The 144,179-nt window shown below is 37.1% G+C and overlaps 1 protein-coding gene and 2 long non-coding RNA genes across 25 annotated transcripts in view; 1 reads left to right on the plus strand and 2 right to left on the minus strand.

Moving 5' to 3' along the window:
- Positions 1 to 13,278: 13,278 nt before the first annotated feature.
- LOC145538668 (uncharacterized) lies at positions 13,279 to 103,183 on the minus strand. Its single transcript, XR_014077159.1, has 3 exons — positions 103,076 to 103,183; positions 82,152 to 82,551; positions 13,279 to 15,770 (listed from the first exon to the last, which is right to left on the minus strand). It is a non-coding gene; the product is annotated as an uncharacterized LOC145538668 (long non-coding RNA).
- Positions 103,184 to 104,818: 1,635 nt separating this feature from the next.
- On the minus strand, positions 104,819 to 111,029 carry LOC145538667 (uncharacterized). The gene is made up of 2 exons (XR_014077158.1): positions 110,976 to 111,029; positions 104,819 to 108,229 (listed from the first exon to the last, which is right to left on the minus strand). It is a non-coding gene; the product is annotated as an uncharacterized LOC145538667 (long non-coding RNA).
- A 10,860-nt stretch (positions 111,030 to 121,889) lies between these two features.
- Positions 121,890 to 144,179, plus strand: part of FXR1 (FMR1 autosomal homolog 1) — a 68,452-nt gene continuing 46,162 nt past the window's right edge. For 9 of the 23 annotated variants that reach the window (XM_081571074.1, XM_081571079.1, XM_081571087.1 and 6 more), the window contains exons 1-2: positions 122,392 to 122,610; positions 142,827 to 142,879. In XM_081571074.1, the coding sequence (XP_081427200.1) occupies positions 122,560 to 122,610; positions 142,827 to 142,879 (104 nt within the window). In that variant the 5' untranslated portion in view covers positions 122,392 to 122,559. Of the gene's footprint in view, positions 122,028 to 122,355; positions 122,611 to 142,826; positions 142,926 to 144,179 lie in introns of those variants that run through there. The other 14 variants (XM_081571072.1, XM_081571076.1, XM_081571078.1 and 11 more) reach the window with 5 other exon arrangements.

Consider the following 144,179-nt stretch of genomic DNA (forward strand, 5'->3'; position numbering starts at 1 on the left):
TCTGTCTATAAGATCTAATCCCTTGAATCTATTTATCACTTCCACTGTATAATTTTAAGGGATTTGATTTAGGTCATACCTGAATGGTCTAGTGGTTTTCCCTACTTTCTTCAATTTAAGTCTGAGTTTGGCAATAAGAAGTTCATGATCTGAACCACAGTCAGCTCCTGGTCTTGTTTTTGCTGTCACTCTGTGACTCTTCGCAATTGGTCAGAGCTAAGCATTATTCAGGGAAGGATGGATGACCACGGTGAGGATGACCACAGACATTCAGTTCTTGTTTTCTGATTGCTGTAAGAGGTTCTTAGAACTTATGCCTTAAGATTATTTTTATTATGGGAATTCTCAAACAAGATATAAAAGCAGAGAAACAAATATAAAACTCCTATCTATGTACCGCCTAGTTTCAACTATTATTAACTCAAAGACAATCTTAGTTAGTCTACATCCTTGCTACTCAGATTCTGCCCTGAAGTTTCAGAGGCAAATTCTGCACACCGTACAATTTCATTCATGAATATTCAATATATATCTCTAAGATAAAGACTTTTGTGATTCCCTTTTTCCATACTAGTTGGTTTGTTATACAAGATACATTACGTGGAAAAGACTCATTTTTTTAAAGAAAATATAACCACAATAAATATCATTATCACATTTAAATATTAAACAATAATTCTTTAACATCATTAAATATCTTGTCAGTCACATTACTCTGATGGCTCTTAAATAAAACACATGATTTCTTACTTGCAAAGCATTTCAAAAATTCAATCTCTGATGTATTCAGAGCATAAAGTTTATCTATTTAAAAAACACTGGAAGGAGACCGGTTGAGGAGACATAACATCTACTCCAAAGGCTAAACGTAGATTGTCCAGACTAGGGGATGGTAAAGCATAGTGAGGGGATAGATGAAAAAGCAATTGTGCTAGATGTTTAAATGGATTGGAGTGTGGATCCTGAACCCAACCCTTTGAGCTAAGACCCAGAAATTCTTGGTGAGTGAGTGCCATGTAAACCTTCTAGGATTTAGATTCAAAACTGAATTAAATGGAAATTGAATCTCTGCCTCTCAGAGAAATAAAAGCTAGAGATAGACATTCTTTTTACCTGTAGAAGAATAAAGTGCTTTTTGACACACCTGATTGTGTGACCTGTAACTGTATTCTCAAGCCACTTGATTTGTTTCTCTAACTTGAGAACTGAGAGTGTGAGTTTGACCTGCTCTACATGGCTGGCCACCCTCTTGGAGGACACAGAAATAATACTCAATCATACAGCTCTCCTGGAAAAGTTGTGTTCTTACCTCGCTCCCCAAATGAAAGCACTATCACCCCCAAAATAGTTTCTTTGTGCCCTATAAAAAATAGTTTCTAATTTCTCATTCCTGGAGTTACTTGGTTTCCCAGTTGTAGATTTCATACAATGCCAAAATAACAGGCAAACATAGACAAAAATAATAGTAATTTTTTTTCTTTTAAACATCAAAGTACGTTTCAGAACATTTCAATGACAAAATTACTAAAGAATCTGCTTTTGGGTGCCCTCTCCACCAAAAGAAAAATAATCCAGATTTCCTTGGTGGTACAGCGGATAAGAATTCACCTACCAATGCAGAAGACACAGGTTTGATTCCTTGTCTGGGAAGATTCCACATGCTGCAGAGCAGCTAAGCCCATGCACCACAACTACTGAAGCCTGAATGCTTTAAAGCTCATGAGCCGCAACTACAGAGCCCACATTCTGCAACTACTGTAGCCTGTGCTGCTCAACAAGAGAAGCCACTACAATGAGAAGCCCACACACTGCAACTAGAGAAAAGCCCACAGAGCTACAAAGACCCAGAGCAGACAAAAAAAATAAAATTAAATAAATTAAAAATGATTTTTTTAATCCTTTTGATAACTAAACACTTTAGAACACAAAATTAACATTAGATTACATATTTTACAACCAACACCACCTCCATCTGTTAAAATAATAGCTACCTTAATATGTGTAAGAAACTAAGCACTTATTATATGAGTTGTCTCATTTAATTATCATAAAAGCCCTTTGAAGTAGCTGTGTTATCCCCAATTTATAGATGAAGACACAAAGTTGCATAGCTAACCAGTGGAAGAGCCAACAGACTAACACAGTCTGGTGTGTCATTCACTGGAGCCTTCAGATCTTAACATTACACTACCCAGAATCCCTCTCTTGGTAATTGAAAAAAAAAATCTTCTCAAGAATATGGTCTCCAGAAGTGACATTTCCCTGAACTCTTAACTATTCATATTTTTATCTTGAATTTTCAGTTTAAACTTCGAAGTATAGAGTGAGAACAAAAGATGCTTAAGAAATAAGTTCTTCAGATATAACCCCGTATGCAAGACAGCGAAAGAGACACAGACGGATAGGGTAGTATTGTCGACTCCATGGGAGAGGGCCAGGGCGGGGTGATATGGGAGAATGGCACTGAAGCATGTAAATCATCATGTGTGAAACGAATCTCCAGTCCAGGTTCTATGCATGATACAGGGTGCTCGGGGCTGGTGCACCGGGATGACCCGGAGGGATGGGATGGGGAGGGAGGTGGGAGGGGGGTTCTGGAAGGGGAACACATGTACACACATGGTGGATTCATGTCAATGTATGGCAAAACAAATACAATATTGTAAATTAAAAAATAGATAAATAAGCTAATTTAAAATAAAAAAAAAAAGAAAGAAGTTCTTCAGAATCGTAACCCATACTGATGTTTTACTCTTGTTTTTTTTAAGCTACAATAAGCTTTGTATTTATTATCAAGCTGGTTTTTCAAGCTACAAGTATAGAATTTGACCTGGTATTCATGACCAGGGTTTCTGTAATTCCAAGTCAGAGTTATGAAAGAAAATTATGAGACAATGGTTGATAATATTGAAAAAAATCCATATTTACAGGAGATTTTTTCAAGTGACTTACTATGATGTCTATTCACGGGAAGAAAGCATTTGAAAAGACAAGTATATAAAGAAGTTATCCTACAGTGAAGAGAACAAAGCCCATTAATGACAATGATGTGAACATTCAAGAAATTATTAAAAGGACCTTTCAGTTTGAGGGAAAATTAATTTACCTAGAATTTAGAGCAATTGTTGAAATAAGAAAATCAGAGAGGCAAGGCAGCAGACCTTGTGGCCAAAGTTTTGCCTAAAGTAATAGCAGTTATGAAAGAGACAGCATTCTGCTTTTCTCTTCTACATTTTGTCAAAAAAGCACTGGAGGCATATACATCAGTAGCTCTTAACACTGTTATTTCTTTTTTCCCTGTCAGAATTTAAAATCATTAATAAGTCTATAGACTCTTATCTCTACATATTTTAAAACTCTTTATTCCTGAATTTTAGAGGAAAACAGTTTTATTTCATAAAATTCCAGGTTTTGTTTTTCAAAATATTTAAATACATAGAGCCTTACAGAAAAGAAGCAGATGTTTATCAGAGACATTTGCCTTGGGGCAGAGATGGCTTCTCTGGCTCCCTCCACAATGAGTAAACATCTTTGTTCAGGAAAGTATATCTTCAAAATTCTAATTCCATTGACTCTTCAACAGACCAACAAAGAAGAATATTAGAGGGAATTCCCTGATAGTCCAGTGGCTAGGGCTCCATGCATCCACTGCAGGGAGCAAGAGTTTGATCCCTGGATCCTGCAAGCCACGCGGTGCTGCCAAATAATGATAATAATAAATTAACAATAATAATAATGGAAACCAGGTATGATAAAAAGAGATATGAGACATGTTCCTTGATATCAAATTTCATATAATCTCCCCTGCTTAGGGAGAAAATTTCTATTTTCTCTGCTTGTCAATATGTAAATTGAAACCTTGGACCCCACTACTGCAGGGAAGAAAGGACACAGCCAAAGAAAAAAGCGAAGAAAAAAATAGCTAATTCTTGAATTTCAGAGTGTACAGATCAGACCCTACCAATTTAAATGATGATTTAAGAAATTTTCAGGGATCATTTCCATGTAAGAGGAAAACTCTAGTGAATGAGTTGAGTTGGTGTGTGTCTAATGTTCACTTTAGACCATTTAAACACTAAATAAATTCAGAAAAAGATGGTGCTATGGACTACAGTAGTCAGAGAAAGTTTCACGTTGGGCAGTTTCACAAAAACTTTCACATTTCTCCATGAAGGGCAGTTAATTTCAGATGAAAATAGACTGGCTATCTGATTCAAGAATTAGTGTAAGCAAAGAGCATAGATGACACTCAAAATTCAGCAGTGACTTAACACAACGTTGTAAGTCAAGTATACTTCCTATACTTCAATTTAAAAAAAAATTAGCAGTGATCATGTGCGTTCCCAAGAAAGTCCATCTGAGAAGCAATCTATGAGGATGACCACAAAGCTCATTAGATTCCCCTATTCATAGTGTCCTAAGTGCCAACTTCTTTCATAAACATCGCTATGTCATGGATGGAAAATAATTAATTATAGGGTAGATTTAGCACCATTGTTTTACAAATTTACCTCTAGTCCCTTACACCATAAAATAGACATGGGCTCAATCAAATATGTATGTTCCCTGCTTCCAGCTGAAAAAAATCTGTCCTCTAGAACTGTTATCCTTCATACTTCTAAGCCTTTGTATTTCATGGAACCCTTACCTCTCAACTATAATTTTATACCTGAAATATTTCTGATACCTCCAATCCTGAGATACTACCTCTCATTCACTGTAAATAGAATGTTTAACCTAATTAAACATTATCACACAAGTATGATCATATATTTCCTTATATTTCTATCTTACCAGATGATTATTCTTCAAGGATATAAACAATACGTTGTTCACCTTTTGATTCTTAGCTCCAAGTCCAATGCTTGACATATGTGAAATATCTAATTAAGGTTTCTGTTTTTTGGAAGAGAGGAGGAGGAATTAACTTCCACTGAGTACCTGTGCTGTGATGTGCTAATTTACTTCAGTTGTATCTGACTCTTTTTGACCCCATGAACCATAGCTGCCAGGCTTCTCTGTCCATGGGATTCTCCAGGCAAGAACGCTGGAGCAGGTGGCCATTTCCTACTCCAGGGGAGCTTCCCGACCCAGAGATCGAACCCAAGTCTCTTATGTCTCCTGCATTGGCAGGTAGGTTCTTTACCACTAGAGCAACCTGGGAAGCCCACTGAGTACCTAGGTGATCTCAGTTAGGCAAATCAGAAGCTATGAAGGTAAAAATAAAAACAGAGATAGAAAGTATAAAATTTGTTCCTCTAGCTGAGCAGTATTGGACTAAATTATGACTAAGCCATTTTGACTTTGAAGGTTTCTTCTTAGGGCCTACCCCCTAGGGCCCCTGGTTCCCCCAGGATGTCCTCAGTCACCGTGAGCTTCTCACTTGGACTTGCCCTCCCTAGGCTCCGTCCCACATCCCTATTTCCTCTTCCCCAAATCGTTTCTCTCTTAGCTTATCGCTCTCTGTTAGCAAACCTAAAAATTCAACGTGTGCAAACTTGTCATATATTCCAAATGTGTTCCCCTGAGTTGGTTCATTCAGACTGCTTTTCCTATTACATTTAGGAAATGTTTATGTACAACCTCACTCTTGAAGACAAAAGGTACATTAACATATTAATGGATCAGGAAGTCTTACACTGAAAAACCTTATTGATTTTGTTTAATCCTGCATTTTCCAAAATTATTTGTTAATGAAACCTTTCTTATACCACCTCTTAATGTTCCACAGGACTCCTGTTCCACAGAACACACCCCAGGAAGCACCAGGTAAGGATTAGTAGTTGCAAGTGACTTACTTGAATCACAACAAGTATTTTCTAAAGACTATGTTTTAACTGAAAGGCCTGATTGTTTGGTAGGAATTTCAGGTGCTTACTTGTGGTAGAACTTTTGGGTAAAAAGTCTCTGTGGAGCACTTAAGGTTATGTCATGATGGAGAAACTTGCTATGTGTACATTATGTGCCAAACAATATACTATATATTTTCAAGTATCTTTTTCCAGTTACTTCAAAAAATAATCCTATGAGGTAATTACATGTTTACCTATTTTAAAAATGAGGAAACTGAACTCATAGGTTAAGTATCTTGCCCAAGATCACATAGTTCATAAGTGGTGAAGATGAGTCCAATCCAGTTCTTATAGTATTAAATCTCATATTCTATCAATGTCTCCACATGAACTTGAGTTTCTAGGTCAGTATTTCTCAAAAATTGGTCCTAAGGTGTTTATCAAAAATTCAGGTTCCTGGGACCTATCCAGATGTACTAAATCAGTTTTGTGGAAGGCCCAGGGCCAGGTGACTTTAACAAGCTCCTCAGTTGATTGTTATACACCCTAAAGTGTGAGAACCACAATTCTAGGTATATATTATTTTTACCACATTGCACTGCCACCATCCAACTAATTAATCAATCAACACATTATAATGTTGGTCTTGACTCACACTGCTGTCCTCTCAAGGCCAGCCCAATCAAGTCTTCATCCTACACTGTCTTTGACTATTACCATACAGCTTCTCTTGAGTAAGGCAACTCATATCCTGAAGATAAAAGAGACAAATGAGTCTTCTCACTTTGAACGCATTGCTTTTGTTGATGTTAGAGGTAAAACTCACCACTCCTACTGGCTGTCTCAGTGAAATAACCTGTCTCAATTGGCAAAAATTTCTAAGAAAAACATACCCAGTGAAAGGCAGTGCTTGAAATAACCAAAGAAACTCAAGGTTTTTGGCTTTCTTCTGCTAACAGTGATTTGTAAAAGGTTTGCTTTTCTTTTACTGTTGATGCTTTCTTATATACTAGTATTTTCCTCTTTTACTAATTACCTAGACAAACCAGCTGCCCTTTCTGTTAATGTATCTGCTATTAAATGCAAAAAGGTTAAGTGACTGTCATTTTTCTCTTCACTGGATCATGTGAAGCATTTTCACCTCTACAGTGAGGTGCTCTGGCCAGGAAATAAGAAAAAATATTTGTGTGGAAAGAGGAGGAGGGAGAGAGAAAAAGAATAGGTCCTTGTTCCCTCTTGTCTTTTTGCTCCTAAGTTAGAAGCCATCTCTACATTACCTCTTGTCTTCCCAGTTCATTACTGTTGTTATAGAAGTCACATGATGTAACGTAAAACAAAGTAATGTTTCATTGCTCTTTACTTTCATCCAGGAGATAGTTGGTGAAGAGAAAATGAAGAAAAAAGTAGTAACCCAGATGAAGACTTGGTATTAGAATAGGCATCTAGTTGACATGCAGACACAGACTGATGGTTGTCTGCTCTGATATTCATTCTCACCTTCTTCCTTATTAATAAAACTCAGCACTTTACTGCCAGAATAAAGAATATAGTCCTAGCCTTCCTTGCAGCCAAGTGTGGCCATACGTTTAAGCAATGACTTTTGAAATATAACCGGATGAGTTGTGTGGGAGTTTCTAGGAATCTCCTCTGCCCTCAATCTTCTGTATCCCCTGAAATGCAGATGTGATGATTATAGCTAGAACTGCTATTTTGGACATGAAGTAAACTCAGAATGGCATACCAGCAAAAACAAAGGAGTTAGGGTCTCTGAGGGCTACGGGGCTCCCACATCAGCCCTAGACTCATGAGCTCCACAATCATTTCACTTGAAAGAGAAACTTTTAATCTTGTTTAAGGCCTGGTAACTTTGGGCTTGCCATCACACGCAGCCTAACCTCTGCTAATTTACACAGCCTCTGTTCCCCCAGGGACTGCATACAGTATGACTCTGGTCCTGAACTTGTTTTGATGTAAGTAAATAAAATAAAAGAGATGCTATCTATAAAAATATTTTTATATAAAAAATTTTAAATCCTATTAATAGTTATCTTTCATAATTTTCCACAGTTTATTGTTATCCACACAGTCAAAGGCTTTGGCACAGTCAATAAAGCAGAAATAGATGTTTTTCTGGAACCCTCTTGGTTTTTTGATGATCCAGCGAATGTTGGCAATTTGATCTCTGGTTCCTCTGCCTTTTCTAAAACCAGCTTGAACATCTGGAAGTTCACGGTTCACGTATTGCTGAAGCCTGGCTTGGAGAATTTTGAGCATTACTTTACTAGCACGTGAGATGAGTGCAATTGTGCGGTAGTTTGAGCCTTCTTTGGCATTGCCTTTCTTTGGGATTGGAATGAAAACTAACCTTTTCCAGTCCTGTGGCCACTGCTGAGTTTTTCCAATTTGCTGACATATTGAGTGCAGCACTTTCACAGCATCATCATTTAGGATTTGAAATAGCTCAACTGGAATTGCATCACCTCCACTAGCTTTGTTCATAACCTAGACAGCATATTAAAAAGCAGAGACATTACTTTGCCAACAAAGGTCTGTCTAGTCAAGGCTATGGTTTTTCCAGTAGTCATGTATGGATGTGAGAGTTGGACTATAAAAAAGCTGAGCGCAGAAGAATTGATGCTTTTGAACTGTGGTGTTGGAGAAGACTCTTGAGAGTCCCTTGGACTGCAAGGAGATTCAACCAGTCCATCCTAAAGGAGATCAATCCTGGGTGTTCATTGGAAGGACTGATGTTGAAGCTGAAACTCCAATACTTTGGCCACCTGATGTGAAGAGCTGACTCATTTGAAAAGATCCTGATGCTGGGAAAGAGTGAAGGCAGGGGGAGAAGGGGACGACAGAGGATGAGATGGTTGGATGGCATCACCAACTCGATGGACATGAGTTTGGGTAAACTCTGGGAGTTGGTGATGGACAGGGAGGCCTGGCGTGCTGGGGTTCATAGGGTTGCAAACAGACACGACTCAGCAACTGAACTGAACTGAATAGTTATCTTAACATAATATTCAACTTGCAGCTACAGAGCTATGTGATCCCGAAATTTTTTGACAGAATTAACCTTGAGAGCCCCAAGGTGGTATGCATGCATGCTCAGTCGTTTCAGTCGTGTCCAACTGTTTGCGACCCTGTGGACCAAGCCCACCAGGCTCCTCTGTCCGTGGGAATTCTCCAGGCAAGAATACTGGAGTGGGTTGCCGTGCCCTACTCCAAGGGATCTTCCTGACCCAGGAATCAAACCCACTTCTCTTTGCGTCTCCTGCATTGACAGGCAGGTTCTTTACCACTAGTGCCACCTGGGAAGCCCCCAAGATGGTATGTGAGATTGCAAAAGAGGCTGGGTACACTCCTATGCGAGTTAGACAATGTTTTCTTGTGTAAGGTACAATGTCTAGGTTGACTCAGTTTTAAGTTAAAACTAGATCATTGCTATTCCTAAAGTTTCTGTATCTTGACTCTTTTTCTTCCATTTTAAATATTATTTTCGTAACCATGACACCTGATCACCACCAAAATCTGGAAAACACCAATGTTGTTCCTTTGTTTCCCCTTGCCCTTTGTTTCTCCAGAAGTACCCAGCAAGGCAAGGGAAATGGCAAAATCTAGAGGAAGTTCTGGGGAAACCAAGGGAAAAGAAGGGGTGAGGTCTCCAGAATCTTTTATGCATCTGAACTGTCATAAACTGGGTGGTGGTTTGAAGAGGAGCATTTTACATGTCTGCCTTTTCAGAGCAAGTCTCACAGTGGCACCTTCCTCTGTGGTTGTTTTTCCTAAACTTTTCCAGCTTTTTCTTCTTATGTAAATATGTAAGTCCTGCACCCCATTTCATGCTTTATTATTCCCAAATAGCAAATGCATTAGGCCTTTTGATTCATCTGTGGAGAATGCATTTTGAAGCAAAGCTTAATACCCTAAAATGGTTAGTTCATGGGGTTTTAATTTTAGGAATATCAGAAAAGCATTAATTCATAGTCTTCAATTGGCACAAAAACTCAACGGATCTCCTCATAGAAAATCCCCCCCTCCTGTCCTTTGCTCAGAAGTATGCAAGAGACTTAATGCAAATCAAAGCCCTCATAAAACTTGTCTGCTACACCCTGTCTTCCTGGAGAGGCCGCCTGGACTGCAGTCTTAAAGAAATCTCTCTCCATAGGGGACCTAAGTCCTTGACATCTCATGTGGTCAACCAAAAGAAAACTCATACCACCTCTAGGTCTATCAAAGTGTTTTTATGAGAGACCCAGTTTCCATCCCATGACCCAAAGACCCCGATCTTATTTTAATTTTCTGCACTGATCAGATCTCCCTGATCAGTGGTCCATCTGTGAAAATAGTTTTGTTAGGTTCATATACAAGAATCTTAACATAGAGGAGCCTGGAGTGCTGCAGTCCATAGGGTCGCAAAGAGTTGGACATAACTGAGCGACTGAACAACAACAACATAAAAACTGCACCATGCTAATGGCAATTTTGCGACTATTATTAACCAATAGGTCATTTTTTCTCTATCTGCATACATATAACTTTTAAGCAAATCATTCTCCATGAAAATAAGTAGTTTCATAGTAAAAGAATAGTTGGAATATAATTTCTGCAAAACGAAACAAAGCCAAATAAACAAACAAAAACCCAGAAAGAATGCTACTGTTGTTTCCGAATTTTCTTAACACAAAACTAAATTTTACCTGCAAAAATCCTCCTAATACTGAGTTCCTTGGTGATCTAATGATTAGGATTCAGCACTTTCACTGCCATGGTCCAAGTTCAATCCCTTGCCAGGGAATCAAGATCCTGCACACTAAGTTGTGGGGCTGAAAAAAAAATCCTCCAGAAAAACAAATATGGGTGGAGGGTGGGGATGAGCAAAGCATTTTTATGTGAGATATTGTGCATTTTTCAAGTTTTTTTAAAAAACAGCCTCTATTAGTTTATCACTCAATATAATGTCCCACCTGGCTATCAACTCTAGAACAGGATTCCTTACACGCTTCTTGGTCAGAGTTAAGATTGGGCTCAGCCTGAGGTTGGTCTATGTAGGAGCAATTTTATTTCCTTGTCTTTGGTGTTTTGTGCTCTGAACTTGGGTCCCATTTCTAGTAGCTAGCTTTCTATCTTGACCAGACTTTAACCTTGTAGCCTTGAACTGGGTCCTAGCTTCCTCCCCTTAACTGTTTTCTGACTTTGACACCTGCCTGGCTCTCCCCAGTTGTCTGTGGCTCTGGAGGCTTGTCCCTGAATGCCAGTTTGGAAACAGGGCCCAGCCACCTTTGCCCCAGGCTTCTTTTTCTGAACCTCTACATCATTCTAAGTCTGGGATTCTCTGTTGATCTTTGAGAACACGAAGCTCTTGCCACATCACCTAATGTTGTTCTCTAACCAGACTACCACATATTTATATCTCCATTCTCACTGGATATTGTCATCCATCCACCTAGCCTTCCTCTAAGGAACGTGCACACCCAAGAGGTGTGTAGCTTTCCCAGGGCCTCTCCGCCCTACTTTGCCTGACTCTATGCTACCCACCAACCTCAAGTCCTAACACTGATTCTCTAAGATTATGCTTTTCCCGTGTCTGTCACGGAGAAGGTAATGGCAATCCACTCCAGTACTCTTGCCTGGAAAATCCCGTGGATGGAGGAGCCTGGTAGGCTGCAGTCCACTGGGTCGCGAAGAATCGGACATGACTGAGCGACTTCACTTTCCGTTTTCCCTTTCATGCATTGGAGAAGGAAATGGCAACCCACTCCAGTGTTCTTGCCTGGAGAATCCCAGGGACAGGGGAGCCTGGTGGGCTGCCATCTATGGGGTCACACAGAGTCGGACACAACTGAAGCGACTTAGCAGCAGCAGCAGCATGTCTATCAGCTTGTTAATTTTAGGTTTTTAGTTCTAGGAAGGAAAAAATTAAAATCCACTATCTTTAGCTAATTCAGGATTCAAGCATCTGGTACAAAAACCAATCAACAGACAACAAAAACAGATATTCAACATTTGTTTTAAAATCTCAGAATCCCAGAGTCAAGGAGAGATCGTATATGTGATCTTGTAGATTCCTGCTCACTGCAGACATCCTTGATAGCTGATTCTGAAATCTTTCCAGACAACCTGTCCATGGTTAGCTATTTCCTCTTTATATTGAATCTGTAGCACTAAACATTCTATTAATTAATGGAAGATGGAAACAAAGAGCATATGAAAGTTCCTAATTTTCCATTCATTCCATGAACATGGTAGTAGGCACTGCCTTCCAGTTGCCCAGGAGTCAGAGTGACAGAGGAGCAAGCTGGAGGAATTTGTCAACTTCAGGAAAAAGCTTAGATTTGAGAATGGGGCAGGTTAAATGGAATGAGATGGGAGATTGGGAGAAGAAATCTTTTGAATCAGAATGGAGTAGGAATCTGTCTCTCATGTCCCTAGGGTCCCAGAAATGACACATATTTCTACATCAGAGGCCAGGAAATTCATAGGAAATTATGTAGAGCTACTGGCATTTTGCTGCTGTTTTTCCTTCAGTACCAATCTTCATTTCAAATTAGCTTTTTTTTTTCCGTTTTCACAGGTGAAAGTAGTCATTTCTAAAATATGGATAAAAGTTGGCAACTTTTGAAGTAAAAATTATCCAACCTTCAATTTCTTCAACTTCTAAGAAAAAGAAACATAAATCAGAATAATTCTAATTAAATCCAGGCACTAGCCCCATATTCTGTCTGATCTTGAAAAAGCTGTTTAACCTCTCTGAGCCTGAATTTCTCCACCTGTGAAAAATTAGAGTTAAAATAGTTCTTCCCACATCATGGAGCTGCTGTGAAGCTACAAAAGTAAAAGCTACCATTCATCAAACTCTGAATTTGGGCCAGATTTCGAGCTCTGCAATTTAGCTACATTACCTCTTTAATCCACACAGCAGCCCTGTAAGATAAGAACCCATTATTGCCATTTTCCAGATGATGAAACTGAGGCTTCCAAAGTTTCAGCAATTTTCCACTGAAACTGTAATCCACATGTATCTGACTCTTAACTAGGTGCTTAACTATGGGAAAGGGTCAGAGTTCTTATGTAAGCACATGAAAGGAAATGGTAATAAGAAATTTTGTCTCCCCTATAATATGTCTTGTTTCTATGAATTTGATAGTGAGTTTCTTGTTTTTATTTCACTGCAAAAGCAAAAAAAGCAATATTATTATTAAAAAATTGCCAAACAATACAGAGCAAAAACTTCACACACACACACACACACACACACAGACATTGCCCAGTTGGCTAATCTCAGTCTTGCTCTACCTCCCATTATTTAAAAATTGGAGGTCCAGAATTTTTTTATTATGCACTATACATATACATGTATAGGGTGATTTTACATTAATAGGACTACAGTACACATATTATTCTGCGATTTGTCTTTTTTCACCAAACAATGGATCTCTTTCAATCTGTATAATAGTCCACATGTGGATGATATTTACTTTTTAACTTTTATTTTATATTGGAGTATAGTTGATAACAATGTTGTGTTAGTTTCAGGTATACAGCAAAGTGATTCACTTATACATATACATGTATGTATTCTTTTTCAAATATTTTCTCATTTAGATTATACAGCATATTGAGCAGAGGTCCTTGGGATGTACAGTAGGTCCTTGTTGGTTATCTATTTTAAATATAGCAGTGTGTACACGTCAGTCCCAAACTCTCAATCTATCCCTGCCAGCTGGTGACATAAGTCCTTTCTCTGAGTCTGTCTCTGTTCTGTAAATAAGTTCATTTGGATAATTTTTGTTTGAGTCCACATATAAGTGGTATCATATGATGCTTGTCTTTCTTTGTCTGACTTCACTTAGTATGATAATCTCCAGGTCCATCCACATTGCCACAAATGGCATTATTTCATTTTTAATGTCTGAGTAATATTCCACTGTATATATGTACCATATTTCTTGTCCTAATGTTAATGAACTCTTAGTATGTTTCTAATCTTCAGTTACTACAAGAAATATGATGATGAACATGTTTATACCTGTATCTTTGAGCACATGTACAAAATATTTCTACAGAATTGCTTATAGAAGTGGATTGCTGGGTCAGGGAACCTGTGTACTTTTAATTTTGATGGATATTACATCAATTCACATTCTACCACAATATGTGTATGCTCTCTACATCCTAACTGAAACTAGACATAAGTAGGCTTTTATATGTTGTTTAATGGAGGAAAAATGATAACTTGTTCTCATTTGCATTTCCCTGAATGCTAGTGAGATTACGCATTTGTTTTGACTACCTGTGTTTCATCTGCCAAGAATTATTTGCCTCTCCATACCCTTTGTTTAATTTTACATTGGAATATTTCTCTTTTTATTGTTGGATTTGAAGGAGAACTTTATATATTGTGGATATTATGCTTTTGAATATTATATGCATTGCAGGTATTTTCTTCCAGTTTATTGCTTGTTTTTTCACATTTTTAAATGGGTAGAAAATGTTTTCATTTTTATATAGTTGAACTTGTCACTTTTTCTTATTTATGCTTCGGTAGTTTTCTGTATTGCTTAGAAATATCTTCCCTGGTTAAAGATCATAAAGAAGATTCTACTTTATTTTCTTATAGGATTTTTACAGTGTTGTTATTTTGTTGGCATTGTTGTGCATTTATTTTTTTACATTAAATTATTACTTCCCCTGATTTTTTTGTGAACAGTGAGGATATAATTGCATTTTTTTTCAAATGGTAATCAACTATCTCCACACATGAGTTGAATAGTTCTTCCATTCCATTGATTTGAAATGTGCCTTTATCATAACTACATCTCCATGTTTACACTAATCTTATTCTAGACTTTGTATTCTGTCCCATTGACTGCTTGTTCCATCTCTGTATCAATACCCCTTGCATATCAGTGTTATCTGTAGTAGATATTCTTCATTTCCTCTTCCTAAATTTTCTCAGCCATTATAAGTAATGGTGCCAAGGGATCCAGATATACCCTACCTACACATCTACTCTTAGAACTGCTAAATTCATGGGGAAAATAGTTCTGCTTTTGATGAAAACATCATTAATACGTAACATACTCCAAAAAACCCATTGAAGCTACCTAAAATAGCAAATTCAATCACTACATCTTCATATCAAAGTCATTATGTCCTTTACTGAGTGATTTTGAGAACTCCAGCCCTCTGCATCTTTCCCTCTTTTCCCAGTTAATATGGTCAAGAAACAAATATTTCTCAAATCTTATTCCCTTGATCTGCACAGGTGCTGAGCCTGGTGCTCTGTGACAACCTAGAGAGGTGGGATGAGGGGTGGTGGGAAGGAAGTTCAAGAGGGAAGGGATATACGTATACTTATGGCTGATTCACATTGTTGTACAGCAGAAACCAACACAACATTGTAAAGCAATTATCCTCTAATTAAAAATAAATTTTAAAAAATACCATAAAAAAAACTTGGCAAAGCAGGCAATTTATCAAAAATCCTGGTTTCCATGAGTGATAACACACTGACCATGCAATTCAGAGCATTCATTTTAATACATATTTTTAAATAATGATGACTGTACAATAGAGTTATTTAAACAATTAGAACCAGAATAGTTCAGAGATTTAAATTATGGACTTTAGAATCAGACATTTTAATTCAAATTATAGATCGTGGTAAGTTACTTAACTTCTGGGGTAACTCAATTTCCTCATCTATAACATAGATGAAAATGATGAACATGCCTACCTTGTCTGGGTGTAAGGATTAGAAATAATGTATGTAAAGTATTTAAACATCACAGCACTTAGTAGGTACCCAATACCTCCTACTGTGGTTGTTATCACTGTTATTCTGTTGTCGCTCTCGCACGCGTATAGCAGTTTTCTCTTTTCAAAGTGCTTTTTGTGTCTTTTCCCTTCATATTCTTTTTATGGATGAAATGTGGGCACAGGGACGTTGAGAGGGCCACTGGCAATCATTCACTGCTGTGGAGGGAAGAAAGGGCAAGCTTGAGAAAGCACTGTACACTGTGGAATCTCAAGGACTCAGATTCCTCCTACACCCCCAATCAAGACCTGAGAGGCATAGCTCCTTTGAGAGCATCTGAGTGTTAGAAATTGGTGAGGTTTTAATAAGATGATCCATTTAAAATAGATCATATTTAATCCCACTTATGATCTGGTTTAGATGAGCTTTGCTTTTCTATATAATCATTGTGAATGAAAAATAATGTCAAAAGTCTAACTTCCTTACATTTGCACAGAAGTCAATGGGGAAATAAAGTTGTATTTACATTCTGCATTATTTATTCGATCCTCATGTTAGCCAATAAGTTACATATTAAAAGTCCTCAGTATCTAACTGCTTACCTGCTAAATTAACCAGTTAATTATGCTATAACCTTTATTAGAGATACTATTTAGAGGTAAGCTTAAATGGCTAGGCTGTGGTTTCAGTTCAAGCAATGAGCAATTATATTTTTTCAACATTGTAAAAAAATTCATTTGCTAAGAATGACTTGCCTTAATATTTTCTTCCCACCTCTAGAGCACTGATCAATATAATTTGGTGTATGTGCCATTTAGCACAGAATAAAAAGGGCAATAAAGAAATAAACCTCAATTCACTCATAAAGAGCTTATTCAGAGACCAAGTCATAGAAAACATGCCTTGTGGGGGTGTGCAAAAAAACATGTTATGGACATTGATTATTGTTTACTTCAAAGTAGAGAGTTACTTTCTGGAACTCAATGACCAATATGGATCCTTTTGAGGCATATGATTATATGAAAGTTAACATCTGATATAAAAGGTAAAATGAATAATATATATTTTATATTTGCAATATAGCATCTGAAATGCATTTGAATCTAATCATCATTTTCCTTGTGAAAGATAAATAATGTGATAAAAACACAATTTTTTTGTCCATTTAAGCCAATACTAAAATGGACAAAACAATAACCACAAATAAATGAAAAACAAATCAATACTTTTAAACCTGGCAAAAAGGCCACTCAGTACAAAAATGACCAGATATTTTTACATTTTGCGTTTGCAAATAATGAAGGTTCACATGGATCATAATAATTGTTACTGGTTTTTAATATTGGGCAAAGCACAAATACAAAATGTACTTGAAGCTCAGCTTTAAGTAGATTATGAACATTTAATATAGAATGTTATCATAATATTCAGAGCACCAAATTGCAGACTTCTGTCACCCACTTTCAAGCATGCTTCTGAAGATCATAGTTAATTCTGCTGATTTATGGTAATGCTGCAGCATTATCGTCCACAGCATCAGAAACCACTAACAAGCTTAGTATAAGCTTGGGCTGAAATGGTTTGAGGTTTAAATTTCTGTAACGATTATAAAGTAGAAGGAATAAAATCCCACTTCAGCAAAAAAAAAAAAGTACTGCATTTCCACTTACTATCACAACCATCCCCCAACTCCCAGTAGCCTTTCCCCGACTACATCAAGAAAAGTAACTTTTAATGGAATGGCATTTAAAATTTTCCACATAGTCTTTTCTGAATGGTAATATTCCTAATTCAAATATACAATGCTCACAGCTTTTCCTTGCTAAGGAAGACTCTAAAAGAAGTTACTCTACCCTATCTTTCTAAAACGGTTGCTCTTTTTAAAACAAATTTCATCCTGGAGGCTCCTTTTTTTGAACGTTAATTTACATTACATTCAATCTTCTAGAAAATGGTTGGAAATCAGAACATTTTAATGGCCATTATCCTCTCCTGGCCAAATGATTGTGTCGTGTTAATGTGTGGCCCTTAAGCAGATGAGACCCATTTGTTGTCTTCTTTCAGGTTTTTGAGAGTCAAAGGAAGCACAGGTTTGAATCAGCACAGTAAAATAGGGGTCTGTCTATCCAGCCTGCTCCCCCAAAAGGTAAGTGCATCCTTGTCATTGAACACAATAAGCAGATGCTAACAGTGGCCAGAGATTCGTGGTGTCTTCAAGATGAAAAATACGGTAACAACCACACCATCCCTGCTTCAAGACAAAAGAGCAGCTTCCGTGATTGCAAACCTATCTCTGAGAAAGTGAGCTAAAGGAAGAACCCTGTGTCACACACTTGTGGCTGTATCCTCTTGCTTGGAATAAGACAGAAACAGATTCAACAGGAATTAGCCTCGTATTTTCTATAAGAAAGTAAATTTATGCCACCATTCACAGATTCAGCAAGTGTCTCAGTGAAAAAGCCAATCTTTGCCTTTTGTTCTTGGGAAATAGCCACAATTGAAAAACCGGAGGGGGCGGGAAACATACCTTCTGTGAAGGTGCTAAAGGTGTGGGGTGGGGCGGAATTGGGCGTGGGTTAACCATGAATCCTTCCTGAAAGAGTAAGATTTTGGACCAGCAGCATGTTCCTCCCTAGACTCTAACTTCCAAATCAACTGAAAAACAGGCTGACACTTAGGACACAGGGATAGAAAAAAGAATAACAATGTGTGTTAATTTACACTGCAAAAACCGAATAAGGACTATCTCATGACACCTATTTTCACTTGAGAGAAATTTTTGTATCCCTGACCAAAGTTTAGGATCCCTGAAAGCAAAATCTTGTTCAGGAAAACAAAACAAAACAAAACTTGAGATTCCTAAAATTCTTCTCTCCTCAGAAAGATGATTTTTTTTTTTTAATGCGGGTGGAGGAGGTACCTCCTCAGAGACTACAAAGCATTGAACTCTGGCTCTGAGGAATAGCAGCTGATGGGAGCGAATGAAAGAGTAAGGGGTGAAGTACAATTCGGTTGGTGGGAAACGGAGGCAGTAAAACAGGAGACGGAAGCATCTGTGGGATTTGGTATGACGGCGGCAGGGTACCCGGGGAACGAGACTGTCATTCCTAACGGGCTTCCCAAGGCGGAGTAGCGAGGTCAGCAGCGAAGGTTCAGTGTAAAGTGGGTAACGGGTCAAAACAAACAAACAAACAAAAAGCAAACCCAAGAAGGAAAGTAACTCGTAATTTCACGCCTTTTAGAGCCCAGAGCGAAACCGGGAAACCACAGGTCTCCCTAAGATTCCGGATGGCGCATCCTCTGAAGTTCAAACACCGACTCTTCACTACGGCTTTCTTTTCAAGATGTCATTCTCCCGCCTCCACACTCACTACCAAACAAACATAGAAATCTACTACTGTTCTCCCCATGCACTCCATTTTCTTCCAATCTGAGAGCCATTTGTGTGTATAATTGAAAATTAGCAGTGCAGCTGTTTGAAGAGAGTAATTTATCACAGCGCATTGTTCGTGCCTGACACTTTAGACCTGGCTCTAACAAGCCAGTGGTTGCTGGGGGTTGAGCTACAGAAAGTGATTCGGCTCTAATGCTGCGTTTCCCCTGCTTTGTTGCTAATTGTAGCCTCTTTTTCTCCATTGAATTGGGAGTTGAGTAAAAGAGCTTGTTTGCTCTGTGCGGTGAGGCTGCCAGGGCCGCTTGGGCTATTATCACAAGATACTCTTGATCTTTTGAAAAGCAGGAAATAGAATTTTTCTCCAACAGGGAAAGTAATTTGCGATGCGTCCATTAGTTCTTCATTAAAGCAAGATTAAATTGCACGGCAAATCACATCTGTGTTTGGATGATTAAAGGGTGGCATTTTAGAGGCCAAAACTAATTACTAGTCAAAATGAATGGGAGTGAAAAAACAGTCATGTTTTTACATTAGATAGTGTGGCTTGTAATTAGATTCAAGCTAATTCCACTATTTCTTCTCTTTTAATGAGATGAGCCTGTCCTCATCTTTTTCTAGGCCATGCTAACAACCCCAAATGTATAATTTTGATAATACTAAGAGTTTACTTTATTGAAATTTCTTTGCTACCTGCCACAAGTGACTGTTCTCTCCAGTGGTACTTCATTATATAGAAACATAGCTACTCAGAAATATAGTCTACAACAAAAGTCATTCCTACAGGAAAAAGAATAATTTTAAATGAATATGCATAAGTGTATTTGTGTAAAATGTATGTTTTTAAATGTTATTGAAATTAACCATCTCTGGAAATTTGTGCAAAACAAATCCTTCTCAGTTGGGCAACTAAAGCAAGTACCTTTAGCAACGACGGGTATGGAGTAAGGTTTACATGCAATGAAGTATTGAAGGACTCCAAATTTGCTGTGCATTTGGATGTTGTTATTTCTTTCCTGCCTTGCAATATGATTTTTCTCATGTCTCCTGTACGTTTTCACCTTTTCCTATGATTAAGGCATATTATGATGGATTCCCCCTCTGAGTTCAGATTTTATTTTTATTTAAAACAAACACGGGAAATTAAAAGCATTGCCCTGAGGAAAAGAAACATGTAAAGTCAAGATTCCTAATGCAATTATGAAATTTCTCAAATCTCTCATGATTAAGGTATTATTTTAATAAACCTCTTGGGAGCAAAGTCTGTACTGCATCTTCAGGCCAAGGACTGCACTTTCTTTCCCAGCGTATTTCCAAAGTCTAGCCACCTTTTATGGCCACGGGATAAATGAATAATTAACCACAAGAGGAGAGAACAAATAAATAAGTGAGTTGGGGGAAAACAATCTTTGCAAATCAAATTTTCCTCAGTACTTTTTTAGTGAAATCTATGAAATGCGGGTTGGTCTTCTATGGAGAGACAGACAAACAGCAAACAGCATTTAAAAACATATGAACATGTACTTTACATGTGCTGCCAACACAGAGATAAGAATAGGAATAAGATTCCTGAGATCTAGTAATTGTAGCAGTTACATGGATTTTATAGTAACCATTTATTTGTCCATTTACTCAACCATTCATTCCATTTTTAAAATAATTTTATTTATTTATTTATTTTTGTCTGGGCTGGATCTTCATTGCTTCATGGGCTTTTCTCTAGTAATGGCAAGCGGGAGCTACTTTCTAGATGTGGTACGTGGACTTCTCATTGTGGATGCTTCTCTTGTGTGGAGCATGGACTTTCGGGTGCGTGGGCTTCAGTAGTTTCAGATCCCAGACTTTAGAGCACAGACTCAATAGTTGTGGCCCAGGGGTTTAGTTGCTCCACAGCAGGTAAGATCGTCCATGATCAGGGATCAATCCTGTGTCTCCTGCACTGACATATGGGTTCTTTACCACTCAGCCATGAAGCCCCTCATTCCATTTTTTAGCTGAATTTTACTAGGTTAATTACAGTTTTTAGCTTTTTGTACTATAGTTTTCTTTTCTGTGCATGCATACTGCATGCTCAGTCATGTCTGACTTCTTTGCAACCCCATGGACAGTAGCCCGCCAGGACAGTAGTCCTCCGTTCATGGAATGGAATTTTCCAGGCGAGAATACTAGAGTGGGTTGCCATTTCCTTCTCCAGGGGATCTTTCCAACCCAGGGATCAAACCCATGTCTCTTGCATTGGTAGGCAGATTCTTTACCACTGAGCCACCTGGGAAGCTAGTTTTCTTTTAAACAACACTCAGTATGTGACATTTCCGAAGACAATAGCTCCTATTCTGTTCTTACTTTGTGCTAATCTTTTGCATCTTGTCACAAAGATATCACAATGGCATAGACAGGCAGTTAAAAGACTTTTCTGGTACAAAGTGGAAGATGTACAATGCAACACATAGAGGCAGTCACAATGAATATTGGTTGTTCATGTGTGTGGTGCCTTGGCTGCAATACAAGAGAATAAAAATGATTTCTTTTGATACCAACTCAAGAAAATGAGTAAAAGCAATGTTTGTTATCTATGGTTCCACATAAACAAGTGGTACTAATTCATGCTCTTGTTGGCCAGCTCAGAAGAGGATTCAGGTTTGAAATGGTTCCTCAACCAAGTGTCCCTAGAGAGAAGTCTGTACTTAGCAACGTTCACTGAGGACTTATAGAGAGTTCTATTCCCGATGCCTTGGGGACATATTTCTTACCTTCAGGGAATTTGAACTAAGGATCCTTTTTAGCAATTTTACAAAACCTAACAGTTACTACATATAACATTAAAAAACTAAAAACAGAGCTCCCATATGACCCAGCAATCCCAATCCTGGGCATATATCTGGAGAAAAACATGGTTTAAGAGGATACATACACTCCAATATTCATTGTAACACTGTTTACAATAGCCAAGACATGGAATGAATCTAAATGTCCACCAACAGAGAAAAAGATAAAGAAGATGTGGCACACATATACAACGGACTATTACTCAGCCATAAAAAAGAATGAAGTAATGTAATGCCATTTCAGTATTGTAAAGTTAAAAAATAGAAAATAAACTAATTTTTAAAAAAAGTGATACAAATGAACTTTTTTACAAAACAGAAATAGACTCATAAACTTAGAGAAGGAACTTACAGTTACTTGGGGGGATTGTTGGGGGAGGGATAGACTGGGAATTTGGGATGACATGTATGCGCTGCTACACTTAAAACAGAAAACCAGCAAGGACCGACTTATAGCACAAGGAACTCTGTTCAGTATTCTGAAATAACCTAAATGTGAAAAGAATTTGAAAAAGAATAGATATGTGTATATGTATAAGTGAATCACTTTGCTGTACACCTGAAACTAACACTGTTAATCAACTATATTCCAATATAAAATAAAAAAACTTAAAACAAACCTGATACCACTAAATGGTTATGAAGATGTAGAGCAGCTGGAATTCTGTTTCACTGCTGGTGGGAATGCAAAGTGATCAATCACTTTGGAAAACTGGTAGGCAGTTTCTTATAAAGATTATATGAAACAGAAGTTATATATAAAGTATAAGTTTTTAAAAAAGAGTTAAGAGGCCTTTAAAACACAACTTACTGAGGGAATATTATGGTGCTTATTAAGTGTGACATAATCCAGTTTATTGTGACTTCTTTAGGACATCTAATTCAGGTGCGAAAATAATTATCAAGCTGTGGCTTTATTTTCAGCACTGCTGCTCACCTCAGCTAATTTGGGCCACAAGGACCGTGGCTGAATGAATTATGAAGAGAGAAAGAGCAACTATCCTCTTCATGGGCAGCAACTAGTTGAGAGGAGGAATCATTGTTTGTCCGAAACACCCTACTCCTCTCTGCCAGTAACCCATTCCTCCGGGATTGAAGGCTATTTGGGAAAGACAGATCTCTGTAAAGAGTGAAACTGGAAAAAGACAGTAAATTAGAACAATGTATTTTTTTAAGGCCTGACGATTTGCCGCAAAGCCAAAAAACATGGCACAGGGCCTGAATCCCTATTTGCTCTCTTCTGTAGAACCAAAGGGGCTTCTCAGGTGGCGCTAGTGGTAAAGGACCCGCCTGCCAATGCAGGAGACACAAGAGACGCAAGAGACGCGGGTTCAATCACAAGAGACGCAGTTTCAATCCCTGGGTCGGGAAGATCCCCTGGAGAAGGAACCAAAGTGCTCCCTGCCAGTCCTCTTCTGCAACTAACCCTGGAAGATACAATATGGCTGCTGGGCAAACCCATCCTAAAACTTCGTGTTGTGTTTTTCCCAACTATGTGCTTCCTAGAGGAGAAATATTTGTTAGCTCCCAAGGACCATTCAAGATCCTAAAGCCCATTTGGATGTGATTATTTTCCAATTATAGGCTTAGTCAAAACTGTGAACACAAATAACTGCTCTGTGTATCTCAGGGTACAAGAGGGCATAAGCCTTAAATTGTGGCATAAGTAACTTGTTTTTGAGATAGTCCTAATGCTGTTACTATGATGCCTGGCTGTGGGGGCCAGAATTCAATGAATGCTGTGACAAAGACTATGTCTTCAGCTTCAATCCTGGGTTATATGACTAGACACAAAACCAACAGACTAGGATAAAGACTTTCAATGCAAACACTTAAATTATTTTTTTCTTAAAAAAAAACCTACCCTTTCATCTATTAGTCTTCAAATGAGTGGACAAAGGAAAAAAAAAAAGAGAGATAACAGAGATACAACAGTCCCTCCTTATGTGAGGAGAATTTGTTCCAAGACCTCCAGTGGATACCTGAAATCTCAGATACTACCAAACCCTAAATACACACACACACACACACACACACACACACACATATGCATATCCTATGCATACACACACACATATATATACTATGTTTTTTCCTATACATATATACCTATGATGGTATGCTGCACTCCATGGGGTTGCAAAGAGTTGGGCACAGCGTGGTGCCTGAACAACAATAATATATGTACGATAAAGTTTAGTTTATAAATTAGGCACAGTAAGAGATGAACAACAATAGCTATTAATAAAATAGAATAATTAAAACTATATACTGAAATAAAAGTTATGTGAGTGTGATCTCTGTCTCTATCTTATTATCCTATACCCACCCTTCTCCTTGTGATGGTGTGAGATGATAAAATGCCGACATGAGGAGATAAAGTGAGGTGAATGACAGGCACTGTGACTTAGCGTTAGGCCTCATTTGACCTTCTGACTATATGTCAAAACAAGGATTATCTGCTTTGGGTGATCCTGGACCACTGAGCTTGATGATGGTTGAATTTTAGGAGCAGATAATGTCGGTGACTGGGGACTCCTGTCACGAGCAAATAGGATGGTGTAAGATTTCATCATGCTACTCAGAACAACTTGCGATTTAAAAACTCATGAATTGTTTATTTCTGGAATTATCCACTTAATATTTCAAAACACAAGGACCTTGAGGAACTGGAACTGCAGAAAGCAAAACCACAGAAAAAGGAAGACTACTGTAATAACTAGGCAAGTATGAGAATTTTCCCACACAAACTCTATTCAAAGCGAAACTTGGTCATGAATGAACATATTGGCAAATCTGAGAGGAAAAATCTTAGTGAGGCTTTCCAAGGAAGTACAAAATGAGAGAAAGAGGTTTAAAATACATGAAATTAGTATTTTAAAGTAGTGGAAGCCAGATGTGTTTGTAATTTTTCAATCTGCCACACTAGCATCAGTTACACTATCTTCTCTGTTGTTATTCAGTCACGAAGTCATGTCTGACTCTTTGTGACCCCAAAGACTGTAGCACACTAGACTTCCCTGTCCTTCACTATCCCCAGAGTTTACTCAAACTCATATCCTTTGAGTTGGTGATGCTCTCCAATCATCTCATCCTCTGTCACCCCTTCTCCTCCTGCCCTCAATATTTCCCAGCATCAAAGTCTTTTCCAATGAGTCATATGCATATATAATATAACACTTTTAGCCAAAAAAAAAAAAAAAAATAGACACAACTGGATAGGATTAAGGTGGTGTGTGTGTGTGCTTACAAACATACAGTATTTGTACTTGTGTGTATAACCCTATATATAGGATTAAGGATCTATATTTATATTTTTATAAATATAAAAATGTTGCCATTTCCTTCTCCAATATAAAACCAATGTAATGTGGTATTGGAGAAGACTCTTGAGAGTCCCTTGGACTGCAAGGAAATCAACCCGGTCAATCCTAAAGGAAATCAGTCCTCAATATTCATTGGAAGGACTGATGCTGAAGCTGAAACTCCAATACTTTGGCCACCTGATGCAAAGAACTGACTCATTGGAAAAGACCCTGATGCTGGGAAAGATTGAAGGAAAGGAGAAGGGGATGACAGAGGATGAGATGGTTGGATGGCATCACCGACTCAATGGACATGAGTTTGAGCAGGCTTTGGGAGTTGGTGATGGTGTGCTGCAGTCCACGGGGTCGCAAAGAGTCTGACACAACTGAGGGACTGAACTGAACTGAACCAATGTAACAAGCTGTGTACATTGGTTATTTTAATAGTGGAGAAGGGAACAAATAAGAAAGACTTTATACTTTGGGGTGTTTTCTTTCTTACATTTTTGGCTTTGTGTTAACACCTTGAAATGTCTATGCTGTACTTTTTTCTTTAAGGGCAGAAAGGGAGGAGTTCATCTCCAACACCAAAGTGAAGAACTGGAGAATATCCTTTGGCAGCAGTGCAATTGTGAACAGTCTGCGGCCAGGTCATTTTCTAGTGGTCTGTGGGAAACCCTCAGAAAACCAACTCCCTCCTTCTGTAAAGGCTTCCCTATAGAACCAGGCCTTCTGCAGGCCCTAACCTGAGGGAGAGCAAGGGAGCACACCCAGCTGGAGCATGGGACAGAGACATAATTGCTCCTAGTGTGCAGAACTGTCCCCAGGCAGTGCAGAGACCTCAGAGTCTTTCCAATGGAACAAAGTAATCTGACCCACAACATCTGTCCTGACCTTTTCTTGAAAAACAGCTTGGAGTTAGTCATATTCCTCCACTCAAAATAACTCTTAGAATGCTTGCATAGCAGAACAAGACAAGTGTGCACAGAATAAAAACAATTTAGAGGAGAAATGACATAGGCCTGGCTTAACTGTGTGTAAACTGATTATAGAGAGAACCCCGATTTTATTTCTTCTGCATTTCAGGCACATTTAAAGGAGAGCCAGAAGGACATCACACAGATTGTAGATTCCACTCATCATCGGCATGTAAGGTGAGAAATAAATAGTGAGTCTATCTGGTCACACATGAATACAACAAGTGGGCTCTTCATTCCTTTGATCTCTAATTTTCACAAGTCTCTCTTTAGCAGCCGAGGAAACTGAGTCGAGAGAAGCCAAGTTAAACTTTTCACATCACACTGTTCGGCTAGGTTTAAAACCCAAGTCTATCAAATGCAAAATCCCATGTACATTCTCCTTGACACACAATGTCTCCAAAAGAACCTACTGCTTTATGTAAATAAAATGATAAATGATGATGTTGCAAGTAAATGTTATTTTGGTCATTTTTTAAAAAGTGAAACCAAATAACTTACTGTACATGGAAACTGAAAAAAAAATGATCAGCAGCTTTACCAAATGTGAAGCAGAACATATAGCAAATTATTTTTTAAAGTAACAAAATAATCTTATTTCTACCTTGTAGAAGAAATTCTTATTTCTACCTTGTAGAAATAAGCACTTTTCCCCTTTCATTTGTTTTCTTCTAACCTTTTAAAAATGCATGTGCTCAGTTGCTCAGTCACGTCCAACTCTTTGCAGCCACATGGACTGTAGTCTGCCAGACTCCTCTGTCCATGGAATTTTCCAGGCAAGAATACTGGAGTGGCTTGCCATTTCTCCTACTGCAGGGGATCTTCCCAACCCTGGGATGAAAACCACAACTCAAGCATCTCCTGCATTGGCAGGCAGATTCTTTATGACTAGTGCCACCCGGGAAGCCCTAAAAAATGTGTTGTTATTCAGTCACTAAGTCATGTCCAGCTCTTTGCAACTCCAAGGACTGTAGCACACCAGGCTTCCCTGTCCTTCACTATCTCCAAGTTTGTTCAAATTCATGTCCATTGAATTAGTAATGCTATCTAAACATCTCATCCTCTGCCAAAAAAAAAAAGCATATGTTTCATTTGTTCAAAATTAGACTTATAGTAACTAATTTTTAACCTTGATTTAAAATGTTTAAAAGGTAGCATAGGCGAAAATAATGAGAATATCCAAAGCATCCTTCAACGAATGATGATACCAACAATGAATCTAAGTAGCTCTTTAAAATAATAAAATAGACCCATATGAATTGAGTTGGAAAGCTGTCTGGGATGTATCATAAACCGAAAAGACAAAATGCAGAACAATATGGAATGTCTGATCCCATCAATACCAAAAAATAAACTGTACATATGTGGCTACATGTATTCATGCCTAAGGGAATATGTACCCTCCCTTCATATATGCTGGTGTGAGTGTAAGAAAAAGGCTAGAGCAGTGGTTTTCTCTGGGAAGTAGAAAGGGAAAGTAGACTACTTTCACCAGTTATTTCATACACTCACCTACTTAAATTTCTATACCAAGTATGTATATTGTGGACTGAATGTATGTGTTCCCCCAACATACATATGCTGAAGCCCCAATCCCTAGTTTGGCTATTTATAGAGTAAGGAAGTAATTAAGATTAAATGAGATCATTGAGGGGGACCTTGATTCAATAGGATCAGTGTCCTTATATTGAAACACCAAAGAGCTCGTCTCTCTCTCCTTCCTTCCCACTTCTCCCTTTCTTAGGAAAGATTGTATGCTGGTTCAGGTTGGGAGTGGGCCCAAGTTCAAGGTCCTGGAGGGTAGAGAGAAGTTTGGAAAGTAAGCCAAAACCAAATCAAACTTTGGTTAGCAATTGTTTTGTTCCAACTGATCAATGGGAATAAGCAGTTTGCCTGATCATTTCTGAGGCAAGGGAAAGGAATTTTAAGGGTCTGTGTCTGGCTTTGTTACATTTAAGCAAGGGAGGTATCTGTGGGTCTTACCAAGTCATTTTTCAAAACACAAGGGGTGGGGGAAGCATATTAATCACCACTGTTTTCCAGGAGCAAGGGGGGTAGGTAAAATTCAGTACTGCGGCAAGTAATGTTAAAAATAGCTACCACTCCATTTCTTAAGAAGTTACTGGTATCCTTGGTATTATGCTGGACATACCCATAAATATTTTCAAAACCTCATAGCATTAATTTAATTCATAACAACCCCCTGAAGTAAGTGCTACTGTCCCAAGTTTTACAAACAGGATCCAGGCTCATGAAAGTTTAACGTTTTCAAGGTCACAAGACTAGTAAATGGATACAGCCAGTACTCAAACCAGATCTTTGTAATCCTACATCCCATTGCCTTCATGAAATTACATGGAAAGTGTAACTGGGAAGTCAATGGATTCCTTGGTGATCTGTCAGGTGAGTGCGGATTTAAACAACCAAGTTCTATTGGAGTTTATACTGTCTGAATGGAAGGTGACTTGGAGAAGTGAAGTTTCACGTGGTAGAAAGAATATAGGTTTTCACATCAAATTCCCTGATTCTGAGTCCTAGCTGTATCATTTCCTCAATAAGACACTATCGACGAGTCACTTAATTTAGTTGAGTCTCAGTTTCTCCACCTCTGCAAAACGGAGATAAAAACAGAACTATTTCAAGTTTTCTCTAATTTGATCTATGTTTTAAATGTTTTGAAATTTTAAAGCCCCAGTACAAAGTTAGTTAACCTTCATTGTCCTTCCTATTCTTATTAGTCAACCAAATTTAAGATGCTGTTATTAAGAAGATAGGACTCATCCAAATTGGCTAGAATGTTTTATAGAATTGTTGACATGTTAAGTTGAAGCTGTTATTTACTTCTACAGATAAATATGTAGAACATATCTAACCGGCGAATGATCCAGGCTAATAATTTAAGCCTGACAGGGTCATCTGGAATTGCGGTGCTTCGTATGCAGAAGTTGTGTTAAACAATCAGATAAAAAGAAACAGGGAAGCTCACAGAGTACTTGACCAATAGCACTGTGTACAAAAGCCAGGAGTGCTTTACTGAGATAGTGAAAAGATATACTTGCAGTCATAATATAGCAATGCACTCAATCCTCATTATACAGTGCTGCCTACAAATGCTGTTAGAGTTTATTCTAACTCTGTATCTATTATAATAAAACCCCACTTTTAAGGAGTTATAATTCAGCCAAAATAATTTGCTATGGGAGTGTTTCAAAGGACCTTTTTTATAACCCTTTGAATAAAACCCCAACATCAGAAATTCTAAACAATAAAGATTCTGCCACTTCTAATGCAATTGTTGTTGGATGAGTGTTAAATTTTTGGTCACGTGGGCCTTATTTCTATTATATGAAGTTCTTCTAGATCGCCTCTTGCTTAGTTAATAGGCACTAATAGGAAATGGAGAGCCTCAGAAAAGGTTTCTTTGGTATATTTTTTTATTAAGAGAATGAACAGAAAAGGCATTTGAATATAAAGAAAAATTTAATACATTTTTTGTTAGTAATTCATCTAGTTCAGCCCTGATAATTTAGCTTTACAAAATAAAAAGATTTTATTTTGCCTAAACTTTTAGAAAAAGCTATGTGCCTGCGGAAGTTTATTAAATTTTTCAAGATACTAAGGGCATAATGGGAAATGCTGTAACAGAAAAATCATTTAATCCAGGATTATCAAACTTTGTTCCTAGGAACATCAGATGTTAATAGTTGGCCTACTCAAAACAAACTAAATAAACAATGAAATGAATTCAGTGAATCATACAAATTTGGAATATTCTACAAAGAAGCCATCCTTGGAAATCTACAAAACATCTTCAGCATATTAAAAATTCTGAAAAATATATTTAAACCCATTTAATATGTTTATCCCTGCATTGTCCACATTTATTTTTACCCACTGGCTGGCTAGCTTTTCACAGTCAACCACTATTCATCACAAAACAAACATTAGGAATCAGTGACTTAATCCACAGAGTAGAGTTTCTCTTTGTACAGTGAGAGGCCATGGCCAGAATCCCTTGTTAAAAATACAGATTCCAGGGCCCTTTGCCCAAGTCTACTGATTCAGACTCTCTAGAGTTCAGGCCCACAATCTGCATACTGACACATACTCCTGCCACCAACCCCAGACTTGGGATTATTATGTACTCTAAAGCTTGACCGCCACTGAGAGAGTGTCCAATAAGATATCCCAAGGATGTAAAATTGGCAGGTGTTGTTCCTCTGGGGTAAAATAGATACATTTTTTTAGAGATTGAAATAGCTTTTATTTGGAATCAGTCTCATCAGGGAGGATATGATTGGACAGGCAATGCAGTTAAAGTAATGTAGCTAAAAAGGCACCTGTGTAAAATGTCTTTACAATAACATAGAAAGCCTCATAATAAGAATTGAGAATCTGTTATCAGTCATGGTATTCAAAATTCCAGTATTTGAAATTCAATTGCTCTTAATGTTTTTCAAAAGTAATTTTACATTAGATAGCAAGACCTTAATAATATCAATAACCTTTGACTCAGTGATTCTGCTTCAGGGGAAAAAAATTAAATTCAAAAAACAAAGTCTGTACAAAGATGTTAACTACAAAATTTGGGGAATATTAGAAACAATCAAACCCTCTGAGAGTGTGTAAATAAATTTATGTATATTCATGCCAATATATGCATGCATGCTCAGTCATGTCTGACTCTTTGTGATCCCGTGGACTGTAGCCCCCAGGTTCCTCTGTCCATGGAATTTTCCAGGCAAGAATACTGGAGTGGGTTCCCATTTCCTCCTCTAGGGGATCTTCCCAACACAGGGATCAAACCCGTGTCTCCTGCACACATCAAACCTATGTCTCCTGTATTACAGGCAGATTCTTTATCACTGAGCCACCAGGGATATAATGCTATATTAGGTATTTATACCAAAGTTCATAATAAAATGAAAAATATACTGTAAAGATATTTAGAAAGCAAAATAGTTTCTAGAAATTGTAATTAGAAAAAGAATGGAGGGACTTCCCTGGTGATCCAGTGGCTAAGACTCCTTGCTCTCAGTGCAGGGGGCCTGGGATTTCATCCCTGGTTCAGTTCAGTTCCGTCGCTCAGTCGTGTCCGACTCTTTGCAACCCCATGAATCACAGCACGCCAGGCCTCTCTGTCCATCACCAACTCCCAGAGTCTACCCAAACCCATGTCCATCGAGTCAGTGATGCCATCCAACCATCTCATCCTCTGTCATCCCTTTCTCCTCTTGCCCCCAATCCTACCCAGCATTAGGGTCTTTTCCAATGAGTCAACTCTTCGCATGAGGTGGCCAAAGTATTGGAATTTCAGCTTCAACATCAGTCCTTCCAACGATATTAAGAAGAGGTGGCAAGAATACACAGAAGAACTGTACAAAAAAGATCTTCATGACCCAGATAATCACGATGGTGTGATCACTCACCTAGAGCCAGACACTCTGGAATGTCAAGTCAAGTGGGCCTTAGAAAGCATCACTACGAACAAAGCTAGTGGAGGTGATGGAATTCCAGTTGAGCTATTTCAAATCCTAAATGATGATGCTGTGAAAGTGCTTCACTCGATATGCCAGCAAATTTGGAAAACTCAGCAGTGGCCATAGAACTGGAAAAGGTCAGTTTTCGTTCCAATCCCAATGAAAGGCAATGCCAAAGAATGCTCAAACTACCACACAATTGCACTCATCTCACATGCTAGTAAAGTAATGCTCAAACTTCTCCAAGCCAGGCTTCAGCAATACGTGAACCGTGAACTTCCAGATGTTCAAGCTGGTTTTAGAAAAGGCAGAGGAACCAGAGATCAAATTGCCAATATCCGCTGGATCATTGAAAAAGCAAGAGAGTTCCAGAAAAACATCTATTTCTGCTTTATTGACTATGCCAAAGGATCCCTGGTTAGGGAACTAGATCCCATATGCTACAACTAAGAGTTCAGATGCCACAACTAAAGATCCCGCATGCCACAACTAAGGCCTGGCACAGCCAAATAAATAAATATTTAAAAAAACAGAAGGGAAAGAGGTAAAACACCTTTTGCTTTTAATTTCTAAATTGTTAGAATTTGTTATACAAATATTAATAACATGTATCTTTTTAAAAACATTTTTTAAAAATCAAAGTATAGCTAATCTACAATGTTGTGTTAGTTTCAGGTGAACAGCAAAGTGATTCAGATATATATATACATATGGTATATACATATTTACAAAATGTATTTTTTTTTACATAAATGTATTCTTTTTCAGATTGTTTTCCATCATAGGTTATTATAAAATATTGACTATAGTTCCCTGTGCTATACAGTCTGTCCTTGTTGCTTACATATATTTTATACATGTATTCGTGCTAAGTCACTTCAGTCATGTCTGACTCTGTGTGACCCTTTGGACTATATCCCGCCAGGCTCCTCTGTCCATGGGGTTCTCCAGGCAAGAATACTGGGGTGAGTTGCCATGCCCTCCTCCAGGGGATCTTCCCAACCCAGGAATCGAACCCCACATCTCTTGTGTCTCCTGAACTGGCAGGCAGATTCTTTAAAACTAGCACCACCTGGAAAGTCCCTATTTTATATAGAGTAGTGTGTATACGTTAATCCCAAACACCTAATTTATCTCTCCCCACCTCTGCTATCCCCTTTGGTAACCATAAGTTTGTTTCCTACGTCTGTGAGTCTATTTCTATTGGTAAATAAGTTCCTTTGTATCATTTTTTTTAGATTCCACATAAGTGATATCGTATGATAATGGTCTTTCTCTTCACTCAGTATGATAATCTCTAGGTCCATCCATGTTGCTGCATATGGCATATTTCATTCTTTTCTATGGCTGAGTAATATTCCACTGTATATGTGTAAAATGGAATATTCAATATATATATATGTACAATGAAATATTACTCAGCTATAGAAAAGAAATGTGTGTACACACAAACACACACACACACGGAGTATTAGAAAAGAATTGTACATACATATATATAAGACCCTGATGCTAGGAAAGATTGAAGGCAGGAGGAGAAGGGAATGACAAAGGATGAAATGGTTGAATGGCATCACTGACTTGATGGACACGAGTTTGAGCAAGCTCTGGGAGATGGTGATGGACAGGAAAGCCTGGCATGCTGCAGTCCATGGGGTCGCAAAGAGTCAGACACGACTGAGTGACTGAACTGACTAATATATGGAGCGTTACTCAGCCATAGAATAAAAGAATTGTGTGTATATATATATAATATGTGTATATTATATTATATATATTTATGTATATATAATTGTATGTTTATAATATATGTAGATATATAATTGTATATGTGTATATATAAATATATGTTATATATTTTTATATATTTTATATATTATATATATATATGTGGCTTCCCTGGTGGCTCAGACAGTAAAAAATCTGCATGCAGTGGAGGAGACCTGGGTTCAATCCCTGGGTCTGGAGAAGGAAATGGCAATCCACCCTGGTATCCTTACCTGGAGAATTCCATGGACAGAGGAGCCTGGCAGGCTACAGTCCATGACATCGCATAGAGTCAGACATTACTGAGCAACAAACACTCTATATTATATATCTAACATCTTCTTCATCCATTCATCTGTTGATGGACATTTAGGTTGTTCCCGCATCTTGGCTGTTGTAAATAGTGCTTCAGTGAACATCAGGGTGCATGTATCTTTTCAAATTAGAGTTTTCTTCAGATACATACCCAGGAGAGAATTGCTGGATCATATGCTAACTATTTTTGTTTCTTGACGAACCTCCATACTGTTCTCCATAGTGGCTCTACCAATTGACATTCCCACCAACACTGTAGGAGTCTTCCCTTTTCTCCAAACCTTCGCCAGCATTTGTTATTTGTAAACTTTTTGAATGATGGCTATTTTGACCAGTGTTAAGTGGTACCTCTTTGTAGTTTTGATTTGCATTTCTGAAATAATTAGTGATGTTGAGCATCTTTTCATGTGCCTGCTGGCCATCCATCTGTATGTTTTCTGTGGAGGAATGTTTATTTAGGTCTTCTGTCCACTGTTTGATGGGCTTGTTTCATTTTTCATTTTAAGCTGTGTGAGCTGTTTCTATATTTTGGAAATTAGTCCCTTGTTGGTAGTATTGTTTGCAAATATTTTTTCCCAGTCCATAGGTTACTTTTCATTTTGTTTTTGGTCTCCTTTGCTGTGCAAAAGCTTTTAAGTTTAATTAGGCCCCATTTTTTTATTTTGTTTTTATTTCAAATAATATGTATCATTTTGACAATTTTTCCTGAGGTTAAAATAGCCTTAAGAACATGAAAAAATACACTAAAGTTTAATACTGCTGTTATATAAGGAATACGATTTGAGGTAATTTTAACCTACTTCTTCAGTTTTATGTATTTTCTAAATTTTCTCTCACAAATGTGTATTTCTTTTATTTATTTATTTATTTTTTAAATTGTTTTATTTTATTTATTGGACACACAGCATGTGGGATCTTAGTTCCCCAACCAGGGATCGAACCCATGCTCCCTCCATTGGGAGCTCAGAGTCTTAACCATGGGACCACCAGGGACTCCCCATGTATTTCTTTTATAATCATAATCTGAACATTAAATAAGATAGGCACTCATACATTGCAAATGAAGGTATAAATTGGTGCAAGACTTCTTGAAAGTACAGTGATATAAACATAAATTCTTTCCTGAGCCATAGTACAAATTTAATTTTTAAAAATTTGACTAGGAAGTGTTCAGCAGAGAAGTAACCTTGTCCACTGTATTAAGCAATTTGCCCTCTAAAAGAGGTAATACTTTTGGTCTTAATCCAGATAAATGTAAATAGAAAACTGAATCCAATTACTTAAAACTGGAAAGTTTGGAGGAACAGATCGATAGCATTGGGACTCAAACTTGGGAGGAGAGGTCCCTGGGTGGCAGATGCTGGTACCTCTGAGAAGCTGCGATAGGGCTGATGCTAAAAAAAAACCTACAAATATGGACCAAGATTCCTTAAGAAACCAATGGCTGCTCCAACCAAACGACAGGAACAGAAAGTAAAAGCAGGAAAAGAAGCAAACCAAAAAGCATCTAGTCCAGTTTTCCTCCTTTAGCTTGTTTGTCTTCCTCTAGCGCCTCCTATTGGCAGAGCATAACACCAGAGCAGAAATGTGACAAAGCAGAAACAGGACTGCAAAGTACTAGCCATAGCATCTCACAGAGGATGGAAGGATAGGTTTGAAGCTGAAAGACAACAGCTTGACAATCAGCCCACACAACATGTTATTATGTGGAGCAAGCAACTTGCAAATGATTAAAACTCTAAATCATGTTCATTTGTTTGTATGAGGACTCTAAGAATCAATGTTTGTCTCCCTTTCCCTAGATGTCTTCATCCTTTCTTGTTTTTTACGCACAATGAAACAGATTCTTAGTTTTTGATATCTTTGATATCTTTGATTCTTTGATACTTTTTCTTAGCCAATGTTTTTAAAGTAAAAAAGGTGAAATTAAAAATATACATCATCTAACACAATATACCCAAAATATTAAAAGTATTAAAATCTCAATATATAATCCATATACAATTATCAATATTTTATTGTACACTTTTGGTACTAAGTTTTTGAAATCCAGTCTGTAGATTACACTTAATACCACATCTCAGTTCAGTCAAATCATATTTCTTTTTTAAATTTTTAAGAATTTTTATTAGAGTATAGTTGATTTAAAATGTTGTGTTAGTTATTCTGTACAGCAAAGAGTATCAGCTATACATATACATATATCCACTCTCTTTAAGATTCTTTTCCCATATAAATCATTACAAAGGACTGAGAAGAGTTCCCTGTGCTATACCTAGTTCCTTATTAGTTATCTATTTTATATGTGGTAGTGTACAAATGTCAATCCCAGTATCTCAAGTTATCCCTTCCCTCAACCCCTGCTTCCTCCCCACCCCAGTAACCATAGTTTGTTTTCTACATCTGTGACTCCATTTCTGTTTTTTAAATAAGTTCATTTGTACCATTTTTTTTAGTTTCCACATATAAGCAGTATTGTATGATATTTGTTTTTCTCTGAATTATTTCACTCAGCATGACAATCTCTAGGTCCATCCATGTTGCTGCAAATGACATTATTTTATTCTTCTTTATGGCTGAGTAATATTCCATTATATATGTGTGTGTGTGTGTGTGTGTGTGTGTGTGTGTGTGTGTGTGTGTGTTGGTTATCTGTATGTCTTCTTTGGAGAATTTAGATCTTTCATCCATTTTTTTTATTGGGTTGGTTGTTTGTTTTTTTTTTTCATATTGTGCTACAGGAGCTGTTGTATATTTTGGAGAGTAATCCCATGTCAGTCACTTCATTTGCAAATAGTTACTCCTTTTCTATGGGTTGTCTTTTTGTTTTGTTTATTGTTTCCTTTGCTGTGGAAAAGCTTTTAGGTTTAATTAGGTCCCATTTGTTTATTTCTGTTTTTATTTTCATACTGTAGGAGGTGGATCAAAAAAGATGCTATGATTTGCCAGAGAGTGTTCTTTCTATGTTTTCCTCTGTGTGTTTAGTCGCTCAGTTGTATACAACTCTTTGTGACCCTGTGGAGGAGGGGCAAGGCTTCTTTGTCCATGGGATTTTTCAGGCAAGAATAGTGGAGTGGATTGTCATTTCCTCCTCCAGGGGATCTTCCCAACCCAGGGATCAAATCTCCATCTCCTGTGTCTCCTGCATTAGTGGGTAGATTCTTTATCTTCTGAGCCATCAGGGAAGCCCATGTTTTCCTCTAAGAGTCTTCAAACATTTGGAGAAGAGTCAACACCTATCCTGCTGAAACTGTTTTAAAAAGTTGCAGAAGAAGGACCATTCCCAAACTCATTCTAGAGGGCACCATCACCCTGACACCAAAATTAGACAAAAGATGTTACAAAAAGAGAAAATCACTGATGAACATAGATGCAAAAATCTTCAACAGAACAGTAGCAAACCAAATTTAACAGCACATTAAGAGGATCATCCACCACAATCAAGTGACATTTATCCCAGGGATGCAAGCTTTCTTCAGTATATGCAAATCAATTAATGTGATATGCCACATCAACAAACTGAAGAATTAAAACCATATGATTAGCTGAATAGATGCAGAGAAAGCTTTTGACAAAATCCAACACCCATATATGATAAAAAAAAAAAACAACAACTCTTCTTCATAAAATGGGCATGGAGAAAACCTAACTCAACATAATAAAGGCCATATATGACAAATTCACAGCAAACATCATTCTCAATGGTGAAAAACTGAAAGTATTTCCTTTAAGATCAGGAATAAGACAAGGATATCCACCCTTGCCACTGTTATTCAATATAGTTTTGGAATTCCTAGATACGGCAATCAGAGAAGAAGAAGAAATAAAAAGAATCCAAACTGGAAAAGAAGTAAAACTGTCACTGCTTGCACATAGAAAAGTTTCTACACATAGAAAATCCTAAAGATGCTACCAGAAAACTACTAGAGCTCATCAAATTGTATTTCAGGTGCTCAATATCCACATGCAGCTAGTGACTCAATTTTAGATAGCATAGTTCTAGAGAATGAATTTCATCCAACCAAACAATAACTGAGAAAACATCAGTCAAAATAAGTGTATGTGTGTATACATATATATGTATATTAGGGTGTGTGTGTGTGTGTGTGTGTGTGTGTGTGTATATGTATGTATATATATATATATGTATGTATATATATATATATACATACATATATATATAGGGCTTCCCTGGTAACTCAGCTAGTAAAGAATCTGCCTGCAATGCAAGAGACCCAGTTTGATTCCTGGGTCGGGAAGATCTGCTGGAGAAAGAGTAGGCTACCCAGTCCAGTATTCTAGCCTGGGAAATCCCATGGACAGAGGAGCCTGGTGGGCTACAGTCCATGGGGTCACAAAGAGTCAGACACAACTGAGTGACTTTCATACTCACATTCTCAAACACATGCGCGCACGCACACACACACACACACACACACACACACACATATAAATATATAAACCATGACATGCTCATCTGGTAAATATATATATATGTAAAACATGACTGTAGATTATTACAAATAAATCATGAGGACAAAGAAGGAATAATGTATAAATATTAGATGTTGTGACAAAGTAGAACTACTACAGACTAAATAATGAGATGGAAAGGGATTAGTTAGCAGTTTGGGATACACACTACTGTATACAAAATAGATAAACAACAAGGACCTACTATTTAGCACAGAGAACTATATTCTACACCTTGTAATAACCTATAATGGGAAAGGGTCTGAAAAAGAATATATATAACTGAATTACTTTGCTGTATACCTGAAACTAATGCAACATTTTAAGTCTACTTCAGAAAAAAAAACTTAAAAAGCTTTTATCAACTACATAAAACAAATTGTGTTACATCATGGGAAGAAAGAAGCTGCTTTGAAAAATAAAATGACTGGGAAGAAGTAGCAGGATTAAGAATTTCTTGGGAGCAGATCAGGGCAAGGAATGGAACAGCAAAGAAGAGGTACCTGGTGACTAGAAGCTGAGAAGAGATTTCCTCAGAGAAGAAACAGTTTATCAGGATTTTTCTGGAGGAATGCTGAACTTTTGTGTGAGACCCCTTTTTGTACCCACAAATCTTCAGTAGAAAAGCAAACATTTTGCTAGCTTGGCTCAATTGCATTACTTGTGAATGCATAGAGTTAGTCCCTTCCAAAGACAGTCAATCTTTACAGGTGAACAGGGTGAGTCAACATCTGGCTTTTGTTTCCAAATTTCAGATGAAAAGATCTTGCTATGTATAGCTATTGAATTTAGCCTGGAATTTTACCAAACATACTGTAAAGAGGATGACAATTTTGAAATTTATTTATCCTCTTTTATATCAGCTTTATTTTATGAGAGAAATACAAGTAGAGAAGCTTTTCTCAGTGTAGGGAATCTCTTATAGTTTTCTACTGTTTATTGTGATAATAAAAATGAAGAATTAGATGTAGGAGAAATTGCAAAGACAAGTTCCAAGACTACAGCATCTGAGACAAGTAAGACCAAGTTCACGTGCGTGCGTGCATGAGTACTCCGTCACTTCAGTAGCGTCCAACTCTGCGACCCGATAGGCTGCAGCCCACCAGAAGACCACGTTCACATTTGACATATTTTAAGTTTTGGTTGAGTTATTTTTCTTTTTTTCCCCATTCTCTTCCATTTTGGAAAACAAGTCATTTCCATATCTGCTTGACACCAAGTCCTGAATACATAATTACTTTCTTCCGTTTTACCAAAATAATGATAGTCTCTTTAATTCTCAGGTTTTTCCTTGCTTCATTTGTAACAATAAATAAATAAATAAATAAAAACTTGTGATGTGTACCTTTAATTAGTAAACCTGTAATTACTGTTCAAAGAAATGATACTTTTAATATTCCAAACTAAACATTTTACTAAATTGAGTTTTGTACAAAACAGCATTATGTCTATGTGTATTCTCTTTGAAGGCATGTATTGCATAATTTCACTTCTATCTGTCCTTCACCCTCTTCTTGCGGTGGAGAATTCTTTTTTCTAAGGATTCAGAGTCCCCCAAATTCTTTAGTGCTTTATATTCCCATCCCATTCAACCTCACTCTACCCTAAATTTCTCCCTCAGTACTCAGACAGTCTTCTTGGATTATGCACACAGTCAGGACACAGCATCAGGCTGACAGCGAAGGAAAAAAAATGGAAAGCCCCAAGCACATAGCACCCTGGGAGTAATAGTTTACCACCACTGCTTCTCAAAGTCCGGATTCTTTTTTAAAGTAAATTTCTATAGCAGCTAAAACCTGTCATAAGTGATTATATCAAAAATCCATCTGAACTTAAAATATAGTTTTAGATTAAAAAATTGAGGCCTTCATTTAAAATAATTATAAATATAAATATTTTCATTTATAAGACCTTCTTATAGTGGTAGTGGTAAATATCTCTGTTTATAGAGGAAAAAAATAAAAATGCAGAGTGGATAATAGATTTAACCAAAATTTTTCAACCCTTGTAAATTTTGGAATTTTTACTTTTTATAAACATTTATTAGTTCCCTCTGGTAACAGCATGTATAAGAAAAAAGAGTGTGACACAGCCCTCTCTTATAAATGATGCTTTTCTTTTGAAAATTGAAATTAAGACTGTTTAGGTAAATATGGAACAGGCTTCACTTTTTCTTCTCTGGTCCCACTGCATAAGTGTTGTTTTTTTTTTTTTCATTTTTTCTATCACTCATGATTCTGAATATTGAATAATCAACTTGGAAATGGTGCAGTGGTGCCATGAATACAACCCTCTACATCTTCTGCATTTAACTTTCATTTCTTTTTTAGCCTTTCACCTTCTCATTTCATTCATGAGCAGAAGAAAAGTCAGGAGGGCACAGATGTTGCTCATTTTTATCCCTGCTGTCTTTAACACAACAGGACACCTGACTGACCTCAGGCTGCCTTCATTTGAGTCAGCAGTGTCTCTGGGCAATGCACCCCTGCCCACACCCTATGGTCCAAGGTAGATCTTGTCTAACAGCAACTAAAGCCAGAAAGAAAATGCCTTCGATTTACCACACCTAAGAAATGTCGAGCAGGCTCAGGGAAATATTATAAAGAATCCTCCTTTATCTGTATTCCTCGAAGTTTTTGGTTTAAAATATAAAGATCCCAGTAAATGGTCAGAAAGCCAATGAAATGTAAGAAAAAAAATTCTGTGCTATTGTAATTCTGTTGAAAACAGTAATTTTATCCACCTGCTCCAATCAGAGACAAAAAATAAAATAGTGGCCTGGAATCTGAGGTAGAGGAAAAAAAATTAAACTCCTGAGTGATGACCACTCATGAGATAAGCTTCTTCTGAAATGGTAGTGGTATCCTTTTTTCTCTCTGGCACAACTAGTAGTATTCCGTAAATAACTTGCCTGGTAGTGAGATTCACATACCTTTTGCATGCCAAGTGGGCCTGCCAAACTGCTTCAGTCTAATTCAGCTGCTGAACTTACCTACTTGATTTCCCTTAAGGTTAAAATAGAGTGGGAAAATATTGGGAACATAAATTAGTACTATGTTTGTTTCAGCTTTATATTTGCTTAAAATCTTCCATGGACTTTCTTATACTCAGAGTATCAAGGTAGAGTTTCCCAGTGGGTTTCTACAGACATTAGTCCCATAAAATGTTCCATGAAGTAAAGATAGTAAAAATTCTAGAGTCGTATACACTTAGGGAATAGTACAATTATATTGATAGCTCCTGCTTGGAGATTCGCAATGCACAGTAGTAACTGGAAGGTTCAGAGTAGTCACATAGGAAAGAAAATGATTTAATTTTGTTAACTTAATACTGTTCAGATTTATCTGACCACAGAACATTTTTTTTTTTCATATAACACTCTTAGCATTAGGCTAGTGTTCAAAGAGCATGTTTTAGCATATTTACTTAGAGGTACATAGGCCAGCAGATTTTATCATTTTCTATTTTGATACAGTGAGTTATTTTTCTTTAAATGTGTGTGTGTGAATTTGTAAATTCATAGAAATATATCTAGATCAGTAGTTCTCAACCATAGATGATCTTTCCCCCTGAGGACATTTGGCAATGTCGGAGGACACTTTTGGTTGTCACAACTTGGAATTATTATAAGCATTCTTGGTAAAGACCACAGATGATGCTAAACATCCCACTATGGACAAGACAGCTCACAAAAAAGTATTATCTGGCTCATGTGCCATAGTACCAAAACTGTGAAATTCTGATGCAGATCATGGTTAACTCTGAGGAGTAGGACTGGAGGTGGGGAAGAGGAGACAGTTTCACTTTTGATTTTGTACAAATTGACTTCAATTATTTTTGTCATTAAAAATATATAATCCAAGTAATGTGTAGATGTTATAGAGAAGTTTAAAAATACACCAACTATAAATTTCAAATTACCCAGTCATAACCACTGTTAAAATGCTGGTAGATGAGAATAGATACAGTGTAGTATGAATGCATATTCTAGACTTACTTTCCTCCCCAGATTTCCAGAAATAGAAAAATAACGTTAATAAATCCATGACAGCCTAGGACAACAATAAAGAATGGTTATGTTGATTTAGAAAGCATATGAAATCTCTGAAATATAGAAAGCAGAGGAAGTTATTGAAGGAGAGGTAGTCACAGCCCAAAATGAACAAACAAGATGTGCAGAAGCAGCTTAAGGGATACTTCAAGACAGAGGTAGCAAATTTGGGGAACTGGAGGAAATTTGGAGGAGAACTAGGTGATTATTTGGGAATCCACAGAAACAGCAGCCAAATAGGTCTAGCATTTACTATCCTGCTCCTATTTATCTAATGTGGAGCAAGAAAGGGCTCTCATCCCAGGCAAGAGCAACAAGTGTGGAGCCCTTAGGCCAAAGAGGCAGAGGAGCCAGTGCTGACCGTAACTCTCTGAAGGCATGAAGAGTTCCCATGTCTAGAATGCTCCGCTCCATCTACAACCCTTGCCACCTCTCTCGCAAATCACTACAGTTCAGGTTAGAGTTAAAAAAAAATGCAAAGCATTTACAGATGGAGCGTGATGGAATCTAAAATAAGATTATAAAAAAGTGTACATCAAATGTTCAAGAAAAACCAATTGTAGGCTCCGCAAGGACAGAAGCAAAAGCAAATGTGCTCTGGAGGGATATACCTTTATCCAAGGCAATGAATGGAGTTGCCACTTTCTAAGGTAGAGTTTTAGATTTAGTATAATACAGTCATGATAGCTGCTGTGGAAATGTTTTGGTAGTACCTTAATCAAATTATCTTGCTTACAATTTTTGCTAAGTATGTACAAGAGTGACATATACAATATATGTGTAAATAAGCCAAAATGGTATTTTAATAAATATATTTTAAGATCTAAGTGAAAAAAGCATTGTATCATAGTTTAATTGGCAGTGCGTTTGTTCTTTTATACTGATACATAAAATAATGGCATCTTAAGATTCTATAACATATGACAGATGCAAAATGCCTATACCAAATACCAGCGAACAAAATCTATCAGTATATAAAAGGATAATTTATCATGTCTAACTGGATTTATTCCAAAAATACAAGATTGTTGCAATTTAAGACTTTTGATAAAATTTGATATCCAGGTACGACAAAACTTATTGCAAATTAAAAATAGAAGAGAATCTCTTTGGCTAATGAAGGGTACTTATAAACAAACAAGCTACGAAAAACATTATGCATAATACAAACTCTTTAAAGAGTTTTCTTTAAGATCAGGAACAAAACAAATATGCCTACTATCATCAGTTCCATTCAACAATGTATGAAGGATTTATATTCAGAAAATACAATCAACTCCTATAAAGAAGAGAAAAATAAAATACAATTTTTTAATGAGAAAAAGTCTTGAATTTCACAAAATGGCAAATTCAGATGACCACAAAACATGACAAAAATATGAAATTCTACACACTGTTGATGGGCATGTGAATTGTCTGTAAAATTTCAAAAAGCAGTAGGATCATCAGAGAGGTTGAAGATACCAACTCTATCTCCTAGCTATTTTTCTCTTGATAACATCTTTTAAAGAAATTCTTGCACATGTGTGCCAAGATAGTTGTGCAGGATATTCATAGCAACACTGTTCACAATAGCAAAAATCTGAAAACAACTGAAATATCATCAAAAATTGGTGAACAAATAAATTGTGGTATATTAATACAACAGAATTCAATAAAACAATGAAAATTAATAAAACTACAACCCCACACCACTATATGAATGGATTACACAACCAATATCGATGAAACGCAAGTCCAAAAGACTATATATCTTATAATTGCATTTATCTACAGTTCAAAACAAGGCAAAACTAGACTTCACTGTTTGTGATAGTGTTGAACTGTGTCCCTCCAAAAAATGTATGAAAATCCTTACCTTCGCTACCTATGAATGTGATCATGTCTGGAAATAAGATCTTTGCAGATGTAATTAACTTAAGATGAGGTCATCAGCATGGACTCTAATCCAATATAACTGGTGTCCTTATAAGAAGAGGAAGAGACAGACATAGGGAAGATAGCTATGTGAAGATGGAAGCAGATATTGGAGCTACACTGCCTCAAGATAAGGAACACTTGGGGCTAACAGAAGCTTAGAGACAAGGCAAGGCCCTCCCCTAGAGACTAGAGATTTCAAAGAGAGTGTGCACCTCCTGATAGCTTGATTTCAGGCTTTTAATCTCCAGAAATGTAAGAGAATAAATTTCTTGTGTTTTAAGCCACCTAGTTTAGTAGTACTTTGTCACAACTCAAGTAAACTAATGTACATGGTAAAACTGTGGAAAACAAACAACAAACAAAAATGCAAGGAATGTATTATCTCAGAAGCAAGAATGGAAGTTTACCTCTAGAGTCTAGAGGTCAGGGATGAGATTGTAATGAGAGTGGTGCTGACAGTATCTCTGCTATCTGGCTATCATTAAGATCTGCTCTTTTTGTTTGAGGTTTGTAATAGACTATCATGGATCTTGCTGTGGATATATTTTCATATTATTTTGCTTAAGATTCTTAAACATCCTATATCTGACAAAGGTCTGAACTATTCTCAGCCAGTATCGCTTCTTATATTTCCTTTTCATCCTTTTCTCTATTCTCTCCTTCAGGAATTCTGACTGGAGGCATAATACATCACTTGCTTGCCTCAATATAGTTTATATTTTCCACATCCAAGGGGGAAAGTTTGATGAGGAGCTGGATATTTGCATGATTTCAAACAGTCTTCCCACAAAGTGTTGATTAGTAGCAAGGAGGGAAGCAGTAACTGTATACAATCTGATTTCATTTATTACATGCAATAAAATTGGAATTATCATAGTAAGAGCCAAATGTATATATGTCTAGTTGAAAATTATAAAATTTTATTTAAAACTTGACCTAAAGAAGAAATCAAAGAAGCAATCAGAAACTGTTCTGATATGAACAATAACAGTGCCATAAATCAAACAATGTCCCTAAAAGATGTCCCTGCCTTTACATAACTACATCAAACTTTTGAGTAATTTTTCCATTAAACTGATGGTCACCAAGTGGCTAAAAATCAAAATAAGTAGAAAATATATCTTATAGTCAACATCATTCATTGCTTTTAAACAGTGTATTGCTGCCCTCTATATTTTTTTCTCTAATTTTATTTTATTTTTTCAACAGTTGGTAATGGTATAAGGATGTTCATTGCATTGTGCATTAAAATATTCTCTATATTTTAAATTTTGGAAAATAAAAAAGGCAATATTAAATAAAGTTATTTAATAAAATGTGAAAGTATATGACCCTGTGCATATACAACCCTGAACTAAAATTTCACAGAAGTGTAGACTAAACTGTAATTCTCTCAGAATTTTAAGGAAAATTATATGTAGTATATAAACATATACATATATAGGCATGGAGTAAGGCAGACCTTCTTAATTAAATAATACATGAATTGCAAAGGAATTCATGGGACTGTAAATGTTGAAAATAGGATGACATCAATATGGAAATCTGTGGATGAAAAGCAACCTAAAGCTGATTAAGACTGATCACAGATTCTGAAGAAGATGGTCTGGAGAGAGGAGGGTGTTGTTGAGACCACCTGCCCTGGGAAAGTGGCTGAACCTTCTTAGGACCTCTGTAAACTTGTGAGATTCTGGCGGGCAGCCCAGAGACTGACTCTGCTTGTGGTGCCTGAGACCAACATGGAAGGTACAATGTATTACAAATAAAATAAGAGAATTAAACCTAGAGAGGACAAAAGAAAAAGGAGTGGACTCACGTGCAGAGTGAGAAACTGCCTTTTTCTGGAATTCTGAATCTTGTAGACTGTAACTACGGATGGGGCTTGGATCACCACCTTCTTTAGATGTGAATCTTCATGGGAACAAGCACTGAAGTTAGCAGGGTGAGAGAAGCAATGATGCTCCTTCAGTAATTCTGCAAGATCAAGCCCTGAACCTTTGGAAAGGGAGCACTGACTTCAAGACCCTAGACTACCAGAGAGCTAACTCTAGGGAGTATCAAATAGTGAGAACTCACACAAAGGAAACCACTTGAATAAAAGACCCAGCATCACCTGGCCAACAGTAGCACCCTGTGCCTCATCTAAACAGCAAACAAAACAAAAATACAAACCCAATCATCAGCAGACAGGATTACCACCTTGCTCAGCCCTGCCCATCAGTGGAAAAAACAAACAAACAAAAACTCAGCACAAATCTCACCCTATACAAAGCTTACACAAACCACTGGACAACCTCAGGAGGGCAGAAACCAAAAGGAAGAAAGAATTCAACCTTGAAGCCTGGGAAAAGGAGACCTCAAACACAATAAGGTAAAAAAGTAATGAAAAGGCAGAGAAATACTACACAAATGAAGGAACAGACTAGAAACACAGAAGTCCAAATAACTGAAGAAGAAATAGGCAAACTACCTGGGACAATATTAAACAGAGCAACATTCGAATTATAGGAGTCCCAGAAGAAGAAGAGAAAAAGAAAGGGTATGAGAAATTTTTGAAGAGATTATAGTTGAAAATTTCCCCAACATGGAAAAGGAAATAGCTAAGCAAGCCCAAGAGGCACAAAGAGTCCCGTACAGGATAAACCCAAGGAGAAACACACCAAGAAACTCATACTAATCAAACTAACAAAGACTAAACACAAAGAAAGAATAATAAAAGCAGCAAAGGAGAAGCAACAAGTAACATACAAGGGAAACTCCATACACTTAACAGCTGATCTTTCAGCAGAAACTCTGCAGGCCAGAAGGGAATGGCAGGGTATATTTAAAGTACTTAAAGGGAAAAATCTACAACCAAGATTACTGTACCTGGCAAGGATCTTATCCAAAATTGATGGAGAAATAAAAAGCTTTTCAGACAAGCAAAAGTTAAGAGAATTCAGTACCACCAAACCAGCTTTACAACAAATGTTAAACAGACTTATATAGTCAAGAAGTACAAGAGAAGAAAAAAGATCTACAAAATCAACCCCAAACAATTAAAAAAATGGCAGTAGGAACATATATATCAATAATTACTTTAAATGTAAATGGATTAAATGTTCCAACCAAAAGACACAGACTGGCTGAATGGATACAAAAACAAGACCCATATATATGCTGTCTACAAAATATGCACTTCAGACCTAAAGACACATATAGACTGAAAGTGAGAGGATGGAAAAATATATTCTATGCAAATGGGAAACAAAAGAAAGCTGGAGTGGGAATCCTTATATCAGACAAAATAGACCTTAAAATAAAGAAGATTACAAGAGATAAGGAGGGACACTACATAATGATCAATGGAGCAATCCAAGAGGAAGACATAACAATTGTAAATGTCTATGAACCCAACATAGGAGCACCTAAATACATAAGACAAACACTAACAGACATAAAAGGAGAAATTGACAGTAACACAATAATAGTAGGAGACTTTAACACCCCACTCACACCAATGGACAGATAATCAAAACAGAAAATGAATAAGGAAACACAAGTCTTAAATGATACATTTGATGAGGTGGATCACACTGATATCAGGATATCAGGACATTCCATCCAAATGCAAAAGAATACACTTTCTTCTCAAGTGCACATGGAACATTCTCCAGGATAGGCCATATCTTGGGTCAAAAATCAAACCTCAGTAAATTTAAGAAAATTGAAATCATATCAAGTATCTTCTCTGACCACAACACTGTGAGACTAGATATCAATTACAAGAAAAAAACTGTAAGAAACACAAACACATGGAGATTAAACAACATGTTTCTAAATAACCAACAATTACTCAAGAAATCAAAAGGGAAATCAAAAAATTTCTGGAAACAAATGACAATGAAAACACAACTCAAAATTTATGGGATGCAGCAAAAGCACTTCTAAGAGGGAAGTTTATAGTAGTACAATCCTACCTCAAGAAACAAGAAAAACGTCAAATAGACAACCTAACTTTAAACCTAAAATGACGGGAAAAGAAGAACAAAAAAAAAGAAAATAGTAGAAGGAAAGAAATCATAAAGATCCAAGCAGAAATAAATGAAAGAAACAATAGTAAAGATTTAAAAAACTAAAAGCTGGTTCTTTGAGAAGATAAACAAAATTGACAAACTTTAGCCAGAATCATCAAGAAAAAAAGAGAGAAGAACCAAATCGACAAAATTAGAAATGAAAAAGGAGAGGTTACAACAGACAATACAGAAATACAAAGGATTGTAAGAGACTATTATGAACAGCTATACGGCAATAAAATGGATAACCTGGAAGAAATATACAGATTCTTAGATAAGTTCAATCTTCCAAGACTGAACCAGGAAGAAATAGCAATTATGAACAACTCAATTACAAGCACTGAAATTGAAGCTGTGATAAAAAATCTCCCAAAAAACAAAAGCCCAGGACCAGATGGCTTCACAGGAGAATTCTGTCAAACATTTAGAGAAGAGTCTATCCTTCTAAACTTTTTCAAAAAATTGCAGAGGAAGGAACACTTCCAAACTCATTCTACAAGGCCACCATCACCCTGATACCAAAACCAAAGACAAAAACAAAAAAAGAAAACTACAGGTCAACATCACTGATGAACATAGATGCAAAAATCTTCAACAAAATCTTAGCAAACAGAATTCAGAAACATATCAAAAAGCTCATACACCATGATCAAATTTGGTTTATTCCAGGGATGCAAGGATTCTTCAATACACACAAGTCAAACAATGTGATACACCATATTAACAAATTGAACAATAAAAACCATATGATAATCTCAAGAGATGCAGAAAAAGCCTTGACAAAATTCAATTTTGTCAAGCATCCATTTATGATTAAAACTCTTCAAAAAAAATGGGCATAGAAGGAACCTACATCAACATAGTAAAGGCCATATATGATAAGCCTACAGCAAACATTATTCTCAATGGTGAAAAACTGAAAGCATTCTCCCTAAAATCAGTAACAAGACAAGGGTGTCCACTTTTACCACTATTATTCAACATAGTTCTGGAAGTCCTAGCTACAGCAATCAGAGAAGAAAAAGAAATAAAAGGAATCCAAATCGGAAAAGAAGAAGTAAAGCTCTTACTGTCAGCAGATGACACGATACTGTACATAGAAAACCCTAAAGATAGTATCAGAAAATTATTAGAGCTACTCAGTGAATATAGCAAGGTTGCAAGATACAAAATCATTACACAGAAATCACTTGCATTTCTATATAATACCAATGAAAAATCAGAAAGAGAAATTAAAGAATCAATCCCATTCACCATTGCAACAAAAAGATTTAAATATCTAGGAATAAACTGTGCACAGAAAATTATAAGGCACTGATGAAAGAAATCAAAGATGACATAAACAAATGAAGAGATATTCCATGTTCCTGGGTAGGGAGAATCAATATTTTGAAAATGACTATACTACCAAATGCAATCTACAGATTCAATGTCATCCCTATCAAATTACCAATGGCATTTTTCACAGAACTAAAACAAAAAATTTCACAGTTCATATGGAAACACAAAAGACCCTGAATAGCCAAAGCAGTCTTGAGAAAGAAGAATGGAACTGGAGGAATCAATCTCCCTGACTTCAGTTTATACTACAAAGCTACAGTCATCAAGACAGTATGGTACTGGCACAGAAACAGAAATATAGACCAATGGAACAAGATTACTGCAGATGGTGACTGCAGTCATGAAATTAAAAGATGCTTGCTCCTTGGGAGAAAAGCTATGACCAACCTAGACAGCATATTATAAAGCAGAGACATCACTTTGCCAGCAAAGGTCCATCTAGTCAAAGATATGGTTTTTCTAGTAGTCATGTATGGATGTGAGAGTTGGACTATAAAGAAAGCCGAGTGCTGAAGAATTGATGCTTTTGAACTGTGGTGTTGGAGAAGACTCTTGAGAGTCCCTTGGACTGCAAGGAGATCCAACTAGTCCATCCTAAAGGAAATCAGTTCTGAATATTCATTGGAAGGACTGATGCTGAAGCTGAAACTCCAACACTTTGGCCATCTGATGCAAAGAAGTGACTCCTTGGAAAAGACCCTGATGCTGGAAAAGATCGAAGGCAGATGACATCGAAGGAGAAGGGGATGACAGAAGATGAGATGGTTGGATGGCATCACTGGCTCGATGGACATGAGTTTGAGTAAGCTCCAGGAGTTGGTGATGGACAGGGAAGCCTGGCATGAAGCCCATGGGGTTGCAAAGAGTCGGCCACGACTGAACAACTGAACTGAACTGAACAGGAACAAGATAGAAAGCCCAGAAATAAGCCAATGCACCTATGGGTACCTTATTTTTGACAAAGGAGGCAAGATTATACAATGGGGAAAAGACAGCCTCTTCAATAAATGATGCTGGGAAAACTGAATAGCTATGTGTAAAAGAATGAAATTAGAACACTTACTAACACCATACACAAAGATAAACTCAAAATGGATTAAAGGCCTAAAGACCTTTAGTAAGACCAGAAACCATAAAACTCTTAAAGGAAAACATAGGCAGAACACTCGATGACATAAGTCAAAGCAAAATCCTCTATGATCCACCTCCTAGAGTAACAGAAATAAAAACAAAAGTAAACAAGTGGGACCTGATTAAACTTAAAAGCTTTTGCACAGCAAAGGAAACTATAAGCAAGGTGGAAAGACACCCCTCGGAATGGGAGAATATAATAGCAAATGAACCAACTGACAAAGATTTAATTTCCAAAATATACAAGCAGCTCATACAACTCAATACCAGAAAACAAACAACCCAATCAAAAAGTGGCAAAAAGACCTAAACAGACATTTCTTCAAAGAAGACATACAGATGGCTAACAAACAATGAAAAGATGCTCAACATCACTCATTATTAGAGAAATGCAAATCAAAACTACAATGAGATATCACCTCACACTGGTCAGAATAGCCATCATCAAAAAGTCTACAAACAATAAATGCTGGAGAGGGTGTGGTTCTCTTGCACTATTGATGGGAATGTAAATTGATACAGCCACTATGGAAGATGGTATGGAGGTTCCTTAAAAAGTAGGAAAAAAACCACCATATGACCAAACAATCTCACTCCTAGGCATATACCCTGAGGAAATCAAAATTGAAGAAGACACATGTATCCCATTGTTCATTGCAGCACTATTTACAACAGCTAGAACATGGAAGCAACCTAGATGCCCATTGACAGATGAATGGATAAAGAAGTTGTGGTACATATACACAATGAAATATTACTCAGCCATAAAAAGGAATGCATTTGAGTCAGTTCTGATGAGGTGGATGAACCTAGAGCCTATTATGCAGAGTGAAGTAAGTCAGAAAAAGAAAGATAAATATCGTATTCTAACACATATATATGGAATCTAGAAAAATGGTACTGAAGAATTTATTTACAGGCCAGCAATGGAGAAACAGACATAGAGAATAGACTTATGGTCATGGGGAGTGGGGAGGAGAGGGTGAAATGTATGGAGAGAGTAACATAGAACCTTACATTACCATATGTAAAATAGATAGCCAACGGGAATTTACTGTTTGTCTCAGGAAACTCAAACAGGGGCTCTATATCAACCTAGAGAGGTGAGATGGGGAGGGAAATGGGAGGGAGGTTCAAAAGGGAGGGGATATATGTATACCTATGGCTGATTCATGTTGAGGTTTGACAGAAAACAACAAAATTCTGTAAAGCAATTATCCTTCAATAAAAAAATAAATTAAAAAGAAAAAAATGAATTAATGTAAAATTTTTTATTTGTCAGCCTATTGTACTTTATATCTTTGGTTTAAAAACTGTCCAGATTTCTTTTTTTTTTTTTAATAAATTTTTTAATTTTAGTTGGGGGCTAATTACTTTACAATGTTGTAGTGGTTTTTGCCATACACTGACATGAATCAGCCATGGGTTTACATGTGTTCCCCATCCTGAACACCCCTCCCACCTCCCTCCCCATCCCATCCCTCTGGGTCATCCCATTGCCCCAGCCCTGAGCATTTGTCTCATGTATCAAACATGGAATGGTGTTCTGTTTCACATATGATAATATACATGTTTCAAAGCTATTGTCCCAGAACGTCCCACCCTCACCTTCTCCCTCAGAGTCCATAAGACTGTTATATGCATCTGTGTCTCTTATTCTGTCTCGCATATAAGGTTATCGTTACCATCTTTCAAATTCCATATATATGCATTAGTATACTGTATTTGTGTTTTTCTTTCTGGCTTACTTCACTCTGTATAATGGGCTCCTAAAAACTGTCCAGATTTCTTAATGAAGTGTTAAAAAAGTGTTTCAGGTATATATTCCAAGAAAAAGAGAAACTCAAAAAAAAAAAAAAAGGTCACAAATACCAACTAAGATAGATATAATACTAGGAAAACATAACAAGAAATATGCAAAATCTATGTGGGGAAATTTTAAAATATCATTTGGATAAATTAAACATATAAATAAATAAACAAAAATAAAATATCATTGTGGAAATTACCAAGAAGTGTGAATAAATATATTGGCATAACATGTTCTCCTATATGAGCACTAAACCCCAAACTAAACTTTAAATAAATTGTAATTCTAGTAAAGGAGGGACAAACTTTTTTTAACTGAATAAGCTACAATTTATTGAAAAAATAAGGAAGCAAGAATTGGAGGGAATTTTTTGGAAGAAAAAAAAGAGCACAATGACTTTTCCTATGTGATATTTAGTATAAACATAACAAAACTGTTGCACTTATATATGACTAGACAGGTAGCTCAATAGAACAGAAAAAGAGGTCCAGAATAGACCAAAAAGCTTAAAGAAAACTAGCATGTGATAAAAGTAGCTATGGTTTCTCACAGTTCTTTACAGTTTCATTTTTCATATTTAAATATCTAATTTATCTCAAATCTATCTTAGAGTAAGATGTGAGGAATAAATTAAAATTTATTTCCCTCCTAAATCAATTGCTCCCAATCCCCCAGACTGATGATTGAGATTTATACATAAAAAATGAAACCATGAAGAACTGAGAGAAACCATAGGAAATACTTTATTTGCAGAGTGAAGAAAGCCTATTATATTTTACAAAACCCAGAAACCATCAAAGAAAAATTAATGTTTGACTATGTGAAAATTTTAAAATTTATTCATGGAGGGAAAAAAAGCACAAGAAAATTAAATACAAAATGACAAACGGGAAAAATTGTTCTTAACTCATATCAATGGAAAGGGATAAATTCCAAAATGTATGTTCTATATAGGTTTCTATAAATCTGTAAGAAAGGACAAAAACACAATAGAAAACTGGGCAAAAGATAGCAACAGTTTATAGAAAAATAAATACAAATGACTCAAATATTTAAAAAGATGCTCATCCTCTCATTATAAAGGAAATGCAAATTAAAACTATAATGAGATACAAGGGACTCCTTGACAGTCCAGTGGATAAGATACCTTGCTTCCCCTGCAGGAGGCACCAGCTGAATCCCTGATAGGTTGGATTCCTGGTCAGGGGAACTAGGAACCTGCATGCCCTGTGGCACAGCCAAAAACAACCCCACAAAAACTAAACAAAACAAAATAAAACTATATCGAGATACAATATTTCACCTATTTGTTTGGCAACACTTTAAAAAAAATTAATACGTTGAAGATGCTATGGGGAAAAGTTGCTCTCAGACATAGCTGGGGGGATGCAAACTGGTATAGTCACTATGCAGGGCAATTTAATATCACTGTCAAAATTACATTCACATCTTCTTTGATTCTAAGAATGTATCCTAGAGATGTGCTCCTGAATGTGTAAAATGACATCTATTCAAGGTTGTTTGTTGCACCATTTTGTGTAACAGCAAACACTATAAAGACAACCCAAGCTTTTGGAATTCTGGTAGAGAAGGACTGTTCACTAAGTGAACAGACAAACCAGGTTAGTGTGCTATAGCAGGAGACTAGAAAAGAAACTTTATTCAAAAAAGATAAGACTGATCAACAGTTTCAAATACTGATGAGTGGTCAAATAAGAACAGAAAATAGACAATAGATGTTGGGAAGATACACATAATTGGTCATCTTTAAAAATAATGGTGGAGCACAAAATGAAATGGTAAGATCAAAAATATTTATTGGAATAGGTAAAGAAAAGAATGGGAGAAAATAAAATATAGAATAAAAATTTTTTTTAATTAAAAAAAATTTTTTTTAAAGAAGAGAATGGGAGATAAGGAAGTGGAGGCAATGGGTATATTGTAGCCAGAACGTTTTGGTTGTTTAGAAGATGAGTAATAGTATAGGAATGGAATAATCCTATAGAGAAATAATAATGTACACAAATACCCATAGCAACTTGGAAGAAAGAAAAAGAAAGAAGAAGGGAAGGAAGGGAAAGAAAGAAAGGAAGGAGGGAGAGAGACAGAAGAGTTACACTATGATAGTACACTATTTAAAACTGAGCCATTAACAGTCCCTCAAAGAAAGCTGATAACGTTAAGATCTCTTAACTATTGTTGAACTTCGATCAATTAGACTTTTTTTGATAGTCTCTCATAATCAAAGATTATGTTAGTGCTAGTTATTAGAACCATGTATATTTATGATTAGTAAGTATAGAAATTCTTGCCACATAAACTTCTTTGTCACTTATTAATCTGTAGCCATGCCTGTAAATGGTGCTTCTTTATTTTTGTTTTTCAGTCCAGCCACATGGCTTGTAGGATCTTATTTCCCTGACCAGGGATCAAACTCTGGTGGGCCCTGGCAATGAAACTGCCCAGTCCTAATTACTGGACCACCAGGGAATTCCCGATGGTGACTTTTTTAAGGTTTAGATTTGGCCTTATTTGGCATGACTTTGTAACTTCCTTTTTCTCATTATGGTTGTCTATTTTCTACTATTTGCTCTACATAGAGTGATTATTTTGATAGTTACCATATAACTAGTCATATATGTAACTGTTCCATGTTGAGAAAGCTATCACAGCTTCAATGCTGATGGCATGGCTGCACTCAGAAATTCATTATCGCTTATTCAAACATGTCATCTAACGATAGGTGTTGTTTAAGTGATACTGATAACAGTGGTAGCAAATTCACATCTATAACTATGTAGCAGTTTGAACATTACTCTTTTCTGCAGATTGCTCCATTTGCCTGAATTTTAATGCCATTAATATTCCACATTAAACTCTTTCAAGAATAAGGAGAAGCGCATGTAAATTGTAAAAGATAATACCATTTATTCATCCTCATTTATTTATGGAGTGTCTACTCAGCATAAAGCCTACAATTGTTCCTGCCCTAAGAATGCTTATAACCCCATGGAATAGAGAGACAATAAAACAATCATTATAAAGTGAGTAGATGCACTTTTAGGGAAGTTCTAGATGCAATGGGAGCATACCACAGAGTCATCAGAGAGGGCCCATGCAGCAGGTCCTTTGTGTAAAAATACTGAGGTCTCACATGATGTCATCATTAGTCAAGTTATGGGCAAAGTCTTCCTGAAAGCTAGGTGCAAAGGAATGAAACTGGATAGGTCCTCAAGAGCTTATCATGTCATTGCCAACTTGGATCTGAATGCATTTAACCCAAATTGTCCCTACGTAGATGCAGAGAGGTGTCAAGTCACACAACCAGTTTATGTACGCTTTACATCTGCATGTGAATGTGTTTATCAGATCCTGTCCAAAAAAGCATATTTTGATTAGAAGGAAAAGAAAGTATCTTCAGGCCTAGGAATCCTGGGGACACACTATCAAGTAAGAGAAAAGGGTGGAAGGCAGAAGATACACTAGACGAACATTATTTCTTCACAGGTGGGCCTGAAACAGGTTGTGGATGTGTTGCTAGATTCAAAAGTACAAAGGGAAGTACCACTTGTTCTAGGATGTGCTCTGAAAAAGTCCCTCACTTTTCAAATCCAAATGAATCTGGATTCTCTGCATTGCCTGGTTGAGATCACCTTCCTTTGCTTCACTTTTACTCTAGATGGCAGCAACAGAACAAACTAGAGGTGAAAAACTATTTTCAATGAAATTTGTTCTCTGACTACTAGATAAAAAATAGTCTCAGAATGTTATTTGAAATAAAATATGCCCTTTTGATTTTTTTCCAGTATAGATATACATCAACAGTATTTCAAATAATTAAGTCAAGGTACAAATGTCTTTGCAATTATTCAACTTAGGCCACTGATCAAACATTATTTGTAGAAAAGTTTCATTATCATAACAATACCTCTGTGAAGACTCACTGCTTATGCGCACAAGTTTATATTTAGAAGCTGAAATATCAAGGTCAAATATTAAGTATACTTTTTAAATTAAGGAAATTTCATCCAATAAAGGGCCAGATAGTCAGACAGACCATAGACAGAAATTCTCTGGCTAAATAGAGAAATAAAATTTCATTATTTCTGTAATAAATTTATGTTTTTAAAGTCATTTCAAATAAACATCCCTACATGAAACTGGTTTATATGTATATATATATATTAAAAACAGTTAACAAATATTTTAAAAGAATTAATTTCGTTAAAAAATTACATTTGCCATCACTCTCTCTAAGCTAAAAGAATTTATGATCCCAGAACAGTTTGTGGGTGAGACTACAGAAACACAAGAAACATTATTTTTTTAAAAAAAGACCTGAAAATAAGCCAGGAGATTAAAAGATGAAAGTTATAGTAATTTTCAAAAGGGGATTTCAAGATCACATTATATTGATTGACACTTTATTCTCACATAATTCAAGGCTGGATTGAGCAGAGGATACCCAAGGGGGTGGGAAATACAATTGTCCAGGTTATGTGTCTCATGGCTCTAGAAGCTGCAATTTACTGCTCTATAGTCATAGGTTTATGTATGGTTAGGCTGATTTTCTAAAGTATCTTGGAGAAGGGTCATTGGTTTGTAATTTACACAAAAGTGTCGTTTGGATGAGCAGTGAACCTATTAGCATGAGTCAGAAGAGCTTCATTAAATTAAAGCTCTGTGAAAGTAACATTTCTTTTTGTTCTAGAATTATTGACTTGATAAATCAGAATTAATTAATCCAATTCTTTAGATTATTGTTGTTAAGTCATCCTTTTACTAGATCAATGAAGAGACAACGCTGATTGTGTCAAAGCTCTATAGTGGAGGTTTCAGTTGGATTTTGTAGCTCAGTCATTCACTCATAGGTCCTGCATGTGTTTGGGTGAGCGGGAAAGTAGTGTAGCATCATATTATCAGAAGCTTTATTTTTTTTAATTTACTTTGATCTGATCACAGCATTTAAAATATCTACATGAGGAAAAAATTCACAAGGTAGATAAAGATTATGCACAAAGAAGTTCATCATTATGTGATTTAGAATAGTGAACAAACTGGAAATGATGTACAAAAGAGGAATGGTTAATTGTAGCATATAGTAAGATTTCAATAATCAAATAAATATTTATCAAGACTTTACTAACATGCCAGGTATTCTGTTAGAAAATTCAGCACTAAAAAAAAAGAAGAAAGAAAGGAAGATTCAGCACTGAACGTGATCGATATGGAAATTGACTTTCCTATAATAACTATTTGGGCTTCCCTGGTAGCTCAACTGGTAAAGAATCCGCCTGCAATGCAGGAGACTCCAGTTTAATTCAAAGATCTCCTGGAAAGGGGATAGGCTACCCACTCCGGTATCCTTGGGCTTCCCCGGTAGCTCACATGGTAAAGAATCAACCTGCAATGTGGGAGGCCTGGTTCCATCCCTGGTTCAGGAAGATCCCCTGGAGGAAGGCATGGCAACCTACTCTAGTATTCTTGCCTGGAGAATCCCATGTACAGAGGAGCCTAGCAGGCTACAGTCCGTGGGGTTGCAAAGAGTTGGACACGACTGAGCAACTAAACACACACACACATAATAACGATTTAATGTAAAGTTTTTAAAAAGCAAGAAGAAAACCTTTATAATACTATAGTGCTTTACAATGCTATAAAGCACTTATTACAGTATCCACTATATAATTTATATACCTAATATATACAGAAAACTTTTAGGAGAAAGCACGTCAAATGTTAATAATTGTTATCTCCAAGTGATGATAACACAGTAATTTTTCAACATTTCTGTATTTTCTACAGATATGTTACTGTTAAAATTTTTTTAATTATATAAAATGGCACAGGACCAAAGGTAGGCTACCAGAAAAAGAGAATGGTATCTAATGATATACTCAGAAGCCAGGATCACATCACGGCAAGGAAAATCCCCAAGTATAAAAAGACAAATCATGTCTTCTGTGTGTGTTTTGATTTCAATTGCAAGTCTTTGCAAAGCCTGCTTCCTCCTCAGCCTTAGGAAGATCGGGAGGAGGAATACTGGCAGCATGTTTCAGCCAGATTACACAAGGGGGTGCACAGATCCTATTTCCAAATGCTTCCCTTTGTCTTCCAGGAAAGAGAAGAAACAAACAAAACGCAGACATTTGATTTGGTGACTAGTTAAAATGTTTTAATAGGTTTAGTTATACAGTCCACCACTGTTTTCTAACCTGAGAGATCTTTGAGGGGATGAAACTTTACAAACCACCTCCACTCCCTCCACATTTATTTCATAAGAAAAAAAATATTGCAGGAAAATCAGTAGCTTTTTAAAGCACAATTTGCAAAACTGGAGACAGCCTAAATGCCAAGAATAAGGGTTGTTAAATGAATTATGGTAATCATACACAAATTAGAAAGTAACCATTAAAAATGATGTTGACATGGAAGGACATTAAAAAGCAATTTTTAAAAAGCAATTTATACAATAATGTGTACAATATGATCTAATTTTTATGTAAATACATAGTATATATAATAGAAAAACCTCAAAAGATGATAAAATATTAATAGATGCTAAAATATTATCCTTAAGAAATGAGTGAGTGAGTGAATGAGTGAAAGTTGCTCAGTTGTGTCTGGCTCTTTGCCACCCCATGGACTGTAGCCAACAGGCTCCTCCTTCCACGGAATTCTCCAGGCAAGTATACTTGATCCCCATTTCCTTCTCCAGGGGATCTTCCTGACCCAGGGATCGAACCCAGGTCTCCTGCATCTTTACCATCTGAGCCACCAGGGAAGTCTTAAGAAGAGAGTGACAGTTTTTTTCATTGCCTTATTTCTGCATGTGTACATTTTAGCATTTTTGTCTACAATAAATAAAGATTTGTTTTTAAAAACAAGAATAAATTAGTCCAAATTCTTTGGAATTTTCTTTCCAAATAAAAATGAATACCTCTTCTTATGACCTTTGTTAATTAAATATATATGGAGATTACTACAAATTACTCAGAGATATGGTGACAATACTGGTGTATTTGCTGAAGACAGTTTCACTTTATGACTGTTGTTTTAGTATAACTATTAATAGTGCCCCTTTCACTGTCAGAGTTTGAATAAGTCACCCTATAGGCATATTATTAAATTTTTCCCAGGAAGTTTTTAGGTTACCTTGTAGCTTTCCCCCTTTTGTCATCAGTCTGCTTTCAATCCAAAAGATCCTAAGACTTGTCTCTACCAATGTGCTAAGATGCAACGCTGGCCCCAAAATTCTGAGATTCCTCAGGCTGCTTTAGGATTACAGCGAGGCCAGGGTTTACTCCAAAACCCATGTCAATCACAGAAAGTCTTTTTGAGACCCAGCTTGAGCTGATGGCTCAGGTGACTTTAAGGCTACACATCCATTAGCAGGAACCATCCATGGAATAGTGACATGACACCCTACCATCATGACACCTTTTGATGTCTCTTTCGGGATTGAATCCTGGCACTATTAGGATAAGATAGTATTTTTCAAATCACCACTGTACATGTAAAACCACCAACTATACTGCCTTGAAAATTCCTTGCATTAGAAGTAACAAATACCCACTCCAATAACAAGTAAAAATGAAAAATGTTCTAAATTAATCTAAGGGTGGTATCTCCTGGGACTTGGAGCACAGGGCCCAGCCGAGCCCCACACAGGACCAGAGCCAGAACTGAAAAGTAGAGACAGCTCTCTCTCTTTCTTTTTCTTTTTCCTTCTTTTCCTCTTTCATGCTATTAAATTGCATATTTCTGTTTCTTTGTGCACATCTATATCATTTGTCTCACCCTGCAGAAGGGTTTATTCTGTTGTCCATAAACAGAGCCAAAGACAGTCACCCTCAGTGTCCCTATGTGTTCTCTCAAGTCTGCTGCTGCTGCTGCTAAGTCGCTTCAGTTGTGTCCGACTCTGTGCGACCCCATAGACGGCAGCCTACCAGGCTCCGCCGTCCCTGGGATTCTCCAGGCAAGAGTACTGGAGTGGGGTGCCATTGCCTTCTCCTCTCTCAAGTCTAGCAGGAATTAATTAGTGCTAGTGCCCCTGAGTCCAAATTCCCAAGGGATAGATTCTGACTTCTATAAATGAATAAATTTTTTTCTCCTCAGTCGGTGTCCACTCAAGGTCAATCAATTATGGTCAGGGAGGGCTGAAAATGGTCCATCCATGTGGATTAGGGAAGAGGAATGTAGTCTGGGTAGATCCCTCCATGAGAATCTGCTAGCTTTCCTTCCTTCAGAGAACTTGGCAAGTTTTTTCTCTTTGATGACACACTCTGACTAAACAGGCAGGAAAGAAGGAGCTCTCAGTAACTCAAATCCACACACCACAGGCATTAGGATGAAACTTCCAATGACACCCTCAACCATAGTTTCTCCCATACCTATTTCATATTTTCTTAATTCTATTGACAACTTCCAAGGAACTTGGAACATATTCCTTACCTGTTATCTTCCACATCTTAAATTCTATGATAAAACACTTATGAGAAGGTCATGCATCACCCATTTGAAGAGCAAAATATTTATTCTTTTGTTTTTTTTCCATTCTTTCATGTAACAAACATTTATTGCATTGCTACCATATGTCAAGGCCTATGCTCAGTGCTGTGGGAAGCAACAAGCCACAAACCTTATTACCAGGCATTCACAATGTACTGAGAGAGTCAAAGAGATAAAAGAATAATTATGTGATAGGACACAGTGATATGACCTATGACAGAAGAATATACTAAGTGAGTTGAATGCAGAGAGAAGGATCTAAATTATCTTTGGGGAAATCAAGAAAAGCATCAAAGAGATTTTACTCCATTTGGGTGCTGAAAGAATAAGACTCTTCCTGATGGAGATCAAGTAGAAGATTCCCAGCTAAAATGACAACAATAATAAATAGCTACCATACACTTGTTGGGCTTCTCAGGTGGCACAGTGGTAAAGAATCTGTCTGCCAAAGATACGTGGTCTGATCCTTGGGTTGGGAAGATGCCCTGGAGTAGGAAATGGTAACCCACTCCAGTATTCTTGCCTGGAAAATTCCATGGACATAGAAGCTTGGCGGGCGACAGTCCATGAGATCACAAAGAGTCAGACATGACTGAGCGACTGAGCACACATGCACCATATACTTAGCGATTCCGCATGTAGATGCTCTATCACGTGCCACACTTGGACTGTCTTGTTAAACCTGGCAGCCCAGCTGCAAGGTCTGTCTGTCACTCCACTATGCAAATGTATCTCAGAATCGGTCACTTAGAACACAAGATCCCCAGGAGGATAGAACTATGCACACAGAGGAACTTTAATAAATGCCAATAAACTAAAAATATCCCACGTTAGTGTGTCTGAGGAAACAAGCATTTTTATACACTGCTGGTGGAAAGTACAACTTCCTGTAGGACAACTTGTCAATGTGCACCAAAATTCACTCTTAGAAATTTACTTTAAGGAAATAATTGAGAATTTAGACAAAGTTAAAACTACAAAGATGTGCATGATGATATTGTACATAATAACAGTCTAAAATGTTCAACATTGTTGTCATAAAAAATTATATCCTGGGACTTCCCTGTTGGTCTAGTGGTTAAGACTCTGCGCTTCCACTTCAGGAGGCACAAATTCAGTCCCTGGTTGAGAAAATAAGATTCCACATGCTGAGTAGCAAAGCCAAAAAAAAACAAGAGAGAAGAAAAAGATGGTGAAAAATGATGTTGTAGAAGTATATTTATTGAATTGAAAGATGTCCATGACAAGTCTTCAAAAATCAATATAAAAGCAGAACGAAGTTTTTTTTATTTCATATGTGCATATATACAAATATAAGTATAAGGGTATATAAATTTAAAATATACATATATTTTAAATGTGCATATATATCTATAGGTGTGTATGTCTTTATATATTTTAGTATATATGTGAAATATATAATATAAATATCATATATATATACACACACACACAGTTATATGAAACACTAGAAAGGTATACACTAAAATTTATCAATGATTTCTCTGGCTAAGAATTTGGCAATTGGATACCTTCTTTTATTTTATCCTTCTTTTTTAATTGTTCTATATAAAGCTCATATTATTTTTGAAAGCAAAAAATGAGAGCTTAAAATACTATTAATTGATGACAATTAATAATTAAATCACATCTAAATTCACCGAGTTGAGAATAAGATCTCAAGGTGCAACCTACACTCAACATAAACTTACTTAGTATTTACATAACAGTGGTATCTCTGAAAGTTGTGGTAAAAATTCGCATTTTCTAACAATATTTTCATGGACATTATGTGCATATGCAAATTATCTCTTATCTCAAAGAAGCTGAACAATCCAAAAAAGAGACATTCCCATTCTGCCAATAGTATAAGATTTAGCAAATCACTTACCCTCTCTGAGCTTCTGATTGATTATTTACAAAACAAAAGAAATGATAACTTCTCTTACTAGTGTTCTTACAAGTGAATGAATGTACCTGTGCATACTTTACAAAGTTTTATACTGATGTTCAAGGGAATTTTAATAAGGTCAGATATTATGTTCTTAAGTTCTCCTATTGGAAATTTTTAATTTTTATGAATCTACAAAAGATCAATAACTTTATAGATCACAATGTTATAAGCAGTATGCTCTTTGTTATTCAATCATATGCAATCCATGAGTCATTGCCAACCCAGGAAAACTGTGATATTCTTATTAATAGGTTTGGACACTGTTATTATTACTATTATATTTTTGACTGCACTGGGTCTTTTGTTGTACGCGGGCTTTCTAGTTGCATTGAGCAGGGACTACTCTCTAGTTGCTGTGCACGGGTTTCTCATTGCAGTGGCTTCTCTTGTTGCAGAGTACAGCCTCTAGGGTGCACAAGCTTCAGTAGTTGTGGTGCACGGGCCTAGTTGCCCTGTGGCATGTGGAATCTTCCTGGATCAGGGACCAAACCCAAGTCTCTTGCATCGGCAAGTGGATTCTTAACCACTGGACCACCAGGGAAGTCCCCTTTGGGGCTCTACCATAAATTTGTCCTGCTAGTAGAAAGCTTTTGTGAACAGATTCAAGCTTCTTAATGCTTTTGATTGTAGAATTCTTCTACAGCAGGATACTAAGCCTAACAAAATATCTAATAATAAGGTTAATGCTAATTTTAACTCCCTGGTCTTTTTGCAATCTTTTGTCCAAGGATTCGAACTAAAGAGTTACTCTTCTTCCTAGTGTAGCCAAAAGCCAGTTATTTCAGTCATTGGAATACCTTTTCCGTTTTAGCTTCTTATGCCCTCCCTAATCTAAGAAACCAATGTTAAACATGCTGAGTATGAGATCTGATTTAACCCATATTTCATCTGTTGAATTCTATCTCTGTCTCTTATGGCTTCATTAGACACCTGTCCCCTGTACATTATTGGAAACAACAGTGCAATGCCATGTGACGTTGGAGTCTTTAGCTATGTGTGTTCTTAGTCGTGTCCGACTCTACACAACCCCATGAACTGTAACCCACCAGGCTCCTCTGTTCATGAGGATTCTTCAGGTGAGAATACTGGAGTGGGTTGCCATGCCTTCCTCCAGGGGATCTTCCCAACCCAGGGATCAAACCCAGGTCTCTCACATTGCAAGTGGATTCTTTCCTGTCTGAGCCACCAAGCATTTAGCTATATAAAAGCTTTTTCTTTATATATATATATTTTTTTTTTTTTTAACTTTTCACAAGCAGAGTCCTTTCCTCAGGTCAGCTTTTGACAAATATTCATAAAATCATATTGGCAATGCTGGTAAGCATACTCTCTTGGAGAAACCAAGGTGATCCTAATTTTGGAATCTTGGAATCTTTTGGCATCTCTGAATTTGAAAGATGATCTGGGTGGTGAATTTATAACAGTGTGTTCTAATCTCCTTTGGGTCTATGACACCATTATGAATGTACTAGGACACATCTGAAGGGTGTTTCCCTTCCCTACCCTGCCAGTCCTCTGCCAGCCCAGACAACTGTTTTGATATACTACTTACTACCCTTAACATTTACCAGGGTAGATAATGAAAAAAGCAATGCAAAGGGAAGCTGAACTCAAATTGTTCTTTGTCTATTAAACTATATTTCTACACAGTATGCATTAACTATACTTCAATTAGAAAAAAAAGTATAAAGACTGAATCTTAAAAAAAACATTTCAATAACAACAGCACTCAATGCCTTTTATCATAATTGCTTATTTAATTGTAATTTGTTATATTTGCTTTCCCTTTAGACTGTTAAGTTCTGGTGATGCTTGCCTACTGTTTAACATAGTGCTCATTACAAAGTAGGTGATGAATAATAACTTATTAAATGAATGAACCACTCTCCCAATCCTGATTCCCATTTTTGATAACAAAATCAACTAGTCAAGAGGGAGGTAATCAAGAGGAGGGATATGTGAATCAGTCCAAGAAAATACAGTTCACCAGTGCTAGGCTATGTGACTCAGTCCCAGTATCACCCACTATAAAGATGTTTCCACAATGACATATGGGTGATAGTGAAGTAAAATGTTAAAATAAGTTATGCTGGATCAACGGCAAGGAATTCCATTACACTTTTTGTTATTTTAAAATCAAACAACTGCTGCCACATTTTGTTATCAGTAATCTTGCCTCTAGCATTTGCTCCTTCCTCTACATAATAACTAAGATGTATTTAAGGCATACAGGTGATGAAAGTGTCTTACGCACTTTATATAAATGCATTATCACTTTAATCTTGACAGTATGGTAATGTAGATATACTTATTAAGCCCAATCTATAAATTAGAAAATAAAGCAATAAGGTAAAAATCAATTTTCTAAGGTTCCAAAATATGTAAGAAATAGAGCTAGAATTCAAATCTGCTTCTATTTGAAACCAGAATCCAAGCTCTTATCTACTAAACTCTATCACTAGTGGTTAAAACTCAAGATTACCAGGTTTATTTTAATTTAATTCCATTGTATTCAAAGAATACACCTTGTATGATTTCAGTTATAACTCAGGATATTGTCTATCTTAGTCAATGTTCTTGGTGCACTTAAAGAAAATGTATACTCTGCTGTTATTGGGTGGAATTCATCACGAATGTTAATTAAATCCAGTTGCTTGATGGGTTTTTTAGCCTTAGATTTTTGTTAATTTTCTCTTACCAATTTTCTCTTACCAATAATTTCTACCAATTATTTTTCTGCTCTACCAACATTTCTTATGTTCTTGCATACAGTGACAGAAACTCTGATGAATAGTTTAACATTTATTGCTCAAATAATCTATAGATGGTGACTGCAGCCATGAAATTAAGAGACACTTGCTCCTTAGAGGAAAAGCTATGACCAACATAGACAGTATATTAAAAAGCAGAGACATTATTTTGCCAACAAAAGTCCATCTAGTCAAAGCTATGGTTTTTCCATCCATCCAGTCATGTATGGATATAAGAGTTGGACTATAAAGAAGGCTGAGCGCCAAAGTATAGATGCTTTTGAACTGTAGTGTTGGAGAAGAATCTTCAGAGCCCCTTGGACAGCAAGGAGATCCAACCAGTCCATCCTAAAGCAAATCAATCCTGAATATTCATTGGAAGGACTGATGCTGAAGCTGAAACTCCACTACTTTGGCCACCTGATGTGAAGAACTTACTCATTTGAAAAGACTCTGACACTGGGATAGATTGAAGGAAGGAGGAGAAGGGAATGAGATGGTTGGATGGCATCACCAACTCGGTGGACATGAGTTTCAGTAAGCTCCAGGAGATGGTGATGGACAGGGAAGCCTGACATGAAGCCCATGGAGTTGGAGTCGCAAAGAGTCAGCCATGACTAAACAACTGAACTGAACTGATAGGTATTATTATTGTCTCCATTTTATAGAGGGAAAAACTGAGGCTAAAGGTTGTTTTACTTGTCCATAGTCACAGAGTAAATAAGTGCAGCAGGGCTGGGATTTGAATCCTGTCTTTCATACTCTTAAACTTCCTGCTCCTAGTCCATATCCTACAATGACTGCTCTGTGGAAATGCTTTAGATCAAGTCTTTTACTAGCAATGTAATATTTATTAAAGAAAAATATTTCTTTCTTTAATAAATTGCATAATTGTAGGAAGACTAAAGGACAGATGGATTGAAAATCCAAGGTATTTTAGTCTTTTAAATAAGGGCCGAAGAGCTTACTTACACCTTTAGTCTGAGGCTTACATATGGCTTGTTTTTTTTTCAAAGAGAAAATAGCAAAACATTCTGGAGATTGGCAGCATTCCATTGAAGATCCTAAGGTCTGCGTTTCCAACATTAATGCAGGGCATTCTGACCTTGCTCTGAAACACTGGACAGGATGGGAAGCAAGGGCTGCAAAGCTGCACTTTGTAAAAATGGGATGGAACAAGCCAGGGTCTTGAAAGAGAACTAAGCAAATACTGAGGTCAAGAAACCTATACAAGTGTTATTCCAAATTCAATTCAACACCTGGAAATCAAGTTCTCTATTACTTAAGACCAACAATGATCTTACACTTCTTGAGGCCAATTCATCCAATGAATAAAGTGCCATAAGCACCAAGGACACAGGCTTTCATTATTGGATGATTCGCCTGTGATGAAAGAAAAGTTCTGAAGAATCGAGGCTACTTTCCTTTCCCCAGAAAAAAATTAGATTTCATTTCAGAAACTGTACTTTCTCTGTCAAAGGGACTGTATTGAATTTGAACATATTAAACATGAATCATTAGATAAAATTGTTTTCACCTTTCTGGAAGGTAGTATAACTATAGTCTACAATTATTTTATGCCCTTTCTGATAGCACACAGAACTTATTATTTATTTAAAATTATAAATAAATGAAATGTAAAAAATATCTTGAATAATTTTCAATAATCATATTATTAATTATAACACTGATTATGCTATTCTAGAAACTACTATATACAATTTAGGATAGGCAAAAGTAATTAAGTTTATGAATATAAAATCAAAGAAGTACAAAGATTGTAATCTTAAATTTATAATATTGTGAACTTGTCTTTTCTTTTAAACAATATTTACATGTTTCCCAACTCTGAACAAGCTTAGAAACAATGACCAATGCAGTAGCAATAAACATTCCTAAAATCCAGATTGTGGTCTCTAAGTACCATTTCCCAATACCAGGCTCCTTGGATAAATAGATGATTTGAATTCTGGAGCAAGAGATGTCTAAGGTGATCCCAAAACATCTTATCATACCAGGAAACAATGAGGTTACCAAAGACTACTGAGGTTTGTCAAAAGGATTCAAGGGCCAAACTGATGATACTTCTACAAGTCAAAAAATAATACCATTTGAGCATCAGTAAAGATGCAATGGATTAAAACACATAAAAACATTTTTAAAAGTTCATTCATCACTCATGGAATATGATACAGAATCAGTGCTGAAACCTGATAAATAAAAAGAAAGAATATTTTGCCTTTCCCATATGAAATGTACTGCTGGGTTACCAAAAGTTTCTTTTCATAGAAGCATTTCAGCCAATAAGTGAACAAACAATGATATAATATTAATGCTTTGTAACCACTAATGGCATAATGGGCCTATTCTAAACAATGACCAGCTATTAACATCGCAAAAAGGGGAGATAATCAGACATATGTGCTTCCTGGTGGAAGTGCCAATACTTCCCATGAAGTAGCCATATAAAAAAGCAATCCTGAACATAAGCAAGCCAAGTCTTAAGATCTAACTATTACTTTATAAGAAGTACAGGGCACAAAGTGTAACTATAAGGCCAATGACTGTTTCTTCAAAAAATATATTTCTAAGGAAACAGAAGGAGAAGAAGGAATAGAAGAATTAAAAGATGCTTAAGAAGCATATAAGCAATTGCTATATGTGGACTTTATTTGGATTCTGATGTAAATCAACATAAAAAAAAGAAAAATAATTATGAATCACTGATATTTTGATATTTTTAAAAAGAGTCCTTAGTTTTTTAGAGATGCATACAAAAATATGTGTGCTTAAAATACTATGGTAATTTTCACCATATTAACAAATTAAAAGATAAAAATCTTATGATGATAGATGCAGAAAAAGCTTTCCACAAAATTCAGCACCCATTTATGATAAAAACTCTTCAGAAAAGGGCATAAAAGCAACCTACCTCAACATAGTAAAGGCCATATATGATAAGAGTGAAAGTGGAAGTCCCTCAGTTGTGTTTGACTCTTTGCGACCCCATGGACTATACAGTCAATGGAATTCTCCAGGCCAGAATACTGGAATGGGTAGCCTTTCTCTTCTCCAGGGGATCTTCCCAACCCAAGGACTGAATCCAGGTCTCCCGCATTGCAGGCAGATTCTTTACCAGCTGAGCCACAAGGGAAGCCCCCATATATGATAAACCCACAGCAAAAATTATTCTCAATGGTGTAAAACTGAAAGTTTTGAAGATCAGAAACAGGACAAGGATACCCACACTTGCCACTATCATTTAACATAGTTTTGAAAGTCCTAGCCATGGCAATCAGGGAAGAAAGAGAAATAAAAGAATCCAGATTGGAAAAGAAGAAGTAAAACTCTCGCTGTTTACAGATGACATGATACTATACATAGAAAACCCTAAAGATACTATCAGAAAATTACTAGAGCTAATCAGTGAATTTAGTAAAGTTGCAGGATGGTGTATAGGAATCCTTTGTATTTCTGTACACTAACAATGAAAAACCAGAAAGAAAAATTAAGGAATCAATCCCATGCATGATTGCAACAAAAAGGATAAAATACGAAAGAATAAACCTACCTAAGGAGACAAAACTGGTCTTCCCTGGTGGCTCAGATGATAAAGACTCTGCTTGCAATATAGGAGACCCAGGTTTGACCCCTGGGTTGGGAAGATCCTCTGGAGAAAGAAATGGCAATCCACTCCAGTATTCTTGCCTGGAAAATCCTATGGACAGAGGAGCCTGGCAGGCTCCTCTGTACATAGGGTCTCACAGAGTAAGAAATGACAGAGCGACTAACGCTTTCAAGGAAACAAAAGAGCTGTATACGGAAAACTCTGAGACACTGATGAAAGAAATCAAAGACGACATAAATAGATGGACAGATAAACCATGTTCTTGGACTGGAAGAATCAACATTGTGAAAAATGACTATACTACCCAAAGCAAGCTACAGATTCAATGCAGTCTGTATCAAATTACCAATGACATTTTTCATGGAATTAGAACAAAAAATCTCACAATTCATATGGAAACACAAAAGACCTGAATAGTCAAAGCAGCCTTGAGAAAGAAGAATGGAGCTGGAGGAATCAATTTTCCTGACTTCAGACTATACTGCAAGCCTATACTACAAAGCTATAGTCATCAAGACAGTATGGTACTGGCACAAAAACTGAAATATCGACCACTGGAACAAGATAGAAAACCAGAGACAAACCCACACACCTATGGGCACCTTATCTTTGACAAAGGAGGCAAGACTATAAGTGGTGCTGGGAAAACTGGACAGCTATGTAAAAGAATGAAATTAGAACACTTCCTAACACCATACACAAAGATAAACTCAAAATGGATTAAAGACCTAAAAATGTGTCTGAGAGACATGCAAAAGAAGATAATGAATAGTCAGACAGGTATAAGGTTTGAATCTCAGAGGAAACATCTGAACTAGAGATGTATATTTAGGATTTATCAGCTTCCTTGGTGGCTCAGAGGTAAAGAATCTGCCTGCGATGCAGAAGACACATGTCTTCTGTTTGAGAACACATGTCATGTTTGAGAGCTGAGTTCCATCCCTGGGTCAGAAAGATGCCCTGGAGAAGGAAATGGCAACCCACTCCTGGGAAATCCCATGAACAGAGAAGCCTGGCGGGCTGCAGTCCATGGGGTCATGAGTCAGATATGACTTAGTGACCACCACCATTTAGGATTTATCGGCAAAAAGGTGGGAATGGGCTTCCCAGGTGGCTCAGTGGTATAAAATCTGCCTGCCAATGCAAGAGATGCGAGTTTGGGACAATTCTCTGGAATAGGAAATAGCACCCCACTCCAGTATCCTTGCCTGGAAAATTCCTTGGACAGAGGAGCCTGGTGGGCTACAGTCTGTGGGGTTGCAAAGAGTCAGAGGCGACTGAGTGACTGAGCATGCATTTACGGGAATTGGTACAATTACACAGGGAGAGAATGTATTGCAGAATAAAAGCAAAGTTAAAGCTTACTGAGTGCCTATTATATACCATACACTATTTTAAATTCTTTATATACATTCACATAATCCTCACCATAACCCCAAGAAGTATATATTACTATTATCTCATTTTCATATATTAGAAAACTGAGGCACATAGGGTGTAAGTCTTACCTGCAGTGAGTTTAAGCACTGTAACCCGGAATCATATCCTTGAAGTCTGACTCTGTGTAAGAAAAGAATATTCCAGGGCTATGACCTGAAGAGCTCTGATATCTGGTAGAGTATAAGCCAGAAAGGGCTGAGAAAAGAGCCAAAGAGGTAATCAAGAAATAGTTGAGTCAATAGTGTCAATATAAACCAAAAAATATTAAAAAGAGAGAGAGAGAACATGCATATTCAAGAAAGAGAGTGGCCAATGGTTTTGAATGGTGCTAAGGAGTCAAAGAAGATGCATGCTGAAGTTAATTCTATCACTGATGGCCAGCTCAGCTCTATCTCACATTAGTTTATTTCCATCAAGATATTTCTCAACAGTATGGTGTAATTCCAGTATGATTCTAACTTAATAAATAATAAGGAAATAATAACTTCTAGCATTATACATATATATATGATAGCTTCTGCTGTAACATATCTTTCCTTAAAATACATGAAATACATAAATCCAGGCACTCAAAATATAATTTAGAAAGGATTTTTCTGTGGTTTACAATAGAATTCTTTACTGAAATGATTCATCTTATGATTCTTTTATATGGGGATTTTTCCTAATACATTTAAAATATGATTCAATTTTCAAATCTGTTGGATATGAAAATTTAAAGACACATTTGAAGTGCAACCTGCACTATGATTTTTTATATATTTTAGTGTTTGCTAGACTAGGAAGAATTTTCAAGAAGAATGAAGCATAAAATCTGTCAAATAAAAATGATTAGCTTTTCCTACTGCTCAAAGATGATCTTCTTTAAATTTTCAAATCTTGTTTTCAGTTTCAGTGAATAAATTGTTAGCATTTATGTTCTTGGGTTCTTAGGGAGAATCTACACATTCTCAGGAATTTATTTGTCCTATGGATTAATTATGAACTCCATTTTCATCTGCACATATGCAATTCTTGAGGAATTTCCAAGCACCAGGTACATTGTAAATGGTGAAAAATGAGTTGAAGATCTTCCTTTCAAATAATCTGTTTGTAATCATCAGTGTAATATTAGCTTATGTTTTTCACTTTGATGAAAGAAACTTGTATCACAGAGCATATTTTGGCTTGAATTTTTAAAATCTTAATAACAATTCTAGAAAAATGGAAGATGATTACTCTCTCATCTACATTTAAGTGTTGGCCTAAAGATAAAATTCAATTATTAATCAGCTAGTCTGGAAAAAAAATTAGAAGAAATTGATGCTGTGCTTGACATGAACTGCATTATCTGAGCAAGCTTATGGAAAATAAATATACTATTAATACTTCTCTTCCTCCATATCCACTATAAAAGAAAAGGAAATAATAGATATATTGAAGTTTTCAACTACAGAATCAGAGCAGGCTCAGACTCTATCACATATTAATATTGAACTCTGCTGCTGCTGCTAAGTCGCTTCAGTCGTGTCCGACTCTGTGCGACCCCATAGACGGCAGCCCACCAGGCTCCGCCATCCCTGGGATTCTCCAGGCAAGAATACTGGAATGGGTTGCCATTTCCTTCTCCAGTGCATGAAAGGGAAAAGTAAAAGTGAAGTCGCTCAGTCGTGTCCGACTCTTAGCGACCCCATGGACTGTAGCCTACCAGGCTCCTCTGTCCATGGGATTTTCCAGGCAAGAGTACTGGAGTGGGGTGCTCTAGCCCAGTGGTTTTCTGGACAGAAAAATGCAATCTGCACACTCCTGGGGTCTCCAAGACACAGGAAGTGTGCCAAGCCAAAGATACTTTCATAATAAAACACCTCAATAAAAAATAAAAAGTTTAAAGTTTGAAAAAAAACTAAGATGCTATTTTTTTTCTTCATTATGTTAATATTTACTAGTGGTGCAAAAGCAATGGTGGGTAAAACTTTTGGTCCCTTAGGAAGAATCAAAACAGTGACACCATACTACACTGGTAGTTACATTCTTCACCATTATGCACTCAAAATAAAAATATAAATAAAATGCTAGGTTCACTTAAGAATGTCTTTTACAGGGAATTTCCAGTGGTTCAAACTCTGCACTTTCGCTGCCAAGGGTCTGTGTTGAATCCCTGGTTGCGGAACTAAGATGCTGCAAGCTGTATGGCACACTCAAAAAAGCAAACAAAAATGTTTGAAACCTGAAAAGAATGTCCTTTTTAAAGCAATAAAATGATTACTTTATTAAATTTATACCTCTTATTAATGTTCTGTATAATGAAATGAGAAGTATTCCTGAAACCCTTCTGCTATATTCTGAAATATGATATTGTCTCTAGGAAAAGCAATTCACACAATTAAATACAAAATGGAACCAGTTTACATTTTCATAAAACTATTTTTACATGAAAAAAAAGACTGACAGACAAATGATGGATTATCAGATTGGATATTTGATACAGTTTTCAATTTGTTTTAATTAACAAATAAGCCTGTCACTTCAAGGCAAACAACAGATGGTATTTTTTTTGCCCCTGATAAATTTGAGAGAAAACTAAAATTTTGGAAAACTTGAGTCTACCATGGTGAACTTTACAATTTCTCAACACTTAAAAGTCTTATCTAATGAGATTCATGATAACAGAATCTCAGATTCTGAGATCTGAGATGACAGATTCATATTAACAGAAAATTTCTTGGGTAATGTATAATGAAATGTATTAAAAGTCAGAGTATCTGAATAAGTCAGGGAACAAATATTTTTCCAATGACCAATGAATAATATTACAAAATCATGCATTAGTAAAAAGAACCATTCAAAGTTTGAGATAGATCAGTAAATTTTTAATGCAATCAAGAATACAAGGTTATTCCATATGGTTTCACATTCCACATTGTTATTAACCTTCAAGAAACTATTATTTGTAGGAGTTTGGTATAGTATAAAAAATAATACAAGGACAGATAGGACAAGTAAATTATCCAATATCAGAAATAAAATGCTGAAGATCTGAGATTAGAAACATAGCTCCTAAATTCATACTTCCCAAGTAAAAGTTTCCAATAATATCATCCATGTCTTAGTGGTAGTTAGATCCTTGCTGGTATTTATCAAGATCCTGAAGAGGGACATGGGAACACTTGATCCCTAATCATCAGAATTGAAAATTTTGGAAAGAATTGGCCTATAAAATAATTTCCAACCTTTTAGTGCTAAAACATTTTGAGGACTTCTGCATTTAGTACTTGTGTTTTGAGCATCCATTGACAAAATGCTGTTAGAAATTATATTCAGCCTACAGGCAGTATGTAGTATACATTTTGATTCAAGGAAATCCCTTTCAAGGATCTAAATTCCACAAACTGGAACACAAGATTTTTATCTAAACCTTTGAAAGAGCTAATAACAGGGTTAGCCCTCAGATTCAGATTAACACAGAAGGCAATAATATGTCCCATCAGTTGTGGAGAAATCTGAATTACGTGTGTGTATGTATGTGGTGGTGTTGTTCAGTAGCTAAGTTGTGTCCAGCTCTTTGCGACCCCATGGTCTGCAGCACACTGGGCTTCCGTGTCCTTCACTGCCTCCCGCGTTTTGCTCAAATTCAAGTCCATTGAGTTAGTGATGCCATCCAACCATCTTATCCTCTGTTGCTCCCTTCTCTTCCTGCCTTCAATCTTTCCCAGCATCAGGGTCTTTTCCAATGACTCAGCTCTTCACATCAGGTAGCCACAGTATTGGAGCTTCAGCTTCAGCATAAGTCCTTCCAATGAATATTTAGGGTTGATTTGCTTTAGGATTGACTGGTTTGATCTCCTTGCTATCATGTTGTATGTGTGTCCTGTTCTGTTGTATGTGTGTGTACTTTACATTTTCTAACTTTTTGTTAGGGGCTTCCCTGGTGGCTCAGATGGTAAGAATCTGTTTGCAATGCAGGAGACCAGGGTTCCATCCCTGGGTCAACAATATCCCCTGTAGAAGGGAATGGCTACCTAGTCCAGTATTCTTGGAGAATTCCATGGACAGAGGAGCCTGATGGACTATAGTCCATGGGGTGGCAAAGAGTCAAATGTGACTAAGCAATGACTCATTGTTAAAAACTTCTTGTAACTTCTTGCTCTGTGCATCCATTCTTTTCCCGAGTTCTTGGATCATTTTTACAATCATTACTCTGAATTCTTTCTTGGGTAGGTTGTCTATCTCCTCATCACACAGTTGGTCTTCTGGGGTTTTATCTTGTTCCTTTGTGTGGAGCATATTCTCCTGCCACCTCATTTTGTTTAAATTTCTATTTGTATTTATATGTATGTGGAAGGTTAGTTAGTGTTCTCAAACTTGGAGCAGTGGCCCTCTCTAGGGGACATTCTAAGTGTCCTAGAAGTACTCCCCCTCTCATCACACAAGGGTCAGGGACCAGTTGGTCCCAGGGTAGGTTATGAACTACATTCCCCAGGGTGCTAGATCGTAGTTTTCATGCTTCTGGTGTCTGCCCCAAGGGTGAGGCTAGTCTAGAGGCTTGTGCAGACTTTTTGGTGGGAGGGGCTGGCAGGCCTCCTGGGTGGGTGGAACTGGGGTCTTGGCCCTCTTGCAGGCAGGGCTGCATCATGGGGCATGTCTTGAGGTGGCTATGGGCTTAGGAAGTCTTTTTCAGTCTGTCCACTGATGGGTGGGGCTGTGTTCACACCATATAGGTTTTTTGGCCTAAAGCACTGGGCTTCCCTGGTAGTTTAGATGGTAAAGAATCTGCCTGCAATGCAGGACACCTGGGTTTGATCCTTGGGTCGGGAAGATCCCCTAGAGAAGGGAATGGCTACCTATTCCAGTGTTCTTGCCTGGAGAATTCCATGGACAGAGGAGTCTGGCAGGCTACAGTCTATGGGGTCACAAAGAGTTGGACCAGACCAAGTGACTAACACTTTCACTTCCATCCAAGCACTGGAGACTACAGGTGTGGTGGGTGGGGCCAGGTCTTGGTGCTAGTTATCCAAACAAGATGTCTGCCTCCAGCCAGAGTTCAAGTAGATGAACACCCCCCAATAGTTCTACCACCAGCTTTTATGACCCCAGAGAGAGCCTTCCCAGGACACCCTCCAAAACCAGTAAGTAGATCTGGCTCCATGACTATGAAGTCACTGCCTTTGCCCTGGGTTCAGGTGTGCAGGAGACCATGTCTGTGCATTCCGAGAGTGGAGTCTCTGTTTCACCTGATTCTGTGGAGCTCCTGCAACTAAGTCCCGCTGGCCTTTAAAGCCAAATGCTCTGGGGGCTCCTCCTACCAATGCAAGACCCCCAGGCTGGGGAGACTGATTTTGGGCTCAGAACTTGCACTTCTGCAGGAGAACTTCTGCAATATAATTATTTTCCAGTTTGTGGGTTTCCCACTCAGCAGGTATGAGATTCAATTATATCATGCTGCTGCTGCTGCTATTGCTACTGCTGCTAAGTCACTTCAGTAGTGTCCGACTCTGTGCGACCCCATAGACGGCAGCCCACCAGGCTCTCCCATCCCAGGGATTCTCCAGGCAAGAACACTGGAATGGGTTGCCATTTCCTTCTCCAATGCATGAAAGTGAAAAGTGAAAGTGAAGTCGCTCAGTCGTGTCCAACTCTTCAAGACCCCATGGACTGCAGCCCACCAGGCTCCGCTGGCAGTGGGATTTTCCAGGCAAGAGTACTGGAGTGGGGTGAATTATATCACAAGTGTGCCCCTTCTACCATCTCTCTTTTTTTAACTTTTTATTTTATTTTGGAGTATAGCTGATTAACAACCTTGTGATAGTTTCAGGTGTAAAGCAAAGTGATTCAATTATACCTTCTACCATTTCTTTGGACTTTCTGCCTTTGGATGTAGAATATCCTTTTTGGTAAGTTCCAGTCCTTTTTATCCAGAGAATGCAATGGCAACCCACTCCAGGGACAGGGGAGCCTGGTGGGCTGCCATCTATGGGGTCGCACAGAGTTGGAGATGACTGAAGCAACTTAGCAGCAGCAGCAGCAGTCCTTTTTCTCAAAAGCTATTCAGCAGTTAGTTTTGGTTTTAGTGTTCTCTTGGGATAAGATGAGCTGAAGTTGCTTCTACTCTGTCATCTAGTCTCCCATCTTTTTGCCAAAAGGCAAGATGAGTGCATAAAAGATGGGTCCAAGCTATCTTTCTCTGCCATTAGCTTCTCGTCTTCCATAGCATGGACTTCAGACTGTCCCTCAGGAGGCACAAGTTTTCGCATGCTCAGAAGCAGATCATTGGGCTGTCCTGCTCACCTGCCTGCCTCAACCAGGGCCTGGGGTCCAGCGCCCTCTCCCGCCTAGCACCGTGTGCCTGCTGCAGCCTCACACCACCAGGCCGGCCGTCTAGCTGCTGTCCCTCCTGCATATGTATGTATACAAGACAATTTTCTCAGAGGTGTCTGTGTGATATCTTTCCCAAGTTCTAGCTTCTTGGGATTGATGGGAGAAATGGGACTCAGTCTAATCTCCTTTGTAAAGACAGTTTTACTCTGGCTTTACCTGTGTTCCAGGTACATATCATTTCAACTTGCAAGAAAAATGTACTGCATTATTCCATTGCCAAGCCAAACCTACATCGAAACACATAGAGGATGCAAAATAAAAATGGCTGTGTACAAATATAAGGAATTGTCTCTGTCTGATCACATCCTGCCCAACATTTAGACTTAGAGAATTTCAGATTCAGCAGAAGTCTTACATATAATTCAGCTAATCCTCACTGTTCAAAGATGAGGAAACTGTGGCCCAGAAAATCTAAGTGTCTTTTTCAATTTTTTACAATGAGCTAATGCTAGAGAAGGATTGAAAACCACAGGCTTTTTTTCTAATTCATAACTTAATCATCTAATTGTTTTTTTTCCTTGATTGTCAGTTCCCTATCTCTAAACCTAGATTTAGGTTTCCTAACCACAACAGAAGGGACACAGCATGCTAAAGAATTAGTTAAGTCGAATTAAAGAACCCTATTTACTTAAAAAGAGAGAGAGAGCAAGATAGAAGGTTTGTTAAATGCTAAGAAGTTCATAATAGTCTAGTCATCTGACACAGGTTCTTAGGTTTCAATTACAGGAAAACATTATTGCCAAAGTCCACAAGTGCTATCCTAATTTTTCAGATTACTTCCTCAGAAAGTGTGCTTTTGATCTGTTCTTCCATAGAAGAATAAATGTGCAGACTTCAATGCTTAATAAAGTTGAAAGCTTCTCCCTGGGGTAACTGAAATTCTATCAAAGGGGCGATAGACCTGGTTGCAGCTGCAACAAAGAAGTGCCATATAAAGCCAAGTGGAAAGCAGTTAAACATCATTGGTGGTACAGGGCTATTGAACACGGTCATATTAATTGGAATCTATTGCACAGGACATTCCACTACATGCTGGGCAAATGACCCTGAAAGTTTTGAGTCTCTCCAGTGTATAAAAAAAAGTTCAGATGTAAAAATAATCATACAGATGGTGGATTCTCTATCCTTGAATGGGAATAGATACCCTGAGATATAGGTGGCTGAAAAATTTCTTTTTTAAATAATGCCCTTTGAGTGAGTCCCCATATATGCATCTTCTTTTACAATCACTTGAAAACTTGTCTTCTAATAATTTCACACAGAGCTTTCACCATAGCAACATTCAAAAGAATAAAACTAATGAAACACAGCAACTTTTACATTTTAACTTTTGTGCTTTGGGAAAATTCCAACTAAAAGATACAAGGCAGTTCAAGTTGGAGTTTCTTTATTGCTCCCAAAGTGAATAACTTCTAATATAATAGAAAAATTAGAGAATTTTAAAGCCAAGGTAGTATGGAACATGTTTCAGGTACACCAGGATGCAACCCTCCGCACTTCTGATTTAAATTTCTATATCCTTAGCTGGTCATATTGTTCCTGATTTCAGGTTGTATGTAAAGAGCAATTGCCATATTTGTCTTTTAGACAGAAGTATTTCTGAGCTTTATTATAGGCCCTTTATCTTACTCTTTAAGCAAAGTATTAAAAGAAAACCCCACAAGATATAATACCATCGGTGGGTAATCTTGAAATGTCAGAATTGTCATCAAGATATAGCTACCTGATAAGAATAATCCCTTTCGAAGTTTCCCAAATTTTGCCCAAGTTTATAAATAAACGACCTAGAATACAAATCAGTGAAAACATAAGCCCTAGCTAAATGATGACTAGAGGGTAAATGTCCTTTAAAAGTACCACACTTTAAGCCAGCTTTCATTTACTCAAAACTGGAAGCCAAGACATTACTTTGTTGACAAAGGTCCATATAGTCAAAGCTATGGTTTTTCCAGTAGTCATGGATGGATATGATAGTTGGACTATAAAGAAAGCTGAGTGCCAAAGAATTGATGCTTTTGAACTGTGGTGATGGAGAAGACTCTTGACAGTCCCTTGGACAGCAAGAAGATCCAACCAGTCCATCCTAAAGTAGATCAATCCTGAGTATTCATTTGAAGGACTGATGCTGAAGCTGAAACTCCAATACTTTGACCACCTGATGCAAAGAACTGACTCTTTTGAAAAGACCCTGATGCTGGGAAAGATTGAAGGCAGGAGGAGAACGGAATGACAGAGGATGAGATGGTTGGGTGGCATCACCGATTCAATGGACATGAGTTTGAGTAAACTCCGGGAGTTGGTGATAGACAGGGAAGCCTGGTGTGTTGCAGTTCATGGGGTCGCAAAGAGTGGGACACGACTGAGAAACTGAACTGAACTGGAAGCCCCAAATTCTTATGTACATCAATCCTTTCATCAAGCTATGATACATACTAAAAAGATGCTGAGTTTATATTACATCCATGTCCTTGTCTCCCCCAGGGATCAACACATAATGTCGACTGGATTTTTGTTAACATATTTATATAAAACGTATCATTTGTGAGAAGTCCAAACACAGAAATCAACTCATTTGCAACCATCTTTTCTTTAATTAAAGCAGTTCAAACAACGATGCCTTTTTTCTTCCATAACTATCACAAGTATCTTCTTTATATTTACCTTTCTACCAACAAGTGAAATTTTGATGATTTCTACCTTTCATAAGATGATTACTTCAGAGTCAATTGGAGCTCCCAACAGGTAGGAATTATTATTGCCAAGGAGAACAGGGAGTTATTTACAACCAGAGCTCATTAGAGAATAGTATCTATGGAAAACCTACCTCTTTGCCAAAGGTCAAATATCAATGAATACAGTGTTTAGATAGCAGCAACATGACCTCTTGAGTCACACTCCACTGGGTAGACTAGAACTCATAAAAGATAAATGACATAGGAAAGAGTATGATATTCCACTCCAGGCCTTGCTTCCCCCAGGTAATGTCTTGCATTGAATGAAAGCCAAAACAAGATTTAATGGAGATTACAAGATAGGCATATTAGGCCCTGCCAAATTTTCTCCTTAGATTGAGTAACTCTGGTCATCACTGCTTTCACTAATGATTACAGTAATAGTCCAACGTGGTTATCACTGAAAAAAAGGTTAGCAGGATATTAAATGAATCATTTTCCTACCAAGTCTTTATTGTTCTTAAAGCTATCTCCCACAGCCCTTTACTAAAATTGCTGTGGCCATAATATTCCGTGAAGGATGTGAACAAGCACTATTCTATAAGTGGTCTCACTATAAAATACTATGGAAGATAGTAATCTGTAGTGAGAATATGCTTTTCCTAGATTACCTACTTTCATAAATGTGTATCACCTAATATTAATATTACTCAAACTATTTATCTGTATGCATACTAGGTAATGAAAGTTGAAAATTTTTTTCGCCGGAGTACAAATGTTTTCAAACAATCATGTTATTGTTGTGTTATTTTTCTTAGTGGCTGGTAAACTGTGATCATTTTACCTACCTAAAAGACCTAGCAGAGACATTTGAGGAATGCTTGATGGTCCGCTTAACTAAAAATCAGTCATTGACAAAATAGCACTAGATTTGGAATCAAACAAATCTAATCTGAATTCAAACTACAATACCTATAAATTCTGTGTAAATTCTGAACATTTAGATCAGATTATATAAATTCTCTAATCCTCAGTTTTTTCATTTCTAAAATGAAATGATAATACTTTCAACACAGAGTTGTTATGAGGATTAAATGTGATAATAAATTTAAAATCCTCAGCACATGTCAGACACATAGTAATTACAGGGATAAATGGTAGCTATCAGGGCCACCAACAGACTTTACAGGTCTTTTGAATTAGAAAAAGCCCTGTGGGGACTCCATTTGGAAAGCAGAGCATGAAATGAATTTTAACATCCTCTGGCCCCCCAGCCAGGTGTTTCTGTACAGTGTACAAACTGTACAACTGTACTTAGAAGCCTTGGGAGGTACTATCAACTACAGCACATAAATTTCTATCATTCAAATAATTCCTTGTGAATAAGCTTTTTCCTCTCTCTAGGAAGCCCCTGCTATTTTGATATGCAACAAAAATAAGAAGATGATGAGACAGATAATTTCACATACTACTGGTGGAAGTATAAATGGTATAATATTTCTTGAGGTAAAAATGGTAATATTCACTAAAGTCTTAAACAGATTTATATCTTTTGGTTTAGTAATTTCATTTTGAGACCTAAAAAAAATCAGAGATACAGAAAAATATTTGTATAGCGTTATATATAATAGTAAACATTGGAAACTATCTAAACATCTGATTATAGTGAAATGAAATACTATGCATCACTTAAATTGCTTCTCAGAGAAGTTTCAATAGTAGAGCAAAAGCTCACTAAAATGCTGAGTGGAACAAGCAGAATGCAGAATTACATATTTATATGATTCCATTAAAATATATTGAAAAAATCCTGGGATAAACTGACAACAGGTGATTCCCCCCCCCCCCCCTGCATTGCAGGGCATGCAGGATCTTAATTCCCCAACCAGGGATCAAACCCACATCTTTGCAGTGGAAGTTGAGTCTTAAACATGGGACCATCAGGGAAGTCCCTTCAAGTTCTTCTTGACACATTCTCCTTAGACTGAGCATTTTTATTATTATAAGCAAAAAAGGAAGTTTTATTCTTTTAATTTTTGAAAAATTGCTTAGAAGAAGAGATTCGTTAGTTCATTAGCACTGGTTCGTTAATGAATTAACTAATAAGCAACACAAAGAAAGAATGGGTAGGTAATTTAAAGTGGTGGGGAGGAAGATAAGAGGAATTCCTAGAACTGAGATTACTTTGAGGAATATGAATTACACAGGAGAGGGTAGCTGAAGCTTTAACTTGGTTGCAACTAAACAGTATAAGGGATATCTGCTTCTGGACAAATATACCAAGGTATATCTGGTTCTGGAATAAATAGAACCAGATATACCCTCCCTTCTGAAATAACCAAAACCCTAACAAAATATATCAAATGATAGTTTTAAAGATGTTGAACATTAGGCGAGAAAGAATAGTGACCTCTGAGTCAGAAAACAATAAAATGAGTTTTACATTTACCCAGTTTACTGCCTTGAGAAAGTTTCCAGGCTGTGACGTAGGGAGAAATATCCACGTAGTCTGTCTTCCTGACTTGAAGAATTAAAGCTGGACTTTTGAATGACCAAAAGCTGGACTTTTGTATGTATCAGTACATACATCACTTTACAAAGCAGAGTCCCAGAGAGGAGAAATCTGAATTGAGAGAATTTCAGAGGTCTATACACGTAGAAGAGGTAGCCCAGCAGAATACCAACCACGATGGAGTGGAATCCACTACTCCAGGAAGTGCAGACTCCACAGGGCGGAGCCCTCCTGAGGAGGCGATAGAACACCGTCCGTCCTGAGGCCCTCTCAGAGTCGCCCGTTTTCTGGATGTGCTTGTCACTGAAGATGGGCTCCCAGTGTGTCGCTGAGTCTTCTTAAACAGAAACAATTATTACAGTAGTTTAAGCAGAGAGGGCACAAAATAACAACCCAGGTGATAGGCCAAGAAACAGTGAGCTCCCTAGAAGAGTTTGGAATAAGGAAGAGCCATCCCAATAGCTGCTGCCTGCCCCAGAACTAGGGGGAGCTGTTTGAACTGGAGGCACCAGAGAAAGTTTTTATCAGGTTTTTGTTTCATTAGTTAACCTGGTGGAGAAGGCAATGGCACCCCACGCCAGTACTCTTGCCTGGAAAATCCCATGGATGGAGGAGCCTGGTAGGCTGCAGTCCATGGGGTCGCTAAGAGCCGGACACGACTGAGCTACTTCACTTTCACTTTTCACTTTCATGCATTGGAGAAGGAAATGGCAACCCACTCCAGTATTCTTGCCTGGAGAATCCCAGGGACGGCGGAGCCTCCTGGGCTGCCACCTATGGGGTCGCACAGAGTCGGACACGACTGAGGTGACTTAGCAGTAGCATACACGTTCCACCTGGAGCTGAGTACTGATCAGTACATACATTAAGAAAACTACTAGAGACTGAAGAAAAAAACATTCGATAATCCTCAGACCTTATACAAGACTGGAGAGAAAATATAATAGAAACTGATCTAGAAATGACACAGATGATAGAATTAGTAGATAAGAACATTAAAGTATGTATTATACCCAACACTCTAATTATATTCCACAAGTTCAGTAAGTTAGAGGAAAGACTGAAGATATGAAAGATTTTTTAAGACACAGATTGAATTTCGAAAGATGAAAAATGACAATATCTGAAATAAAAAATACACTTGATGGAATTAACTAGAGGAAGAAGTTAAGGAGAAAAAGTTAGTGAATGAAATAATGTGGAAATAGAAACTAGCCAAATTAAAAATACAAAGGGGGAGGACTTAAAAAAAGTAACAGAACATCCAGTCTGCAGAAGAGTTTCAAGCAGCCTAACCTAAGTGAAACTGAGGTCCCCAGAGGAAAAGATAGATGGGAGGACAGAAAAAACTTTAGAAGAAATAATGGCTAAAAATTCCCCAAATTTGATAAATACTGCAAACCCATGTATCTAAGAGTCCCAGTAAACTACAAGAACAAGAGACACAATGAAAACTATAGCAAGACATATTATAAACAAATTTCTTAAAATCATTGATAAAGAGAAAACCTTAAAGACAACCAGAGGAAAAAGGATATATTATGTACACAGGAACAAAGACTACAGATTTCTCACTGGAAACAATGGAAGCTGGAAGATAGGAGCACTTTTAAAATACTGAAAGAACTAAACTGTTTACCTAGATTTCTACACTCAGCAAAAATATCTGACAAAAATGAAGGTAAAATAAAAACTATTTCAGATATACAAAGGCTGAAAGAATTCATTACAAGCTAGCAAGACTGCACTATAAAAAAAAAATGTTAAAGTCCTTCAATCAGAAGGAAAATGATAACAGAATGAAATCTAGAACTACACAAAGGAACAAAAAACACCAGAAATGGTAAATATACAAATAATTAGAAAGATATTTTCTCTTATTATTTAAATTCCTTTGAAAGGAATTGACTGTTTAAAGCAAAATAATAATGTCTTGGATTTCATAAAATATGTAGAAGTAAAATGTATGACAATAATAGTACAAACACTTGAAACACATGGAAGTATATTATTACAAAGTTGTTATACTATGAGAGGTAATTTAATATCACTTGAAGACGAATTATGATGTCTTAAAGATGTATGCTGTAAACATGTAAACTCTAAAACAATCACTATATAACTATCAAAGAGTTACAGCTAATAAACCAACAAAGAAAGAAACTAAATGTTAAATAAATAAAATAAAAATGTTCACTTAATCTAAAATAAGGCAGAAAAAGAGAAAAAGTAAGCAATAAACAGTTGGCACAAATAGAAAACAAATAGCAAGATGACAGATTTAAACACAAACATTTCAATACTCATATTTAATGTAGATAATTTAAACATCCCAACTAAAAGACAGAGATTGTCAGACTGGATAAAATAAGAAGACTCAACAATATTCTAAAGTCACTTAAAAACAAAATTACAAATAGGTTTCATATTAAATAAAAGGAAAAATATGCCATGTTAACACTAATGAAAAAGCTGTAGAGACTATATTAATATCAGACAAAGTAAATTTCAGAGCAAATAAAGTTTCCAAGGATAAAGAGGGTCATTTTGTAACCATAAAGGGATCAATTCATCAAGAAGACAGAATAATTCTAAATATGTACATACCTAGTGCCAGCACATTAAAATACATGAAGCTAAAATGGTGAACTTCAAGGTGAAAAAAGCTTGCCATTAGATTTCAGAGATTTCAATTACCCTGTCTCAATAATTGACAAGTAGACAAGAAATCAGCAAAGGTATAGAGAACTTGAACAACACTATTAACCAGTTTGACCTAATTGACATTTATTGAACAAACACAACAGCAGAATGTACATTTTCTTTAGTGAATCTGGAACATTAACAAAGCTAGACCGTATATCCTGGATCATAAAACAAAATTTAAAATTTTGAATGAATTAAAATCTTTTAAGGTATGTTCTCTGAATATAATTACTTCAGATATCAATAACAAAGATTTCTGGAGAACAACCTAAAATTTGGAAACTAAAAAACATGCTTCTAAATAACTAATGGGTCAAAGAAATCAATAGGGAAATTATAAAGTCTTTGCAACTGACATAATATGAGTAGAGTATTGCAAAATCTATGAAATACACCTTAAGCAGTTTTTAGAGGGGAATTTATAGCATTAAACACCTTCCATGGATGAGAGCTCTCAAATAAGTGATCTTAGCTTCAACCATTAGGAACTGGGAAAACAAGATCAAATGAAACCCATAGTAAGCAGAACAAAGGAAATAATAAGACCATAGCAGAAATTAATAAAATAGGAAACAGAAAAACATTAGAGAATAATCAATAAAAACAAAAGCTGGCTATGTGTGAATATTTATAAAATTGACAAACATACAGTGAGACTGATCAGGAAAAATGAGAAAGACACAAATGAAAGATCAAGAATGAAAGGTGAATAAACTTCAGATACTACTAAAAGCAGATACTAAAAGTATAATAAGGGAATATTATGAACAACTTTATGCCATGAAATTCAACAATTTAGATGAAATATTAAAACTCCTTGAAAGATGCAAACTACCAATTTCCTTTGGAAATTTCAGTTCTACTCAGGCAAAAGCAGGTTAGTATAGAATTGAAAGAGAACAGAAGTAATTATGGAAAATTATAAGGCATAGTTACAATGATAGTTTTTAACATACAGAAATTTTTAGTTCCTTTGTGATCAGTTCTCTAGCAAAAAGCATCAGTAGAAGCTGAGAATATAATTTTGAATGTGTCAAAGATGTGATGGAAAGCATGTCTTTTTTTTAAGACCTAAAGGGAGGCACTGTTTTACATACTGTTAATATAAGATCTTATGTAAAAAGTAATGTTAATGCAGTGATTAAGATAAAATTAATAATTCTTATATGCTCCAGAATTATCTTTTTATGAACTTGGAAAAATATCTATAATATTCATAAATGATATGAAATGAGTATAACATATAAGGGGCTTCCACAAATTAATAAGAAAAATAAATGAGGCTATATAAAAATGATCAAAGGATGTTGATATTATGATAATTCACAAGAAACATTATAGACATCCATAAATTTCAAATTATTAAAGCATCTTCAACTTTACTAGTTATCAGAAACACACAAAGTAAAATAAGGAGATAGCATTCTATTAGCAATAATGGATAGCAATCCATTAGATTGACAATAAGTAAAGGACCATAATAATAATCATTGCTCTTAATGAAGAAATGGGAAGTTTCAAATTTCCTTTTAAGGATGTAAATTGCTATAGCTTGAGAAGAGCAGTTTAACGTTACCTAGCAAAGTTTAAAATGCATATACGATGAAGCAAGGATGTACTTCAATGATGCAGAAACAGCATTTGAGTTTTGCCAACCTCCGTGGCAAAAATGCTCAACAAACTAGAAACAGACGAGAACTTCCTCAACCAGATAAAGTACATCTACAAAAAAACCTATAACTAGAGATGCGGATTTGATCCCTGGGCCAGGAAGATCCCCTGGAGTAGGAAATGGCAACCCACTCTAGTATTCTTGCCTGGAGAATCCCATGGACAGAGAAGCCTGGTGGGATATAGTCCATGAGGTCACAGAGAGTTGGACAAGACTGAGTGATTGAGCACACACACAATATCAACTAGATGGTGAAAGACTGAAGACTAGATTCTTTTCCCTAAGATCAGGAATAAGCAATATATCTGCTCTTGCATTTCTATTCAACCTTGTACATACTGTAGGATCTAGCCATGACAACTGGGAAAAAAGGAAAAGGAGTAAAAGACATCCAGATAAGAAAGGAAGGGCAAAACTCTGCATTTGAAATTGATATACTCTTATATGTAGAAAATTTTAAGAAATACACCAAAAAGCTACAAGAACCATTAAACAAACTCTACAAGTTTGCAAGATTCAAGATCAATATACAAAATTCAATTATATGCACTAGCAATGAAAACCCGAAGCAAAATTAATTTTAAAATTTCCATTTATAGTAACATCAAAAATAATAAAATACTGAGGAGAATTCCCTGGTGGTCCAGTGGTCAGGACTCTGCACTTTCACTACCAAGGATGAGGTTTCAATCCTTGGTCAGGGAACTAAGATCCTGCAAGCCATATGGCATGGCCAGAATAAAAGAAAAAAGATGTCTGCATTCTCTGGTTTTGCGGGTACTTAAAACTGAGTCTTTTGTCTGCTTGTTTTTTAAAATTTGACCACACTGTACAGCACGATGCAGCTTGCAGGATCTCAGGTCCCCAGCCAGGGATAGAATCTAGGCCACAGCAGTGACAGCACAGAATCCTAACCATTGGATCACCAGGGAACTCCCTATTCATAAAGATAGCTTTATGAGTCCTTTGGTGACTAACCTGATAGGCCCTTCCAACTACAACACCCATGACATGGACCTTTCTTTCTGTGTTTACAGCTACTGATCTATCCTTAACTTGTCAGATTCTCTGTAGGAGACCAATCACTTTCCCAGGCAATCTTCTCTGACAGATGTCTTGCTTTGTGAAACTATGAATTTTCCTTATTATTTAAGTTAATTGAGTTTTCCTTTTTGGTTATCTGTAACCAAAGGCACTTTTACTGATAATATTAATATGTTAACTTTTTTCTCTTTCTGGTATGGCTTATTTATGGACAGGGAGTGGCTTATTCTATGTTTGATTTCTCTTCAGGAAATTTCAGTGGTCCTGTTTTGGAAACTCTAAGCTTATTGCCTTCAAGGCCTCAGAGAATATTGAGAAAACTAATAAGTTGATCATGATTATGAATAAAAATTATAATAATGAATTATTTTTAAAAGTCTTGAGAATCTTATCCAAAAATAAACTAAGGGCAGAGTTCCCGGATTTTTCTTCTCAAACCTCCCTAAGTGAGTTTTTTTCTGAGATTGACAGATTTTATTTTCACTGTATTTTGAAAATTAGATGTAATGCCCATGTGTTTTAAGCAGTAACTGTAACATATTTGCCTTAAAAACTGACAAGAAATGAAAAGAACTAGAACAAAGAGCACTAATTTTGTACCCAGCTGCATGCTAAACACACAATGAGCCAATTTGAACCCAAATATAACTGCTATTTTCAGATGTCTGTTTAATTTCATAAGTAACACATGAATGTATTCTATTATGAAAGATTCAAACAATCTCCAAGTTCCTTTCCTTTTTATAACTATTTGCATACATACACACATATAACTTTAAATATTTTATATAAATGTAGTCATCATGAATATACTATTCTGCGGTTTGCATTTTTACTTAATAATTTATTTTGAAAAAATTTCCAAGTCAGTATACAGGGCTTGGGCTTCCCAGGTGGCTCAGTGGTAAAGCATCCGCCTGCAGTGCAGGAGACACAGGTTCGAACCCTGGATTAGGAAGATTCCCTGGAGAAGGAAATGGCAACCCACTCCCGTATTCTTGCGGAAAATCCTATAGACAGAGGAGCCTGGCAGGCTGCAGTCCATGGAATCACAAAAGAGTTGGACACAACTTAACTAAACAACAATACAGAGATCATGTTAACAACAACATAATATTCAGTAATGGAGTACATATAATTTATTTAGCCGTGTCTAGTAACTGATATTTAGATTCCTTCCAATTTTCAGTTGTTACTGTATTTCAGTGAACCACAAACATTTCTTTATTCATATTTTTCTGTAGCATTTAAAAAAATGGAGACAGTATATACCAGGAACAATAAAATATCCTTTAACTCACTCCCATATGCTTGCATAAAGTTCTTGCTTCAACTGCATGTAAAGAATTATCTAAAACAGGGTGTAATGATATATCATTTGAACAAATAGGTTACTACCTGTATGGACATTACCTAAAATAGTATACTTAATAAATGTCTCGTGTCTCAAAATGGAACTGCAACACACAAGTTCATGAGCTGACTAACCTAATTGAGAATGCAAGCTGACTTTAGGCATGGCCTAATAGACCAAATTTCTTTTTCCCTTCTTTTCTTGCCTCCCTCCCCCTCTTCTTCTCATACTTGTCAATATCACTAGCCATTTTTTAAATATGTTAGAATACACCTTCCATGTCTTGGTACTTCGATTACACACTGAGGTATATTTGTGTAATAATTATTACATACGGACAACTATTAATACTTGATGTTTCTAATCAAGAGATGTTTCTAATTTTCACCATCATAAGACTAAAAGATCAGTTTTTAAAAAGCAGTCCTCTTTTAAGCAGCTACAGAATTACACTTGTCAAGCTATTTGTTTTTCATTATAAGGGAAGAATTGCATTATATTTTTATTGCCTGAAAGAAACCCGTGCTGTGCTTTTCATGTTATCATGTAGTCTATAAATAGATTTTTCTCATTCAGCAGAAAGGAAGCAGAAATTTGATAAGTTTTACATAAGGTATCAAATATTCCTGGGGTTCATGGGTCAACAAACCAACACCAAATGTCCCTCACATATTGCTGTCTGCATTAGCAGTAATTCTTAGTTTAGCAACCTAAGAAGAATATTGTAACAGAATCAAGGTCTGAAGGCATCAGAGGGTATTTTTAGACTTCTGTGGGGTCATGATCTGCTCTTTTTAGGTGTGGATTTCAGGTATTAAAATTCAATAACTAGTTTTCCCAACTTCGTAAAGCCCTTAAGACAAAATGCATGATGAAAAATTCCTTGGGGTCCTAACAATAACAAAAGATACATTTTAATTTTAATTCCAATATTCTTTTCAGCAGTTCTTCAGCTTGTTTACTGCTGTGTCCTAGGTCTTTCCAGGCAGCCGGTTGTAAAAAGCTTCTGTGATTTGGCAGTTCAAGAGCCCCACACAAAGTTATTCCAATTAGCACAAAGGCCAGGTTAGATGTCAGTCAAGTGCAGTTACGACTTCCCAGGCGCTGCTAGTGGTAAAGAACCCGCCTGCCAACGCAGGAGACATGAGACTCAGGTTCTATCCTTAGGTGGAGAAGATTCCCTGAAGGAGAGCATGGCAACCCATTCCAGTATTCTTGCTTGTAGAATTCCATGGACAGAAGAGCTTGGCAGGCTGCAATCCATAGGGTCGCAGAGTCCAATACTACTGAAGTGACTTTTAACACACAAGTGCAGATTTAGATAACATTCCTTGTATAAGGAAGGAACTTTGCTAAACAAAACATCCAGTCAGGTTGAATTTAATTTAACCATACTAAAGGACAAAAACATTTGGAGACTTTGTAAATAGATTTCTTAGAAGGCTATAAATCTGGCTTAAGTCTCTCTTGTTGAGTCTTTTTAGAAATCTTAGTTAAACTCTCAGGATTTTTGTACTAATACCCAGAGCAATCTCTTCGAACTCTGACCAAAGATTTTTTGAAATGTAATGAGTTAGAATAAGGTTTGCATTGTATCTGCAAAGGTGCTTTAAATTAGGAAGAATTTTCAATCTGGAAAAGAATTTCATTCTAATTCTGATTCCACTCTAAATAATCTTAGGTAGTTGTCACAAGCATTTCATATCATTTATAAATCATAAATGCTTTCTCAAATTTTGATTGTATGATGACAGTGTTATCGAGATTTTTGTTATCAGTGTTATCAAATTTTTGAAGTATGAGTTTAACATGGTTTTATTAATGACAAAGGAAAAAAATAAGTGAGTGCTATTATTGGCTCTTAATTTTGCAGCATATGCAATTTATTTGATTCCTGCTCATTGTTGGCATGAGATTGGGACTGTGAGAGATGGAGGTTCCATTCATTATTCATTTTCTTTGACCACAGTTTGCCAATTTCACCATGCACCTCTTGGCTGCTTCCATTTTGTAGACAAAAGTAAAAGGCAGAGAGATGTTGAATAACTTTCCTAAGCTCGCATAGCATTTTAGCAACAAATCAGAATTAGCTTTCTGGAAATTTCTGGGATGTGACTTAACCCACCAAATGATCTTAAAATACCAATGCAGTGACTGAAAATAGAAATGCACTGTAGCTGATGCTGTACAACAGTAGTGCAGAGTCTTATTATTTTTATCATTTTTCCTAAGAGGAAAAGAAAGAGCAAAGTATATAAACAGAATAAGAAATATAAATAGCCCATTAACATATAAAAATAGGCACCATCACTAAAAAAAAGTAGATATACATGGAAAAAGTCTACCAGAACACATACCACTTAATAGTAGTTACCTTTGGGAATCAGGATTGTGGAAGGAAAGACATTTTTTAATTTAAACATTTTTGTATTGTTTATATGTGTTTAATACAAAACATGTGATAGTCAACAAATATTTATTGAAGTTCTACAGCATGGTATTTGGAATATATCAGTAAACAAAATAAAAATTCCTGTTGCCATGAAACTTATATTCAGCTTCTGTTACATTATAGTTCAAAAAACAGCTGAGGAATCTAAGTTTCATTCAAATAACAGCAGCAGAAAAAATTAGAGAGAATTGCTTTCTCAAGCAACGTTAAATTACATTGAGGTGGATTTGCTTGTTTGTTTTTAATGACTATGCAAACAAGAGACCTAAATGAAGGTGGAAAAAGGAACAAAACAAAAAATAAAAACAGACCTTGGGGACAGACAATATTACAGTATGTAAACTATATTTATCTCCAATACCAGCCATGTCTTATGATTTCAAAAAGTCTAAAGCATGAATCACAAAACAAAGTAAACCAAGAATAAGGGTTAGTGTTTGTATTTGCATTAGGATATGGTTTTTGTAGCACTTTTGAGAGACTTTTTATTTTTTATAACTTGAGTATACAGATGACAGAAAGAGGAGGAAACCTTTAAAGGAAATGAGAGTGTAACAAAAAACAGTCTGAATCAGGGCTTTGAATTTTAAGCCTAATTGTCAGCTACTGTTGAAAAGGTATTATAAATGTTCCAGAGCATGGGAATTTACTGCACTGCAGCTGAATAAACCAGGGGGGTCACATGACTGCTTCAGAATCTCCCTTTAATTAAAAATTGATTCACTTCTTTCAAGGGTGACTTATATTTCTGACAATATCATCCATTATCAAAAAGGTAACTTACATTGTCCCATATTTAAAAGGTACTAATTTTTATAAATGTTTCAAATATCTTCCAGACATGTATGTGAACACTACACTATTCATGATGTGGTTTAATTCAGGTTTAACTTTTAAATGTTCTTAAGTTTATACTTGAAGATTTTCTTTGCTGCATAATACATTTTTTTTAATCTGATCTTGGATGTTACAACAAAGTTTTCAAAATGTTATATATACATCATACTGAAAAAAACACTAGTTTCCAAGTACTCATCTGAAGCAATCATAGCTATATCCCTACTGAATTCAGTAAATTGTTTTATAAAGAGCTACTGTACTTATGAAGGTAAATTCTATATCATATAGTCATTCAACTTTCATTCTGTTAATTTTAGATTATGAAATATATACACGCATATATTACATTCATATATACCATATTGCATATACTTTATATCACATATGTTCTTTATGTATTGTATGTACATACTTTTTCTTAATTTATTTAACTAGTGAATAAGGAAGGGAAGTGAAGTGAAGTTGCTCAGTCATGTCCGACTCTTTGCGACCCCGTGGACTGTAGCCTACCAGGCTCCTCTGTCCATGGGATTCTCCAGGCAAGTGTACTTGAGTGGTTTGCCATTTCCTTCTCCAGGAGATCTTCCCGACCCAGGGATCGAACCCTGCTCTCCCACATTGGAGGCAGACGCTTTAACCTCTGAGCCACCAGGAAAGTGAATAAGGAAACAACCAAAATAACACCAGCGGAGAATGATTTCTTATTAATATTTGTAAGGTATTTAATATTGTTATTTTCAAATGTTAATGCTTATCAGTTAAGCTTCCCATATTTTAGAATCCCATTTTCCTGGGAAAGAGATGAATTATATATTACTAAATGAATCAAAATATTCTTGATTCTTTTACACATGATTCTTCTAAAAGTTTCTTGGTGAAATCAAATAGTCATCCAAGAATTGGTAGATATTTTTTAAAATCTCTATGATCTTTTATTGTTTAGTTACATTTTTGTTTTTACCTCCTCAATACAGAAGTTCAGTTTTATGAAATATGAACTAAATTGATATTGAATATCATGAACTCCTGCCTAGAATTCTGAATTTATGAAGCACAAATTAATTGGACAGTTTGGAAAGGTTATTTTTGCTGAGGTATTAGGAATCAGGAAGAGTAGGTGTTGATTCTATTTCAGTACTAAATTAATTCCATGTCAGTGAAAATACACCCAAAGTAGTTGCCTGTTGTTTAGTAGCCTTCAATAAAGGCTAAGGCAAAGGAAACAAGAAATAAGTAAGAATTAGTGAAGACATAAATTTTCCAAGAAGTGACACAAATGTTTTCCCTCATTCCTCAGAGCAGTAATTCAATCCTCAGAGCAGTAATATCATGTAGGAAATGTTATTCAATGGCTTAGAGATAAGAGAAAGTAACTTTCTCAATGTCACACAGTTGGTCAGTGGCTGTGTGGTACAGTCAGTATTGGTGACTTTAGAAGTCGGTGCTTACTGTACTCTGCTACCCATCTGCTGCTAAGTCGCTTCAGTCGTGTCTGACTCTGTGCGACCCCATAGATGGCAGCCCACCGGGCTCCGCCATCCCTGGGATCCTCCAGGCAAGAACACTGGAGTGGGTTGCCATTTCCTTCTCCAGTCTGATTGGGCTTAATTTGCTTTTGTCTCTACTGTTAATTTCCTATTTTCATGCTTTTTCTTTTACACCATTTCCCTTCTTCCTTTCCTTTTTCAATATGAGTGGAGAAGGACAAGTAAACAATAAATACTGCTTCATTGTACTGGGAAAAATATATCAAGGACATCCTAGATATTTTGCCTTGTTTATTTTCAATTCCTTATAGTAACGGTGAATAACAGCCATCCTAAAAGGTTCTATCATTTAGGTACTGGAAGGAAATAGATGGCATACTCAAATTGGATAATTTGAGGAGACTTTTTAAAAAGAGACTATTTGAGAAGTATCATCAGGATATAGGGAAACTATGTGAAATAGTACAATCATAGTTGGGCTGCTAAGGGTGGAAGGTTTGGGCTGGGAGTGGATTTGTGGCTTCCTTTACCAAGAGACGCAGAAAGCTCTGTGAAGAGGATCATCTGACAGGTACTCTGATCTTTAGTCAATGGATGCAGACAGATGTAGGGTGGTGGAACCAGGTCCCATAGCTCTCTGCCCTCTTACCATCTCCTACTGTGTGCTGTGCTTAGCCGCTCAGTCATGTCCGACTCTTTGCGACCCAGTGGACTGTAGCCTGCCAGGCTCCACTGTCTGTGGGATTCTCCAGGCATGAATACTGGAGTGGGTTGCCATTTCCTCCTCCAGGGGATCTCCCCAACCCAGGGATCAAACCCGCAACTGTTACTTCTCCTGCATTGGCAGGCAGGTTCTTTTAACACTAGTGCCACCTGAGAAGCCCAGCCCCTACCCAAAGCTGAAAGGCAAAAAAGCCTGTGATGCAGTCAGTGCAGGTCAGCCTCCTAAGGCACAGGGCTAGCTAAAGAGTGGAGAGAGCCTAGAGAGGCAAACGGAAGATATCCAGCACAAGGTCCAAATTGTGGTGAAAAGAAGCAGTGCATCTACTGGAGCTAAGGGGTATTTCTTTGTCTTCCAAAGCCTTTCATTTTTGCTAATATAAGAAATAGCTTTCCCTGATTAATCCCATCGGTATTCATGTAATTCCTTTGCACAAATTGCAATGACATTAAATATTTTATCTGTGTGTGATTAATTTCTCATTTCTTTCATGCATATCATTTCTAAGTTTATGCAGTGTGTATATGTTATATATGCTACTACTGAATCAAAAAGGGGCAGCCTGGAGCCTCTTAGGTCGGATGGCTAGGCCCTGGTACTATAAAACACAATGTTGAGAGTAGCTATGGCCCCCAGACTACACTAGCCTCAGGCAGACTGTATCACACAAAGCTTAAGAATAAGGGCACTGAGCTCCCTATGTTATGTGGCAACTTCATGTTGTTGTACAGAGGAAACCAGCACAACACTGTAAAGCAATTTTCCTCCAATTAAAAAATACATTAAAAAAAATAAAGGTGCTGAATCCCTGGGATGAATCCCACTTGATCAAATGAAAGAGACTTATAGACTTAGAGAATGAACTTATGGTTGCTGGGGGAAGGGGTAGTCAGGGAGTTTGGAATGGATTTCTACACACAGCTCTATATAAACTGGATAACCAACAAAGACCTCCTGTACAGCTTGGAACTCTGCTCAATGTTATGTGGCAGCCTAGACGGGAGGGGAGTTTGAGGGAGAATGGATACATGTACATGTACGGCAGACTCCCTTCTGTTTACCTGAAATTACTGCAGCATTGTTAATTGGCTCTCAGTTCAGTTCAGCTCTGTTCAATCACTCAGTCATGTCCGACTCTTTGCGACCCCATGGATGCCAGGCCTCCCTGTCCATCACCAACTCCCAGAGTTTACCCAAACTCATGTCCATTGAGTCGGTGATGCTATCCAACCATCTCATCCTCTGTCGTCTCCTTCTCCTCCTGCCTTCAATCTTTCCCAGCATCAGGGTCTTTTCAAATGAGTCAGTTCTTCACATCAGGTGGCCAAAGTATTGGAGTTTCAGCTTCAATATCAGTCCTTCCAATGAATATTCAGGACTGATTTCCTTTAGGGTGGACTGGTTGGATCTCCTTGCAGTCCAAGGGATTCTCAAGAGTCTTCCCCAATACCACAGTTCAAAAATATCAATTCTTTGGCGCTCAGCATTCTTTATAATCCAACTCTCACATCCATACATGACTACTGGAAAAACCATAGCTTTGACTAGACAGACCTTTGTCGGCAATGTACTGTCTCTGCATTCTAATATGCTGTCTAGGTTGGTCATAACTTTTCTTCCAAGGGGTAAGCGTCTTTTAATTTCACAGCTGCCGTCACAATCTTCAGTGATTTTAAGCCCCCCAAAATAAAGTCTGTCACTGTTGCCACTGTTTCCCCATCTATTTGCCATGAAGTATGGGACCAGATGCCATGATCTTAGTTTTCTGAATGTTGAGTTTTAAGCCAACTTTTTCACTCTCCTCTTTCACTTTCATCAAGAGGCTTTTTAGTTCTTCTTCACTTTCTGCCATAAGGGTGGTGTCATCTGCATATCTGAGGTTATTGATATTTCTCCCAGCAATCTTGAGTCCAGCTTGTGCTTCATCCAGCAAAGGTGTTCCTCATGATATACTCTGCATATAAGTTAAATAAGCAGGGTGACAACATATAGCCTTGACGTACTTCTTTTTCTATTTGGAACCAGTCTGTTGTTCCATGTCCAGTTCTAACTGTTGCTTTCTGACCTGCATACAGATTTCTCAAGAGGCAGGTCAGGTAGTCTGGTAGTCCCATCTCTTTCAGAATTTTCCACAGTTTGTTGTGATCCACACAGTCAAAGGCTTTGGCATAGTCAATAAAGCAGAAGTAGATGTTTTTCTGGAACTCTCTTGGTTTTTCAATGATTCAGCGAATGTTGGCAATTTGATCTCTGCTTCCTCTACCTTTTCTAAATCCAGCTTGAACATCTGGAAGTTCACTGTTCATGTACTGTTGAAGCCTGCCTTGGAGAATTTTGAGCTTTACTTTGCTAGCATGGGAGATGAGTGCAATTGTGCGATAGTTTGAGCATTCTTTGCAATTGCCTTTCTTAGGGATTGGAATGAAAACTGACCTTTTCCAGTCCTGTGGCCACTGCTGAGTTTTCCAAACTTGCTGGCATATTGAGTGCAGCACTTTCACAGCATCATTTTTTAGGATTTGAAATAGCTCAACTGGAATTCCATCACCTCCACCAGCTTTGATCGTAGTGATGCTTCCTAAGGCCCATTTGACTTCACATTCCAGGACGTCTGGCTCTAGGTGAGTGATCACACCATCGTGATTATCTGGGTCATGAAGATCTTTTTCGTATAGTTCTTCTGTGTATTCTTGCCACCTCCTCTCAATATAGTCTGCTTCAATTAAGTCTATACCATTTCTTTTCTTTATTGAGCCCATCTTTTCATGAAATGTTCCCTTCATGTCTTTAATTTTCTTGAAGAGATCTCATCTTTCCCATTCTGTTGTTTTCCTCTATTTCTTTGCCATGATCACTGAAGAAGGCTTTCTTATCTTTCCTTGCCATTCTTTGGAACTCTGCATTCAAATGGATGTATCTTTCCTTTTCTCCATTGCCCTTGGCTTCTCCTTTTTTCACAGCTATTTGTAAGTCCTCCTCAGTCAGCCATTTTGCTTTTTTGTAATTTTTTTTTCCTTGGGTATGGTCTTGATCCCTGTCTCCTATACAACGTCACGAACCTCCGTCCATATTTCTTCAGGCACTCTATCAGATCTAATCTTTTGAATCTATTTCTCACTTCCACTGCATAATCATAAGGGATTTGATTTAGGTCATACCCGAATGGCCTAGTGGTTTTCCCTATTTTCTTCAATTTAAGTGAATTTGGCAATAATAATCAGCTATACACCAATACAAAATTTAAAGTTTAATATAAAAAAAAAAGAAGGGCGCTGAAGCCAAATTCTGCTACTGGCTAACTGTATGAGATTGGGCAGATTATTTCTTTTTATGTTAACCTATTTTTAAAATAAGGAGTAATAATACCTTCTATTTCAAAATGGTGTTCCTAGGTTTGGACAGGTGAACACGTGCAAGGTGATTATAGCAATGCCTGACATATAGTAAGCACTAAACAAATGTTTACTTTTATTCTCTCAAAAATTAATGTTTTGGTGCAACACAAACTGGTTGATTACACGAATATTATGTGTATTAGTAAAGATAGTTTAAAATAAATTACAATTAAGAAAAGCAAAAAAAAAAAAAAAAAGAAAAGCAACTCAAAGTGACTTTGAGACCACACAAAGAAACATCAGAGCAAAAAACACATCTAAATGACTAATTTGCAGTCAAATAACATAATCTCAGAAACCAAATTTGTAATCTGGGGTCTTGTATCTAATATGCTTAAAGTTTAAGTTGACTACTATATTTCCTTCATTCTAAAATATTTTAGCAAGTATTAATTTTGGGGTCATTCCAAGTGACCACAAGCAAGTCAAATTGTATTTCTCTTGGCTTCTTTTAGCTAATCTCTTGTTTCAAATGTCTTGAATCAGTCATGTTCCCACTCTGTCTCCAGCTCCGCTCTTGTTTCGCTCAATGCCATTTTATTCAGTATCTTCCCTGCTCCTAGGGACAATGCTTTTGCCACCATTCTTGTTCCCACAGTTCTCTAGTTAACTTTGCCTGGTTTACACTTTTGGCCCTGGATTATTCTCTCTAGAAACCTGTAGCTTTATCAACTATGTCCTTGTCAAACAATTTTTGCCTTATACAAAATGATTGCCATTGTGTCATCATTTTCTATCTTTCCATAACTTTTGTGGATCAAAACACTGAAAGCATAGAAGGCATGCTATCATAGATAAATGAAAAATTATTTAGTAGTAATCTAACAAGCTCAATGTTTTCCAAATGTAGGGCATGACTTAATTATGGGTCATAAACTAAGCTAAAGTTTAGTTGGCAGTTTCCAGAACTTTAAAAATTAGGCAAAGTACAATGAAATATGATAAAATAAAAAACCAGAATGTAACTATAAAAGTACTTATTGTTTTATGAAGCTTTTTTTTTTTTTTTTAGTTATTTATATGTATACATGCTTGGTCACCATCTAAAATACATATCTTACTCTAGATCAAGATATAAAAAGTTTGGAAGCCTTCTAATACATCACATTTATTTGTTGTTTTCAAAATTCTCTTATTTCTTTTTGTAAAGGCATTTGTACATTTTCAATTAGATTGTAATTTCTTGAAGGAAGGTACTCATTTACCTTTTGTGTAACAGCTTCACAATTCAATTGAACCAACGTTATTGAAAGCCTCAAAACATACTCTACACTAATCTCCAATATATACTGACCATCTTGACATCTATGCAACTAAAGAAAAATGAAAGCAATGATAACTAAAAAGAAGCATTTAAATGAAATATCCAATTATAATAGGTCTCCAACTTGTCTTGTTATTTATGAGACCCATTACCATTTGTTAGTACCATTCAATAAAATGAAAAAAATTGGTTATATACTATATGCCAAGCCAGGCATTTTGCTAGGTGTTTAAATTAGACATTTGATTGATATAAAATTCTTCTCCCAAAGACTTCATGATGTACAAAGAATATGTATCTTCATGAGATAGGATTGAATTATAATTATTAAGTATTAAGGTGTTTTTGTCTCACAACAGCCTCATGAAGTATTTAGGAGTCTGAGCTTCCATTGCAGGGGGCATAGATTCCATCCCTAGTGGGGGAACTTAAGATCCTGCAAGCTGTGTGATATGGGAAAAAAATTTTTTTGCGTGGAAAATGCAATAATAATAATAATAACAAAACAGTATCATTAAAATGCCTTCACAGTATATTTATCTAGAAAACTGGTGTCTTTGAATGAGGGATTATCAAGAAGATGAAATTCAGAGTTATCACACTTGTTGAGTTGCTATGAATTAATTATGTATTATTCCCCCAAAATGTCATCTTACCAAGGACAACCTTTTCCCCAAGAAGATAATGCTTAGTAGAGAAGAAAAAAATGTTTCTTTTTTCCTGTCATGGTAGAAGAATTTGCAAAGCAAGATCAGAAGAAGAAATAAAATAAATCTTTAAGTGACTTTCAGGAAACAAAATTATAATAAAATATCAAGATTGCTTGTGTATATTAATAATAAGTTCTCAAGCCATTTCCTAAGTGAAGTTATATATTATTTGTTCTTTCTCATGATGAATGCTGAGCCACTCAGCAACAATATGATCTATGAATAAGAGTATTATGGTTACTATTTTCATATTAAAGCTATGTACAATGTAGTTAGTAAGTTGGAGAATTCAATGGAAATTGAAGATTCAAGAGTTATATCCTTTTTCACTTTTCTCCCATTCTTTACTTCTTTTTTTTTTTTTTTTACTTTTTATTTTTATTTTTTTATTTTTTAATAAATTTATTTATTTTAGTTGGGGGTTAATTACTTTACAATATTGTAATAGTTTTTGCCATACATTGACATGAATCAGCCATGGGTCTACATGTGTTCCCCTTCCTGGACCCCCATTCTTTACTTCTTGAGGAGTGGATGGAGAATCCACATAATTTTAAAGTTTTACTCAACATATGCCCATATGTGTAATTATGGCTGATTTGCATTGTTGTATGGCAGAAACCAACATAACATTGTAAAAATTTTTAAATATTTATTGAAATAAAAATGGAGAAAAAAAAGAATATGACATTCAAAGAAATTGACCATGTCTTTTCTTGCTCTTTACATAGCTAACACTTAGCAAATAGTTGACATGTTGTATATATTCCAGAAACGTTTAATTGATGAGTGAACAAAAAATTATAAGTATCAGATACTCTTAATGTCACACTAGAATTTTCAAAAATCCTATCTTTTGCTCTATACAAATTTATATTTGGTTAGATTATATTAACCAGTATATCTAATAGTGCCTGGCAGAGGGAAAAAAAAAAAAACCTACTTATGAATAAAAACCAAGCTTTATTCAGTGGACAGAATCCATTACACCCTATACATTCCCTGATTTTAAGACTTCTTAATAGCAAGGCACCATTAGTATTACTGCAACTCCTTTTTAAAAATTGTTAACTTATTCCCAGGGAGCAGAATGAATAAGTGAGTTCATAAGAAAAGCAAAAAATGAAAACAATTAAACCAGATAAAAAATTCATCGAACCTAAGAAAACCAAAAATTTTCTTAACTACCCTCAGTTAAAGTGGATATCTTCTTTCCCATTTTGATTTAACTGCATCTACATGTTTATTTAGGAGTATCTTCCTCTTAACATCACCAAGGATAGATTTGAAGCAAAACAATTTTAATCAAATTCACATACAGATTATATGGGTTCTAGCCAATTCCTCTTATCATAATTGACCAGAACTCTGATACTGTCATGCTTTATAGAGTTTTAGAATAATTTTCTTTGATGCACATTTCGTATCATTATGAAATGATATGGCCTGTTTTAAAAATGTTTTATAAAACCATTCCCTCTCCTGTCTTACTAGCTCTTGAGAGTATTGGACAGTAAAATGTTTAAAAGATACGTATTTCCATCTTTTGGGCTTTGAAATTTCCTTTATATTGGAAATTGAAAAAAATATTATTAAATTTCACATGTTACAAAGTAGTTATATCCAAAATCTTTTCAAAACTAATTCAAAGTATACATCATTTGCAGTTATTTTTCAAAATGCCTCATTATAAATAGTATAGTCAAAATTAGCTAAAGTGATTAAATTTAAAATACAAGGAATTTTATAGTAAAACTGAAAATGCCTGTCATGTTTTAAGTTTGCACATCATCTTTAAAAATTTCAGATGTATCATGCATTCATAAAGTATGTAAAAATTATTCAATCTAGAGGATAAAAGTAACAATAGAACGAACACTGAGAAGGCCATTAACCTAAAATATAAAACATCATTAGTATTTTAGAAGCTCTTTTCTTGTCCCACCCAGGTTGAAAATCTTTCTTTCACCATCCCAAGAACTGCCGTCCTGACGTCTCCGATAAATATTCCCTTGCTTTTCTTTAAGTTTATATCACCCATCCCTAACCAATTTCCTGTTTCTTGTTTAGTTTCGAAAACTGGAGTAACCCTGAACCTAGGTGTACACAGAAAAGGCTATATTGTTACATATACTTTCCAAGGAAAACAGAAACTGAACAGGGATTGTATGATATGATCTTGCTTCAGCTTCCCTGAGAGTGTAAATGGGCCCTTTATTAAGAAGTCAGTGACCAAGGCCATAAGCAAATAGGTAAAACATCTGTTAAATAGAAATGTAGGTTAATTTGAAAGATATAGGGAAAATGCAAGGTGGACAAACTTACAAAAGATCATTACTTAATAATATATTATTATAGCCAAACATAACAAAAATGTTTATGTTTGCATATATATGTATATTTATCTGAAGAATGTAAAAACATATATACACCATATTGCACACATTGCATACATGCATTGTGGAATGATTAGATCCTGAGAACTAAGCCCTCATGAATGGGATTAATGCTCTTATAAAAGAGGTCCCAGAGAGATTCCATACCCTTCCCACCATAAGAGGTTACAGTGAAAAAACCGTTGTCTATGGTAAAGTGGGCCCTCATCAGACACCAAATTCATCAGCACCACGGTCTTGGACATCCTAGCTTCCAGAAGAGCGATAAATTTTTTTCTTATAAGCCACTCAATCTGTGATATTTTGTTATACCACAAATGGGCTAAGGCAATTATATAATTTATTGATATTAGAAAATTAGAAAGACGCTCTGGAATTTAAAAGTATGATAGCAAAAATGAAAAACGCAATAGAGAAGTTGCAGAAATCTTCCAGAAAATAGAGCAAAAATATTAAGGAATGTGCACTAGGAGAGAAAAGATAAGAAAATTAAGAGTATCAGTTTAGGAGATACCACATCCAAATAGTAAGCATTCTATTCATTCTAAGAGCAAGAACAGAGAAAAGTGAGAGGGAAAGTGTCAATGAAATAATTCAGGAACATGACCCAAAAAGAAAGACACACAATACCTTCTGTGCATCACATAGATATAAATAGAGTCACATCAAAGTACATCATCATGAAACTCCAGAATATTTGAGACAAAAATAGTTAAAAGAATCAGTTCAGTCCAGTCGCTCAGTTGTGTCTGACTCTTTGCAACCCCATGAACTGCAGCATGCCAGGCCTCCCTGTCTATCACCAACTCCCAGAATTTACCCAAACTCATGTCCATTGAGTTGGTGAGGCCATCTAACCATCTCATCCTCTGTCGTCCCCTTCTCCTCCTGCCTTCAATCTTTCCCAGCATGAGGGTCTTTTCAAATGAGTCAGCTCTTCACATCAGGTGGCCAAAATATTGGAGTTTCAGCTTAACATCAGTCCTTCCAATGAACACCCAGGACTGATCTCCTTTAGTATGGACTGGTTGGATCTCCTTGCAGTCCAAGGGACTCTCAAGAGTCTTCTCCACACCACAGTTCAAAAGCATCAGTTCTTTGGCACTCAGCTTTCTTTATAGTCCAACTCTCACATCCACACACGACTACTGAAAAAACCATCGCCTTGAAGAGACGGACCTTTGTTGACAAAGTAATGTCTCAGCTTTTAAATAAACTGTCTAGGTTGGTCATAACTTTCCTTCAAAGGAGTAAGCGTCTTTTAATTTCATGGCTGCAATCACCATCTGCAGTGATTCTGGAGCCCAGAAAAATAAAGTCAGCCGCTGTTTCCAGTGTTTCCCCATCTATTTCCCATGAAGTGATGGGACCAGATGCCATGATCTTAGTTTTCTGAATGTGGAGCTTTAAGCCAACTTTTTCACTTTCATTAAGAGGCTTTTTAGTTCTTCTTCACTTTCTGCCATAAGGGTGGTGTCATCTGCATATCTGAGATTATCGATATTTTTCCCGGCAATCTTGATTCCAGCTTGTGCTTCAGCCAGCCCAGGGTTTCTCTTGATGTGCTCTGCATATAAGTTAAGTAAGCAGGGTGACAAAATACAGTCTTGATGTACTCCTTTTCCTATTTGGAACCAGTCTGTTGTTCCATGTCCAGTTCTAACTGTTGCTTTCTGACTGAATACAGGTTTCTCAAGAGACAGGTCAGGTGGTCTGGTATTCTTATCTCTTTCAGAATTTTCCACAGTTTATTGTGATCCACACAGTCAAAGGCTTTGGCATAGTCAATAAAGCAGAAGTAGATGTTTTTCTGGAACCCTCTTGCTTTTTCGATGATCCAGCGCATGTTGGCAATTTGATCTCTGCTTCCTCTGCCTTTTCTAAAGCCAGCTTGAACATCTGGAAGTTCACGGTTCACCTATTGCTGAAGCCTGGCTTGGAGAATTTTAAGCATTACTTTACTTGCGTGTGAGACGAGTGCAATTGTGCAATAGTCTGAGCATTCTTTGGCATTGCCTTTCTTTGGGATTGTAATGAAAACTGACCTTTTCCGGTCCTGTGGCCACTGCTGAGTTTTCCAAATTTGCTGACATATTGAGTGTAGCACTTCCACAGCATCATTTTCAGGATTTTAAATAGCTCAACTGGAATTCCATCACCTCCACTAGTTTTGTCTGTAGTGATACTTCCTAAGGCCCACTTGGCTTCACGTTCCAGGATGTCTGGCTCTAGGTGAGTGATCACACCATAGTGATTATCTGGGTCGTGAAGACCTTTTTTGTATAGATCTTCTGTGTATTCTTGCCACCTCGTCTTAATATCTTCTGCTTCTGTTAGGTCCAAGCCATTTCTGTCCTTTATTGAGCCCATCTTTGCATGAAATGTTCCCTTCATATCTCTAATTTTCTTGAAGAGATCTCTAGTCTTTCCTGTTCTATTGTTTTCCTCTATTTCTTTGCATTGATCGCTGAGGAAGGCTTTCTTATCTCTCCTTGCTATTGCTTGGAACTCTGCATTCAAATGGGTATATCTTTCCTTTTCTCTTTGCTTTTTGCTTCTCTTCTTTTCACAGCTATTTGTAAGGCCTCTTCTGTCAGCCATTTTGCTTTTTTGCATTTCTCTTTCATGGGGATGGTCTTGATTCCGGTCTCCTGTACAATGTCACAAACCTCCATCCATAGTTCATCAGGCACTCTGTCTATTGCATCTAGTCCCTTAAATCTATTTCTCACTTTCACTGCATAATCATAAGGGATTTGATTTAGGTCATACCTCAATGGTCTAGTGGTTTTCCCTACTTTCTTCAATTTAAGTCTGAATTTGGCAATAAGGAGTTTATGATGTGAGCCACAGTCAGCTCCCAGTCTTGTTTTTGCTGACCGTATAGAGCTTCTCCATCTTTGGCTGCAAAGAATATAATCAATCTGATTTCGGTACTGACCATCTGGTGATGTCCATGTGTAGAGTCTTCTCTTGTGTTGTTGGAAGAGGGTGTTTGCTATGACCAGTGCGTTCTCTTGGGAAAACTCTGTTAGACTTTGCCCTGCTTCATTCTGTACTCCAAGGCCAAATTTGCCTGTTACTCCAGGTGTTTCTTGACTTCCTACTTTTGCATTCCAGTCCCCTGTATTGAAAATGACATCTCTTTTGGCTGTTAGTTCTAAAAGGTCTTGTAGGTCTTCACAGAACTGTTCAACTTCAGCTTCTTCAGTGTTACTGGTTGGGGCATAGACTTGGATTACCATAATGCTGAATGGTTTGCCTTGGAAATGAACAGAGATCATTCTGTCATTTTTGAGATTGCATCCAAGTACTGCATTTCAGACTCTTTTGTTGACTATGATGTCTACTTCATTTCTTCTAATGGATTCCTGCCCACAGTAGTAGATATAATGGTCATCTGAGTTAAATTCACCCATTCCAGTCCATCTTAGTTCACTGATTCCTAGAATGTCAATGTTCACTCTTGCCATCTCCTGTTTGACCACTTCTAATTTGCCTTGATTCATGGACCTAACATTCCAGGTTCCTATGCAATATTGCTCTTTACAGCATCAGACCTTGCTTCTATCACCAGTCATATCCACAACCAGCTGCTGTCTTTGCTTTGGCTCCATCCCTTCATTCTTTCTGGAGTTATTTCTCCACTGATCTCCAGTAACATTTTGGGCACCTACCAACCTGGGGAGTTCATCTTTCAGTGTTCTATCTTTTTACATTTTCATACTGTTCATGGAGTTCTTAAGGCAAGATAACTGAAGTTGTTTGCCACTCCCTTCTGTAGTTAAAAGAATGACCCCACACAAAAGATAGGGGGTTAGGGTTTCTTTAGACTTTTCAGTAGCAACATTGGAAACAAATAGATACTTGAGCAATGCACTTCAAATGCCTGAAGGCAAATGATTTCCAATTTAGAATTTTATAGCCAGTCAAACTGTAATCAGCTATGAAGTAGAATAAAAATACTTTAAAACATAGAAATATTTACTCCCTTGCATCTTTTCTGAGGAAGCAACTGAGGTAAACAAGAAACACTAATGCAGGAGAGAGGTGAAATTAATCCCCAGGATGTTGATGAAGGGAGATCTCAGAATGATAGCTGTGTATCTGGTGAAGGGTATAAGCAGTCTAGCTCAGACAAGGTAAAAGCATCTCTGGGAGACACATTGGAATTGAATTCCTGATAAATAGAATATTAAGTTAAAAAGTTAAACTCTAGGAAAAGTATAAAGTCATCCTTAAATCCTCATTGTCTTATGAGTCAGCTCTGAATATATGAATAGATAAATAGATAATTGATATAAGCTAAATTTCAATAAGATTAAACTGAAGGAAAAACAACAGAAAGGATGCATGTTATCGGTGAGGCAGGAAAAAGAAGAGACCCAAGAACTCCTCTTCAACAGAGAGAAGTCAATAGATAATGCCCACATATGATTTAGAAATATCAGTCAGTTCAGTTCAGCCGCTCAGTCATGTCCGACTCTTTGCGACCCCATGAATTGCAGCACGCCAGGCCTCTCTGTCCATAACCAACTCCCAGAGTCTACCCAAACCCATGTCCATCGAGTCAGCGATGCCATCCAACCATCTCATCCTCTGTCATCCTCTTCTCCTCCTGCCCCCAATCCTACCCAGCATTAGGGTCTTTTCCAATGAGTCAACTCTTCGCATGAGGTGGCCAAAGTATTGGAATTTCAGCTTCAACATCAGTCCTTCCAGTGAACACCCAGGATTGATCTCTTTTAGGATAGATTGATTGGATCTCCTTGCAGTCCAAGGGACTCTCAAAAGTCTTCTCCAACACCACAGTTCAAAAGCATCAATTCTGCGGCGCTCAGCTTTCTTCACCATCCAACTCTCACATCCATACATGACCACTGGAAAAACCATAGCCTTGACTAGACGGACTTTTGTTGGCAAAGCAATGTCTCTGCTTTTAAATATGCTATCTAGGTTGGCCATAACCTTCCTTCCAAGGAGTAAGCGTCTTTTAATTTCATGGCTGCAATCACCATCAGCAGTGATTTTGGAGCCCAAAAAAATAAAGTCTGACACTGTTTCCACTGTTCCCCCATCTATTTCCCATGAAATGATTGGAACGAAAACTGACCTTTTCCAGTCCTGTGGCCACTGCTGAGTTTTCCAAATTTGCTGGCATATTGAGTGAAGCACTTTCACAGCATCACCTTTGAGGATTTGAAATAGCTCAACTGGAATTCCATCACCTCCACTAGCTTTGTTCGTAGTGATGCTTTCTAAGGCCCACTTGACTTCACATTCCAGGATGTCTGGCTCTAGGTGAGTGATCACACCATCGTGATTATCTGGGTCATGAAGATCTTTTTTGTACAGTTCTTCTGTGTATTCTTGCCACCTCTTCTTAATATCTTCTGCTTCTGTTAGGTCCATACCATTTCTGTCCTTTATCGAGCCTGTCTTTGCATGAAATGTTCCTTTGGTATCTCTAATTTTCTTGAAGAGATCTCTAGTCTTTCCCAATCTGTTATTTTCCTCTATTTCTTTGCACTGATCGCTGAGGAAGGCTTTCTTATCTCTCCCTGCTATTCTTTGGAACTCTGCATTCAGATGGGAATATCTTTCCTTTTCTCCTTTGCTTTTCACTTCTCTTCTCTTCCCAGCTATCTGTAAGGCCTCCTAAGACAGCCATTTTGCTTTTTTGCATTTCTTTTCCATGTGGATTGTCTTGATTCCTGTCTCTTGTACAATGTCACGAACCTCTGTCCATAGTTCATCAGGCACTCTGTCTATCAGATCTAGTCCCTTAAATCTATTTGTCACTTCTACTGTATACTCATAAAGGATTTGATCTAGGTCATACCTGAATGGACTAGTGGTTTTCCCTGCTTTCTTCAATTTAAGTCTGAATTTGGCAATAAGCAGTTCATGATCTGAGCCACAGTCTGCTCCCAGTCTTGTTTTTGCTGACTGTATAGTGCTTCTCCATCTTTGGCTGCAAAGAATATAATCAATCTGATTTTAGAAATATAAAAGATGGCAAAATAATAAGCTAAAAAGTTAAAAGTGGTTGTCCATGGGAAAGGGGAAATGATTACAGGTGGAAGTGGGACACAGCAGTTTTCTAAAATTCCTTGAGAAATAATTGATTCTTTAAATTAGATAAAATTTTGGCAAAAAGAAAAGCTTAAGAGGAGATATCTGGACTTCCTTGGTGGTCCAGTGGTTAAGAATCTGCCTGCCAATGCAAGGCACATGGGTTTGATCCCTGATCCGGGAAGATTTAACATGCTGCAGGGGAACTAAGCCCGTGTGCCACAATTGCTGAAGCCCGTGCACCCTAGAGCCCATGCTCCTCAACAAAAGAAGCCACAGCAATGAGAAGCCTGTGCACCGCAATGAAGGGTAGTCCCCACTTGCCACAACTAGAGAAAGACTGAGAGCAGCAGCAAAGACCAGCACAGCCAAAAATAAAATTAATTAATTAAAAAGAGGAGCTATATAATTTTGAAAAAGAAAAAGAGGGTGTCCTGTGTGCTCTGAGGAGAGTCCAGAACTGAAAGTCTGAGATCTGGTAGCACCAGTGGTGACTAAGAAAAGTGAAAGGATGTTCAGAAGGTCAATAGACAAGATATGGTTCTCAAGTTTAGATTCCTATTTTAACCTCAAGTTATCACATCATTTTTCTACTGGTAAGCTGACTTCCTTCACCATCTTCTTTAGGCAACTCTTATCATCAAACTCTTATGCACATTCCATCTTAATTAGCTTGCTAATACTACTAAGATGTTGTAATATAGCAGTTAAGGGCATAAACTTTAGAATCGGAAAGACTGACTTTAAAGTCTAACTTGATCCTTGATTTTGTTATATGGTTTCAATTAACATCTCTGAGCTTTAGTTTTCTGTTTTTTTTAAATGAAAAATAATAATTGCCACCTCTAAGGGCTAATGAGAGGATTGAATGAAGCAATATACATAAAGATGCTGAGTATAGTGTCTGGCATGTAATGAGTGCTCAGCCATTATTAATAAACTCGAGAATAGTATTACTGTTAGAATCAATATTTTAAATATGAAACTCAATTATTTGAAATCATCATGGGCATTTTGTACTTTTAAAAAATTCTTAGTCTGATTCATTGTCAGATCATAGAATCAATTCAACAGATCATTATTAACATTTTTAAAACTGTAAAACAAAGTAATAAGAAATAGACTAGAGTACTTTGTACTAAGAAGGATTTATTTAAATGTTAAGATGCTTTGGCCTAAGCGTTGATGGGAGGGAAGCACACTATTAGAAAGTAGTTGTGTTTTTCTCCTTTAATAGTTACGGAAAAATAGATTAAAGTTGATACAAATAATTGCATGTGTTTCTCAAATTCTTTGCTACAATACTAAACTACAATGAAAGTCTAAGATCAAGTCCACGTTTACAACAAGCTAACTTCTAGTTTTCAGAACTACCAAAGTCCAAAAAGGAAATTTTTGGAGTCCATAACATCCTATCTCATCTTTTATACCTGAGAATAAAACTCTGAAGTACTAAAAACAAGTTTAGTCTCTAAAACTGTCTTTGATGAAATTTCATATTTTAAAAGAATTTTGGAATTCTGTGGCAGCCTAGTGTTAAAGACTTTGTGCTTTCCCTGCCAGAGGCACGAGTTCAATCCCTGGCTGTGGAACTAAGATCCCACAGACCATGCAATGCCTCCAAAGCCACTTTTTTTTTTTTAAATAAAAAAGAAAGAAAGAAAGCTGTATGCTAAAGAATTGATGTTTTTGAACTGTGGTGTTGGAGAAGACTCTTGAGAGTCCCTTGGACTGCAAGGAGATCAAACCAGTCAATCTTAAAGAAATAACCCTGAATATTCATTGGAAGGACTGATGCTAAAGGTGAAACTCCAATACTTTGGCCACCTGATGTGAAGAACTGACTCATTGAAAAAGACTCTGATTCTGGGAAAGACTGAAGGCAGGAAGAGAAGTGGGTGACAAAGGATGAGATGGTTGGATGGCATCATCAACTCAATGGACATGAGTTTGAGCAAGCTCTGGGAGATGGCGATGGACAGGGAAGCCTGGTGTGCTGCAAACCATGGGGTCAGAAAGAGTTGGATACGACTGAGAAACTGAAATGAATGGAAATAAATAAAATGATAAGATATATTTTTACCATTCAGACCTTAATTTTTAAATGTAATTCCCTAATAAAAGGAGCCAGGGTTCCTTGAAGAAATAGTTGACTCCACCACCACTGGAAAGAATAAGGTGAGTCTAGAACAACTTGTGCAAGAAAGTACATTTTGCTCAAACATTGATGAGCCACACTAAAAGAACTCACAAGCCCACTTGGAGAGGTTGTCATTGGCTAAATCTGGGGACAAACAGTGAATCAAAAAAAAATTGGGAAAATATTGTCATTCTTAGACCGGGCTATAGGAAAATATAAAATGAATGTGGAACATCATACATTTTGATGAAACTGTGTGCTCTCCAGCCTGAGCTTCTAGTCTTGTGAGAGCCACATCTTTGTTTATTCTACCTTTAATAGGTTCCCACTGTCCTTCATATAAAATTTAAAGCCCTTGGTTGTTTGCTTGGGATCTCTAGCTAAGTTATGTCTTGCCACATCTTCCCTGTACTCTATGCTCCAGTCATTCTGCCCTTGGGGCCTTCATATAATCTTTTTTTCTCTGACTAGTATATTGTCCCCTTTACTACTGTCCTCTTTCTACCTGATTAAATCTGGAATCAACTTTTTTGAGTTTCAGCACAGCAACACTCCCTCAGAGAGGTGAACTGACATCACAATAGAATTAGGCCTGCACGGAGAGTTCTCTTGCCTTCTAGTTCGATATGCTTTCACAGTTTACTTACAGTATGTAAAGTGAAAGTTAAAGTCACTCGTTGTGTCTGACTCCTTGCAACCCCATGAACTGTAGCCTGTCAGGCTCCTCTGTCCATGGAATTCTCCAGGCCAGAATACTGGAGTGGGTAGCCAGTTCCCTTCTCCAGAGGATCTTCCCAACCCAGGAATCAAACCCAGGTCTCCCACACTGCAGGCGAATTCTTTACCATCTGAGCCACCAGGGAATGAATCTAACTCCAATTAAATACAGAGAAAAAAGCAACATTCCAATCACCCTAACAAATTAAACTTTTTTCATTTGTTTAAGCTCATTTTATTCTTACCTATTTGTGCAAGTTTTACATAGTTGTAATCACTGTGCAGATCAACTTTTACACCCTACTTTAGTTTTTATTCATATATGGTTAAGCATTTTCCATGTTGTTACATAGCTGAGGTATTTATTTTTATTATTCCTGATGCATGGCCTGTGTGTGCGCATGCTCAGTTGTGTCCGACTCTGCAACCCTATGGACTGTAGCCCGCCAGGCTCCTCTGTTCACAGGATTTCCCTAGTAAGAATACTGGAGTGGGTTGCCATTTTCTTCTCCAGGGGATCCTCCTGGATCCAGGGATCAAACCTGTGTCTCCTGCATTGCAGGTGGATTCTGTACTGCTTCAGCCACTGGGGAATCCCTGTCCTATCGAATGCATTCATTCATATTTAGAGCCCACTCACAATATTTTGAATACTAAGCCTGCTAATGTGCAGAAGCAGAAATAAATCATTGCTGTAGGGGAATCTATGTCTAGTTTATGTTAGTCAGACACTTTGTTTCCTATTTTATTGATATTATTATTAAATAGTTGCTGCTGCTTAGTCGCTCAATTGTGTCCAACTCTTTGCAACCCCATGGACTGTGACCCACCAGGCTCCTCTGTCCATGGGATATTTTTGGCGAGAATACTGGAGAGGGTTGCCATTTTCCTCCTCCAGGGGATCTTCCTGACCCAGGGGTCAATCCCTCATCTCCTGTGTCTCCTGCATTGCATTGCTTAGTCTATATTAATAGGATAATATATTCTCCTGTGGTCTGTAGCCTCTTTTCCCAAATAGTCCCATTTATAAATTGCGTTTATTCTTATTCTAATTTCTCTTAAAAACTTTACCTAGGAAATCTCATCAGCTTTCCTTAAATGCTAAATATTCACTGGAGTCTCCAGAGATTAAGTTTATCTGACTCTGAAACTTAATCTCTACTGTAGACTTCTACTAAAATCTTCACTGAATGTTTTGAAGACCCCTCCAAAGCAATTATTTCTCCAACAGAACTTCTTATCTCCCTCCACGGAGCTTCCCTTATGTTTTAAATTAATGGCATGATTATGTACCCAATTATCTAAGTAAATTTATCCTTGAGTTTCTGCTCATTGCTCATCATCTCTAGCAAATAGTTTCTAGTTCTTCAACATTTAAAATATCTCAGTTCTATCTCTTTTTCTCCACTTTCATTGCTTTAGTTCAGGCTCTACTTATCTCTCCTCTATGCTTGCAATAGACTTAACTGGTTTCTGCCTTCTCTACTGTGATTTTTAAATCTTCCTCTTTACTGATAAAAATTCTCTTTCTAAAACCCAAAGGTGATCAAGTGACGTCCCTACTTCTAAACTTAAAATGGTTTGTTGATCATCTGACACCATCACAATCATTTGTTGAGTACCTGGTATATACTAGACCTAGCACTGAGCATATACTATCAATAATTGTTTAAACCATAAAAAATAAAAATGACAGCAGTCAATACTGTTTACTATGTGCTTGGTTTTCTTCCACATGAATTAATGGATAAACGAATGAATGAATAAATGAGAGAAATAGTTTGGAGAGAGGTTGGCTTGTAAAAGCTGTGCTTCACAGATTCTGAGAGTCACCGCTAGGTTGTGCTCTCTTTACTTTGTTGTAGGCAGAATTAGGAGCTTCCCAGGTGGTGCTAGTGGTAAAGAATCTGTCTGCCAATGCAGGAGATACAACAGACGTGGGTTCAATCCTGGGTTGGGAAGATCCCCTGGAGAAGGAAATGGCAACCCACTTCGGTATTCTTGCCTGGGAAATCCCAAGGACAGAGGAGCCTGGAAGGCCGCAGTCCATAGGTTCAAAAAAGAGTCAGACATGACTGAGCACACACACATAACACACACACACACACACACACATACACACACAGAGGCAGAATTCTAAGATGGCCTTCATAATTCTTGTTCCCAGGTTGTCCATGTTTTTGTATGGGTTGAACCAATAACTTGCTGCTAACCAGTAGAATATGGCAAAGGTAAAATTTTGAAGATGCAGTTAAGGTTTTGAAGAAATTGACCTCAAAATTAATAGAAAAAGATTATCCTGGGTGGGCCTAACCTAATCAGGTGAGCCCTTTAAAAGGGAGTTTAAAGGTCAGAGACTATGATGGTTAATTTTATGTATCAAGTTGGCTAGGATATGATGCCCAGTTGTTTAATCAAACACAAGTATAGATGTGACTGTGAAAGTATTTTAAAGATGTGTTGCTGTTTTTCAGTCTCTAAATGTTGTCCAAATCTTTTTAACCCCATGGACTTCCCTGGTGGCTCAGACGGTAAAGCGTCTGCCTACAATATGGGAGACCCAGGTTCAATCCCTGGGTCGGGAATATCTCCTGGAGAAGGAAACGGCAACCCACTCCAGTAGTCTTGCCTGGAAAATCCCATGGCTAGAGGAGCCTGGTAGGCTATAGTCCATGGGGTCGCAAAGAGTTGGACATGACTGAGCAACTTCACTTTCACTTTTGCAACCCCATGGACCTGATTTATTCATTTAAAGATATGATTGACATTTAAATGCTGATAGATTTTGAGTAAAACAGGTTACTCTCTCAGATGTTTTTTCCAACACCAACAATTCTCCAATTCTAAGTGAATAGAGACTGCATCACCTTCAAATTTAATTCAATTCTGACACTACCTGGAGATAGCATCAGATCCCATAGGTTAAAGACTCAATCCCACAAGTCTGCTCTCACTTCAGATGCCAGTCTCCAAGTTCAGGTTGTCAGCTGTGCTTCAGATCAGCCTGTAAACTGGAGATTCCAGCAACCTCTTCCTCAAGTTTGATTAATTCACTAGAGCAGCTCACAGAAACATTTACTTATGTTTACCAGTTTGCGAAACCTGTATTCAGGTCAAGAAGCAACAGTTAGAACCAGACATGGAACAACGAACTGGTTCAAAATTGGGGAAGGTGTACATCAAGGCTGTATATTGTCATCCTGCTTATTTAACTTATGTGCAGAGTACATCATATGAGATGCCAGACTGGATGAAGCACAAGCTGGAATCAAGATTGTCTGGAGAAATATCAATAACCTCAGATATGCAGATAACACCACCCTAATGGCAGAAAGTGAAGAGGAACTAAAGAGCCTCTTGATGAAAGTCAAAGAAGAGAGTGAAAAAGCTGGCTTAAAACTCAACATTCAAAAAACAAAGATCATGGCATATGGTCCCATCACTTCATGGCAAATAGCTGGGGAAACGATGGAAACAGTGAGAGAATTTATTTTCTTGGGCTCCAAAATCACTGCAGATGGTGACTGCAAGCCATGAAATTAAAAGATGCTTGCTCCTTGGAAGAAAAGCTATGACCAACCTAGACAGCATATTAGAAAGCAGAGACATTACATTGCTGACAAAGGTCTGTCTAGTCAAAGCTATGGTTTTTCCAGTAGTAATGTATGGATGTGAGAGTTGGACTAAAAAGAAGGCTGAGCACTGAAGAATTGATGCTTTTGAACTGTGGTGTTGGAGAAGACTCTTGAGAGTCCCTTGGACTGCAAGGAGATCAAACCAGTCAGTCCTAAAGGAACTCAATCCTGAATATTCATTGGAAGGACTGATGCTGAAGCCAAAGCTCCGATACTTTGGCCACCTGATGCAAAAGGCTGACTCATCAGAAAAGACCCTGATTCTGGGAAAGACCGAAGGCAAGAGGAAAAGGGGATGACAAAGGACGAGATGGTTGGATGGTATCACCGACTCAAAGGACATGAGTTTGAGCAAGCACCGGGAGATGGTGAAGGACAGGGAGGAAAGCCTGGTGTGCTGCAGTCCATGGTGTTGCAAAGAGTCAGACATGACTGAGCGACTGAACTACAACTAGCTTCTTATAAAGGATATTACAGATGAATAGCCACATAAAGAGGTAAAAAGTTCTTAGGGAACTAAGATACTCCACCCTTCCAGCAGGTGGGATGTGTTCACCAACCAGAATAATCATCAAATGTCCTTGTTCAAGAGTTTTTAAACAGCTTTAATTTCCAGCTTCCCTGTCTGTCCTTTCTCCTTCCCAGAGTTTGAGCTGGGGCCGAAAACCCAAACCTTCTGTAATTGTTCCTTAGCCTTTCTGGCAACCACCCCTATCCTGAGGCTATCTAGGAGCTCCAACTTAAATCACCGCATTAGCATATACTCTGGTGTTAAGTCTCCTTTTGAATAACCAAAGACATTCTCCCACCCCTCAAGCTGGAAGTCTTGACAGTAGTTGATGTGGTAGTCTTGAGTAAGAGGGCAGTCTGGATACAGAATTCCTTCCTTTTAGGGAATCTTCAGTCTTTTAAGGCCTCAAGTGATGGAGAAGATCTATGTACAGGAGGGAAGGCGTGGTAGAATACATATTCTGACAGGAGAAATTGTGCTGCTTTAAAACTAAAACTGTGGTAATTTGTTTTTTATGAAGCAAGAGAAAAATAATACAAATTTGAGATACCTTACCATAGGTTCTTGGCAGTTGATATTTTGATCATTTTTTTGTGGGGGAGGATGTTACTTTATTTTAAAAATAGCAATTTTAAAAAATTATAAAAGGTAGTATATGCACATGAAAGAAAAACATAAGAAACCAATTCTCCCCCCTCCCACAAACATACTATTCTGCAGCTTATTTCTCTTAACAATATATGTAAAAGAGCTTTCCATCTTTGCAAATATAGATGTACTCTTTACTTCAAAACTTCCCAAGCATTCTTGGTTCATAGCATTCTCAGTAACTCAGTACTCACTACACTGCCCAAATAAATACCTAATGATTCTGTTATTAAGTAGTAAGATGTCAAAACTTAGGAAGCATTTATGTCACAACAATTCAATACATAGGTGGAAAATGAAGCGTAAACTAGCAGAAAAAATACTTTGATCTCACTCTTGAATAATCCAATTTCTTGCTAATGGGACATGCACCCACGTTGGTCACTACACACCTCTCCTGGAATCACAGTGGACATTGCCACCCTCATTTCCTGTTCTATATTGATTTTTGCTTTATTGTTACAGGAATTGCTAAAAACTCATGTTTGAAAGATATGGAATCACCAAATGGAATGTAGCATGACCTAATATTGAAATTGAACTACCTTGAGATAGCTGTGTGCACAAAGTCCAACAGGTGTTAAACATTACTGTGTTTACCCAAAAATGCAACGTATCCTCAGGTACTTCTGTGAATTCACTCTCATGTCCTAGTGTCTGTTGTTGCACAATTTGGGAACTGTAACTCTATCCCATTCCTTTTAATGGGCGCATATTAATCAATTTTGTGGATAAAGTTGTTTTAATTACTATTCTGTCAGGGTAAGCATAGGTTTTGCTGGCTTTTATTTCTTTTCCTCTTTCATTTATTTTTTTCTTAATTGTTTTTGTGTGTTGCTTCCACCTGTGAAAATTCCTATGAACAATCTTGCAACATTATTGAGTATATCTGTAGGATAAATTCTTACAAATTGAACTGCTAGCTTAAATGGTATCATTAATTTAAATGTTCATACTATTAAAAAATATGTCTCCAAAGAAGTTTCATCAATTTACATATTTGTGTATCAACATGGCCATTTTCCAAATTGCTTCTAACACTAATTTCATGAAACTTTTAAACCTTTATCATTCAGAGAGAGGGAAAGTGGTATATAAGTGATGTTTTTTAAAATTATTTTTTAAATTTTCTTATATTTCTTTTCTCCTTGGCCACACCACAGGGCTTGGATTTTAGTTTCAGGAGGAGGGATCAGACCGGGACCTCACCAGTGAAATAATGTTTTAATATATATTTGTTTATAATTCTAGTTCTGAGCATTTTTACAATATTCTTATTTATATTAAGTTTTATGTCAATTAAAAGTTGTTTTCTGTCCATTTTTCTTTGGAATTATTTGTATTTCCATATGACTTACAGGAGATATTGGGAATTCGTTGGCTCTCTAGTGGTTAAGACCACTAGAAATGGAAATGAGCTTTCACTGGTGAGGACCCAGGTTCAATCTCTGGTCAGGGAACTAAGATCCCCCAAGAAAAGGCAACAAAAAAATCTTTATTTAGAAAAGAGCTTAGTTGTTTTTTACGACTTTCTTGGTGACTCAGATGGTAAAGAATCTGCCTGTAGTGCAGGAGACCCAGGTTTGATCCTTGGGTGGGGAAGATACCGCTGGAGAAGGGAATGGATACCCACTCCATTATTCTTGCCTGGATAATTCCATGGACAGAGGAACCTGGTGAGCTACAGTCCATGGGGTAGCAAAGAGTTGGACACGACTGAGCAGCTAACAGACTAACATAGTCATTTTCACTCCTGGCTGCCTTTAACTTTGCTTAAGGTAATTTTTTTTTCCTTTGAGAAGTTTTAAGTGTTTATGTATTCAAACTTACAATCTTTCCCCATTGGCTTCTGGGTATTTTGTAATGGCAGAAACAATTAAACAATAGTTTAAAGTTTATCCATGTTTACTTGTACTATTTTCATGATTCTTTTTGCACTTAAATCTTTATTCCAAATGGCATTAATTTTGAAGTGAGTAATAAAGTAGGGATATGCATTTGTTAGATTAATTAATGCTAACTGCTATCTTAAACAACCCTAAAATCTTTGTGGCATAACATTAAATAGGGATTTTTTTTTTTGCTCATATAGAGTCCAAACTAGGAAATAACAAATTTCATTTGGACTTCAAAAGGGCAATCCATATTCAGAGCCCGTGATCTTAACTCTTATTAATTATTTTTCAGTGGTCTTGCAATATAGTTTTTTGCTTTAAGTTCAACTTTACATTAGATTAGGGCCTAGGGTGGAGTGAGGCTCTGTTTCTGACTTGCAAAATGAGACCGGTATGGTTTCTTTCTTCCTTCATCTGGAATTGTCTATATCATATGGACTCTTTACAATATCAAGACAACTAAACTCAACAGTTTGGTTTAACGTAATTTTTAAAATATTTATTCTTATACTCAATGTATGTTAGTATATTGTGATTAAAAAAAATCAAAGATGCCTATGGAAAAAAAGTTAAAACATTTTAGATTATGATTCCTGAGTCTTTCATTAGCTGTTTATAAAATAGGGCACAATTTGTTCCGGAAACTGTTGGTTAAAATATTAAAACTTATTTTAGACCCTCTAGATTTCTATATCTCAAGAAAGAAAAACTCCTGTAGTCTCAATCTAGTCAAGTTAAAATTATCTTCAAATGAACTACTTTGATAAGATGTTAAATGATGATAGCATGTTTCCTTATCACATTTCACTGACAACTCAAACTCAATATAGTGCCACAAAATTGATCAAAATCTTAAGTTCTTAGTGTTCCGGTAGCTGTGTATACAAAGTTTCATTATGTGTGTATTTAATTATATTTTTGAAGAACATTTTCCTATTTAATTTATATTTTTTAAAAGTTAGAAATAGTACCACTTTTCAATATAGAAAACTTGTAAAATGTAGAAAACATGGAGAAAAACTATCATTTATAATGCAGCTGCATGAAGATACCACTGCTACCACAGATGTTTTGGTAAACATCTATATATTTTTATGCAATATATGTATATATTTTCTGCACAAAATTGACTCCATATACAGTATTTGACAGTCTTCTTTTCATAGTTACATTATAGACATTTACTCATATTAACAATATTCCTCTAAAATTTTACCTCTAATGATTGTGGAATATTCATGGTATAGCGTTTAAAAAGTGAAAATATTTTTTTTTTCTGAGAATCAAGTGACACGCTGATTCAAAAAAATTCAGACAATGCAAAAGAAAACAAAAATTGCAAAATTTTTGTCAACCATAAGTCCTTTTCTGGAAATATGCAACAATTAATATCAACTTCTAAACCATATATGTGTATATGTGTATGTGGTTGTATTATATATATATATATATATATGTTTGTATATGTGCTGTGCTATGCTTTGTCACTCAGTCGTGTCTGACTCTGCAACACCATGGACAGCAGCCTGCCAGGCTCCTCTGTCCATGGGGAGTCTCCAGGCAAGAATAATGGAGTGGGTTGCCATGTTCTCCTCCAGGGGATCTTCCCAACCCAGGGATTGAACCCAAGTCTCCCATACATGCATATGTATATACATATATATACACACATATACACACACATATATATGTATACAAATATAGAGGGCTTCCCTGGTGGCTCAGTGGTAAAGAATCCATCTGCTAAAGCAGGAGACATGGGTTTGGACAGAGAAGCCTCATGGGCTACAGTACATGGGGTCGAAAAAGAGTTGAACATGACTTACGGACTATACAACGCAACAGTGTATTTGTTGTTGTTCAGTCGCTAAGTTGTGTCTGACTCTTTGCAATCTCATGGACTGCAGCATGCCAGGCTTCCCTGTCCTACACCAGCTCTTGGAGTTTGCTCAAATTCATGTCTATTGAGTCAATGATGCCATCCAACCATATCATCCTATATCTCTCCCTTTTTTTCCTGCCCTCAATCTTTTCCAGCATCAGGGTCTTTTCCAATGAGTTAGCTCTTTGCATCAGGTGGACATATAGTGGAACTTCACTTTCAGTCCTTCCAAAGAATATTCAGGGTTGATTTTCTTTGGGATTGCCTGGTTTGATCTCCTTGAAGTCCAAGGGATTCTCAAGGGTCTTCTCCAGCACCACCACCATATATATACACATACACACAGGAGCACATTCATTATTTAAAGGTGATTATGCTTGCTGTTTTGTGACTTTTCCTTTTTTAAAAAATTTTTTAAATTTTACTTACTTCCCAGTTTTATTGAGATGTAAGTCTTTTCCTTTTAATAATGATTGTCTTCTCAAAATAATGAATATAGATCTATATCAAAATTTTAAAGCTTGTGTACTATTCCACTATGAACATAACATGCCGACAACAAACATGATGTGAGCTTTGGAAATGGAAAGAGGTGGGACTTAAATTCCAGTTCTGCTAATTTAGAACTTATGTGATCTTAGATATATGCTGCTGCTGCTGCTGCTAAGTTGCTTCAGTTGTGTCCGACTCTGTGCGACCCCATAGACGGCAGCCCACCAGGCTCCCCCGTCCCTGGGATTCTCCAGGCAAGAACACTGGAGTGGGTTGCCATTTCCTTCTCCAATGCATGAAAGTGAAAAGTGAAAGCGAAGTCGCTCGGTGGTGTCCGACTCTTCGCGACCCCATGGACTGCAGCCTACCAGGCTCCTCCGTCCATGGGATTTTCCAGGCAAAAGTACTTTAGATATATGACTGGTTGCTATAAATATCTGTTGTTTAATGGAGGTCATAAGTTCTATCTATTAACAGCAGGAGTTAGTGGAGACGGGTTGGGGGTGTCCAAACTCAAAATGTTTTTAGCATACAAGGCCTGAAGAGGAACAATCTTTATTCTTCAAAGTTCAAATAACTTGACCTTAGTCCAAATGGAACTTTCATAGCTCTACCCAAAGTGACTGACATTCAGGAACAAATGTGAAGGCCAAGGAAAGAAGAAAGAAAGGAAGAAAGTAGATTAGTGGTTGCTTAGGGTTTGGGGTATTGGGGTTAAATAGGGAATGTCAACAGATATACGGGTTTTGGGGGTGGTGGTGAAAATGTTCTAAAATTGATTGTGGAGATGATTATACAACTCTGTAAATGTACTAAGAAACCATTGAATTGTACACCTTAAATGGATGAATTGTACGGTATGTGAATTATACCTCAATAAAGCTGTGGAGAAAAAAGCAAACTAGGGTATTTTAATTCTGAAGGATCATAGCAAGATGATTATATAAAGTGTCATACACACATGAAGCCCTTAATAAACGGTGGCTGTTACTCACTGATGTATTAGTGCGCTTGTGTTTTCCTCACAATGATGGACATTTTAAAAAGAACATTCCAAAAATAAAAAAATAAAAAGAACATTCCATCCACAGCAATATGGAGCACTTAGAAATGCAGATAGAATTTTACGTAGATTTTAAAGGACCCCCTTGTTCATAAAGGCCAGGGCTAGGCCCCTGGGCATTTCCTTAACAGCCTAGTGTGCCAGCAAAGCATCCTTTTCTAGGGTTTTTCTGTTAAAACGGTAATACAACACACAGAAAAGAATACTTCCAGTACTATTTCCAAAGGCCTTGCTTTTGGAAAAAGTTTCAGTATTGTTAAATATTCAAAGTATCTCCATTATAACAGTTAATGGTATTTGTGTAGGTTCTGGTAGAAAAGCCATACAAATTGGTTCTGCTTTGATCATGTGTGTGGAAGTTCCTACGCATTGCAGGAGGGGAACACGTGCTCTACAGCTCTATTGTTTTCATGATTACTTCTAACAATGGTATTACCTCCCGGATTATGAATACATCTAAGTTGAACTGGAAATATTTAGTTTAACTTTTTAAACAGCAGAATTGGTGATGGACAGAGAAGCCTGGCGTGGTGCAGTCCATGGGGTCATAAAGAGTCGGACGCGAGCGACTGAACTGAACTGAAAGTGGTAACAGGTGGAGAGAGGGCTGGACTGAACTGTGTAAGGAGATGTGTAACTGAGGAATTGGTCATGAGGAAGCCACCAATTTTTTTTTTTTTAAAGAAAGCGAGGCTACAGAATTTACAGCACATAGTATGTACATTTTTAGATTCCCTCTTTCCCCTAAAGTTTGTGCCAGTGGGCAACTGAAGCCACCAGAGTTGCTTTTCACCAGATAAGGAAGCTACTCCAGGGCTTCCAGCACCTCAAGGAAGTTTCAGGGCAATGTGCCGAGCCTGGCGGAACGCAGATGCGTGGGGCAAGCTGTGCCGGGGCAGTTCACTCCCGGGCAGGAGGAGGCCCCGACCGGCTGGGGCGGGCATGCACCCGGCACTTAGGGGCGGAGACGTAGGGCGGGTCAGCAAAGGTCGGGCGATTGTGTCGGGAGGCGAACAGGGCGTTGGCGACGGCGGGCGGAGCTGGGGGCGAGTGATGTAAGGAGCGGAGGGATCCCACTGGGAGAGCCGGGGCGGCACGGTGAGACCCCAGGGGTGTGGGGCGGGGGATCCCAGTCCCGCCCTGTTTTCCCCGCCCCTCCCCCCGCCTCCTTCACGTCCCTCCCCCCTCCTCCCCTCTGGTTGGAAAGTTTCTAGAATCTCTTCCCAGCGGCCTTTGCGGTTCCAACATGGCGGAGCTGACGGTGGAGGTTCGCGGCTCCAACGGGGCTTTCTACAAGGTACCGACCCTTTTGCTGCTTTGTTGGCTCTTCTGGGGTCTCGGGCCGGTTTAGGGGAGGGTTGGTGGTTCAACATAGTGGCGTTTGGGGTCGAAAAAGGCGGCCAGGACAAAGCCTGAGGCCACTGGGTTCATCGCTTCTCCCTCCTCCACCCCGCGGTTTAACGGTCTCGGGGGCCCGGGCTCCGTTATGTTTTGAAACAACACGTTGGACATCTCTTGCGTATTCCTACTTATGAACCTTTTTCTTGGATACTACTGTGGCCGTTCGCGGGCCGGTGAGGAGAAGCCGAGTGGCTGCAGGGAGCTTCGTGGGAGCAGGCCCGAGCGCCGAGAGGTGGGGGGGAGTCGTGAAAAGGAGGTGGTGGGATTGTGTGGTCACAGCCACTCCCCCGCCCCTCGGACTGGGCCGAGCGAGAGCGCCTCGGCCCGCGGCTACGACCCCTCCCCACCCCCTTGGGGGGCGCCTTGCGGAATCTTAGGAATTCACCTTTGTACTAGGGTTTTGAGCTAATAAACTTCAGTGTCTGAAGAGAGAGCGAGTGCAGGATTGAAGATTAGGATAGAAGAGAAAACTAGAAAACCTTGAAATGTGGCGGGTAGAAATATTTTATTTTTTTTGCCTGGGAAACTGGGCGGCGCCTTAGCCCCTCTATTACGGAAGAAAAGGCTAGGGTTCTAGGCTTTAAGATTTAAAATATGAGATGGATTAAGAAGACACAGGTGGGGAGGTAACTAGTTTCTTTTTCGGTTATCCAGTGCTTTGGGAGGGTATTGATTCTCTCCCCCCCCAGCCTCCCCCCCTCCACGTTTTTTGTTTTTCTTCGGGAGGAAGGAGATGCATTATTGTGGGATCGAGTCTAGAAAACGGAGGAGGAATTCGAGAGTAGAGGAATTTATTAGGGGCTTCCAGTGTAGGGGTCACATAGTTGAAAATGAAATCCTTACAAGTTTAGTCTTGACATTATAACAGTCCCTTCTCCCAATTCTCCCTTTCTCCCAAAGTAATGCCGCGATGTTACAAGATCAATACAAAAATCTCCCCAGCTGTTGTCTGTCAGTCAATCTCACTAAGCCCGCATCTCAAATGTTTGAGAGTCCTGGCTATTTTTATGAAGGGCCTTCTCCTAATGCAGGAGTAGTATTGTGAGTACGCAGAATGTATTCAGAGTTTAGTTTCAGCGTACCTCGTATCTCCCACGGAATTTTCTCTTACTTGGTGGTCGTAATTCCTATTTTTAGCGTTTTCCTTTTCTAGTTTACTAATTAGCTGTGTGAAATTGGTTTAGCTATCACGTGGTTATAGCCTAGTGGAGAATCACTGTTGGCATCTAAAGGATCTCTCTAAGCTTTTTACAAGTTTAAACCTCCTTAGGTGGTTAACATAAAGTGAAAACAGTGACTGGTGGAAAGGAGTCTTAATTAGTGAGTAGTTCCACTGTCAGTCTAGGTGTACAACTTTTTGTCGTACAAAAGCCCTGAGTAAAATTTGAGTAGATACTTCATTAACCTGTTCTAATGGTTGCCTTCTTTGAAAGATAACAGTTGTGGCACACTGCACAAAGGATACGCTTATCATACTTTACTGTCAAGCGCAGATACGGTTCATCATTTTTGCATTATTCTCACTATTTGGCTGTTGAATTCTTGTGTAGTGGAGATATGTATTTTTTCCTGGCATATCGAAACACAGGAAAGATTGTTTTGCTTTAACATTATTTTCAGCATGTCTATGATAGATGATACAACACCGTTTCTTTTTATGCAAGTATGTTTTATGTTCATCTGCTAATAAACGTTTACGTTTTTAAAAAAATTTAAAAGGTTCGATAATATCTCAGTTTGCAAGTTTTTAGTAAAGATTGTTTACCATCTTACGTTGGTTTTGCATAGTTTTGTTTTTTTTTTTTTTTGGCTTTTGTCCTTGTTTTGGAACTCTAGTTTATCGATGATACCTATCCATACTCTACAAAATTTGCTTGATTCTTAGACTTTTTGAGTCCATTACACCTTTTTTTTTTTTTTTTTTTGAGAAGGAAATGGCAACCCACTCCAGTATTCTTGCCTGGAGAATCCCATGGACAAAGGAGCCTGGTGGGCTACAGTCCATAGGGTCGCAAAGAGTCGAACATGACTGAGTGACTAGCACAACACACCTTTTTTGCTAACAAAGTGTAGTGAGGTGGTTCTTTGGCAGAGGTTGGGAAGGATCCTAGCCACATTTCAATCTACTGAGGTAGCACTTGAACGTTTTGAATTTTATGTCTTGCAATAATCCACTTGTACTTTGTGGAAGTAGTGGTCCTCAGAACTCTGGAAGAGTAAGGATGATGAAGTGGAAGGAGCCCTACATTTGAAGTTAAACAAATAGGAATTCTAGGTCTGTACATACTTCAGCTTACTTAAGGTTATCTAGCAATGCACTAGCAATGCACTGTTGACCAGATACCCCTGGTCCTATATTGTTTTGTGTAAAATAAGATGTTTAAAGTAGTTCAATAGTCTGTAATATTTTTTATCCCATGAATCTGCCCACTTGGAAAAAAACTGGCTCACCGCACAAGCACTTTATTAATTATAGCTTTATGAATTTTTTAGATTAATTTGCTCATAGTAAAATGCGTCTTTTTAAAAACATTTTCTTTGACGATTATGTAAGCTTTGATAAATGCTAACAGTTGTGTAACGACTACCAGCAGGATAAAGGGATAGAATAATTCCATCATCCCCTAAATTTCTATCTTGTCCCTTTGTAGTCATCCTCCCTCCTCCCTCCTCACCCCTGGAATCTAGGGTGGTTTCTGTCCCCATAGTTTTCCCTTTTCCATAATGTCCTAAACATAGAATCATACAGAATACTGTTTTGAGTTTGGGTTCTTTAGTTTAACGTGGAAGAATTTTAAGTAATTTTTTTAAATTTAAAAAGTAATACATGGTCAGTGAGGGATTTTAGAAACTATCAGAAAAAGCTAGAATAACAGTTAACATTTTGGTGTATTTTTTTTCTTTCAGCAGTGGTTTTCAATATACTGGTGGTTCTGATTTTCCTAATTTTTCCCACTTCTTTCCCTCCACACACTTGGCTGTGATGTGAATTACCATTGAAGAGTTTCAAAGTCATGGGGTTAGTGGCCAGTATCATCATGCTTGAGGTCGTGCTCTGTAGACATTGATTAAAGGTCTTTATTGGAACTGAAATTTCACTTCAGAAATTAGTTGGGACAGTGAAGAGCTGAAGATGCAATCTAAAATAGGATAGTTTTTTGTCTCCGCCAAATATTTACACAAATACTTTGTTTGCATCCTGCTCTTTTTACTTAACAACAGTAGATCTATGGTTGTTAAAGAGATAAAAACTTAACTCTTGTTTGAAGCTAGGTAACTATAGGGATTGGAAAAATGGAAAATAACGGTAATTAATCACTTGATAGGGATGTAATTTTATATACAAACTTATTTTTATAGCCTTTTTTATCTGGAGCACGGCATCATAGGGTTTATACTACTGTGCCTTTTAAGATGCTTTTATCATTATTATTTTTAAAGCTTTTAGATAGAGTTTACATTCTCTGATAGTATTGACAGTATATTTACGAAATTGTGTAACCGTTGCCACAGTCTCATTTTAGAACATTTTCATTACCCCCTCAAAAAGCCTTGTGCCCATTTGGAGTCATTAAAATGCTTTTTAACTGATGTATATGATAAGCTTTGTAATAGCACTGCAACTTGCATAGCCGTGGGTAGGATATAATTTTAAATAGAAGTTGAAAGTAAGTCACTCAGTTTCTGGCACTTGGAGAGGAAAGTTTCCATGGTGTTCCAAGGAAATGTGTGGTCTCTAAGATGGCTGAATGAATTTTCAGTTCTTTAGAAGATAGAATTACTTTTAAAGCTCTGTGATTTCTGCTTTTGACTATGTAATTGATCAACTACAAAACATTTTCAAGTACCATGATATTTCAAAAATTTACTTTTTGCTTTAGCTTAATATTAAAATGAAATTTGAGAGTAATTAAATTATACAATGGATTTATTATTGCTAACGATGATGGCCAATAGACTTACAGTAAAGGAGTTGTATTTTGAAAATGTGCTTACTTTTCAAAGTTAGTATGAAGATTGTTGATTTCTTTGTGGAGATTAATAATTGAGAAAAAGATGGTTGCTGTATTATTATGGACATTATTAGGTTAAAAACATAGTTTAAGATATTTTGAAGCTATTTTTAGTTGTGCATGTTTTAAAATGAAGGTTTTTAAATATGTGAAAGAACTAGGATTTAATTAAGTGAAAAGACCATTTAATTTTTAAAAATTAATTTTTCTGTGAAGTTTTATTTTTGTATTACAAGAACAATGTGTAATTAATGAAAAATCTGAAAACACAAAAGCAAAAAAGAAAGCCTTGATCTTCCCTATCTAGAGAAGATGTCAAGACCTTGGGTTTACTTACAGAAAACATTTTTCCATATTTTTTTCTATACATCATCAGATATTTGTGGGTATTGTGTAAGTAAAATAATAGTTTACTATTGTTTATTACTCTTGTCCAGTAGTAGTAGTAGTAGTAGTAGTGTTAGTTGCTCAGTCGTGTCCAACTCTTTGCGACCCCATGAACTAGTCGACCAGGCTCCTCTGTCTCCAGGGATTTCCCAGGCAAGAATACTGAAATGGGTAGCCATTCTCTTCTCCAGGGATCTTCCCTACCCAGGGATTGAACCCTGATCTCCTGCATTGCAGACAGATTCTTTACAGTCTGAGCCATTAAGGAAGCACTATTGTTCTTTGTTGTTGTTGTTCAGTCTGCTGTTGTGTCCAGTCTTTGTGACTCCATGGGCTGCAGCATGTCAGCCTTCCCTGCCCTTCATTATTTCCAGGAGTTTGCTCAAACTCACGTCCATTGAGTCTGCGCTGCCATCCAACCATCTTGTCCTCTGTCATCCTTTTTTCCTGCCTTCTATCTTTTCCTGGCATCAGGGTCTTTTTACAGTGAGTTGGCTCTTCGAATCAGGTGGCCAGAGTATTGGAGCTTTAGCTTCAGCATCAGTCCTTCCATGAACATTCAGCGTTGATTTCTTTTAGGATTGACTGGTTTGATCTCTTTGCTGTCCAAGGGACTCTCAAGAGTCTTCTTCTGCGCTCAGCCTTATTTATTGTCCAGCTCTCACATCTGGACGTGACTACAGGAAGAACCATAGCTTTGACTATACGAACAAAGTAATGTCCGTTACTTACTGTGTATTCTTTAAGGCTTATACGTTTTGACTGGATAATAATTCAGGAACTGACTTCTCTACCACGATGTTAAGGATGTAGCAAACTTGCTTTTTGTAGTTGAACTGCAGTATACTTTCTATGCTGCTGCTGCTGCTAAGTCGCTTCAGTCATGTCCGACTCTGTGCGACCCCATAGACGGCAGCCCACCAGGCTCCCCCGTCCCTGGGATTACCCAGGCAAGAATACTGGAGTGGTTGCCATTTTCTTCTCCAATGCATGAAAGTGAAAAGTGAAAGTGAAGTCGCTCAGTCGTGTCGGATTGACCCCTAAATCTTGTACTGGTTAGTTGTGAGGCCTTAGATTTTTCATCTGCAGTATGAGGCACTTGGATTTTTTTTCCGACAGTTCATCAAGTGGTGGAATCTACTAGGTGTTTAGTTCACTGAGGTTCTGTCTAGCTCTAACAACAACAGCAATTTATTGAGCACTTGTGGCTCAGACAGTAAAGAATCTGCCAGCAGTGCTGGAGACTCAAGTTCAATCCCTGGGTGGGAAAAGCGCCTGGAGGAGGGCATGGCAACACACGCCAGTATTCTCGCCTAAGTTTCATGGACAGAAGAGCCTGGCAGGCTACAGTTAATGGAGTTGTAAAGAGTCTGACAGGACTGAGCTTTTTTCAGACTGTCATACTGTGCAGGTACTTTACTTGAATTTATCTTATTTACTCCTCTCAATCACAATGAAAGAGATGATGTTATCCCAGTTAAGGAAACTGAGGCTAAGCGAATCTATCTATAAAATGAATAGGCTGATTCAAGACTCAGATTGATGTTTCTGACTCCCAGAGAGCCTGATCTCTTTAGCCCTTGTGCGATTTTTAAGTATGAATATATGGCTTACCAAATTATTGTTAAATTATAAATTATTCTGGTGAATACAGTGGATATCAAGAGGGCTGAATTGGGAGGATTCTTGGAGAAATGATTTGCACTATGTCTTAATATTACAAAAATCTGCCCTTTCCAGTCTGGTAACCACTATCCATGGGGCCGAAATGTAGTCTGAATTGAGATGTGCTTTAATTGGAAAAGTCATACTAATATGAAAAAAAAGAATGCAAGACTCCCATGTGTGTGCATGCTGAGTTGCTTCAATCTTGTCTGACACTGCGACCCCATGGGCTACAGCCTGCCAAGCTCTTCTGTCCATGGGATTCTCCAGGCAAGAGTGCTGGAGTGGGTTGCCATGCCCTTCTCCAGGGGATTATCCTGACCCAAGATCGAACCTGCATCTCTTTTCTCTCCTGCATTGGCAGGCAGATTCTTTACCACTTGTACCACCTGGAACTCCATAGTTTTAAAATGCTGATTACATTTGAAATAAACATTTTACTTAAATATACTTAGAAGTTTAAAAACTAGATGATGGCTGAGATTATAATTTGTACTGGATAGTTATGACTTATACATCTCAGTTGTTAGGTTTATATTATTGGTTATGTTAGGTATTTGGGGAAATGTTTGAAATGCCTATATATATATGAAACTTCCTGTTCAAATTTTCTTAAGATGTGGCACCTCTTGGTAATATTCACATGGTAGTTATCAAAGGCTTGAAAAAATTCTTTTGGCAAATGTTTAGCTAATAGTAGTAAGTTCTATTGTGATGTTTGTATAAAGTTTTCTTGAACCAAATCTTCATAAAGAATAGCTTGAACAAAACAAAATTAAGCAATGCAAAGCATTACTTTTGTTAATCTGAACATATATATTTATATGTGCAATAGTCTCTTCAGTTTATTTTTTCTGGCATTAAAGAGGCTGAGAAGCCATGACAGACTGAACGAAAATTAAATCTAAGTTAAATATTGGTTGTTATAACTTGTCTTCCATATTCTGGCCTCAGCATTTTTTGCTTAGGTTTTTTTCATGAATGGAGGTCTTCCCCACTGATAACTGAAATTTATAGTTATTGTTGGCAAAGCTACATGGCATTTCTCTGTCATTATTTCTTCAGAATCAGGAATTTCATCTTTCAGGTTCCTGTCTTTGTACCTTTCTTATTCTGTTAATTAATAGTAGTAAAACTTCTTGGCGGTCCAGTGGTTAAGACTCCGCTCTCCCAGTGCAGGGGTCAGGGGTTTGTTTGATCCCTGGTCCAGAAACTAAGATCCCATAGGCTGTACAGTGCTGCCCGCCACCTCCCCCAGAATAAAACTTCTTTCTTGATTCATTGCTTTTTTGCTTTAATAGTTTTTCAGGTTATTTTCAAGCCATGCTTTCTAGTGACTTGATATATATAATTAGTACGTTAGTAGACTGTCAGTAAATACTTGTTGAATGAACAGATGAATCAGTCGTTCTTGGTTTCTGGACACTGTGACTTGTTAATCTTTGTATAAACACATGTATACAAAACTAACATTTCTGATTTTTGTTTCAAACTGAACTTAAAAAAAATTTTTTTTTAATGCATTGATTCAAGTTAAGATACTGTCTCAGAACTTATGAAGTGAATTGTTAGTTGCTCAGCTGTGTCAAACTCTTTGCAACCCCATGGACTGGGGCTCACCAGGCTCTTCTGTCTGTGGGATTCTCCAGGCAAGAATGCTGGGGTGGGTTGCCATTTCCTTCTCCAGGAGATCTTTCCAACCAAGGGATCGAACCCTGGTCTCCTGCATTGCAGGCAGACCTTACCGTGTGAGCCACCAGGGAAAATATAGGAATAAAGTGGACTTCAACTCTTGGCAAAAAGAAAGGCATTATAGTTTAGTGTGGCTGTTTGAATCCTGCAAGTCTTTCCATTTCAGAAACTGTTGGATATTATAAACTTGTGAAATTAAGAAGCCTAGAACATTCGTAGTATGTGAGTATTAGTAGATACTTATGTATTTTTATGAAATCCTCACATTTTCATTGCCATTTGTCATTGGGAACAGTTAAATGTTCAGTTCTAATGGATGCTGAAGGCTTGCTTTGAATAACTTTTTTCTATAATAGAACCTAGTGCATAATGATGCAATAATTTCTGTAATGCATAATGTAGTTAGTAAATTTGTGGACTTTATTTGTAGAGCATGTGTCCATTGGTTTGAAATAATTTTCAGATGTAGATGTTGTTCATGTTCAGTCGCAAAGTTGTGTCTAATTCTTTGCAAACCCATGGACTGCAGTATGCCAGTCTCTGTCCTCCACTGTCTGCTGGAGTTTGCTCAAATTTATGTCCATTTAGTTGGTGGTGCTGTCTAACCATCTCATCATCTGCTGCCCCCTTCACATGTTACCTTCAGTCTTTCCCAGCATCAGGGTCTTTTCCAGTGAGCTGACTCTTCGTGGCAGGTAGCCAGAGTACTGGAGGTTCAACTTCAACATCAGTCCTTGCAGTGGATATTCAGGGTTTATTTCTTTTAGGATTGACTGGTTTGATTTCCTTGAAGTCCAGAGGACTCTCAAGAGTCCTCCAGCACCAATTTGAAAGCATCAGTTCTTCCGCGTTCAGCCTTCTCTGTGGTCCAAGTCACACATCCGTACCTGGCTACTGGAAAAACCATAGTTTTAACTGTACAGACCGTTATTGACAAAGTGATGTCTCTGCTTTTTAATACACTGACTAGGTTTGTCAAAGCTTGTAGATCCCTTAAAGAAAAGTGTCTTGTTTGAAGTTAAAATTTTTGATTGCAATTGCAGTCTTGAATGTGCTTGTTACTGGGATCAAATTACAACTCAGATCTTTTAGGTGTTGTATGTAAACATTAAACAAATTTATTACCTAGAATGTGGATTTGAGTCTCTAGAGATGGAAGTATTAAAAAGATGTAGGGAGTGGTTATATATATATATATATATATATATATATGTGCTGTATGGAAAAAGTGCAGACTGACAGTATTAAAGCTATATCTCAACTCTTTAAAAAGATTTATACATGCATATGCAAATGTATAGTTTCATTGAGCATATACAGACTTGCTTTATTATATTTAAATCCCCCCCCCGCTCCCACCCCCCACCCTGCACATTTAGATTCCCTTCATTCCATCTGTCATCCACAATCCATCATTTAGGTAGCCTGTTCATAGCCAAGTGGACATCATGCCAGATTTTTTTTCATATTCCTAGAATGTAATAGATACAAATTCAGATACAATTGTAGGTGTTTTTCAGTACTGCTCTATAAAATTAGGATAATCTACATCTTGGCCATTTTCTCTGGGAATGTAATTTATTTTTTAATGGTTACATGTTTCACATAAATTACCATGAAATCCAGCCATCCCTAGTTAATAAACTTTGTTTGAAATATACATGCCACTCCATGTATGTTTTCATTGGATAGGTTTCAAAGAGTAACAAGGTAGCTTGGTGGAAGGGAAATTTATCTGTTAACTCTAATAAATGTTAACAGATTGCATTCCAAAAGGCTTGACACTCTGTATTTTCTCAGTCACTGAATCCCAGCCTCTTTACATCCTTGCCAGAAATAGACTTTATTATAATCTTTCATTTTTCCTAGTTTATTAGGTGTAAAGGGCTATTTGATTGCAGCTTTGATTTGCAAATCCCTACTTGCGAATTTTAATGTTTGTTGGCCATTTGGATTTGCTTTTCCATAGATTGCTTGTTTTTCTCCCTTTTACTTCTGGGATATCCTTTTTCACTTTTTGAGATTTCCTAGGACTCATTGTCCCCAAGAAAAAGAAATGCAAAAAAGCAAAATGACTGTCTGAGGAAGCCTTACAAATAGCTGTGAAAAAGAAGAGAAGTGAAGAGCAAGGGAGAAAAGGAAGGAAATACCCATTTGAATGCAGAGTTCCAAAGAATAGCAGGGAGAGATAAGAAAGCCTTCCTCAGGGATCAGTGCAGAGAAATAGAGGAAAAACAATACAATGGGAAAGACTAGAGATCTCATCAAGAAAATTAGAGATACCAAGGGAACACTTTATGCAAAGATGGGCTCCATAAAGGACAGAAATGGTATGGACCTAACAGAAGTAGAAGATGTTAAGAAGAGGTAGCAAGAATACACAGAAGAACTGTACAAAAAACATCTTCATCACCCAGATAATCACGATGGTGTGATCACTCACCTAGAGCCAGACATCCTGGAATGTGAAGTCAAGTGGGCCTTAGGAAGCATCGCTACAAACAAAGCTAGTGGAGGTGATGAAATTCCAGTTGAGCTATTTCAAATCCTAAAAGATGATGCTGTGAAAGTGAGGCACTTAATATGCCAACAACTTTGGAAAACTCAGCAGTGGCCACAGGACTGGAAAAGGTCAGTTTTCATTCCAATCCCTAAGAAAGGCAATGCCAAAGAATGCTCAAACTACTGCACAGTTGCATTCATCTCACATGCTAGCAAAATAATGAGCAAAATTCTCCAAGCCAGGCTTCAACAGAACGTGAACCGTGAACTTCCATGTGTTCAAGCTGGATATAGAAAAGGCAGAGGAAGCAGAGATCAAATTGCCAACATTCGCTGGATCATCAAAAAAGCAAGAGAGTTCCAGAAAAACATTTACTTCTGCTTTATTGACTATGCCAAAGCGTTTGACTGTGTGGATCACAATAAACAGTGGAAAATTCTGAAAGAGATGGGAATACCAGACCACCCGACCTGCCTCTTGAGAAACCTGTATGCAGGTCAGAAAGTAACAGTTAGAACTCGACATGGAACAACAGACTGGTTCCAAATCGGGAAAGGAGTAGGTCAAGGCTGTGTATTGTCACCCTGCTTATTTAACTTCTATGCATAGTACATAATGGGAAACACTGGGCTGGATGAAGCACAAGCTGGAATCAAGATTGCTGGGAGAAATATCAGTAAACTCATATATGCAGATGACACCACCCTTATGGCAGAGAGTGGAGAAAACTTAAAGAGCCTCTTGATGAAAGTGAAAGAGGAGAGTGAAAAAGTTGGCTTAAAACTCAGCGTTCAGAAAACTAAGATCATGGCATCCGGTCCCATCACTTCAGGGCAAATAGATGGGGAAACAGTGGCAGCAGTGACAGACTTTATTTTGGGGGGGCTACAAAATCACTACAGATGGTGATTGCAGCTGTGAAGTTAAAAGACGCTTACCCCTTGAAAGAAAAGTTATGACCAACCTGGACAGCATATTAAAAAGCAGAGACGTTGCTTTGTCAACAAAGGTCAATCTAGTCAAGGCTATGGTTTTTCCAGTAGTCATGTATGGATGTGAGAGTTGGAGTATAAAGAAAGCTGAGCCCCAAAGAATTGATGCTTTTGAACTGTGGTGTTGGAGAAGACTCTTGAGAGTCCCTTGGACTGCAAGGAGATCCAACCAGTCCACCCTAAAGGAGATCAGTCCTGAGTGTTCATTGGAAGGACTGATGTTGAAGCTGAAACTCCAGTACTTTGGGCACCTGATGCGAAAAGCTGACTCATTGGAAAAGACCCTGATGCTGGGAAAGATTGAGGGCGGGAGGAGAACGGGACAACAGAGGATGAGATGGTTGGATGGCATCACCGACTCGGTGGACATGAGTTTGAGTAAACTCTGGGAGTTGATGATGGACAGGGAGGCCTGGCGTGCTGCAGTCCATGGGGTCGCAAAGAGTCAGACACGACTGAGCGATTGAACTGAAGTGAGCACTCATTGTAAGAGTAACCCTTCTTTGTCTGTAATCTGTTAACTTTCTGATATCCCTGTTCATAGAGAAGTTCTATTTTTTATGTACTGAACTATTTTTTCTCTGTTAAGACTTCAGGGTTTCCAGCCTAGTTAAGACAGCCAGTGTCCAGGTTATACATATAATTCCTGAGATTTGCTTGTAGTGTTTTATTCATTTATTTCATGTTTACTACATTAAAACTTATTTTGACTATTCATAGGCAGTTGTGCTAGCACCATGTGTTACGTAATCTCTGTTGTAAAGATTTTTTCTTTTTTTGCACATGTGGAAATTGGGTACTGTCTGGGATTGGGAGGAGAGGAAGATGTCCAGCATTTGGGAGAGATGGGTCCCATTTGTTGTTGATAGAACCTTCTGAAAATTGCTCCCAAAAGTCTCTAGGGTGCTCTGGGAATACCATAAAAAGTCCGTAAAGGAGGATATTGTGACTTGCTTCTGGGCAGATAAAGCTAGTTAGGAGTCTTATTTTCCTTACCTTACTGCTTTGGTCCCTCTCTAGTTTTACCTACCACATAATAAGTAATGGATCTGAGACCAATCTTAACAGTATAACCAGTAATACTGCACACTTAAGTCTTTTTTCCTTTCTCTAATAGGGAGTTCTCTCTGTATCTGTTAACCATATACACAGTCCAGAAACATAAAGGTGTTTATTGTAAATTCTTTAAATTACTTGACATAAAAGTTCCAGAAAGAATATCTGGTATTTTATGGGGGAGAGGAATAGTTTTAAGTACTTCTGGCATGTCTTTGAGTGCCTGCTGCTGCTAAGTCACCTCAGTCGTGTCTGACTCGGTGCGACCCCATAGACAGCAGCCCATCAGGCTCCCCCGTCCCTGGGATTCTCCAGGCAAGAACACTGGAGTGGGTTGCCATTTCCTTCTCCAATGCGTGAAAGTGAAGTTGCTCAGTCGTGTCTGACTCGTAGTGACCCCATGGACTGCAGCTTACCAGGCTCCTCTGTCCATGGGATTTTCCAGGCAAGAGTACTGGAGTGGGGTGCCATTTCCTTCTCTGCTTTGATTGCCTGGAAATACCTTAATTGAAGCTTCAGCTCTTTCAGTTTGCAGATTGTATGAGACCCTTATGTGTAAAATTGTTTAGGTAAATATGACCACCTAGGTCCAGGAGTCCCTAAGTCAATTTTCTCAACCTAATAGAGTTTCTCATATGAATTACAAAACAGAGAAACGCTGTTTTTTTTCAGTTTTTCCAAGGATTGTGCATAGCTAGTATTTTCTGTATGCCTGGGTGAGGAGTTAGTTCATTACACACAATGAAGGCCTTAGTGATTGAACTATATTATATTCTCTTAGAACCCTGATTAAGAAATAGTTTGCTGTATTCACTTTTTTCTTTCAATCCTGTAAAATGGATCATACAGGTGTAAAGTGCAAAAACAGGACAGCAGATGATTCTAACTGTTGGTATGTTTTTAGGTACAAAAGTAAGCCATGGGTGAAGATGTGTGTATAGTTGAAATTTGGGTCTTAGAGTCCAGAGAATGGGTTATTTTTCTGTAAGTAGATTTGAGAAATCAGTGGAAGAGTTATACGATTTCCTTGTACTTAGAATGGCATCAGTTGTAAGAGGCATTAAGAACAAATGTTGCCAATTGATCTATGAGTAGTCATAGTTTTATCTTTTAGAACTCTTGTATACTTACTGAAAGATTATCTTTAAACACTTGCATTTGTAAAATGGAAAATACAAGCAAAATAATTTGGCTGTGACATCTTTATGTTCAGATGATCGTGTGTCTTCTTACAATATCTTCTTCAGTGCCACGGAGAGAGAGCATTGATGTTGCAAGCATATGTTAAAAGAGCTCTCCTCTATTATCTCCAGGATTTTCTTCCAAGAATTTTCACCCACTCTGCAAGTTTTGATGCTGGTGCTTTCTTGATTTTATCAGAAGGTGTCAACATAACAACCTTCTGGTAAGAAACCTAAATCCTTCCTAAAATGGTACTTCATTGGTTTACAGATTGAATTATCAAGGGGTTGCAGTCAAGTGCCACAGAAAATTGCAAGTAAACCAAGTTTGAGCATGCTTAACAGTGACATTTATATCCTGGCAGCCATTCAGCTATTTGTTATTCTAAGATACCATCAATTCTAGGAAGCATCCTGATTTTAGGGACTCAGTATTGTTAGAATTGATGAGCTGGGAAGGTAGACTGGGGCCAGAGAGAGAATCATTAAACTGATAATTGATCAAAGAATAACAAGTGATCATCCATTTTGTCAGTTTTTTAAAAACAAAAACCTGAAGTCAAATTTTGCATAAATTATGCTATTAACTTTTCCTTTCTCAGGGTTTATATTTTTGTAATTACATTTATCTGCAGCAGTGAGCTTTAACTGTGGAGGTTGGGAAAATGGAGAGTTTACCCAGTCAGAGGAAAGGCCCTCTAGGATCTAACAAACTGAAGCCTGTCCCTCTTAATATATTGAGAATTTTGGTTTATTTTTAAAATATTTTATTGAATATAGGTGATTTACAATGTGTTGTGTTTCTGTTGTACAGCTAAGTGTAAGTAATTTGGTTTGCATATATTTTTTTTCATATTCTTTTCCTTTATGATTTGTTACAAGATATAGAATATAGTTCTCTGCGTTATACTGTAAGACCTTGTTGTTTTTCTGTTCTGTATATAATAGTGTGCATCAGCTAATGTCAAACTCCCAGTCCATCCCTCCTCTACTGTTCTCCCCCTTGGCAACCACAGTTCTGTTCTCTGCAATTTATGTTCAGAGATACAACACTTATTTATTTAGAAATGCAATATTTTATCACAAATTTGCTTCAGTAATTGAGCCATCTATTGTAATGTCCTAACACATTGTAAAAGATGGCTAAAATGTAGTTAATTTGACTGTTGTGCTAAATAAATATAAAAAAAACCTTTAAATTTCATGCCACTGATCCTGAGAAAGACTTCAAAGAAGAGAAACTGGGATAGATCTTAAATTTTATAAGAATACTTGATCAGATTTGAAGGAGGAAGTCATGTGACTGTGAGAATTTCTTTGCTTGCTTAGAATAAAATGATGGCCCTTTGGTTTTACCACTTGAGATTAGAGTCATTAAAAACATAGACTTCTATGGTGGTCTTCTCTGATGGTCCGGTGGCTTAAGACTCTGCACTTGGGGTTCTGTCCCTGGTCAGGGAACCAGATTCCACATGCCACAGCTCAAGATTCCAAATGCTACAGTGAAGATCCTGCGTGCTGCCTCAAAGGCCTGACCCTGCCAAATAAATATTAAACAAGGAAAAAATGTAGTTTCCATTTAGGAAGATTATTCTGTTTCTTGATGGCCTTTTTTGCTCAGTCTGTTGATAATCAGTAAATGCTTCTAACAAGAGTTTGGAAGTTTAAAAGTTAACAGCTTTAGGGTGTAAGTCTTGGATTTTGGGGTATGGGCTTCCACTTACATCTCATTTTAAGGATTCAAGCTGTAAGACTTCTGTTAGTAGGTGTACCCTGAGTATTACTTTTTTAATTGATTAATTTATTGATTATTTTAGGGGGAGGCTGTGCTGAGTCTTCATTGCTGCACATGCTTTCTCTAGTTGTGGCAAGCAGGGGATACTGTGTAGTTGGGCTTCTCGTTTTGGTGGTGGCTTCTCTTGTGGACTCTGGGACACTTGGGCTTCACTAGTTTCAGCTCCCTGGCTTTAGAGCACAGGCTCAGTAGTTGTGGAACATGGACTTAGTTGCTTCACAGCATGTGGGATTTTCCTGGACCCGGGATCGAACCGGTGTCTCCTGTATTGGCAGGTGGATTCTTTACCACAGAGCCACCAGGGAAGACCCTGAATGTTTTTTTAAGTTTCTGTTTCCCTCTTTATAAGTAAATTTTGTGTTGTAATGAATTGCAGTAATAGGAGGTCATTACTGGATTTTTGAGAAACCTAAGTAGCAAGTGAATTTGAAAAGACGCTTTGGAGGCCGAGAAATTTTTTTAGACTAGTATGATGTGTTCCTAATGAATTTAGTGGGAATATTTTCAAAGGGATTTATGGATCTTTGTAGATTTCTAAGCCATCACTCAAGCAAAGCCTCTGATAAGTTGATCAGTATTTTAAACAAGGTAGCTAAATTAGATTTTGATGTTTTGTTTTGGGACTTTACTTTAAATAGGCTTTTTAGGAAAGGTGCCTTATTTCTTCAAAATACTATTGTTATCAGACTTAACTTTTTGGAGTTTAAAAATATGAATTAACAAAAGCATTGTATCATTTAATTGATAAGGATTTAATGGAAAGTGTTCCAGACAGAAGATGAGATTTTTTAATATTTATTTTAAAAAATAAATATTATTATTTTTGTGGAGTTTTTAGTTCTAGCATATGGGCTCTAGTTTCCTGACCAGGGATTGAATTCCGGCCCGCTCCATTGGGAGAGCAGAGTCTTAGCCACTGGACCACCAGGAAGTCCCAAGATGAAATTTTAAATTCAGCATTTATAATCTCCTAGGGAGTAAAACTTGGGGGCTGTATATATGTGTATAGTTTCAGCTTCCCTTTCTCTACAATGAGAATGAGGCATCTGGAAGGTCTTTAAAAGAAATTGTGCGATCTGGAAGGTCTGTAAAAGATGGTGCTTATCTTCAGAGTGGCTTTCCCATAGCCAGGGTCCATAATTCATCTGTTTTGATTTTTGACTATATAATCTCAACCTTTGAATTCCTGAAATTCAATCATATCATGTTTATTGTTGCTTAAACTGTAGGATTTTCCCCCCTATGATTCAGTTCAGTTGCTCAGTCGTGTCCGACTTTGCCACCCCATGGACTGCAGCACACCAGGCCTCCCTGTCCATCACCAACTCCTGGAGCTTGCTCAAACTCATGTCCATTGAGTTGGTGATGCCATCCAACCATCTTATCCTCTATTGTCCCCTTCTCCTCCTGCCTTCAATCTTTCCCAGCATCAGGGTCTTTTCCAGTGAGTTAGCTCTTCTCATCAGATGGCTCAAGTATTGGGAGTTTCAGCTTCAACATCAGTCCTTCATTCAGGACTGATTTCCTTTAGGATTGACTGGTTTGATCTCCTTGCATTCCAAGGGACTGGCAAGAGTCTTCTCTAACACCACAGTTTAAAAGCATCAATTCTTCGGCGCTCAGCTTTCTTTATGGTTCAACTCTTACATCCATACATGACCACTGGAAAAACCATAGCTTTGACTAGATGGACCTTCGTCGGCAAACTCTGCCTTTTAAGGTGCTGTCTAGGTTGGTCGTAGTTTTTCTTCCAAGGAGCAAGCGTCTTAATTTCATGGCCATAGTCACTATCTGCAGTTATTTTGGAGCCCAAGAAAATAGAAGTCTCTCATGGTTTCCGTCGTTTTCCCCATCTATTTGCCATGAAGTGATGAGACCGGATGCCATGATCTTTGTTTTTTGAATGTTGAGTTTTAAGCCAGCTTTTTCACTCTCCTCTTCAACTTTCATCAAGAGGCTCTTTATTTCCTCTTCGCTTTCTGCCGTAAGGGTGGTGTCACCCTTATGATTACCCTCATCGAATTGAAAAACCTGTTTTTCAGCTGTACTGTTCTGTAACTTGGAAAAATGTGTGTTTCAGTTACGCAGATATTTGGAACCTGCACCTTGTTCTTTCTACCTGCTATTTAAGCTCCCACCTAAAAATTACCAAATACCTTGCCTTTTTTTGGTCTTTATTACTGTAGCTTTAAAATAAATTTTAGTATTTAGTATGGATAGTGTTTTCTTGTTTTTCCCTACCCTCATTTAAAAGTTTCCTTTTGAATGCCTTCTTGTTTGTTATTAAACTTCTTATTCCCTCAACAGAATTACAGTCCTTAGTGTTTTAGTGGAATTCCATTTAAGTGTATATTGACAAGTTTAAAAAATCAAGATGTAAAAATGAGATGTGGTTTACATTTTTCTAAATATTCTAATTATATTCATTAGTTAAGTTTCACACATGTCAGCACATAGGTTGTGTGCAGTTTTTGTGCTGTTGAGGGTATTTCTAGGACTTTGCTGTTGCTGGTAGACTATTTTTTTTGTCTGTTTTATTTTTCAGCTGTTTATTTTTAGCTAGAAAGGAAAATTAATTTTGGTTAACTTGGGACCTTACTGAATCTTTGAGTTGTCTTTTAAATTTTTATTTTAGGTTATTTTATTTTGGATTGCTTTTGAAAAAAACAGTTCTTCAGTTAGTGCAAGTGCTCAGATATTCCTCCTATTCCCTTCATCCGTCCCTTACTCCTAGTTTACATATAGTTTTTGGCATTCCTGAGTTTTTATTGTATAATGCTTTTTTCATCAGGGATGGCTTTCTAAAACATTTTGATTATACTTTAGATATGTTAAAGTGCCTTGTTACTTATCCATGATTATTTTAAATTGTAGTTAAGAGATTCAACTGTAAATATATACCCGGCTGTATGAATGAACAAATTAAGGGACCATTTTATGATGGCTTGGAATCTTCTGCGTTTGTATATGCATAAAGAGAAGAAAAGGAAACACCAGTGTATTCTGAGAAATAGGGTTCTGGGCCAGATGAGTATGAATAGGAAGAGAGACCAAATCCCCAAAGGTTGGACTAACAAGGAAGAGAGAAGTTATGGAGACTTAATCATAAAGTCGTGTGCAGGAAAATATTGCCATTGTTATTTGGCATCTCCTGACTTATATTGGCAGAGACCTAACCCTGCCATCTCTTTGAGTATCTAGGGAGCACCATTCTCATGAATTGAGAAGTGTTTACTGTGTTCTGTATCAGTGTGTCAAATTTATAGAGATCTGGCCATTAGGAGTTCTTTATCCCAAGAATCTAGGGTATGGGGATTAGAACATGTCTCTTAATTGTTCACTACAGTCAAAATACACTTTACTTGGGTATCAAGTTTTTAATTTATTTAATCTCATACCTGAAAGATATTAGCAATAAGAGTAGCTTCCAGAGTTAACCTTTTTTCCTTTAAGTGTTAAAAATGTGTGCACTCAAAGCTGATGCTGATGTTTGTGGTGTATGTAAAGTAAGAGTGGGGAGAGGTATTAAGCACCGATTTTTAGATAGGAAAAGATTTTTATTGTAACAAAGTAGAATTTTCCAGTGATTTGGAGCTCTGGTTGAACTTACCCAATATACAAATTATATAGAAATGATAAAGATTAATGGAACATTTCAAACTTTTTTATTTTTGTTTAAGTACTAGAAAGCATTAGTGAAAGTTTGGCTAATCTCCTATGGAAAGATATGTCTAACTGTTAATATTCATGAACTTGGTAATTCTTAGTTTATGAAAATATTTCTTACCTTACAAATGGCAAGAGTATATATAATAAAGAGAGATTTGCTGGTGACCAAAATGATTGCTGAAAGTAGATGTGCAGATGAACTAGTAGAAGTAGAGACTGGCCAAGAAGTCATTGTTGTAGCATGATTAGAAAAATCATAGCTTGAACTGAATGGCAACTCTAGCTTTGAGAGGAGAACCATCTTCAGAATTGCAAGTCAGGAGCTACTACTGCACTCTTGAAAGTATCTTTGAGTTTTAGGCCTTGCATGAAGATACATGCATTGAAATGCCCCATAGCATGCAGTTAAATCACTCACAGGCATTTGGAGCTGAAGAGCGATCCAGGCCAAATTACGGAATCATACAATTGAGTAGCAAATGTGGGAGGAGGGGATTGAGAGACTAGGTACGTGACTTACATATTTAGTGATTGGTCATCCTGCATTATTAAAGAAAGTACAATGATTTTATTTTCAGCCTCATCTGTTACCTTCTCCTCTCTTAAGACTTTCTTTAGTTCCAAAGATTTTCCAGGGTGGTAGTGCTTATCTGTTTGCTTTTGGTTTTTCCACTATCAGTTTGTTTCTTAGTCTTTAGTTTGCTAATTTGCTTAAAATAATATGACACATATTGTTTAAATATTTTTGGTAATTGATGAGGACATGGTTTAAACAAGTACTGCAAGTTTGTGTGTGTATTTATTTAGCTAGTTTATACTGTATATTATGGAGTCTAGTGTGATAAAGATATTTTAGAAAAGAATTTAAGTGCCTAGTGGTTCAGAGTGTGTGAACATTTGGCAAAGGCTGAAAATATTGCAATTCTGATCGACAGTAATACAGTGTCATTTAATATCTGTTGTAATCATGAAAGAGGTTAAGTAATTTGCAAGGTCAACACAGCTCATAAATGATGGAGATGGAAAGCAAACCTGATCAGCCTATTCCAAGCTCTGGGTTGTTATCAGTATCCCATATTGTCTTTGTATTTCTAATATAGTGGTTTAGAGTTAATATAACATTTAATTGAATATTTATTTCCTTTTAATTTTTTTACAGGGATTTATCAAAGATGTTCATGAAGACTCCCTCACAGTTGTTTTTGAGAACAAGTAAGTTATTTTTTATTGATAGAGATCCTGATTTTGAAGAATGGTAGTGCCAATCTTTTGGGTATTCCACTTGCAATCGGAAAATGAATGTGCTTTTGGGTGGGGGGTTCTTTGGTTTGATTATCTTTTTGAGTTAAATAATTTTTAGTTTTTGATGACTTCACCTGCTTTTCTGCTCACCATTCACTTGTCACTTTTTCCATTACTCCTTTCTTTGCCAAATCACATGTGAACATGAATCAGTTTTTGCAGAAATAGATGGCATGAATGTAGTTATAACATGCATACTTCTTAAAAACCCAGAATTTTTAAATGATACTGTATAAGGCCTTCCAAATGCCCTTTTAATAGAATAAATATATTAGGCTGCCTTTAATTGCTTGATTAGTCTTAAGGAATAATAAATAGTTTTATAGATATTGTAAAGGTTAGGTAAAGTTGTGCTAAAAATGTGAAATGAAAGATGTGTGCTGAGCTTGATTAGGAAGGATTATAAAGAAGCACTATATAATTGAAGGTCAAAAAAGAACTGGGCAGCTTTCCCTTTTAAGCTGTTTCTGAAACTGCCTGAAGAACTGACTGCCCAACAGCTGTTTCATGTAGAAACAAGTGTTGAGATGATTCCTATCTTTGAGCACCTGTTATTTAGACAGTAAAGATGAAAAGAAAGCACTCCAATATCTTTTACTTGTCTCTTTTTTGCCCATCGTTGGCATATAGAAGCCCTTGAGTTCAGTTCAGTTGCTCAGTCATGTCTGACTCTTAGAAGCCATAAGAATATATTATGTGCTGTTGTACCTCCCAGGCATATGAATGATTTATTAGAACCTAAAATAGGAAAACATTTTAATTTTATCAACTTAGTTATAAAATATAGCACACAAAAAGCAATAGCTAAAGCAGTAGTTTTAATACATTTATATTTACTACAAAGATTAAAATAAATTTTTTCTAGTTTTTAATTATATGTGTTCATTGTACAAAAGAAATTGTGTGTAAGAAAACTAAATCTTTTTGTAATTTACTGTTCAGAATAATATTGACTAGTTTTGTATGTTTCTGTGAACATGTACACTAAAAAGGAATTATGCAGTTTATATTTTATAATCTTCGAAATTGTGTTCCTTTGACAGGTCATTTAGTTGTAAAAATGTTTGCAGTAAGTTGATCACAGTGTAGCAGTGTAGAATGACATTATTTTAAATCTGAGTTATTACTATGAGCTTAGCCTTTTTCCTGTGCAGAATGATGTATGTTCTGTCACCTTAGGATGAGTGATTAGGAAGGTAGTATGTAATTA

The sequence above is a fragment of the Giraffa tippelskirchi genome, chromosome 2, assembly GCF_054371585.1.
Source record: "Giraffa tippelskirchi isolate mGirTip1 chromosome 2, T2T-mGirTip1v1.2.pri, whole genome shotgun sequence".
Taxonomy (NCBI): Eukaryota; Metazoa; Chordata; class Mammalia; order Artiodactyla; family Giraffidae; genus Giraffa; species Giraffa tippelskirchi.